The sequence below is a fragment of the Dermacentor albipictus genome, chromosome 5, assembly GCF_038994185.2.
Source record: "Dermacentor albipictus isolate Rhodes 1998 colony chromosome 5, USDA_Dalb.pri_finalv2, whole genome shotgun sequence".
Classification (NCBI taxonomy): domain Eukaryota; kingdom Metazoa; phylum Arthropoda; class Arachnida; order Ixodida; family Ixodidae; genus Dermacentor; species Dermacentor albipictus.
In genome coordinates, this window is record NC_091825.1 from 59247333 (window position 1) to 59386422 (window position 139090).

Below are 139090 nucleotides of genomic sequence, written 5' to 3' on the forward strand. Positions count from 1 at the left end.
ACTAAATTTCAAACCTAAATTCTCGCCTTCCTGTCCACAGCTATTAGCCAGACGTTGCAAATCACTTTTCTTGTTTGCTTGCAACACAGTGTCATCCACATAAAATAAACCTGGAAGCTGCTCCTCTACTACTGTACCCGCCTGTTTGTACGAGAGATTAAACCCGATATTACTTCCTTCTAGCGCCCTCTCCCTCCTCACCATGTACATCATAAACAGCAGGGGGGATGAAGGGCACCCATGCCTCAGTACCTTGCTGATATTAACTTTCTCTTCGATCCTCATATCTTCCCATAGAACGCAAATGGTGTTTTCTAGGTAAATCTCTCTCAAAAGCTGTAGACAATCGCCACCTATGCTTTCCCCTTCCAGAATATCCCACAAAATGTTGCGGTGTACGTTGTCATAGGCTGCTGTAATGTCTAAAATGGCCACATATAACTCTCTGCTTTCTACTCTTGATATTTCAATACACTGAGTAAGAACAAATAAGTTATCACCCAAACGCCTACCTATCCTGAAGCCATTCTGATGTTCTCCTAAAATGCCATTATTCTCTGCCCATGCTTGCAGCTTTAATTTTATTGCCTGCATTGCTAGCTTGTATAATACCGATCTAATGGCCAGCGGTCTATACGAGTGAATACTATCTTTCTCCTCCTTACCTTTATAAATTAAATTCATTCTCTCTTTGTAGCGAACTCGTCTATCTTTTAAAGTTTTTTCCACTGTTTTCACCAGAGCTTCCTTACTTTTTGGTCCTAGTTCATTAATCAGCCTAACGGGAACCTCGTCTAGCCTTGTGGCTGTGCGCTTAGGAATTTTCTCTTCGGCTTTATTGCAGTTTACATTGGTCAGCGCCCGCTCCTTTCACACCTGGTTCTCTTTCATGCTCTTTTTTTCTTAAAATGCAACCTCGTCATTGCCTTACATTTTTCAGATGTAATTCATTACCGCTCCGCCTTCCAATTTGTTGCCATCTTCATCTAGGATATGTTGTTGTATTGTTGTTGACTTCCTGCCTAATCATTTTATGTGGTTCCAAAATATTCCAGGTGCGGCCATCTTCCCACGTATTTCTGGCAACCAACGTTCACTTTCACCTTTTATCTTTGCTTCCACCTGCAATTGAAGCAAAGTTTTTTTCCTTCCTGTATATTTCCTCCATTTACCGGCTCCTTCATCCTGCGCGCTCACGCTCACGCTCCCCTTGCCACTGTGTCACCATGCGGTACTGAAAGGTACTACTGTGCGAGCGATACCAATATTCCGCCCCACTGCGCTGTTGCGCGCAATCGCGCGGGCTTTATCTCGAAAGCAATCTGCTTTGGGGTCACGGTCTAGGTGGGTCCACGGCTCTTGGCTTTGCATGTGCGGTATCCTCGCCAGTCAGGTTGCGTAGCAGCCATAAATAGCGCGAACGTCACTTCGCTCGCTGCTGCTGCAGCTATTCTTGGTGCCGTCGTTTTGACAGCGTGTGTCCGACGTCATCGAGTGCGAATTGTTCATGTTTGCATATGCACGATGACATCATGCTAGGTGATTTAGATAGTAAGCGAATGTTTATAACGGTGCTTTATTCTCCCGCCGCTGCTGTGTATGGCGCGGCCTCGCGAGCCCTGTCTTGAATACAAACTGCGATGCGAAATGTGTAGGCGTCTAGGCGCATCGAGGGCTGATAGCGTCGTCTGCGCTTTAGCGTCCATACGCTTGCGCGCCACCCTCGTTGACGAAGTGAAACGTCGCGGTAAATTTTGTTCAAAATTTGTTGGCTTGTGAAAGCTAGGAAAACATTTAACAGGCCAAGGCGGGTTACGTATTTCCATTAGTTCAGCCCTTGTGTAGACTGCACGATACATTTACATAAAGTTAGGTCTGATATCAAGAGTGACAAAGTTTACGAATGTAAACTGCGTTGTTCTCTTGTATTATTTTGTCCGCCGGAAGTTAGAGTTTAGTTCTCTGTTATGGGAATGTCATAATTTGACCAATGTGGCAAACAATGAATGTGTTCAGCAACGTTTCATTCTTATCCTGCACGAACAATTTCTGGAAAACCGTGTATTTTGCGTATGTACGTAGCACTGCGCATATTTTATATTAGACACCTTAAGATAAGGCGAAAATATTATGAACACTTATTGTTGAATAAACTAGTTCAAAACTGCTCCTGTGGGCGGCTACTGTCGGCTATAATGTTCTGTGTAGATTGCCAAAACTTGCGTAATCCCAGCATTTTCTACGCGAATTGAACTGGCACCTCTAGCGCTATATCACGTCTTGTAACCCAACAACATACCTTGTGATGATATTTGCAGATTTTATATTTGCTCCTTATCTTACTTCTGTCCTTGATTTAATTGTTTTTTTTGCATCATATACCACTCTTATTGCAGGTATTAGGTTTTGTTTTCTGTGTTGTGTTCTTTATGAAACACAAGTGCACCTATACTAAAGCTTAGAGCTGTTCTTGAATGCTTTCAGAAATAAATGAAATTAAAATAAATATTTTCATTACTGTAGCATTTGTGTACACTGCACAATACACTTAGCGCAGTAACTTTTTTATTAACTTTTCCCAGTAAGATATCTGCAGTAATTTCTCAACCATGCATTTTGAGGTTTTGTCTGATAACGTATTTAAGGGCACTGTATTTTATTAATAATCAATGCCACAAGTGAGCTGTCACGTAGCCGCACGTGACAGCGGCCACGCTGACCTTATCTTTAAAGCGATCAGCGATGAGAACAGAGTCTAGGTGCGGAGGGGACTCATAACTTCATGTGCGCCGTGTTCTCGTTGCTTGGTTCGCATTGAAGCGGGAGGCAGCACGAAAGTCAATTCGCTCGCTGCTCTTGCCACTTTTTCTTACGCCAGCGTTTTGCAGCGAGTGTCCGCGCTCATCGAGCGGGGTGTGTTCAAGCTTACTTGTGCGCGCTGACGCCATGCTTGTTATTTCAGGTAATAAGCGAATGTTTATGAGTTTATATGGCCGATAAAGCTCCTACCATCACTCCGCATAGCTATCTACTAATTCGCTATTGCAATCGTTGCTTCGTTTTCTGGCGAAACCGCGCCTTTTTGTTACACTGGTTTGTATCAGCTCTGCAACACAATGGGTAACATTATCTTTGCATTCGGCAGGCTCAATGCACAAAGTTCTGGCACCTGATAAGCTACTGTATTATCCTTTGGGCTAGATTATGGTACCGTTTGCTTTAATAGGCTTTAACCTGAATTTAGGTTTGTTTGCAAATTTGTTGAGCGCTATTTAAATTAGCTCAGTATTGGTCACGACTCGCTGCTCCCTGCAGCCTATTACTCCTGTGTGTGCGTACTATAATAACCGCAGCATTTTGTGAGCATGAATGTATCTGGGAGCATGTGGACCAAAGTGAGGGAACACATACTGGTCGAGCCCAGCTGAGCTTGGTTGAAAGCCGTTTAAGTGAGCAGAATGAAGAACATTGTAAAAGAAGACTTCAAATAACTGAATATTCTTGGACAAAGTTTGCATGCGGCGTGTTCTTTTGTTTGTTTGCTGCTCCTGCCTCGTATACACTCGAAGTAAAGCGGAGCATGTGTGAGCCAGCGTTCCGAGTGTCCGTACGATTCTGGGTGGATATAGATCATTATTGTGCGAATGAGTTGACATTGTTTTACATCGGATTTCGTGAGGACGGAGAGATGACTTTTTTTTTTCACCACACTCATCATTCCTTCATTCAGCAATGTACACTTCCTCCGCCTACCCCCCCCCCCCCCCCTTTCCTAATGTAATGTCCCTCATCTAAGGTTCCCGATAAGAAAATTGAGGTATCAAATAAATACATGAAATAAATAGAGTAAGTCAGTTCCTTGGTTGTTCTTGAAGGAGCTGTCAGTTGGAAAGCATTCGTCGAATTGCTCGGGATGCTATACTGGCAATTAGATTGTGAGTAAGATGTTGTTCCGCGTAGCCCATTATTTGTGCATGACATCGTCAGCTTATCCCTGTTCGTTACATTTTCTTTTTGTTTCAAGCTTCAGGAAATAGTAATAGACAGAATCACTTACGGGGAATCAGTAGGTTTCAGGTTAATATACTGAAGAAACTGTATGCCATTGTACCGTTTCTAAGAGCGGTGTCACGTGTCTGTGTGTTCAATAAATACCACCCTTTTCACACAGAACTTTAAAAAAATGTGAAGTAAGAAAAAGAAGTTGCCGCTTTTTTTGTGTAAAAGTGAGTTAGCATGTGCTTCGCTCTCAAAACAGAAACATTGGACGTCGCGGATGCCTCAGCTAAAGGAGAGTACTGGAAAGTGGATTGGAACTTGTACGCAAATTTAGCTTATCCGTATCACAGGTGTTTAAGGAAATGCAACGTTTTTTTGTGTGTGTGTATGTGTGAAGAACGTTTCATAATTTTACCAACAATTGCGTGTTGTTTGCATTGGTAATTCCTGCAGAACACGATTTCTGCAGAAGGACAAGAGAGCGCTGTGGCAAGATGGTTCATTAATCTTGGTTCATTTTGTCGCACAACAGAAAACACGCTGATCCGCATCAACTCAACCATACTTTAACTAATGTAGCAATAGGGTTCTAGTAATACATTCTCTGCGCGATTGATTATACATTTTAGGTGCTCAAAAAAAGAAAATGTGGCACATTGACTAATGTTGCTGCGCATCTTTCACGACTCCGACTGAACGCTGACAATAAAATATCAGAAGAACGAATGAGTGAACAATTCAGAAAGCGAGCAAGCAAGCAAGCAAGTAAGCTAGAAAGACAGCAAGTGGGCGAGTGAACAAGTGAGCAAGCAATCAAAGAAGCAAATCAAGGAAATGGATCAAGCACGCAAGCAAAGCAAACCAAGCAATCAAGTGAGCAAGCAGAGCAAGCAAGCAAAATACGGGACAGAACACGAGTGATGACAAGTGCATTGCGTCTTCGGCTAAGTTGCTTGTTTACCCAATTTGTGCCCTGTCACTCAGAGCCAAAACGGGCGCCTGCAGGAAGGACACAAGAGGGGAAGTCTGTCTTTCATGTCGCATTCCAGTACGCTGATTTCTTTTTAATGCACAGTGTCGTTGGCCTCGCTTTGTCCTGCTGCTTTCGTTGTTTCAACTGTGTTCAGCCTGAACCAACCTTCTCATGTCCGCAAATTTGTGTGATGCTGACGTGTATGTTAAATCTGGAGTAGCAAGAGGCTAGGGATTTCATAATAGGCGCATAGAAGCAGCAAGGTTTGTCCAAAAGTAGCCCAGAACAAGCAGTATATTTAATCAAAGATATTGATTTCAGCTTCTGTCTGCCTCATGTGTTTGAGTCGATAACGGTCACATTGAATCACTATATTTGTCCTTAAGGATGGCATCGTTTCATAAGGAACCCAAGGAGACATTGTCAGACATCACGAATGTCAGCCCTAAAATATTTTGAGAGACGCGAGTGGTCGTTTTTTTTTCGGTGTGATCGTTTAGGACAACAATGCAGGTATTTTAAACGTACGGTCCAGTTCTGGCCACTCTAGAGGACTCCTGGATGCAAGAATGTGCAAAAATTCCGTGTTTTAGGTCAAAAACGCTTAAACTTTGCCAGCAAAACTCGTTTTTATTCTCCTCGTACTACGTCCACCTCGCGTGGGTCCTTGCGGACACATCTTCTTTATTTCTTGATTGATTGCTGAGTTGTTTCGTGGGGTTTCCCTGCCTAACATAACAATAGGTCTACGAGAGTCGCCAGTAATGGAAGGCTCAGGGTCAATTTCCACCACCAGAGATTCTTCAGCGTGTAGCTGAAGCTCTGTGCTGGAGAATTTTCTTTTTGGCAGGATCGCGATGTGGTTAGCTTCGCCAGAAATCGAACCCTCTACCTTGTGCTCAACAGTAGAGGATTGAGAGCCCAACCACATGCATGCCATTTTCGAGCGACAGTGACAGGCAACAGGTTTTGCCGTCGTGGAGAGTGATCCGTCGCAGTCGCTTGTGGCGTCTTCGCTTTTTGGCCAGCTAGAAATTTTCGCCTCTCGCCCTGGGCTCTGCGCGGCGAAAGCATGAATGCGTAACAACATCGCAGCGGCCAGTCCACCCGCATCAGTCTAAATTCGCTCTTGCAAGTTGCTTTCTGCCATGAAAGCAAAAAATATATAGTTAAATCAGCCATCGCTTTGTCTGATCTCAAGGTGATGACAAATTGTCGGCGTTGTTTTGGCGTTATTATTCAGCTCACATGTTTTGTTGTTTGCTTCACAACGGCGCGTCTGCGGGCTTTTCCTCTGCCTGTAAGTATTGCTGTCAATATGACGGGTGATCCTCTCGTCATCAAAGTGACCATCGCATCTGGCGAAAATAACTAAAGCCACTTGCGCCCCTTGCGCCGCTACGCAGCTTTCACTCTACGGATGGGAGATTCAAGTGCTGGGCCTAACGTCTCGAAGTGGCACACTTAGCTTTGGGGACGCCATGGTTGAGTGCTCCCGATTTTTTTACACCGCCTGCTGCACTTCAGTGCGCACCCAAATAACGGCACAACCGAGTGTTTCTTTTGCGTTATGAATTCGCCGAATTCGACACTGCCGCGAGAAATCAAACCCAGGCCCTCGTGGTCCGCAAACAATTAAAAATACATATAAACAACGCCACAGCCACTGAGCCACAATGGCAGGTAGTATCACTTAAGTCGTATACTTTAAGTGAAAATTAAAATCGCCGTGCATTTTTGTTCTTTGCATTTCTAAATGACGGAACATTTTGGCAAAAAGAAATAATTTATTAGGAGTAATGCAGAGTAACCAGCCGGGGCGAAAGTGCGCCACCACCTGCTGCTCTTCATTTGGAAAAGGAAACAGGGTTGGAGGACAACAGTGCGGTGAACAGTTACGCTACGATGCAGGCTAACAGAGCTGCTTTCCTAAAGTCTCCAGTTCAGACATTTGTTCAGCAAAACCATTGGAACATGCCCCAAATCGTTCTTGCGGTAGATCGCCACCAGATGGCGGACTGAGCCAAGGGTGCAAAACAAACTTCAATCAATCAATCAATCAATCAATCAATCAATCAATCAATCAATCAATCAATCAAAGGTTATTTCACACGAAAATTCTGGATGCTTTTCATGGCTAAAAGCTGCTCTAGGCAGCTTGACTGAGTCCCTGAATACCCTTACATCGGCAGCATACGACATTTACAGCACATATATGCATATCGGATCATAATTATAACATATGCGAGTAATATTGTAACAAAGCTTACGTAAGGATCACCTGAAGTTAACATACAGTTAACATACTTCTCCGATAATAGTCTGGATTTGGTGTTTGCCTTAGAGTATATAGCCTGAAATCCATGGTCAATGCTTGTATACGCTGGGCAGACGCAAGATTAGTGCGCTATAGTATGTCCGGTAAATGACAGCAACTCAGTGCATAGAACTTTAACAACTGTAACCTATCAAATGTGAGAATGCATTCTCAGCTCATTTCTCCAGGCTGGCGTTGTGAAACATTGTGCTAAGCGCAGCCCTAGTGTCGCGCATATTAGGTTAATGTATTCACAGTAATCAGCACGGCACATGTAATGGGGTCACGGGCACCGGAATAATGGCGCGCAATACTACAAGCCGATTTTACTCTTCTCTCTTTATATTGTCATGTCACCTGTGGATGCGTGGCTTTAGGACATGACGCACACGTAGCAAGAGCAAATTCAACTAGTCATCCTGATCGAAACTCATTTTAATCGATGAGCATCTATTGAGTGAGCAAAAATATTGAAGCCTTTGTTCTCTCGCGCTGCGTAGCAAACATATTGTGCTGCTACATTCGCATGACTACGCTTGAGTTCAGCACGTAAGTTTAGGTTATAGGTTTAGGTGGCCCCACCATTAGGTGGATCGTGGACTATAAAACAAAGCTGGGAGTAGCTGCGGTCATGAAAACTAATGACTCCAAGAGGTTCTGCGTTATGTTAAGAAATAATGGTGGACATGCGCCATGTAACGTCGGCACGATCGCATACGTTGCAGTGTGGTCGATTAAATTCATCGTCGACCGATTCCTGTGAATATCGCACTAGCGTAGTTGGCCTGGATTTCTTGTCATGGCTGCAGGAGGTGGCATTGCTTGGAAATGCATTTGTCAGTTTGAAAAGTCAAAGTGGCGGCGGCGGTGATATGGCTGACGCAAGTGGGAGGCTGCGGTGTAATCCATAGCATCACAAAGTCGACTACTTTGCCTATAGCTTAGAAAATATGTATGTCAGTGTTGCTAGTGAGGAAAGCATTTGCGTACGCATTGGCGAGCCCATTGGCATCGAGCTCTACTACTGGAAAAGCTGGCGCCACCGTCGGCGTGACGTGCTAGGAGGGATCACGTGGACATAGCGGCCGCGTCGGCTGCTTCGGGCGCGCCGAAGCGAGCTGAAAACGAGTTTAAATTCCCTCGTACGCTGCGGTTTTCATTTAGTGGCGAAATTTACCCGCTTCGAGTGTCTCCTTTACAACGCTTGAAAGCACTACAATAGGTAGTGACTGCTTTTGAAGGCGCGCGACATGGTAGGCTACTGCTCGGTGCCGCAAGGCCGGACGCACGTAACGGAGGCCGGTGTCAGCCTTATTCACACGTACCCGCAGGACAAGAAGCTGCGTGAAGCTTGGCTCGCGAAACATAAAACCGGCAAACAGTCATCGGCTACAACTCGGGTATGCAGCAAGCACAGACACGAGGAAGATTTCTGCTACGGCGCCCGGTCTGCGATGTTCTGAAAACACGCACTGAGACGCACGCCCGAGTCCGCTGCCCGACTAATGTCATGACGGTTTGGTCTATGAACTTGTCGATACTATAGATACTGGCAAGTTCAGTGGAGTGGAAAGGCAGCGATAAGAAGCACATTTAAAGAAAGCATGGCACATGGTCATGTTTATGTTATGAATTAATGCACTGGATTACAAAAAAGGAGCAGCGGGAAATTGCACGCTGAGAACGCCGATAAACATACAGTGCGACGCAACTCGAGAAATAGTATCGAAAGGTCAAAGAATTTAGAAAAAAAAAAGATTGAATCGTCGCGACGGCACAGGCGTCGAAGTCTCTACAATGAAATTATTTTTGAACAGCTTTGATAGCGCCCACGGAACAATGGTTGCTTGTATACTGTCAAATGCTCATATTCTGCGGCCTAAAGCTCATGGCACGGTGCGAAAACGCGCACGCGGAGAAAGCGAAACAGTGCGCGGACAAGCATGCAGACGCGCAGTCGGTCGCTGCGAATCTGCGCGATCGCTGCGTTGAGGCTTCGTTCTGTTACGCTCCATTTAGTTATACAAACACTATAAGAACATATTTCACATGGTTTGCTCTCAGCGTTTGTCTACCTTTCATGCAAGAAGCCGGTTCGGGAGACTCCATCGCGGCGACCGAGCGCAGTGGCGTTCACTGTACGTATTCGGTGAAGAGATAGCGGCTGTAAACGATTGTGTGCTTTCAGTTTGCCCAAGATTATTATTTAGACAGTAATTAGAAACTTCTCTTGTTTCGAAAGTACTTACAGAAATGTCCGGGAGAGCTCGCGCGTGGTGTTTTCAGTGAGCGCTGACAGCAAAACCTATGAGGAGCGCGCCACGTGATCCCTCATACTACGCCAGCGAGGCGCTACCGATAGAGGGCGACTCCGTAACTCCTCGCCGCCAATATCTATTCACGTCTTACTGACCAAAAATTATATTGCCACGTTGCCGTGACGATGAATGTACCGAACGGGGTACAACAGCGAGTCACAAAACTAGTTAGTGAGCGAAAACTTTATTGAGCTCTAGTAATTGTGTTCTTCTGCGGCATAGACTGTTTGCAGACTGTTGTCGCCGCAAACTCTCAGTAGACTCCTCGGTGGCCGTGCAGTCTGTCAGCCACTCAGTCTAGTTTTTGTCACTGTGTGCTTGCACCCTTACACGGTTTAAACCAGCTTTCTTCCACCGTCTATGGTGCGTACTCTCGTAGCTCTGACAAATCTTGATGGAGGGCGCTTCTAGGTTTATCAGGTCGCTCTTCTTTTTTTTTTGCTTTTAGCTTAAGAGAGTGGGAAACTGCGTTGACATAAAGGAATCTTTTTTTTTTGCCCGCGCGGCCATTGAGAGGAAAGAAAAAGTTCTTACACATCTTTAAGAGGGTATAAAGTGAAATAGAGTAATGACCATGTTGCTACTTTCAGAGACCTATACGGCCTTCTTGAGCTTCCTTCATATATAAAAGCGCCCGATCGAATCAGCAGTGAAGTATCACTGATACATTCCGCCTTGTTGACTGTGTCTTGTATCGCTCCAACAAACATTATTTTCACTGAGAATAACCCCCTTTGCAAAACTCAGAACATTATTCAGCTATAACATCAAAATGCTTTTTTTTTATTTGCGAATGTGGTACTTTATCAAGAATAAGATCAATTTCTATGAGCGCAAAATAATATAATGAAACAATGAAATTTTCTGAAAGCAAGAGAAAAAGAATACTGCCAGCGCGCACAGTAAACGTCGAGTACGGTGTTTTTTTTTTGTTTATTTTAAAGCAGTGATTTGGGCTTGTTGGTAAGACATCGTGAAGCTTATAGCGCGTTAAAAAGACAAGGACGAAGATGAGACGTGACACACACAGGCGCTCAGTCACTCAGTCACGGCCTCACAGCCTTCCCAGCGGACCTCAACTGAAGCAAACTCTCAGTTCAACTTATGATGCCCCTGAAAAGTTTTTCGCATGATTTCAGCGCCAGCCAAACATTTTCACTTTGATATGTAAGGTTGCCACCTTCCCATCTGTATTCTTTAAGAATAGTCAGATGCGCGTGCTCGCTCTGAGCCTAACAAGGCAGAGTTACGCTGCCCACACCCTGCAACAGCTGGCAGGATTCCTTTTAGAAGAAAACCGCCGACGCAGAACAGGACGTTGCATTCATTTGTTTCAAGTCTTTCGATGAATAAAATTTCATAGTCATCGATGACACCGGCCTTCGTTTCTCCGCGCTCTTGTTCACCTCTTGACCGCATGTCGGCGAAGTCCCTCATAATCTTCCCCATCCACTGCAGCTTTCTCTTGGGCTCTGTCGGAAAACGGTGACGCTTTCGACCATTTCTGAAATTGTTCGTGCACAGGGACACGCAGCAGCCAGTCGTTTCACTGAAAAAGGAAACGACCAAGCGGGCCGCAGCTCCTGCCTCGCGCGTGTCGCCTTGCGAAGTGAGATCCGCAATGGCGGCGGCCGTCGGGAAAACCTGGTCGAGGCGGCGAGTACCCGGTTTCAAATGATATCCCCATGCACACTTCGCGGAGCGGCGGAGTGGGATCGAGAGACCATTCAGGCTCCCTACGCCAAACAGGCCGGGTCAGTGTCGGTGGTCATAACCACCGTTTATAAAGCTTTTTAAACGGTGGTCATAACGTCGTCCAACGCAGACCAGCATAGACGAGTGTCAATTCCCAAATATGCGCCAAGCTTGGCAGCCTACATTGGACCGAGCTCGGCCATAAACCTCGGGCCAACGTTGTGCCTATTATTTGTGCTGAGACTGCTGTCTTGTGGGCAAGACACAATAAAGCGTTTGGTTTTAATAACGCTTGTTCTTGGGCTAGTTGGTGCATGCTTCTTACAACGAAAACGGTGCAACACATCAAGCAAGAGGCGAGAGGAAAGGGCGTCTTTTCCTTTCGCCTGACTTTCTTGGTGTATTGTGTCGGTTTCGTTGTAAGAAGCGTTTGGTTTGTTTTATCATCACTGTGTGCCAGGCACGTACCCAGGATTTTTTTCGGGGGGGGGGGGGCGACACCTCCATCATCATCATCATTATGATCATCATCATCAGCCTGTTTTATGCCCACTGCAGGACGAAGGCCTATCTCTGCGATCTCCAATTACCCCTGTCCTGCGCCTACCCATTCCAACAAGCACCCGCGAATTTCCTAATTTCATCGCTCCACCTAGTGTTTTGTCGTTCTCGATTGCGTTTTCCTTCTCTTGGTACCCATTCTGTCACCCTAATGGTCCAACGGTTATCTAACCGGCGCATTACATGACCTGCCCAGCTACATTTTTTCCTCTTGATGCCAATTAGAATACCGTCTATACCCATTCGCTTTCTGATCTAAACCGCTCTCTTTCTCTTTCTTAACGTTATGCCTAGAAATCTTCGTTCGATCGCTCTTTGCGCGGTCCTTAACTTGCTCTCAAGTCTCTGCCCCATATGTCAGCACTGGCAAAATGCACTCATTGCACACGTTACTTTTCAGTAATAATGCTAAGCTTCCAGTCAGGAGGTGGCAATGTCTGCCGTATGCGATCCAACCTATTTTTATTCTTCTGTGAATTTCCTTCTCATGATCAGGGATCCCTGTGAATAATTGACCTAGGTAAACGTACCCATTGCAGTAGCACTCTGCAGATTTCGCGATAACCTGATTGATGACACGGATGTGATCCATTGTAAAGTATCTCTTCCTGAAGCCAGCCTGTTCCCTTGGTTGACAAAATCCAGTGTTGCCCTTCACACTCTTTAGTGGCCGGCTGGCGATCCTGATCTCTTGTTCCTTTGCCCGGCTATTTATCATTATCTTCATCTTCTGCATATTAATATTCTACCCCACTCTTACACTCTCTATGTTAAGGTCTCCAATCATTTGTTGTAACTCGTCTGCATTGTTGTTGAATAGAACAATGTCATCGGCAAACCGAAGGTTGCTGAGATATTTGCCGTCGACCTTTACTCCTAAGCCTTCCCAGTTTAATAGCTTGAATTCTTCTAAGCACGCAGTGAATAGCTTTGGAGAAATTGTGGCTCCCTGTCTGACCCCTTTGTCTATAGGTATCTCCCTGCTTTTCTTGTGTAGAATTAAGGTAGCTGTAGAACCTCTGTAGATATTCTTACGCGAAGGACGAGTCAGCAAGACGAGAAACTATTTACAGAATATATTTACAACAACGGTTGCAGCGCTGACCGGTTAGATTCACAGCGCGAGCCCAGTTCGTTCTTCCTCCTCTTTTCTGGAGTGATGGCGCCCACGCGCCTCGTTCGAACAAACAAATAGCACACGCATGTAGCAATATTTTCCAAGCTTTTTACGTAAGCGTTCTGTACTCCTTGATTACGTAGTGCCTCTATGACTGCTGGTATCTCTAGTGAATCAAATGCATTTGCGTAATCTATAGACGAGGCAACCTAAAGTTTGCCCGCGCGGCACCAGCGCCGAATGCTCCCCTAGCGGACCGATGGAAGTTTCGAGGGTCGTCGCTGCGCTGGCGCGCGCCCGTGTTGTGTACGGCGGGAGCGCTCGTGCGCGTGGTTTTTGCGATGCCGAGTGCGACCTCATCAGCCTGGAAAGGTGGCACGCAATACTGATGTGTTGTCGATTGCTACAGCAGCCTTGAAAACACGAAAGGTCCTACGCCGCCCGTGAAGTTCTACAGATTTCCTGGGAAGTGGTACAAGAAAGAAAGACGACAAGCATAGATAACTGCAGCGCGCGGCCGAGTCAAGTAAGTCTCATACTATCGCATTCGCGTGTAATATCTTGAAAGCAGAATAGTCATATGCCTGTTTTTAGTGCACGGCCGTTTGTTTAGTCGTGTCACGTTGTTGAATTGTGGTGGCATCCGCCGTTTGTTAGCGGTAAATGCATGCGTGTTGCGCCGCTAAGCTCTACGACGCGTGCTCGATTCCCAGCCACGGCGGCCACATTTCGAAAGGGGCAAAATGCAAGAACACCCTTGTTACCGCGTGCTTTGATTTTTGTGCACGTTAAAGAACCCTCAGAGGTTAAAATTATTCCTGAGACTCCCCATTACAGAGGGCCTCATAATGATTTCGTGGTTTTGGCATGGTTTTTGCCCTTAGAACCCCGAATTTATTTGATTGTACTGTGCCTTCCCTCGCGATCGGCATGGACGAGCTCAAGAGAATCATTTCCCTTTTCCAAACGGTGCAACTTAAAATACTAGTTGTGCAGGTAACGAAAGGGGCCGCGCGCTACTTTTGTGTGGTAGCAGACCGTTTTTAATGCAAGCCGCGGTCGTCGCGTGCGTCGGGAAGCGGCAGATCGGAAAGCAGCCGCTCGAGACGTGCGCGTTATGTTTGTTGTTAGCCCATGCTTTCCAAGTATCTAAGTGTGCAAGTATCATAACTTGTAGTGGTACCACTCTCGTAGAATAATATATGCACACAATTACAGGAACGTTACCTTTGCAAACAATTATTGGGAGTAATTTAATTCCCACAACAAAAAGGCACACATACTGTTTCATTTATATGCGATGCAGATGGAAGCGGCGCCAAACAGACCAATGGCAACCACAACAATCTTCTCCGGGACATGTGCTTTCGTACTGCAGCGACGCAGCTCTTTAGCAGCAGCAAGACACGTGTGAAACAGACTCCAGAACATGCCTTTGTGAAGTTACGGAACCGTCAAGAAGCAGCCCAATGGATCTGCAGTGATCGAGTAGTATGACAATAGAAGTTCCTGCTGCCAGTGTGACTTATGGTGTAATTGAAATAAAAGTGGCTAAATTTCTGACCATGGTGCGTACCTCTAACTCGACGTCGTCTATGATCTTGTCGGACTCCTGTGACACGCACTTGGCTTTCACTCTCACATCACCGTCCACGAACGTGTTCAACGCCGTACACGTTCGGAAGCAGACGCTCCCCTATTGTGAGGTTGGCGCCACGAAAAAAAGCTGTCGGCGTCGGCAACCTTCTTGAAACCGCACGGCAATCTTTGCATCGCTGTCGCGCCAGCAGGCGATCTGCCGCCGTCGAAAACGGAGCGCCGTGAGAACGAGCAGCGAAGAAAAGCGCGAACGGCACAATGTAAACAAAGCGGAGACTGTGCCACGACGCGACCGCGCTGCTTGGCGTTTCCACATTGGGGCGCTGTCAGGAGAGGCGCAGTAGCGCCGCCTGGCCATGGTTTTCTCGTCTCATAGAGAGGCTTATTGTACTCTGCAGATTTCGCGATAACCTGATTGATGACATGGATGTGATCCACTGCAATGTATCTCTTCCTGAAGCCAGCCTCTTCCCTTGGTTGACAAAATCCAGTGTTACCCTTATTCTATTGGAGATTGTTTTGGTAAATGTTATATAATACTGGGAGCAAGCTAATGGTCCTATAATTTTTCAGTTCTTTAACGTCTCCTTTTTTGTGGATTAGTGTAATGTCCGCAATCTTCCAGTTTTCTGGGACCCTTGCAGTCGATAGACACTTCGTATAAAGAGCCGCCAGTTTTCCAAGCATTATGTCTCCTCCATCTTTGATTAAATCGACTGTTATTCCACCTTCTCCTCCCGATCTTCATCGTTTCATGTCTTGCAGGGCCCTTCTGACCTCATCGCTAGTTATAGAAGTTTCTGTATCCTGTTCATTACTGTTTCTAAGTGAGGTATCGTGACTTCTCTGGGTAATGTATACAGGTCAGCTTAGAATTTTTCCGCTGCTTTTACTGTATCTTCGAGATTGCTGATGATATTATCCTTCTTATCTTTTAGTGCATACATCATGGTTTGTCCTATGCCAGGTTTCGTTTTTACTGATTTCAGGCTGCGTTCATTTTTTACGGCTTCTTCAGTCTTTCTCATGTTATAGTTTCGAATATGTTATTTCCGCCTTGTTGATCAGTTTTGACAGTTCCGCGAATTGCGTAACGCTGTGCGGCCGCCATTCCCATACAACCGCGTAGAGCGCAGGACTCTGCGATTCTAGACGTACTGCGCTCACCGCGAAAGGTTAGAAGAACACCCACATAAGCAGAGCGGAGAAGTGGCTACGTGAGGCGGTTCTACCGATAACTGTAGAAGCGTCATTCAAAACAAGTAATTGTATCTCCACTTCCGGCGGCGTTTTCTCTACTTCCTTTTTAAATAAAAAGGTGTTGATCCTTAAATATTCTCATAAACAACGGTTAACTTTTTTATTATTCGCTTTTGCTTGCAGTTTGGTTGTTGCCTTGGCTCTCTCCCTTAGTAGATCGCTTAATTTCTCAACTCCTTGCGATTTTTGTTTCCAGTTGCCAATTTTGCAGGAAAAGTGCTGTACAATTAGGGAAACACAGACGAGGTAACGGGCGACAGTCATCTTGCTTATGGGTTTAAGGGTTATTGCAGGGTTTCATGATGGACTCTCTTTCACAATATGTTATTTCCCATCTTATCTAACCCATATCACGTGTAGATGGTGCCGGGCATCTGCCAGCGTCGCGGCGAACCGTAACTCAAGGAAATAATGAAGCAAAGAGAAAAGTTAAACGCAATTGGAGTTTTCTCCGGACGCAACTCGTTCCATGAGAGTACAGACCAGCTGAGTAACAGCCGCATCCCTCTCCTGGTCCCAGGATCAGCCTAAACAAAGAAGGTTGAACTAACAAAAGCAACAGCTATGGGCGTGACGGTTGAATAGATGGTGACAACTGAACGCATCTCGAGTTAATCGCGCGGGTGCGGAATCTATGAGAAAACTGTCCTTCATTTACAAGAGAGGCCGATAACCACCGCCATCTAAAAGGAGTGAACAAGGCAGCATAATGCTGACCGATGAACAGCTGCCAAGTCTCAACATTGATCTGGCGGCGCTTTAGGAATGTGTGAGGAGTGGTGGCGTGGGTGGGGAGGGGAGGGGGGGGGGTATGTCACTTGATTTCGGGGGGGGGGGGGCGGGCCCCCCCGGGCCCCCCGCTGGGTACGTGCCTGCTGTGTGCCATGTGTGTCTGTCGTAGAAGAGTTGACTGTTGGGCTAGTTGGTCGTCCATATTTGAAGCAGTAGCTTAGCGCAAATAAAACCTTGTCCTTGTCTGTCTTCCTTATTGTAGCGCTTGTCCTTGTCTGTCTTCCTTGTGTCTGTGGTTTTATTTGCGCTAAGCTACTACTTCAAAAAGTGTGTGTCGTGTTTGAGCCCACGCGGCAGGGTGCCTCCAAGTTAAGTGGCACCGATGTACGTGTGCACGCTGGGAAGCTAGGCTGTGTCCGTTACAGGAGCACATAAGTATGTATGCGATAGACCGGGTAGGACCTGCTTACAAGAAATGGCGCGACAGGCTCCGACGCCATACGGCGCCTTTTGAGTGCAACCGAATCCTTAAGGGCAGAGGTGAATTGGCGTAGACTCTTCTGTTAGCTTTGGCGTATGCAGAACAACATTCGGTCGGATCGCGGTCGCGCTTCCAGCTCGAAGGTGAGAACGTCTCCCTAAAATAAAGAACAACTTGCGTCTCCATGCGCTTTGAGCTGGCGTCTGGTGTTCTGAATTAACCAGACAAATTTATTCCGAGACCAGGCTATAATTCGACCTGACCTAGCTAATCAATATGCTAGATTACCCTTTGGTGCTCGAAAGTGCATGAAAGTAACCTCTAAAATGAACCATTTGCACGGTAGAAGAAATTATTCTTCCACCATGACCATTAGCATCAAAACCGAAATAAGAAGTAAAAAAAAATTTTATACTGTGGTATTTATACCTTCTTTCAAAAAATGAAATTGTAACATTTATAGGAGTTGTTTTATGCAAGTTATTGTAAACCACTGGCTAAATGTAATATTGTTTCTGCTTATAGCCGTAGAAAAAATAGCGGCTGGCTACCATGGCCACGTCCACAGACGCTGCCGCGGGTATTAAACGGGCCAACACAGTGCTACTAGTAACGGCATTTGGCCCTTTTTAATTCGAAGTCTCACTTTTCCATTGACCGTTTCGAATTCGCGAACACCCCAGTAACGTTTTGTTGCTTCTGCCTCACGTGGAAACACTTCACTGAGCCTCCCGAGCGTCCCGGTAAGACGGTGAGCCCGACAATTTGTATCAGTTTGCGTTGCAGACGACAGCTTGTTGTGTTCGCATTGCTCGTTGGCGCGTTTCTCTATTCGACAAAGAAGCCTTGCTTGCTTTTTCCTCTTGACGATCAGCTTCGCGATGGCTGACGACAGCGTGTGCGTGATCGAGTCGCCTTCGTCGTCGTCAGAGGCCGACGACAACAGTGACGAGGACTACAGCCCCACTGCGGCTCGGGGCCGCAAGGCGGGAACGAAAAGTCGTGCGCCGGTGGCCAAGAAGGCAGTCGGCAAGAAAGCTGCGACTTCACGAAAGAAGCCACCGGTGCTAATCGACCTGGTATCGCCGCCTGCCCCGGGCTCGGTAAGCACACAGGGGAGCTACACTCGTGAGCAGTAACGTGACGTTGGAACACGATATTCCTTTAACAGCGATCACTAGATGACAGATGTTTGCCATCTTTCCATTCTTGTGATTTGTTGACTCAGATCTGATACCTTAATTCGTAACAGTCAGTTGCAAAGCCGGAGGACGTTGTCATATATAGAGCCCTATTGTGTTGAGCATGTGGTCTGTTCGCAGCTCGTAAACTCGCAACTTTGAACGCAAGATTTGTAACAACCGGTTGTTAGGGTGACGCACACACTACAAGGTGCCAAGAACCAGCTGGTAACTTTTCATGTTTTCTGACTGGCCGGGAAAAGAAAAATACGGCACCACTTAAAAGAACACGGCTTTTCGTTGTTCGGATGTGTCGAGTGGTTTCACAGACAAATATACATTTACCTCTCTGCGCTGCGTGGGGAGATGGGCGCGTTAATTTGAAGAATAAAACTAGTGCAAACACTGCACGCAGAAGGGAACAGAAGCTTGGCATACGGGTTGCACTCTGGGACATAGCTCAAGAACTTTCAGTTTGGGCTCAGCCCTGTTTTGCCGGCATCCTTATACTGTGCATATTTTCGTTCCGATTTGGCGTCTGCGAATACATATCAAGTAAGAAATACAGATAAGAATGTACAGTTCGTAGCAGCACTTTGTACTTCATTATTGCGGAACCACGGTGTTAGGACCACTGAGAATTGACACTATATTGTGCAGTGAATAAATCAAGGGATCTCTTAGGCATGTAAGGCCCTCTGGGCTGACCTTCTTTCCGGTAAGGTAGCCTCGCAGCCTATGGTATTGTCTGACTGAGCTATGCCGGATGCTCGGTTGCCACTGCCGGAAGCTCGAATCCATGTAGGAAAAATATATATATCTTTTAAATCTGAGGATGGTGAGCTCGAATTTCACCTCCTCTAGTGAATTACATCTCCAGGCTTGGAGTGGCGCCTGACACCGGCAAAAGATGCCGAAAGCCAGTGGGTCTCTACCAATCCACATGCAACCAAATTAGGAAGACCCACTAAGCTTCAACAAAGACACTCCTCATAAAAGGAATAGGCCTCCCCTGGTGCAGCATTCGGCCACTACCTCCCTCATGATTCCTACAATTAATCCATGGCCCTCAGTCGCAAGCAGCTGCAGAGCACCTGACCAAGACGGCGGTCAGACCTGCAATGCAGCGGACTTTGCTAAGGATCTCTGGACCCAGACAGCCTGCCAATGGAAACTGACCTTCGCAACCTTTAACACCTGATCTCTGTCGAATGAGACTAGCTTAGCAGGACTCTTCGCGGAACTATCAGACATTGTTTGGGTTATCATCAACCTTAGTGAGATTAGAACTGGTGAGGCTTATGCAGTGCTGACTAACGGCCACGTCCTCTGCTATAGAGGTCTCTCAGATAAGAAGCAAAACGGGTAGGATTCCTAATCCATAAGGACATGGCGACTAACATTGACGAAATAATGAGAAGGTAGCAGTAGTCGTAATCAAACTTAAAGGTACAGAATAAAGGTAGCGCAAGCCTATGCTCCATTGTCCAGTCACAATGATGAGCAAGTAAATCAGTTTTATGAAGATATGGAATTAGCGATGAGAAAAGTGCAAATTCAGTATTCTGTAGTAGTAGGCGACTTCAATGCAAAAGTGGGGAAATAGCAGGCTGGTGAACAAGCAATTGGCAACTACGGCATCGATTCTAGGAATGCTAGAGGAGAGGTGCTGGTAGAATTCGCAGAAAGGAATAAGCTGAGAGCAATCAACACCTTTTTCAGGAAGCGTTAGTTAGCAACAGAAATTGGACCTGGAAAAGCCCTAATGGTAAAACAAGAAATGAAATTGATTTTATACTTTCTGCCGATCCCGGCATAGTGCAGGATGTAGAAGTGATAGGTAGGGTAAAGTGCAGTGATCATAGGTTAGTGAAGGCCAGGATTCACCTCAATTTGAAGAGAGAAAGAGCGAAATTGGTCAAGACGAAACAGGCCGACCTAGATGGAGTAAGGGTAAAAGCAGACAAATTCAGACTGGAATTTGCAAACAAACATGCAGCCTTAGAACACAGAGATGAAGACGACATAGAGGTAATGAATGACACCGTAATTAGGCTAGCTTCAGAAGTAGCAATTGAAGTGGGAGGCAAGGCACCAAGGCAACCAGTAAGCAAGCTCTCCCAAGTAACAAAGGACCTGATGATGAAATGACAAAGAACGAAAGTGTCCAACTCATGAGAGCAGATAGAATTCGTGGAACAGTCAAAACTGATCAACAAAGCGAAAATAAGGGATATTCGAAATCATAACATGAGAAATACTGAAGAAGCCGTAAAAAATGGACACAGCCTGAAATCAGTAAGTAGGAAATATGGCTTAGCACAAACCAAGATGTATGCACTGAAAGATTCGCAAGGTAACATCATCAGCAATCTTGAAAGTATAGTAAAAGCAGTGGAAGAATTCTGTACTGACCTGTACAATACCCAGAGGAGCCACAATACCTCCATTCGAAGCAGTAATGAACAGTTTGCAGAGACTCCTCCTATAACTAGTGATGAGGTCATAAGGACCTTGCAAGACATGAAACAGGGAAAAGTGGCAGAAGAAGGTGGAATTACAGCCGATTTAGTCAAAGATGGAGGAGACATATTGCTTCAATAACTGATGGCTCTCTCTAAGAAATGTCTTTTGACTGCAAGGGTCCTAGAAAACTGGAAGAATGCAAACATTATACTAATCCAAAAACAAAAGGGGAGACGTTAAAGAATTGAAAAATTTTAAGCCCGTTAGCTTAATCTCAGTATTAAGTAATATATTTGCCAAAATAATCTCGAATGGAATAAGGGCAACACTTGACTTTAGTTAACCAAGGGAACAGGCTCTCTTCAGGAAAGGATACTCTGCAATAGATCGCATCCATGTCATTAATCAGGTAATCGAGAAATCCGTAGAGTACAGTCAGCCTCTCTATATGGCTTTCATAGTTTACGAAAGGCATTTGATTCTGTAGAGATACCAGCAGTCATAGAGGCATTACGTAATCAAAGAGTACAGACCGCTTGGAAAATATATACATACCTAGATTCCACAGCTACCTTAATTCTACACAAGTAGGAAGATACCTATAAAGAAAGACATCAGACAAGGAGACACAATCTCTCCAATGCTATTCACTGCGTGTTTGGAATAAGTATTAAAGCTAATAGACTGGGAAGGCTTAGGGGTAAGGATAGACGGCGATTGTCTCAGCAACCTTCACTTTGCAGATGACATTGTTCAATTCAGCAACACTGCAGAGGAGTTACAACAAATGATTGAGGACCTTAATAGAGAGAGTGTAAGAGTGGAGTTTAAGATTATTATGCACAAGACAAAAATAACGATGAATAGCCAGTCAAGGGAACAAGAGTTCAAGATCACCAGTCAGCCTCTAGTGTCTGTGAAAGAGTATGTTTACCTAGGTCAATCGATCACATGGAACCCTGATCATGAAAAGGAAATTCACATAAGAATAAAAATAGGTTGGAGTGCGTACAGCAGACATTGTCAGCCCCTGACTGGAAGCTTGCCAGAATCATTGAAAAGGACGGTGTACAGTCAGTGCATTTTACCAGTGCTGACATATGGGGCAGAAGCTTGAGAACAAGTTAAGGACTGCACAAAGAGCAATGGAATGAAGAATGCTAGGCATAAAGTTAAGAGACAGAAAGAGAGCGGTTTGAATCAGTGAGCAAATGGGTATAGCCAATATTCTAATTCACATGTAGAGAAAAAAATGCAGCTGGGCAGGTCATGTAATGCACAGGTTAGATAACTGGTAGACTATTAGGGTTACAGAATGGGTGCCAAGAGAAGGGAAGCACAGTCGAGGACGGCAGAAAACTAGGTGGAGCGCTGAAATTAGGAAATTCACAGGTGCTAGTTGGAATCTGTTGGCGCAGGACAGGGGTGATTGGAGATCGCAGGGAAAGGCCTTTGTCCTGCAGTGGACATAAAGTAGGCTGATGATGATTATGATGATGATGATGGTGATGATATGCTTTGTGTAGTTGCCTGCCGCGGTGGCTTAGCAGCTATGGTGTTGAGCTGCTATACACGAGGTCGCGGGATCGAATCCTGGCCACATTTCGATGGGGGTAAAATGCAAAAAAACGCCAATGTCCTGTGCATTGGGGGCCCTGGTTGTCAAAATTAATCCGTAGTCCCCCACTGTGGTGTCCCCCATAATCAAATTGTGGTTTTGGCAAGTAAAGCCCCAGAATTTATTCACTTTGTATAGTGCTGTTCAAAGTATAGCATTTCTTAAATGTCTTTGCACTAACCAAATTCATTTCCAGCTTTATTATCTTATGGAAAGCTGTGTGCGTGCTTGTTGGCTCTTGATCATGGATGTGAAGTTGTGCTACATAGTTGTATAGAGGCACAAATGAATAAAGACGATTGCGTGCATAGGATGATGCACATCATTCCTTGTTTGTGATCCTGCTTGTTAATTTGTGTCTTGTTGCAGCTGTACAGGGCAGCATCGCATCCTAGTGGTTTATTATCCACAACAAGCTCCGTAGTTGATGTTATGGTTCGAAATCAAGGGTGACAGCTTGTAGCAAAGCTCAGGCAACTCGGCGTACTGGGTCATCCAGTCTTAAAAGAAGAATCTGATTGATATTTAGACCATCATCATCATCCTGTTTATATTCACTGCAGGGTGAAAGCTTCTTCCAGTGATCTCCTGTTACCCCTGTCTTGCGCCAACTGACCCAAATTTCTCAACCTCATCACATTACCCAAAGTCTCTGCCATCCCTCGCCTTGGCACCCATTCTGTAGCTATAATAGACCACTGGATATGTGCCCTATGCATTATGTGGCCTGTCCAGCTCCATTTCTTACTCTTAATGTTAACTAAAATATCGGCTACCTCTATTTGCTCTAATCGACACTGCTGTCTTCCTGTCTCTCAGTGCTCCGCCTAACATATTTAAATCGCTCGTGTGGTCTATAACTTTTACAGCAAAGCGGTTTATGGCTAGGGTTACATGGATTTTTATTCCCGTCAACAAATCTGCGTTCGCAAAAACTAAGCTCCCGAATTTGATGCAAAATCGCTCCATTCTATGCAAACGCCTAAATGTCTCATCACTTTGACGGTGCGAGTAGCATTGTAGGAATGGTGCGAGGGTTGCTGTCTTTTTCAGGATTTCGAAAGTGGGTAGCCCTTTTAAGGTGTGCCAGCGTCATCACAACGCTAGTGTAGGCATTTCTTAGCACAATGAGCCTGCTTGACTGTCACATAAGATGCTTCAATTTCAGCAGTAGCACCAGCTGAAAGACACACACTATGCCTGTAGAAAACACGAGAGATTATAGATGACCCGAAAAGAAACTAATGAGAAAAAAGTGGTCTAACTGAGGGGCCCGATTTTTGTTAGTCATATCATAAGACGCCAACAAACACTGACACCAAGGACAACATAGGTGCAATTACTTGTGCTTAATAAATGAAATAAAGAAAAGCTAAAGTATTGGAAATGAAAGTGGATAAAGAAACAATTGCCGCATGTGGGGAACGATGCCACAACCTTCGCATTTTGTGTGCGATGCTCTGCCAATTTAGCTACCGTGGTGCCATTTCCCCATCCACTTTCTTGGGTATTTATGTTTCCTAGCAGAACCCTGGGAATGTTAGCCAGTGCCACTACTCCCAGACCTTGGCGGTGGATGTGGAATATCCTTTCTGCCGCTCTAGTAGCTTGTCAATGGTCTCGTGAATGTCATTTGCGCCCGTTATCGATGTTAACTCTGGCAGCTCGACAGGCATCTCCTCAGTTTGGTTAAGGGACACGTTCGCAATGGCCTCCCTCTGCCGTAGGGATTAAGTAGATTGCTGTGGTACACTTGTGGTGCCCTTCGTTTTCCCGGTACTGTGATTATGTAGTTTGTTTTAGATAATTTCTGAATTATGCCAATCGATCCTTCCCATTGAACCTGTAGTTTGTTTTTCAAAGAGGGTTTCAGGATCATTACCTTTTCTTCAACTTCAAAGCGTTGCGTTTGAGCCGTTTTGTCATAGTATCACTTAGCATTGCTTATGGCCCTGCGCATTTCCTACCCTGCTAATTCTTGAGATGTGTGCAGTCGGTCTAACAGCTCTAGCACGTATGTCACAACTGAAGGGTTGTCCACCCAGCCTTCCCAGGATTCTCTAACAATGTGAAGAGGGGACCGAAGGCAACAACCGTAAACGAGCTCTGAAGGTGAAAACTCTGTTCACTCGTGTGGTGCAGTTCGAAGCGCAAACATCGCTGCAGGCAAGCAAACCTCCCAGTTGGCTTTGTACTCATAACATAGGTCTTGCAAAAGCCGTTTCATGACTGAGTGGACTTTCTCTACCGCGTTTGACTGCAGGTGGTACACTGAGCTATGAATGATTTTAATACCGCATGTTTCCAGAAACATCGAGGTCTTAGCGTTTGTAAAGACAGATTCTGACTGGATTTCTGCGGGAAACCTCACTCGCGCGAATATAGACAAACGCGCGTTGACGATCTCCACCGAGCTTATAGTTCTTTGAGGGGCACCGCCTCTGGGAATTTCGTTGCGGGGCATAGTACAGTGAGAATATGCCGATAGCCATACTGCGTAGCACGAAGTGGTCCCACTGTATCTATTATGAGCCCGCGAAACAGCTCCGTGATAACGGGAACAAGTTTCATTGGTGCCTTAGCCTTATCTCCGGGCTCGCCTATGCGTTGACATGTGTCGCAGCTTCTTACGAATGCTTCCAGTTCTCGAAAGCAGCTGGGCCAGTAAAATTCCTGCAGTAAGCGGTCCTTTGTTTCCCGAATGCCCAGATGCCTTGTCAAAAAGCCCTCGTGAACCAGGTGCAGGAGCTGCTCACGATAGGGATGCGGCACCACGACTTGGTCGAATCGCGCTCCCTTTCGGCTGGTGTACTTTTTATAGAGGATGCCTGCCCTCTTGAGGAACTTTACATTCTGTTTGGCCACATCTTCTTCCGCATCTGGCCTTAGGTTACGCAGGGTGGAATCATTTTCCTTCCACAATCAGTGTGGCAGGGCTTACATTCAATAACTTTCTTCTGCATTCTGCCTCTCGAGACATTTCAGGCTCCAGTGCTTTCCAGACCTCTTCATTAGCTAGTGTACTTTCCACAATATCCCCTATAGGGCTGTCCTTTTTGGTGCTGGTTGACGAATCCTCCGTCAAACCTGTTTCCTCCACCACTGGACATTCATACACTGCCTTGACTGTGAGCTTCCTTGCCTTGGAACGAGTTAGGGCTTGCACTATTCCCTCACTAAACCCAATTCCCCTGTGTCACAGTAAATCCTCAGATTTGTTCGAAAACAAATATGGATACTGTGGCGGGAGATGTGCCGAGATGATGGCATCAGTGTCCAGTACTCCAAAAGAGCCTTCAATACGAATCTTTGCCACAGGGAGACAAACACTGGATGGAGGCCTGTACGGCTTGCTTTATCCATGCGCATTCTCCAGTGAACTGACCTTCCTCCACGTATGATGGGTGCACCACGTCCATTGTGGCTGCCGAGGCACGAAGCACCTGACACGGGTTACCACGAGGTCTCCAATGTACATTTCTAGAAATTTCAGATTTTCCTCGTTACTAGTTAGTGACGTCAACACTAGTTTGGGATTTTTGCACCCCACGGAGATATGCCCCGTTTGCTGACAGTTGTAGCAAACTACTGGTTTCTTTGCTTCGAAAGCTTTTTTCTTTTGCCTTTCTGCCCTCTGTTTGGGTGGCTCCTCCTTTGCCTTCCTGTTCTCGTCGCTAATTTTCACTGAATCTGACCTTTCCTTGGATTTATACTGAGTCGGCTTTGACCATCGCTCTAGCTTGCCGAGTCTGTATTTATTCATCTCTTTCTTAGGAGCTTCACTGCCTTCGAACGCACGGTGAGTTACGTACTCCTCAGCGAGATTTGCCGCTCTCGTGATAGTCTCTACGCCTGGTCTATCCTGAACCCAATACTTGATAATTACTGGCAGCCAGCGGTAGAACTGGTCTAAAGCAACACACTGCAGTGTCTTTTCGACGTCGCCGAGTGCACTCTCTTCTCTGAGCCATTCTTTCAGGTTTACTTCCAAGGTGTATGCGAAATCTGAGTATGACTTACTTTTGGTCTTCTCGACCTCCCTGAATTTTTGCCTGAATGCTTCTGCTGATAATCTATACTTTTTAAGCAGATTCACTTTGACTTTATCGAAGTCCTCTGCTTCTTCGTTCCCCATGCAGGCAATGATATCAGCGACCTCACATGGCAGTAACGTAAGCAAGCGTTTCGGCCACGTGTTTCTCGCGAATTTTGCCTTCTCACACGTGCACTCAAACAGCACCAGAAAATACCTATGTCCCCTCTTACTGCGTAGGGCGCCATCAAGTCTGTCATTCTGCATTTACTTTCTCGTGCCTCTAGTAGTTTCAGTATTTTGAGCCTTCAGAAACTCAATATCTAGGTGCCTCATTTCGAGGTCGCGCTCTTCTTTTGCCTCACGTGCTGCCCGCTTGCACTCTCCTTTTTCTAGGCGTTTACGCTCTTCCTCTTTATCTGCAATGCTCTCCAGGCATTTCTTCAGTTCATCGTCGTCTGCCCCACTCGCCTCGATCGCCTCAACGATCTCCGGCTTTCTCTTTGATTTGGCAATTTGGAGGCCCAATTCTCTGGCCAAGTTAAACAACTCCGGCTTCTTTAGTGCATTCAAGTTCATGGCTGGTCTTAGTGCTGCCAACTCTTCACTCTGTAACAACATCAACGTACTCAGAACTTCCATCAATGGTTAAAGTAAATCGCTGCTCTGTGCTTCCAAAAAAATACATAAAGCCAAGTGATATCTTGGTGAAGAAAAGCCTTGCACTCACCATATATTCAATTCAATTCAAGTTTATTTGCATCCATACATGTACAGATGACAGGAGTGCAGACAAAAAGCCAAATGAATTCGGCTTGACGGGGTCTGTACCCCCTACAAAAAGGGCACTGTGCACAATAAAGAGAACACAAACATACAGTAATATATAAACGAGAAAAAAAAAGAGTGAACATTAGTAAACATTGTGTAACAAAAATTCATACGGGTAAAAAATCAACAATAGAATGCTGCAAGAAATTGTATTACAGGAAGCGAATAGTATGAAATGACACAAATTATACAGCCTTGAAATTCACATCTATACATAATAAGTTATTGACAAGCAGAGAAAATTGGTTAAGCGTTCATGGCGTCAGTGTATACGAGAGCAAAAAAATTAAAAAGAAAGGAATACACAATGAGCCTATTAAAAGGAGAGATGGGTGTCTATTGAGTTTCCAACGAGTTTAACAAAGATGGCAGTGTGTGGCGTAACATTTGTTGACCGTAGTTAGTGCGCACTTTAGGAACGTACCATGTTTCTCTGTGACGTGTGCTGTAAATGTTAGAATTCATTGTCAATAGAGATAAATGCTCGAAAAATTTCGTGTTGTTTTTTCGCAGTAGTGAAACGCTTGAGTAAAATACTACGATATATGGAGGTGACCGGTTGTAAATTAAGGGCGCTAAAAAGGGGCTGCGTATGAGCGTCATATGAAGAATTGGCGATAGCGCGCACGGCTTTCTTCTGCAATAGAATAAGTTTGGTCATGTTAGACATCGTGGTGTTTCCCCAGACTAAGTGACAGTAATTCAGATGGGACAGGAAGAGAGAGTTATAAAGCAATTTTTTGACGCTCAAGGGAAGAAAAAATCGAAGTTTCGTTAGTATTCCCACAACACGAGCGATTTTGTTAGCAACTGAGTCTGTATAAAGATTCCAAAGTAAGTTTTCTTGAAATACGACCCCGAGGCATTTAATAGATGGCACAATGTTGATAGTCGAGGAACCCATTAGCAAATGGCCGTCAATGTGGACATTTTTGTTTTTAGGTTGAAAAAGTACAGCCTTTGTCTTGTTTTTATTTATAGACAGTGAATTCGATGAACTCCATCGATTAAGTTTACTTAAAGCAGCGTTCGCAAGAGCCAACAGGTCCCTTGCACAACCAGATGTAAAAAACAGACTAGTGTCATCAGCGTATATGATGAATTGGGCAGTGGTGTCGATATTAATTATGTCGTTTATGTAAATGTTGAATAACAAAGGTCCAAGAATGCTTCCTTGAGGTACACCAGAATGAATGGGTAAGTTATCGGAAATACAGTTATTTATTGAAATACTTTGGCACCTGAACTGCAGATAGCTTTTGATTAAGCCAAGGAAGGGGCCCCTGAAACCGTAAATTTCAAGTTTTGTTAGCAGAGTGGTATGGTTAATTGTGTCAAAGGCCTTTGAAAAATCGATAAAAACGCCTAGTGTCACTAAATTGTGCTCAAATGCTTGTAGTATTAGTTCCTTTTGTGTTAGTAGAGCTAGCTCTGTCGAGCGACCCTTCCGGAAACCAAACTGACAGTCAGTAATAATGTTGTGTTTTTCGCAGAAAGCGGTCATTCTCAGTGTTATTAATTTTTCTAGGCACTTTGAAAATACAGGCAAAATGGATATTGGTCTGTAGTTGGACAGGTTGTTTTTATCACCGGCTTTGAAGAGCACTGTAACCTTTGCGAGCTGCATGCGCTTGGGAAATATACCGTTGACAAAGCACAGATTATACACATGCTCAAGAACTGGGCATATCAGATCTAAAACGTGCTTTACGGGGCGTATTTGCGGGTCGTCAATATCGCAGCTTTTACTATTTCGCAGAGCGGAGAACGTGAGATAAATTTCTTCGGCGCTAGTTGGAAGTAAAAAAGCACTATCACAATTTCTGGAATTGAGGTACTCTGCGGAGCGTGGATCGTGCAAACTATTTACGAGGCACACAAGATAATTATTAAAAGCGTTTGCTAAATGCGCGCCTGATGAACGTTCCCCGTTAACGATCAATTCTCGTACGCCCTCTGAATGCTGACGTCCAATGTTAAGCACTGTGCTAAGGTTTCTCCACGTGATATCCGTTCGCTTTATAGCTTCAGGATTAAACAACCTGTGAAGGTAATCTTTCTTGGCTTGTCTAAGAGTAGCAGTTAACTTGTTTCGAAATTTCTTAAATTCGGATAGATGGCATGTGTCTCTTGTGTCCAAAAAACGTTTGAATAGAGCATCTTTTTGTTTGATTAGATTCAGAAGTGCATTGGTTATCCAAGGCTTTCTAGCTTTTCTAGGCTTCAGTGTTTTAGGAGGAAAAGATTCCGAGTAAGCCTTTTTGAAAAGACACAGAAATGACTCGTACGCGGCATCTACGTCAGACTGATTGTACACCTCGACCCAATTTATTTTTGATATTTTTGTGCGGAATTCGTCAAGTGTAGACGGATTAATATCTTGAATAGTCAATGGGGGACACTGCTTCGGTTGTTTTGCCGAAGCAGTGTCCCCCATTGACTATTCAAGATATTCAATATTCAAGATAGTTTGCAGTCATGAATCCTGACACCTTCTTTACGAACATAGTTACCAGGAAAAAGAGGAGACAATCTCTTAGATGTTGTCCAAAGTTGGGGTCTCCAGGGTAGCATATCCGTCCACTGCCAACCAGTTGTTGTGACGCTGTTTCTCGAACCTCGACCAACGTTACTGTTGGGTAGCGTGGCGTTGTCAGCAGGCTGCAGGCGTCCAGTAGACCATGGCAACCAGGCAGGGACGAGACGATTTCTAGTGTGAAACTCGCACTGTTTATTCAATGGTTGGTGAAAGATAAGAAGAAGATAATGAATGAATTGAAAAAGTACATTGCAGGGCCCCTTAAATAGGCCCACTAAAATTGTAGGTGGGATCTTGCTCGCGTCAACATCACGTGACATGCACTGAGTCTGGTCGGGGATAGGTGGCTGATCCCTTCTACCAGATGAGTTTGCACGGGCTTGCCTCCTCTGGCGGCAACCTACGGAGTCTGGTTTGGATAGGTGGCAGATCCCTTCTCCCAGGTGAGTTTTCACAGGCTTGCCTCCTCTGGTAGCAACCAGTGGGTCTTCTTTGGTTTGTGGAAAGCGTTCTCCCCTAGAGTTGGACAGTTCACGGAAAGGGTTCTCCCCTTGGTCGCACAGACAAAGGGGCCTGTCATCGCTGCGGGGTGCCTGCCAGACTGGCAACCGCTCGAGACAGCCATAGCAAATTAGGAATCCATCCTCCGTTTTGATTAGGCGGGGTCTTCGTACATCCCTTTTGCCCGAGGTGTTACACGTCAACCATAACAGGGGTTAACCGAGGGCCCGATGTTCATTAGTCATATCATAAGACGCCAACAAACACTGATATAAATAAATAAATAAATAAAATAAAGAAACAATAAATTAGTAGAAATGAAAGTGGATGAAAAAACAACTTGCCACAGGTGGAAAATGACTCCACAACCTTCGCATTTCGCATGCGATGCTCTACCAATTTTGAGCTACCACGGCGCGGTTTCCCCATCCACTTTCTTAGGTATTTATGTTCCCTAGTAGAAGCCTGGGAGTGTTGGCCAGTGCAACCACTCACAGACCTTGGCGACGGATGTGGAACATTGTTTCTGCCGCAGGAGTCACGAGAACGTGATCTGTTTGGGTGAAGGCAACCAGCCAATAAACCCATACATGCTACCTGAAGACATCAATGTTAGTAAACGAGAAGAAAGGGGGTTAACTGAGGAGCCCGATTTTTATTACTCATATTAGTCATATGCGAAGGTTGTGGGATCGTTCCCTACCTGTGGCAAGGTGTTTTTTCATCCACTTTCATTTTTATTAATTTATCGTTTCTTTGTTTCATTTATTAAGTACAACTAATTTCTCCTATGTTGTCCTTGGTGTCAGTGTTTGTTGGCGTCTCATGATATGACTAATAAAAATCATGCCCTCGGTTAACCCGTTACGGTTTACATGTAACACCCCATGCAAAAAAAAAACTTATAGCTTATGCTACTGTTTACGTTCTGAGGGCAGCTATTATGGTTATAATTTCAGTGTTTAATCTAAAGCAATTATTTTTGCAAAAACCCTGTGCCATTGTAGTTTCTCACATTTACTGGAATGGCATTGTCATTGCATCCAGTAACCAGTGTTGCGGGTGCCCATGCACCATTCTAAAAAAAGATGCGCAGATAGTAAAATTCTGTTTTTAGAAATTTTTCTCGCTTTCCTAAGAAAACACTGTAAATTTCATATTATTAGGCTTTCTATTGCACTACAATTCAGAGGTCCTTAAAAAGTTTGGAAAGAGCCTCCTTTAAGAGTGTAATAAAATAACATTCTGAGGTCCCTGATAGCTGCTTGTGCTTCCCAGCAACTGTAGCTTACGTAATCGTAATGTTTACCGGGAAACACTGGCTGCAAACGCTATGTGCGAAGGCAAGCTTTCTGGTAAAAATTCGGCCTCTTCCTTGGGCCAATGCTGGAGGTTGTGCATAGCCGCAGCAGAATAATTACATGATATTCAGGTTTATGTTATTGTATTGCACTTTTAGCATTTAAGGCTGAGAAGATTTAACATAAAGGGCATGCGCTGTTGGGGTTTTGTTTTATGACGTCTTTTGGGGACTGTCATTCTCAAAATTCCGAGAAATAACTTTATCAAGAATGCAAGGCAAGGTATGAGCAACTTTAGTAATACAATAGTGTGACAATATAATTCGTATATACTGCGTGTCATATACATATATACCTAAATATATACAGCAATTTTCTCTCACTGACTACTCTGCTGAGACCGGATCTTCGGTGACACGGGGCCCTTAATACTGTCGCATTAAAATGGTGGACAGTCTCCTTAAGTTGATGCACTATAAATGTCTTAGAAGAAGTTGCAACAGATGAAGTGGGAAGCCATACATTCACAGTGACTACCATCCACCTATAATTATGCCACTAGAATGTGCTTACAATCATCATTATCTCTTAGCTCAGTACACTCATATTACCTTGAGCCATCTTGCAAAGGCTTGTTAGCAGCAGCCTCTCTGTATTTGCTTAGATTGTTTCTGAAGCAAAGTTATGCTCTCAGTGACCAAGAATAAATGAATATGCCTTAAGCAAGCTTCATAAATGTGCTTTATTCATTTCCACGTCACCTTTTGATTTTTGGAGATCTCAGGGTGTTGGGGCCCCTTATTGGGCATGGTAAACCTTCCATTAGTCTCGTCATCCAAAATGGCATGGCTCTGAAACATGTTTTTCAGTAAAGAAATAAACAAGAAACAAAGGCTTCTGCTGCTTCATTGCTTCGTTCTTACCATCTTGGTGAAACAATGTGCAAAACCTGCAGGCTTCCGGTGTGAAAGTGACAACACCAACTGGCAGGAAGCGAAAACTTGGTGCATCCACACCGAAGTCACAAGCTTCCAATGGTGGGGATCAGCCTGTCAAGGAAGAAGCTGGTGCTGAAGCCAAGCCGGTAAAACGGGCTCGAACAGTCTTGCCGGAATACATACCTTTGGAAGGCCCAATGAGGGTGAGCAAGAACTTATTGATTTTATGTTAGTTGCAAAGCATATGCAGGTAGGTTCATTGTGAAAGGGGTGCTAAAGATAAAATGAGTTGCGTTACAGAATTACACTTCTACAATACCAAAAAAGCCACCTGGAATTTTTTTTTTTTCTTTTTGTGGTGACGGGCACCACAAAGCATGCCATAGCAATATGGATTTTGACATCTGCTCTGGCCTAATTGATTATTGGCACACATGGACTATATTGTAATCTAACGGAACCAAACACTTGGCAAGCTTCCAGTATTTTTACTGCACCACAACAGCCCAAATCCAAAGAGAGATACTTTGAAATCCATGACATTTTACTGATGTACCAGCACTGAAGTTCCTGTGGGAATTTTGTAACATTAACATTAGGCCTTTTTGTCTACCCGCAATCAACCGATAACGTGTAATTAAGCGAAAACAATTTTTCAAATAACTTTTTGAAAGACTTTATCAGTCTACACTGATTTTGTATTTCTCTTTAGTGTGCCTTTAAAGGGAATGCACATTAGCAGAGCATGAGTGAGTTTATCTTTACGGCAAGTTCGAAAACACCCAACTTTGTGGCAGATGACACATGGAAATTGTAACTGGCATCTGCTCTCTGTATCTGCCTAGTGCATCGACAGCACTTCTGCAGGCACTGATAGCTGCAATGTCCACAAGACGGGAGCCAGCTGCATGCGCATCTATATTTGCTGGATGTGCTCTTTACGGGAGCACATTTGGCACAAGGATCTCTGCCATCTTGCGAACCAAGGTCTTGTGGGAAAGCCACACCTCACATTCACAGGAGCCGAGCTCGTTGCAACATAAACCGTTGTGCTCACCCACTTTATCCGGGACGATCGAGCGCCTCTTCATTACAACCTTGCGTGTGTTAGCTGTGGTAGTTGTTTGATTCCTTTTCTGAACGAATAGAAATATTGCATTGGAGGAGTTTGGATATTGCCTAGTGCTAGGATCTTTCATTGCTAAGGCCTGGTGGCGCCATCTGATAAAATGCGTGCTAACCAGCAACCCTGAACAAGCTTAAGATGCAAAAAAAAGGAGGTTTAACATGTAATTGCCCCTCTAAAAAAAGAAAACGAGACAGACTAATCCCAGAAGCAGTATTCTGGAGATCAGTCATGGAAGAAAGTGCCAAACTGGTGCCATGGTAGCTCTACCATCACTAGCTTTGTTTGTCTATGCCTTAGTGGCAGCTTCTTTGCGTTGCACAGTTGCTTTTGGGACTTTTGGGACGTTTGATGAATGGGGGTGCAAGCGGCCAATGGAAAACACTCGCAACACTGGCTCCCTAAATGCACTCATATACAGTAACTCTATGCAGAATCTCTATAACATGTACCAATACTCTGTTTCACACAAAGCAGGCAATGCTATGAAGTCTAGAAATTCTCTCGCTGCTCGCTTTTACGACCAAGAAATGATATGTCAAGTGATAGAACTTATTAGGTGACCTGCCGTGGTTGCTCAGTGGCTATGGTGTTAGGCTGCTGAGCACGAGGTCGCGGGATCGAATCCCGGCCACGGCGGCCGCATTTCGATGGGGGCGAAATGCGAAAACACCCGTGTACTTAGATTTAGGCGCACATGAAAGAACCCCTGGTGGTCGAAATTTCCGGAGTCCTCCACTACGGCATGCCTCATAATCAGAAAGTGGTTTTGGCACGTAAAACCCCATAATTCAATTTTTAACTTATTAGGTATGTGTCATGTAATTCAATGTGAACGAAGCATCATACTTTTTATGTTGCAAAATATAACCTATTTATTATAGGGAGCGTTTCAGAGAGCTGAACCTATTTACCACCCATCGAGTGCAGCGATGTGTTTCTGTGACCGGCGGCCCCGATGCAGCACTTGTGCTCACAATCAAAACATAGTATGTCGCACACCGAAAGCAAAAAGGTGCACAAATAATGCACAATGTGACGTAACCTTCTGTCCACAAGTTGGAGTTGTATAATGTGTGACAGTTACTCAGTAGAAAGCATCCAAGATCAAAAAACTACTGCACTGTAAAATGAGTGGATGAGAATTGCGTGATGCAACACCTACGTAATGCAGTCATGGTCACGTAGCACAGCATTGCCTGTTACGTATGAAGTACATGTAATTTGCAGGCAAACACCTTGCTTTATCAATCAGTTGCAACCTAAGCCAAACTGATAAAAATCAGCATAACAAAGTGGTGCAGAGACTTTCCCAGCAAGCTCAATTATAACCAGTATTGTTGATAATTTGAGCATAACTTAAGTTCAACTATATATCTTCAAGCAATTTTTAAACAAATGCAAAGCATGTGTAAATCAGTAGTAGCATATGCATAGAGGGTTGCAGCATAGAATTTTCTTTAATTGCTGGATTGCTGAACAGAAATCTTTTTTTGGAAATGACATTATCACTTGCGTATTGAAAAGATTTTGCACCAAAAAACAACACACACAAGAAAGACGACAACACCACGGGTGCTCTTTGTGGCGTCGTCATCTTTCTTGTGTGTGTTGTTTTTTGGCGCAAAATCTTTTCACTATGCAAGATCACCAGCTAGCCCAGCAGTTAACTCTTCTAAAGACATTATCACTGTGTGTATAATGTGACAGTGCTCCCATTGTTCGGTCTACATGTTAACAAGCCTGAGGGTGTTAAAATTAAAATGGACACCTCCACTATGTCATTGCTGGTCCAGATTATGTGTACAAAAATGCAGGATAGTGTGCATGTTCAACAGCGGTGAAAAACATGAAGACGTAAACTGAATCACTTGCGTGCAGCCGGCTCCCCCTGTACCACCAAAGAATCCCATGGTAAAACCTCGTCCTCGCAAGCCTGCTGCGACCTTACCCAAGAAGCCAAAGTTGCAGGTAGGAGCTGGGAAGGATGCAGTGGTGTCCGCAGGTCTCTTGTTTTTTGTTTTTCTTTCAAATTGTTCTTATTCACCCTAGACGATTTTAGGCAAGCTGTGGCTTGCTACTGTCTCGGGCAGTTGATGGGAAATCTTGCGGCAGACTTGAAAACATAGTAATATTTAAATGTACAATGTGACAAAGGTACAAAAGTGGTTATCAAGAAGTGCTTTTCTTTTCTGTGTGGCCTTCACATCTTTGTTAATTGTGCTTTGTCATGTGCGGTTTTTGCAACTCATCATTGTCAGTTGGTACGAGTCTACCACTGAAGCTTATAAGATACAGGATTTGTGAAAATGTTTGAATTCCTGCAAGTCTAGTTACATAGCCTCAAATTCTAAATTCCATTCTGTAGTAGTGTTTGTTACCTACGGAGTGATCTACTAAATCAGAATTGTCATGCCTTAGCAGATCAGAAACTAACATTTGTTGTGGAGCCGATGACCAATATACGTTTGTAGCCGACTGTACGCCTTTGTCTCGTTACACTCTACTAGCTTGTCTAGTTAAACCCATAATGTGTTACATTTTTCACCAAGGACAAAGGAAAGTAATTTGGTTGCCTTTCCTTTTTTTTCTGTATATATGTTTTTCTGCACACCTACTTATACCCTCAAAAAAAGAAAAAGAAAGGAATCATAAGTATGAATGCTGCGTTCTTACAAACTGTGCACATGGCACAAAAAATTTTGCAGTGAGATGGGCTCGCTGTGAACCATGACAGTTGTCACAATTGATCGAGAGTGGAGCCCTTTGAAAACTGTGAAGGGCTTGACCGCAATAAATTGACCGCAGGGGACTGGAACGGTCTGCCTGCCAACGCCACTCACCACTCCTATGCACATCAATTCAAGGCTGTTCTCGAATCACTGTTTTGTTAAACTCTGTCCATCTCAAATATAATACTCCATCTCTAGGTCTTTTGAGGTATTATAAATGAAATGAAATAAATAACAGCCGAGAGTAGCTCTAGAGCTGTTACTTGCCACTTACTGGCGTCCAGCTGTGCATTCTCACTGACACCCTGGTCACATGACCACTGCTTCAGGACTCTAATGCAGGATGCATATTAAGTTTGAGCTTCAGCATTCAGAAAGTAATTTTGTTTACAGAGTCTTTAAATGAGTATATTAAGTCAAGTCAGAATAACCTACCGTATTTATTTATGTAAAGCCTGCAATTATTTTTTCAGGGTGCGGGCTGTACGTGATGCAGTCTTATGGCTACTCACTGAAGCCTTAGACTGCCATGCAGAATAACCATAGTGGCCAACTACAAATACATTTACTATCGCCGACCAATCTTTTTTGGGGGGACACAGGTTAATGCTGCAAAAATATCTGTATAATCTGGCAGTCCGAAAAAGACTGATTTCGACAGCAAAATGTTTTTTCTTAGAGCATCAGCTCAGCATAAATTTGTTTACAGACTTTTTGTCAGTGTAGTGCTCCACTAAAGTAAAAAATTTACTTTGAATTTTGTGATGGCTGAAAGCGTGGGTGCATTTTGTGTTCACCCATCACGCAACCCAGTGTGCTTCGCTGGTTGTCAAGTGCAGATACTGCGCACGCGGCTTTGACTCCATGGCACTTAGGTTAGGCTGTGCTGTACAAAATCAGTTTGGAGCTTCACAGGCTTGATGTACCTCGATCTTACCTTGCTCCATCCAGCAACAGCACACACGAACTTGGTAAATGTTTGAGGTAGTTGCCGGCTGATTGCCTACTGACCCAGGTTCTACTTCACTCATGTGGCCATCGGTCCACCCCTTGCATGTGATCTCACACCTGATCGCCGATGCATCTGCAGGAGCAGACGTTTTAATTGCGAACTAGCTGCAACATGTTGCTAGCTGCCACATCTGCCGGCTAGCAACCAGTTGGGCTTAACCAGGGCCGTTTCGTCAGAGTTGGCAACAAAGTTACAGTTTGGTGCTGAGTGTGAGATATATAGTCATGGTGATAATGCCATTGTTGGCAGAACAACTAGGGTCTTCTAGTAGGGGCTTGCGGAAATTAGCACTTTCCTGTCTACTGGCAAATAGGCAGTTTTTGAGTTGTCTAGTAAACAATTTTTTTTACTGCTGCAGCAAATGCTTGATAATACAATGTATGGTATCAAATTGCAGAAGAAGGAATGTGCTTTCTAATGCTATTATATTTAAGCGTACATTCGTTAACAATCCTTTGAAAGAAGTTATTTTAGTAAAGCAATTTCTTACAAAAATAAGAAAACTTTGTAAAAATAGTGATGCTGTTTTGCATGAAAAGAACATAAAGAAATTTCAATATATACATATTGAACAAAAAGGCTATATACAATGTTCCTGCAAATATAAGCTTTCTGTCTTTAGAAGTCCTTTATATACAAAGGAAAATGTTAGTCCTAGTGGTTACCGTGTTCGTGTGGTGGATCTTACGAATTGCTGCGCAGAACTGCGGAGCACAATAATTGTGCTGTGCTGAGGTCCACTCCCGGCCGCCTTTTTGTGCAAAACTACACTCTTTGTGCTTCAACTGGCAAGTAGCCCTGCTAAAAACGATGTTGACACTCTGCAGATAAGAACTGTGAACATTAGAACACGCCAGATATCTTTTGATCTGAGGGCGGCAGTGACGAAATGATTTGTAGTGGAAAACGAAACCTGCCAGTAGATACCCATTGACGTTCCGGGGCCATTTGATGCACTTTCGCCGCCTGACGAATCAAAATCACCTTCAGAGTCTGTGCTGCTACCATCATCAAAACATTCTGGTGCAGACTCGTCGGGATCCGTTGAAATTTCTTGTTTACGAAGGGCATCTGTGCGTGACGTCGGTGCCATGTCGGAAGCTACAAGCGCTTGTCACACCTGGCTAAAAGGCTCTTTAAAAATCCCCCCCACGGCCAAAAAAAAAAATATATAAACACGAAAGTGAAACTATAAAAATTGTTCCTTTTTTATGGGATGGATGGCGCTAGCTGTCCGAAAGTGCCTAGAGTATGGAGAAATTCGAAGTTGAAACCATCGATAATGGGCTATCGATAGGTATAAGTGCAGACAGGAAGGTGTTAATTTACACGTGGGTTTGTGTATGCCGCTTAATAACACCCCTTCTCAAAATTTGCGCACTCCGAAGCATGGGTGTGGGCCTTACACGAGCAAATACAACACTATACACGGTTAAACAATGTAACGAACTGAAATATAACAAAATTCTCTTATAATGAAGTATATAACTTTTTATAATTACTTGCCTATAGAACACCACGTGTTTAGAACCTCAATATAATGCAGTCTGTTATTCGCTATTTCAATATAACGAACTTTCACTGCTGCCACAAAGAACCACCAAGACAATAAAAGGATACTGCCATGGACGCAGTTGGTCAAATGGTTGAATTAAAACCGGTTACTTGCGAACACACCCCTCAAATCATGTGCCACGCAATGAGGAGCGACTGCCGAAGCTTAGCAGTGTGATTTTTGTCATGGAGTCCAAGTGCGATAAGATCCGATTGCCCCCGCACACTGTATGCTTTGGGTGCAAAGAAAAGCGGGTGAGGGTGCGCCAATAACAATGGTGGATGGGGGTTTGATGAGCACTGTCTTCTAACCGCATGGGCAAGGGGAAAGGGGTGAGGGTAGCAGGCTTGCCGTTACGCGATAAAGCACGTGTGTTCTTTCCTGGCGGGGGCGTGGCTGAGGGTATAGGTACAGAGCCCGCATGCCTAGTATTAGAGGCAGTCTGCCAGGTGTGCAAAGACTGGACGAGCTGAGATAGTGTGGCACCATGCGCTGTCTTCCATTACGTTTAGTACTGGCGGTTATGTAACCTAGGGTTTCGGAGACACGAAGTGAGGTGCAGATGAACCATTCGCTCCCTGCTGCCGGTGCTTTTCTTGATAGTGTCACGTGGTAGTGACGGTGAAGAAAGCAGCAAACTGGGAATGGCAAAGCTAGTGTTTTATTGGGCAAACCTGTGCCCCCTACACTCAAAGCACAATGGTAGCGACGAACACCGTCGGCGATTGTCGAAAATCTGATCTGCCGGTCTAGAGCATTGGCTTTTATACATGAGTCATCGAAGGTTCCAGAGTAATTGCTTCCAGTGTAATTTGGGAAGGTTCTACACAATTTGCATCACACATGCAATCAGATTACACAAGCTTTGGTGACAACAGAACCATTGATTAACATTCCAGAAACTTTCGATACATGTGGGCGCATCCTGCACTGAGCAGTAACATTTGTTAGATGGTGAAGAGTGCTCACCCTTAAGAGATAAACAAGTTCACATGTCAGTAGCGTCTCCCAACTGCGAGTGACGCTATCAGCCGCAAGGGAGGAATGGATGTGAAAGCGTGGCTTCACTTCTATGTGACATGATACCATATCTTTCATTGTCGACTCTCAAGTTTAACGAAATTAATTTTTTTCTCATACAGATTGGCTTTTTCCGATTGCCTGATAATTCGGAAAATCTTGTAAATCTTGTAGCTCCTTCTGTGTAAGCAAAATTCATCGGTGTTTGTACTTGTTTGCACAAAAGTTTATATTTCAGTATTACAAAATGTCAATTAGCGAAGCAAATTGACGATCTTAACAACTTTGTTATGTCGAGGTTTATCTGTATTATCTATGCGCTACATTTTTTTGTCATAGGCGAAGTGCGGAAACATTGTGTCAGATGCTAGTTGGTGGAGAAAGGAAAAGAAAGACAATGGACACCCGCTTAGAGCGCAAAGGAATGGCTGATTGAGGAAGACGACAAATATTCTGTTGTGGCTTGAGCAAGCAAAGGTGCAGAATAACAAAAACACTACAATGAATTATAGACTGACACTGTCTCTGACAAAGGAAGAGAAGAAAGGAGATTTGGAACAGGAGGCACGATATGAGCCAGGTTAGCGAGAGGACAGAGATGCTTCATGTTCTGACATCGCACTCGGGCAATGCCTAAGTAGCAGCACCCAAAACCAAAGAGCTTCATCACAATCATCAGTGATTGAACAAGGGACCTCTCAAGTTTGAGTGAACACTTCAACAAGAAGACTTGTCTTCATTAGGGCACCAAAACAAGTTTCCTTGTCAAAAGCCTGACGCTACTATATTATTGCTATTTATTACTTCATGTTTCCATCTTCTTGTGAACCTCTGCCTTCTCTGTATGTATATACATACCATTTGTCATCGTTATGCCATACATCTAGACCAGAAATGCAGACACACAAACACGGGCATGTGTGTTCGGGAGAGAACTTAAAAGCAGAGGTCACCTTAGTGCATTCTTAGTAAGCCCAATTAAGATTCACACGCCTTTCATCATTGACATGGCAAAGGAATGGTCTCAAAACAAAGACTGTAACACACCTCTCAGCTCCAGGCATAGGTCGGCAGAATAAGCAGATACACTCGAACCTCAATAGAATGTAACAGAATGTAATGAAATAATGGATATAACGAAGTAAACAAAATTCCCCTTGAAATCTCCATAGCGATCCATGTATTTAAAACCTCCTTTTCACAAAGTGAAATTGTCCTGCTGATGGATATAACGAACTAGATTTCTCCAAAACCAAAAAATACTCTACTGTAGTGTGCCGAATACATCGCTTTATGCCGGGTTTGGCACTAATTCACCACAGCACTTGAAAACTCCTGCATCCCCGCGTCGAGTACACTGTCGAGCAACACTGGTTTTCCTCACCGCTGTGCATAGCTGTGCACAGGCTATGAATCGCTATCGCACTTCTCCACTGACCTATCTGTTGCGTGTGCCTGCCTGCGTGAGCAGCACCACGCCGCACGGCTGTGCAAAAGATTGGTGCATTCGCTTCTAGAGCGCGGTGCTGCTGGGCCTCACCTTCGAGATCTCCCCAGCGTAATCTTGGGGGTCAAGCGGATTCCTGCGCAAGTCGCACCATTCTGTGTGGCTAAGCGCGGCGGTCCAAAGGATTAGTGCATTCACTCCTCTCTTTCTGTCTGGCGCACCGTGTAGACAGCTGCAGCTGGACCTGGCCTCCGAGATCTCCCCGGTGTGATTTCGGGGGCCACGCCCAAGCTGCGCATTCACTTCTCCCTGCAGCGCATCGTGTGCACTGGCGGCTGGGCGTAGCCTCCTAGATTGCATTGCCACCGGTGCAGTCTTGGAGGTTACGAACCGGCCAAGCCAAGTTTGCTTGCCTCGTCAACATGTGTTGTGTGCTGCTTGGCCGCGAAGAGCAGCACACAACAGGAAACACTTGTATAAAGTCTGTTGGGTCAGGTGCCATGAAGTTGCATGTTGCACATGCTGGAGATTCTTTTGTTGTTTCAATCAAATTTCATTGCATGCGTGGCCGTGTACGTGTGCATGCGTACGTGGCCGTGCTTCTTCTATTCATCTTTACAATTGTGCACGACGTTGGGCATATATTGCAGTACATGGCAATAAAAGATATAACGAAGTAGTGGGTATGACGAAATAATCTCAGCTCACCCTTCAACTTCGATGTAATGACGTTTGAGTTACTCACTCACCAATGTTCTTGCAGGCCATGTACGCTCTCGAACTCACATGCACACACACTCGTCAGCCCTCACTTACTCACACTCATAGTCGGTTCCCTTCACACTTGCCAGCACCCACTCTTGCTCACGCTCGCATCAATTCTCACTCACCGGCACTTGCAATCGGTAACAGTCACTCTTGTTCATACTTATTTCCACTCAATATCTCCATCACACGCTTTCTCACACTCACGTATACGGGCACTCCTGTTCTTTCCACTTACTCACTGGCACTCAGTTCTGTTTATACTTGCATTCACTCACACACTAAACAAAGCTCTCTCTCTCTCTCTCTCACACACACACACACACAAACACACGCAAACACACACACACACACACACACACACACACACACACACACACACACACACACACACACACACACACACACATGAAATAAGTGTGGAGCAAATATGAGTCGGTGTACTTGAGAGTGAGTCTGCCAACCTATGGCTCCAGGGCTTTAGGCTTCATCTGCCCTTGTGCGCCCTTGCCTCACTGCAGAAGGCTGCGTTGTCGGCGCACTCGGCAGCCAAGGACCCAGCAGCTGGCTCAACGGCAGATGCTGCAATCGACGTGGAAGCGGAGTGGGAAGCCCGCTATGGCTGGCGTGTGGAGGAGGCAGTTGCCTCGACAGTGGGCGTGCAGGTGGATGTGGTTCGCAATGTGGTGAACATGCTGACCAATGACTGCACCATTCCATTCATCGCACGCTACCGTCGCGAGCAGACGGGTGGCCTTCAGGCGGATGGGCTGCAAGACATCCAGGACACCTATGCCAGCCTTCTGTGAGCACTCCATTCATCAATACACAAACTTAACGCTCGTTCATGGTCCAACCTAGTCAGTGTGACAGTGAATGCTTTAAGAGGAAGCTTTAGCTCGGGCGCAACTCTGATGGCGCCTATTCAAATACACGTAAAACGCAGAAACATCTTTCTCAGATAATCAGTAGGCCGATTTTAATGAAACTTGTTGCATTTGTAAGAGAAAGTTAATTCTAGTGACTATTGGAAGCGTAATTTCGATTTAGGGCCTTAATTTTCTTAAAGGAATTTTTAAAAATTGGTAAGGTTGAAAAATGGAAGCACGAAGTTTACAAATTCGGAGCTGTGCTCCTAGAACAGATATTGCAGTTCTGTAAACTGCATTCATTATAGCATTCAAAATGGACAAATTTGATATGTCAGTTTTTGTCTACATTGTCTACAAAGTTTTGCAAAAGTCCTACTCACATATTAGTGATAAATTTGAGAGCCATGTGTAATACATCAATTTTGTCCGCTTTAGGTGTACTATTAGATGCAATTTACAGAATTGTTATATCATTTTTCATTGCTGAGTTAGGGAGTCGTAAACTTGATAGTTTTGTTTTCTGATAATTTTTGATATTTATCAATTTCTAATAAAACATGGACAGCTTAATTTGAAAATCTGCTACCAACAGTCACTAGATCTTGACTTTTTTGTTTTAAATGCAACAAACCTCTTCAAATTTGGTGCAGTGGTTGGCGAGAAAGGTTTCTCCTTTGCCATGTATTTATATAGGAGCCCCCGAGCTAAAGCTTCCTCTTCAGTCTGCCGCATCAAATGCGCTCATGAAATGTGTTTGTTTCTACAGTCCAGTGTCACTTAACTGCAACCTATGGGGATGCACGCGTCCCCTGACGTTGCACGCGTCAGACGTCCCCTGACGATCTCCTGTAATCCGGCTTGCTCACGTAGCAGGGTGCCGTTGGCGGTCGGTGTATTTGCAGATTAGTATGAGAGATGGCATGAGTGTTACACTGCTATTGCCACATAACGGCGAAGTTACTCAGGCTCAAAAAGGGAGCGTGTTTCTCTATGGTTTGGGGACGGCTAGCTGCGTCTATGTCTTGCGCAACGTCCTGCAAAAGCTTAGGAGCACGACACTGGAATGGACGAACATGATGGTTCGAATGTGCCACTGTACATGTGTCTGTACACGTGAACAATTAGGCATTTGTGTTCAACATGGGGGCAAACATATTCGCTTGCCATCCGGTCGCGGTGTGTTGGACTTCCTCGATTTGTCATGTGTCCATCAACATGTTCTATTGGTAATAATTTGAATAGTTAGGTTGGTGTATAAAAGGAGCAATAAGTGTCCTTATCCTTGACAAGATAGAGCTTGTCAAAGGTTAGCTTACTTTGGCAAGCCTTGCATGAGGCTATAGAACTGCATTGCTGCTAGCATAAAATGCGCCCCCTGTGTCGGCCAGGGATGGGAGCACTGCAATGGAGTGGTATTCGTGGCTGACAACTTTTGGGGGATATGGTCACCCTCACGAGATTTCGAGTGAGTCGGCACCGGACACATTGACATCTTTTGGCAACAGTTTGACAGATGGCAACAGTTTTCCACGCACACAACAGCGCTTCTTTAGTGACTGCTCTTTCCCCTAAATTCCGTCTCGTCTGGTGCCGCGTTACGCAAAATCTCATGAAATCGTTCGTTTTCCCAAAAGTAGTGTTGTGGGAGTACCGAATAGTATATTTTGAATCGAATATCGAGTCAAATCGAGAAACAAAAGCCGAATATCAAACCGAACATCAGAAAATTTTTCCCCAGATTTAATGCTCACAAATTTTGGGAAAAGAAATACAGGGCTGTACTTGCTCTTGAGTCTCCTAGCATAGCATAAAAAGAATGTAACATGCTATCTGTAATAGTATAGGTACATAGAAATTAAGATATACAGTACGGTATACTTTTATTAAAGATAGCACCAAATTAGTATGCCAGCACTGATTACAGCTCGGTTCATTTTTTATCAATAAAAGTTCTGTTGCATATAATCCGAAGCTTTTTCTCCTCTGAAACCTATGAATTAGGGACACTCTGTTGTACTGAATACCAATGGGGTTCTCAGTTTAATATTGGACTTGTTTGTGTGGCACTCATTTATTAATTGCATAGAAAGTTCTGTTTTCCTGATCTTCTCCAGCATGCAGAAGGGCTATACCAATTTTACGGCAGGTGGGTTACCTTAAGGCCAGTCTGCATGACAAACAAAAAGACCGCACATCACGTGATGTGATTGTGCATTCAAGTGTTTCCTTTAACAGCAGACCACTCTGTACACTCGAATCCCATTAATATAATGAAGTCACATGCAGCACAAAAATATCTTTGTCAGATTCAATATTATAAGCACGCATTCGTTACACACCTATTTCAACAAGAAACTATAGATTTAGTTCGTTATATCGTCTATATAGTTTGTTATAAAGGCTACTCAACAATAGACCATATTCACAGTATCAATCAGGTGATGGAGAAATGTGCGGAATATAACCAACCCTTATAGTATATAGCTTTCATTGATTACGAGAAAGCGTTTGATTCAGTCGAAACCTCAGCAGTCATGGCGGCATTGCGGAATCAGGGTGTAGACGAGCCGTATGTAAAAATACTGAAAGATATCTGTAGCGTCTCCACAGCCACCGTAGTCCTCCATAAAGAAAGCAACAAAATCCCAATCAAGAAAGGCATCAGGCAGGGAGATACGATCTCTCAAATGCTATTCACAGCGCGCCTACAGGAGGCATTCAGAGACCTGGATTGGGAAGAATTGGAGATAAGGGTTAATGGAGAATACCTTAGTAACATGCGATTCGCTGATGATATTGCCTTGCTTAGTAACTCAGTGGACCAGCTGCAATGCATGCTCACTTACCTGGAGAGGCAAAGCCGAAGGGTGGGTCTAAAAATTAATCTGCAGAAAACTAAAGTAATGTTTAACAGTCTCGGGAGTGAACAGCAGTTTACGATAGGTAGCGAAGCAGTGGTAGTGGTAAAGGAATACATCTACTTAGGACAGGTAGTGACCGCGGACCCGGATCATGAGACTGAACTAATCAGAAGAATAAGAATGGGCTGGGGTGCGTTTCCCAGGCACTCTCAGATCATGAACAGCAGGTTGCCATTATCCCTCAAGAGAAAAGTACCTATATAACAGCTGTGTCTTACCAGTACTCACGTACGGGGCACAAACCTGGAGGCTTACGAAAAAGGTTTTACTTAAATTGAGGACGACGCAACGACCTATGGAAAGAAGAATGATAGGTGTAACATTAAGGGATAAGAAAAGAGCTGATTGGTTGAGGGAACAAAGGCGCGTTAATGACATCTTAGTTGAAATCAAGAAAAAGAAATGGGCATGGGCAGGACATGTAATGAGGAGGGAAGATAACCGATGGTCATTAAGGGTTACGGACTGGATTCCAAGGGAAGGGAAGCGTAGCAGGGGGCGGCAGAAAGTTAGGTGGGTGGATGAGATTAAAAAGTTTGCAGGGACAACATGGCCACAATTAGTACATGACCGGGGTAATTGGAGAAGTATAGGAGAGGCCTTTGCCCTGCAGTGGGCGTAACCAGGCTGATGATGATGATCCACCAATTCATTATGCACTGGAAAGTCAATAATGATTAGGGTTGTGCGAATACTAGAATACTTGATTTCGAATCGAATAGTGAATATTTCAATAATTCAATTTGTGAATTCAATATGTAATATTCTATTTCTCGAATATTTAAATTTTTGAATATCCGTACGTTCAGTGAATGACCCGGCCGTGGTTGGTGCCTTGATGTGTGCAGCATTCCCATAGTACACAATCTCTATCGAACAAGGCACAGGGTTCATCCAGGTTGGAGATAATGATTGAAATGATTATTATTGCAACGAGAACAGAGGGAAGTACAACACCAGTGCGTATGGAAAGCATGAGAGCATGTTTGATTAGCCACTGGAAGGTACGCTGATTGCATTGAATGTGTGAGTTCACTCTTCATGCACACAGATTCGCGCAGTTTGGAGCTCTCTGCCCACATGCGAGCACACAGAAAAACTTAGCACGTGTGCTCGCGGTAGTTGTCAGCCGGTCGACAACGGACCCGAATGCCACTTGAATGGCCATCAGTCTAACCCGTACACGGAATTTCGCATCCAATCACTGATGAGCCATACGTAGGAAAATATTAGCGACAAGCCTTTCCGTGACTGTTCGCGGCCCCCATTATCACATCGGCCGGTGGCAAATTTTCATCACGGCCACACCATTAGCCACACTGTCTTAGCCGTTAGGCCTAATCGGAGTGTCGTTGTCAAATGTCGGCGAATAAAGTTACCACTACCTAATAGATGGATATCTGTTGAGAGCGGTGGCACGAGCCACAGAAAGCCGATAAACTGCCTCGCTAACCAAAGCGAGTGCATGGGATGACGGCTGCATGTTCAGTGCCACTGTCAATACCCTTCGGTGGCTTCTCGTTCTGAACGCTGTTGTTAGGTTGTTCGCAGACGTGCAATGGTCTTTTTTTGTACCTTTGAGTGACCCGCCACAAGAACAGCTTTGGATTTACACTGTGGGCTCGAAAATATCGGGACAGCGTGCTGACGCCAGGCTTGATGCGGACAAAAAAAGGGGGGGAGGGGGGTGCTGAGGGGATGTTGCACAAACTTGTTGTGGACTTCCCGATTTGAGAACTCTCTACCGTCGACACTGATCGTTGTTGACACGTGCGGTACCGATGACAGTATGGAGTGATGTCAGATGATGCGATGCATGTTCCCCGCTTTTGTCTGTCGCCTAGATTGGCCTTCTAACGAACTGACGATAACCCACAGAAACCACCTGCCATAAAGATGGAAAAACCCTCCTGTTTTCTGGAAGAAAAGTGGAAAGCAATACTTTCTGAGTGATAAAAGATTGCCATTAAACACGGTATGGCCAACTATTAAACTGAAATCGCCATTGGTATTCGGACAACTTTGCTATTTCTTCAGCTTGAGAGGGAGAAAAAACACTTAATTCTATTTGACATATATATTCCATTGATAAAAAATATTTTCCAGACCTTCGTATACGAACTGAGTTGTTATCTGTGCAGGTGTACTAATTTGGTGTTTCGTTTAACAAGAGGAGGGCATACTACACACCTCGATTCGTAGGCACATAAATTACTGATAGCTAGCAAGATTCTTGTCCAGCAATGTTTTTAGCCTCCCGAGCAGGTGCAGCACTGTGTTCCATGCACAAAATTTGGAAGCATGGAAGTTTGGGTTAAATTTTTTCATATTCGATGCTCGATTCAATAATCAGCCTTTCTTTTTCTTGATTGGATTTGAAATCTACTATTCGTTATTCGCACACCCCTAATAATGGTAGGTCTGATAACACATAGTACATCTAAAACGTTTCACTGATTACAGTGTGTTATCAGCATGGGGGAATAACAAATAGCAGGTATAGTGAATATAATTTCGTGTCGAATTCAACTTTGTTATAGTGACGTTTGACTCTATTCATGTTTGTTAAATCTAGGTTTGACTGTATTACATCTGTGTGGGTGTACGTAAAGTTACAATGCTGCCGACCTCGTGTGTTGTATACTTCGCTCAGCTAAAGAAGTGGGAACAGGGAATATGCAGTGTTGTGTTACCTGAATAGTACTGCTGCCTGCTCGCTGTCTCCTCTGTAGGCAGGTGAAAAAGAAAGCACGCACTATACTGGATACACTGACCAAGGAGAACAAGGGGGACCCTAGTGTGCGCAAGCTCATCATCACGGCAAAAAGCAGCGTTGAGCTTGACCATCTGGTGAGTTCATGCCACAGGCGGCAGGATTACCATCATCATTATCAATGTCGGCCTATTTATGTCTGCTGCGGGGCGAAAGCCTCTCCCAACTATCTCCACTTACCCCTGTCTTGTGCCAGCTGATGCCATCTTACACCTGCAGATATCTTTGTTTCATAACATCGCACCATACATTGCAGCAAAGCTGACTTTTGAAATTGGCTGCCATTGTCCAGCACATTGAATGCAGTCGCATGTATGATCCAAAGCCATGTTAAAATCGAGAAAATATTGCTGAATCAATCAGCGGTGTATTATTGGTGTCTTTTTCTGTATCTTGTTCAGAATTCGACCCCCCGGATGATTTGATCAATTTTGTAAGTCCCGTCGAGGTTGAATTAACAGAAGTCAACTATAGTACAGTCAAACCTACTTATAACAATGTTCAAGTTCTTAGAAAATCCCATGGTTATAATCAAGAATTGTTGTGACTGGGTTGCATGAAAAAAGCAGAGTGGGCAGAGAGAGAGAGAGAGAAACAACTTTATTGAGCCGAGCTCGACATCTTCTTAGACGCCGTCGATGGAAGTGGTTCCCTCTTCACGGGACCCATATGCTTCCCTAGCCGCCTGGCCCCTGGAGATCAGGACGAGCTGGTCTTCCAGGGCGGTGCTGGTTAGCAAGGTCTCCCATCGCTCGGTAAGGGTGGATGAGGCATGGGGTAGGGTAGTGGGGCAGTTAAGAGGTGGGGGGATCGCCTTGATGAAATTGCATACTCCAATGACGTGTTGGAGCGTGCCTAAATGAGTTTTGCAGAAGGTACAATCCTTCTCGTACCTTTCCGGGTACATCTTGTTTTGAAGGTAAGGGTGCGGGAAGGATCCTGCCTGTAATTGCCTGTAGATCACTTGCTGTTCTCTGCTAAGCGATTTGTGAGGATCGGGGTAACGGCGCCTCTCCGTCTTATAATGGTTCGTAATGTCTCTGTAAGTAAATATGGACTGTGGCTCATCTTCCTCAACCCGGTGTTCCATCTCTCGGGCGAACTGGTGGGCAAGTTCGTTGCCCTCCAGCCCAGAGTGAGCCGGTGTCCATATTAACTCAACTTTCCTTTCAGGTACGTCGCGTTTACTTTGGAGAATATCTAGTGCCGCAAGAGACACCCACCCCTTCCTGTAGTTGTTATACGCCTTTTGCGAGTCGGTGACAATTCTTCCCACCTTGGGCTGCGCGAGTGCTAGCGCTATAGCGGCCTCTTCTGCCACCTCTGGAAAAGACGTCTTGATGGAGGCGCAGGTTACGAGCACATCCCGCGTCGTAACTGCCAGCGTTGCTTTCGATGAATACTTGGGTAACGAAGCGTCTGTGAAGAGAGTGACCCCCTCTTCCTCTTCTACTATTTGACCCAAAGTCTCCGTCAAGGCCGCTATACGAGCTGCTCTGCGGCCGTCGTTACGACCCGACCTCATGTTTCTAGGCAGTGGCTTACTGTGGATTTTATGCACCCACAACCTGGGTAACGGCCCCGTTTCCTTCCGCTCTGCCTCTTGCCAGCCCAGCTTGGCAAGAACGCGACGTCCCGCCGACGTCTGACTGAGCCGAACTCTTTGATTAGATAGATGAGCTTCTATTAGCTCTTCGACGACGTTGTGCTTGGCCATGCCGAGAAGCTTGTCGGTCGAAGAATGCTTCGGAATGCCCAGCGCCATCTTGGTTGCCTTTCGTATAATGACGTTCAACTGGTCCCTGTCTTTTTTCAGCAACTTGAGGTACGGCGCCGCGTAAACGATGCGCGACGTCAAGAAGGCCTGGACGAGCGTCAGTAAATCGTCCTCCTTCAATCCCCTTTGTCTGTTTGTGACTCTTCTGATCATGTTCGAAATTTGTTCCGTTGAAACTTTGATTTTGTCGATCGACGCTCCCGCCTTGCCATTGTTCTGGAAGATGACACCCAGGATACGTGCTTGCGTGGTTGGTGTTATGGTCGTCCCGTCGATGGTGATGCGTACGTTCTCTTGGTCTCCTTTCTTTCTTCTTGGCTTGATGACGAGTAACTCGGACTTCTGTGGCGAGCAACTGAGGCCGCACGATTTAGCGAACTCGTGCACGGTCTTTGCCACTCTCTGAAGGGTCTCCTCCATCCAACTCTCCGACCCTGCCCTCGACGTCCACACAGTGATATCGTCTGCATAGAGAGCGTGATCTATGCCCTCTATGTCTTGAAGCAAAGTCGGGAGAGGGAGGAGTGCCAGGTTGAAGAGAAGCGGCGAAAGAACCGATCCTTGCGGAGTGCCTCTGTCTCCCAGGGCAAGCATTTCAGCATTTTAATTAGAAAGAAGTGCAGTCGATCCCACTACAGCATTACGGTCGAAATCAGCGATAAGGAAATCCCACAACAACGAAATTTTCGACTAAATATTTTCGTATCCCCAGGGAACGCCCACGGGATTCAGTGCATTTTGTATCTCTGAACAAGAAAATGCCACTGAACTGCAGTCCTACATCAACGAAATTTGCTCCAATGTTACCCCGCAGATTACCTACTTGCGCAAGACTAGCAGATCCCATAAACTGCTCAAACGCCTTTGCTGTGCACTTAAATTATGTAAAATACCACCACATTATGCTTGCATCAGCGCCGCCATATTTCTTTGCAAGAACAACCAAACGGCAGAAGCAATTGTGTGTGCTGGAAACATGTCGTGGCTGCATGTTTCTGCTGACATGTGAAGAAGATTAACAAAGTTTCGACAGTAAGGTTTCATTTTGCAACACATTCCGTATCGGTGCTACCTCATTTCGCAAGAAAGAAATTCTCAGGAAAGCGAATTTTTTCGCTCTCTCCGCTGATTTTGTTATTGCGGGTTTCAACTGGTCTTAACAGTACTCATGTGTAACAATGAGCAGCCGCTGAACTGTGAACATTTTTGTGTGTTCTTTGGTAAAGTAAATTCCTTACTACATTGTTCCGATGTTGCGTTACTGGCTGTAACAATTAAATCTGTCCATTTGGCTACTACCTCTCCGACATTGGTGCGAAGGCAAAGGAAGACAGCAGAGGGGTGCACGAAGCCTGCGATGAAATGCAACGAAGGTGTACCGGCACCTTCGGGGTGTTCAGCACAAGGGCAGATGTGGTAAAGAGGCTGAGGTTAATTTTCTTCTGTATGTCCGAGCCCAATACCCCCCCCCTTTCTTTTTGAGGCAATGCGATGAAGCACGGAGTGCATGGCACAAGGTGGGTGAGCGAAGTGGCTAACACTTTTTTTTTTGAGCATTTTGCATTTTTTTCTTTTGGCACACATACCCAGTATCCAGATTTAATTTTTATAACTCATAATGTGCATACAAACATTGTAGTAAGCGGTTTATATTACCATAGAACTGATACAATAGTTGACTGTGCATTGACTGTTCATTGTTATATCCGATATATTGTTAAAACAGGCATCATTGTAAGTGGGTTTGACTGTCTTGAGACTGTATTGTTGTACGTGAACTGCGCTGTAAAGGTGCGGGCCTTCTGAGTGGAAAGAGCAGGCTTTGTCGTAGGAAACGGACCAGGCCTCCAAACAAGAGAGTCAGCACGTCAGCTTATCTGCTGCTTTATTCTCACGTATACTGCGAGTTACATGTTTGTAACTCTGCACACACCGCTCCATCTATCGGACGATTTACTTGGAACAAGCATTTTGACATACGCTAATATGCTACTGGCGTGGGCCTCTGCAGACTCGTCTAGTGGGTCATTCTCATTGTTATTTGCTCCTTTCCCACAGTTTGCCCCATACAAGGAGTCCAAGGGTCGCTCCCTGGCTCAGCGGGCCAAGAATCTGGGCCTCGAAGAGACGGCCCAGCAGATTCTTCGGGGAGAGGCCACGGTCGACTCCATCAACCCCGAGAGCCTTGTGAAAGCTGACGTGAAAGGTTGGGAAAGCTTATTCTCGCACTGTTCTTGAAATAATGAGCTAGAGAAAAGCCTTTACTTGCCATTTTTGTGCTGATGTACGGACAATATTAATTTTCCGTGAAGTGTAGTAGTTAGTCAGCGCCTGTGTGCCCTGTGTCTTCCTTCCATGTCTTTTGTGCTGCTGGACCGTTCCCAACTTGTACTTCTCGCATTCCTCGTGGATGCCAGGTGGCCTCCAAGACGAGGCTGGTTGCTCGAGGCCAAGCAGAAAGCGATGTGTCATTGCTTCAGATAGTTGTATTGATTTATTTATTTATATTCGTTTTGACCACCTAAGTTTCTGCAATGCCAGTGAAATCTAAGCGCATCGGCATTTTTGCTTGCCACCGGCATCTGAATAGAAGGGCCGCTGCCATAAATTGAATGCTGATAGCAGTAGTGAAATGCCATAGCCGTTGAACCACAGTGAGTAGATGAGCGTCTCTGCTGGGCATGCTGTCATGAAGCTTGTCAATGCTGGTATGATTGCCAGAGAAAGAAGAGACAGGAAATGCAGGGAGTCTAACCAGATGCACATTTGATTTGCTACCCTAAGCAAGGTAAAAGGTATTTGGGGATGGTAAAAGAAAGCAAGGTGAGAAAGTACTGAAGCTGTCGCTTTTGTCTTGAGGAGCGCATCGAAATGCTGTCGCTCACTGAGGTCTGTTGACTTCAGGAGCTGCAGTAATGCGCGTGTTGCATTGTGTGTTTCAGGGCCACGGTCCAGGTACTTTCATCATTGTGAATGATCTTCAATCCAGGTGACGTAAGGGGTTGCAAAGTCGTTGCATGACACCAGCTGTCATAGCAGAGACCCACACACCCACAAGTATCACGCAAAGTTCAAATGAGAAATGAATAGCTCTTTGTGAATGCCACACCCGGTCACATAGAACACAGTAATCATAGTGTGCTCACAAACAGTAGACCTATGAGCTGTCATCGTGACAAAGATTGATACCTTTGATAGGATTTCCTCACACGTTACAGAGTTTTGGTGATCGGTAAGCACTAATCTACATGGCACTGTCATTTATTCCAGGGTTACAGTCGGCAAAAGAGGTCATGCTGGGTTGGCAACACATTCTGGCTGATGTCCTCTCCAAGGACAGGATGGTCCTTGACTACCTGGCCAACATGTAAGGAGTGCATCCCTTTTTCACACTTGTATTGATCTACTAATTTGACAGCTGTAAACTAGGCATAGGTTCATTTGACCTGTATTTTAAATCAGCTGTGTTTATCCCCAGTAAAGTGCAACATATAATTTTTATGCAATGAGTTTGATGTTTCAAAATGCTGGTTTAAATGTGAAAAACTAAGACAGACACGATGGAGCAAAGTTTCAATTGTGGATAGCTCAGCAAGCCAACTGCAAATTAGGTAATTACCATGATAAATAATTTCCAACTCAAATAACTATCCATAGTTGATCAAGTTGTCCTGATTCTCCCTCTTGTGGAATGATGTTCGGACTTCGGGGTTTAAATACAAGAATTGTACCTGAAAAATACTATATTTACTCTATTCTAATGAGCCCTTCATTGAAACATTCACCCATTTCTTTTTCGTGGTCAAAATAGAAAATGCAGTGCTCTAGATTGTAATGTGCACCCTGATTTTCATAATTTCAGTACTGTGGAATTCAATACCCTTGATTGTTTCCTCACCAGCTTTTAATATTAAGAGAGAGAAATAACAATTTGTGGTTCTTTAGAAGAACAGAATTCGATAAAGTAGAATACTTTGATTTAACCTTGTGTAATACTTTCATGTCGCAAAGCGTGACACAAAATTTGGAGGACGCTTAAGCTTCGTCTTTAAGAGTGGAACGCGATAGAATTCAAAGATCCCTGACTGCTTCTCACACTTCCCGGCAACTGCAGCATATGTAACCATAATCTTTACTGGGAAACGCTGGCAGCGAACGTTTGTTTGAGTCTTTGCATAACAGAATTATGTTTTTTCGTGTATTCAAATTACAGTCTGACGCTATCATGTATGTAGGTTGTGTATAAGTCGCACTTTACAAGTTTTCTACGTATTTGAGCTTGAGAAATTCAATTAGCTCAGTAACTTCCTCGCGCCACATGGAGGGCCTGGGTTTGCGTGGTTCGAAAATGTTTTTGTCGAAACGACTTTTGGTGCTGGACACCGATGTGGGATACGACTGCCAGACGCCGCAGGATTTTCTGCGACATGGGGTAGTGCTATCACATTAATAATGGCATGGAAAGCGTTGCAGATATGAACCTATTTATCACCGAGCGAGCGGAGTGGCATGTTTCTTTGACCAGTGTCCACAGTATGCATATTGGCAGCATAATGGTACACAAACGCTACATAATTTAATGTAACTTCAGGTCCAAACATTATAGTTGTAATAAACGTAGTAGTTATTCCGTACTGAAGCCGCAGATCAGAAGCAACTCCACTGTAAAACACAGAGTGAGGCTTCTGTGACCGCACTACATGTGTAACTACCGCAGTGTTGCAAATTAGTTCATTACCATAATAAATCATTTCTAACTCAAATGACATTGCATAGTGAACCAAACAGAGTGTAGACCTCTAAATCATACCTACGTAATGCGCTCACAAGTGCACCATCGCCTATTGCCAGCACCTATTGGTTGCGCTGACGAGTGATGATTACTACAGTACTTTCTCTTTTTTCTCTCCCTCTTCACGCGACTTTCACGAAACCAGGGCTAAGTCACCTGGCATCCTCTTGACGGCCAGCAAGAGCGCCTCGGCAGCCAAGCTGGAACGGCAAGCCTTTGCCGATGGCACGCCAGGAATCTGTGACAAGAAGTACGACAACTATGCCAACTTCTCCAGGGATGTGCGGTCGGTGCAGCCTCACCAGGTACGTGGTGGCAACTTTACAGCATGCATTGAATCTCAAGTTTTGTTCTTATGCACCGTCGGCAAGTTTTCCAGAGGGAAAAGCCCTGTTTTGTCTTTTTTCAGGCAGGCTTGGGCAAGCCTGCAGTGAAGTTTCACCTTGGCTAAATTCGTTCAACAGTACTACTGCAAAAGTCCACTAAAAGTAATGTATCATCCACTGATATGCAACATTCAGTAACATTTAGGGCCGCACTACTGATGAGACAAAAACATATTCTCACACAACACATATTTGCAGTTGAATAGGAAGTCAACAAACTACTAAAAACCCGCTCTGTAATGACAGCAATCACTGCCTGGTGGTTAGATCAAATGTCAAACACTGTACTGGAGCAGTTGTAGCCATGAATCACAGTAACAACACGTGTTATTTTCATCTGGCACATTGGCCAAAACTTTGATAATGGCCTCTTTTTGGGGGGCTCGCAGCCTTCAATCAGTTTTCGCACCAGCCTTCTACATATTGAAATAACCTCACAAGGTATCGATACATCACAAATCAGCGTCCTCGAACATGAGTGTGCCTTTGTCTACTTCCTCTTGGCTTTCGGCTTCATGAGCTGTGTCGAAATCAGCGACTGGCAGTGATTTGAACACTGTGATGGCAATCCTTTTTGCGCCACATGGCAGGTCCTGCAATGTAACTGTTTTCAGCGGCGGCATGCAGGGGTCGACATATGTAAATGCCACCGATGGACGATGCCACTTCAGTAGTGCACCGTCACAGCTTTTTGGACATAGCAACCACAAAGAGAAATGCATCAAGCGGGAAGCTAATACATATTTATTTATTTATTTAACAATGTCCTTACAGGCCTCGTATGAGGCATTGGGTAAGGGGGGCGTTACAATAAGATTAACAGAGTATATAGAACATATAAAAACATAATAGACATACATTATTAATTGACAGTGAAAAACTAAATGACTGTATGGATACTAAATAGATCTAGTGCTTCCGAGCATAAGAGCCAGTGAAACATAACAGGAGCATGTCAACAAGGCAGGCACGTACCCAGGATTTTTTTTCGGGGGGGGGCCCGCCACCTCCATCATCATCATCACCACCACCACCATCATCATCATCATCATCCTGTTTTATGTCCACTGCAGGACGAAGGCCTCTCCCTGCGATCTCCATTTACCCCTGACCTGCGCCAACCGATTCCAACTAGCGCTCGCGAATTTCCCAATTTCATCGCTCCACGTAGTGTTTTGTCGTCCTCGATTGCGTTTCCCTTCTCTTGGTACCCATTCTGTAACCCTAATGGTCCAACGGTTATCTAACCGGCGCATTACATGACCTGCCCAGCTACATTTTTTCCTCTTGATGTCAACTAGGATATCGTCTATGCCCGTTCGCTCTCTGATCCAAACGGCTCTCTTTCTCTCTCTTAACGTTATGCCTAGCAATCTTCGTTCGATCGCTCTTTGCGCAGTCCTTAACTCATTCTCAAATCTCTGCCCCATATGTCAGCACTGGCAAAACGCACTGATTGCACACCTTACTTTTCAATAATTATGGTAAGCTTCCAGTCAGGAGCTGGCAATGTCTGCCGTATGCGATCCAACCTATTTTTATTCTTCTGTGAATTTCCTTCTCATGATCAGGGTTCCCTGTGATTAATTGACCTAGGTAAACGTACTCCTTCACAGTCTCTAGTGGCCGACTGGCGATCCTGATCTCTTGTTCCTTTGCCCGGCAATTTATCATTATCATCTTCTGCATATTAATATTCAACCCCACTCTTACACTCTCTCTGTTAAGGTCTCCAATAATTTGTTGTAACTCGTCTGCATTGTTGTTGAATAGAACAATGTCACCGGCAAACCGAAGGTTGCTGAGATATTTGCCGTCGATATTTACTCCTAAGCCTTCCCAGTTTAATAGCTTGAATTCTTCTAAGCACGCAGTGAATAGCTTTGGAGAAATTGTGTCTCCCTGTTTGACCCATTTCTCTATAGGTATCTCCCTGCTTTTCTTGTGTAGAATTAAGGTAGCTGTAGAACCTCTGTATATATTCTTACGCGAAGGACGAGTCAGTAAGACGAGAAACTATTTACAGATTATATTTACAACAATGGTTGCAGCGCTGACCGTTTAGATTCACAGCGCGAGCCCAGTTCGTTCTTCCTCCTCTTTTCTGGAGTGATGGCGCTGACGCACCTCGTTCAAACAAACAAATACCACACGCATGTAGCAATATTTTTCAAGCTTTTTACGTAAGCGTTCTGTAGTCCTTGATTACGCAGTGCCTCTAGACTGCTGGTATCTCTACTGAATCAAATGCATTTTCGTAATCTCTATAAGCCACATAGAGAGGCTTATTGTACTCTGCAGATTTCGCGATAACCTGATGGATGACATGGATGTGATCCATTGTAAGGTATCTCTTCCTGAAGCCAGCCTGTTCCCTTGGTTGACAAAATCCAGCGTTGCCCTTATTCTATTGGTGATTATTTTGGCAAATATCTTATATAATAATGGGAGCAAGCTAATGGTCCTATAATTTTTCAATTCTTTAGCGTCTCCTTTTTTGTGGATTAGTATAATGTCTGCATTCTTCCAGTTTTCTGTGACCCTTGCAGTCGATATACACTTCGTATAAAGAGTCGCCAGTTTTCCAAGCATTATGTCTCCTCCATCTTCGAATAAATGGACTGTTATTCCACGTTCTCCTCCCACTCTTCATCGTTTCATGTCTTGCAGGGCCCTTCTAACCTCATCGCTAGTTATAGGAGAGTTTCTGTATCCTGTTCATTACTGTTTCTAAGTGAGGTATCGTGACTCCTCTGGGTACTGTATACAGGTCAGCTTAGAATTTTTCCGCTGCTTTTACTGTATCTTCGAGATTGCTTATGATATTATCCTTCTTATCTTTTAGTGCATACATCATGGTTTGTCCTATGCCAGGTTTCTTTTTTACTGATTTCAGGCTGCGTTCATTTTTTACGGCTTCTTCAGTCTTTCTCATGTTATAGTTTCGAATATCAGTTATTTTCGTCTTGTGGATCAGTTCTGACAGTTCCACGAATTGCGTAACGCTGTGCGGCCGCCAGTCCCATACAACCGCGTAGAGCGCAGGACTCTGCGATTCTAGACGTACTGCGCTCACCGAGAAAGGTTAGAAAAACATACTCACATAAGCACAGCAGAGAAGTGGCTACGTGAGGCGGTTCGACCGATAACTGTAGAAGCGTCATTCAAAGCAAGTAATTATTCTCCACTTCCGGCGGCGTTTCCTCTACTTCCTTTTTAAATGAAAAGATGTTGATCCATAAATATTCTCATAAACAACGGTCGACATTTTTGGTTATTGCGTTGGCTCTCTCCCTTAGTAGATCGCTTAATTTCTCAACTCCTTGCGATTTTTGTTTCCAGTTGCCAATTTTCCACGACAAGTGCTATACAATTAGGGAAAAACAGACGAGGTAACGGGCGACAGTCATCTTGCTTATGGGTTTAAGGATTATTGCAGGGTTTCATGATGGACGCTCTTTCACATTATTTTATTTCCCACCTTATCTAACCCATATCACGTGTATATGGTTCCGGGCATCTGCCAGCATCGCGGCGAGCCGTAAGTAACTCAAGGAAATAATGAAGCACAGGGAAAACTTAAACGCTATTGGCGTTTTGTACGGCCGCAACTCGTTCCATGAGAGTATACAGACCAGCTAAGTAACAGCCGCATCCCTCTCCTGGTCCCAGGATCAGCCTAAACAAAGAAGGTTGAACTAACAAAAGCAAGAGCTATGCGCGTGACGGTTGAATAGATGGTGACAACTGAACGCATCTCGAGTTAATCGCGCAGGTGCGGAATCTATGAGAAAACTGTCCTTCACATTACAAGAGATGCCGATAACTACCGCCATCTAAAAGGAGTGAAAAAGGCAGCATAAGGCTGACCGATGAACAGCTGCCAAGTCTCAACATTAATCTGGCGGCGCTTTAGGAATGTGTGAGGAGTGGTGGCGTGGGTGGGGAGGTGCGGGGTATGCCACTTGATTTCGGGGGGGGGCCCGGGCCCCCCCGGGCCCCCCCCTGGGTACGTGCCTGCAACAAGGTTCAACTGTAAATGACTAGTGCATACAGCCAACTTCCGTTAATTCGACCTTGATGGGATTGATAAAATGATAAAATTATCCAAAATTATCTATCTGTTTGTTCGTCCCTCCATCAATCTGTCCATTTATCCGTCCATAAAAAAATATGTGGCATAGTCTTGTGGTAGGACTCTTGAGGCATTCACGTTTATTTCATTTGAGCCTCACTAGATTTTGTTGCCTCTTCTTGCATGCCCTGGCATCTTACTGCTACGGCATTCTGCTGCTAGCATGAGGTCGTGGGATCAATCACCGAATGAGGAAGACACATTTTGACAGTGGTAGAATGCAAATATATTTATCATACTTTGCATGCTTGTTAAGCAACCCCATCTGCTCAAGATTAATTTGGAACCTCGACCACTACAGCATCTCTCATAGGCAGTGTGTTACCTTGGATGTTACAGAAGCAATCAATGACTCAGTTTATTCATAAACTAATCATAGATTCAATCAGTATGTTAATTAACGAACTAATTAATAAAGAACTGAATAAATGACAGTAAGATAATTAATCAGTTAACCAGTGAACTAATCAATAAATAAGTTAATTAGTTGATCACTTTAACCATTTAATTCTCTAATAATTCAATTATACATTCAATCAGGTAAGTAAATGTTCATTTAATCAACCGATTAATAAGCTAATTAATGAATTAGTCATTCAGTTATTTGATAAGTCAATCAGCTAATGATTTATCTTCTCCTGCTGCCAGGTGCTGGCCATCAACCGTGGGGAGTCCCAGAAAGTGCTGACGGTGAAACTGGTGCTGCCGCCGCAGCTAGCACCGGGGCTAAAGCGCTTCTGCGAGTCGCGCCTCAGCAACATGGGCGTGAAAATGCAGGGCCAGACGGTGCAGCTGGTCAAAGACTCCGTCGAGGATGCCTACAGTCGGTTGCTGGAGCCCCACCTCCTCCGCAGCATAAGGTGGGGAACAGCGACTCTGACTTCACACAGCAAGTGAGCGAGTACCATAGAGAGGGGAAAATGATCGCTAATTAATTAAAGAGCCTCTAAAAAAAATGTATATTAGAGGCACTAAAGAAACAAAATTGTTTAAGCTGTATTAGTGCACTACCCTTCCGCAATACCAAAAATGCAAATCTTGAGAGGGATCTTGGGAAATCAGACACACCTGCTACTGTGCAGGCGTAGTGGCTGTGACGTGGCGCTGCTAAGCCCGAGAGCGCGAGATCAAATCCCAACCGCGGCAGCCGCATTTCGATGGGGCGACATGCAAGAACGCCTGTGCATTCGGTGCACGTTAGAGAACCCCCAAGCGGTCGAAACTGTTCCATAGTGGCTCACTATGGCGTGGCTCATTGTCATATTGTGGTTTTAGCTTGTAAAGCCTCAGAATTCAATAAAGTAAACGAGACTAGACACAAAAGCAAAAGGTGGGTGGCGTTCCCGCCTTGAAGTTCTCGCATCAGCTCGTCGTGGCATCATAGATTTTGACAGGTTTGCTTTGCTGTAGTTAATCTTTTCCTATTGGTAAAGATAAATTGCATTACAATTCTAAAACAACGAACAACTAACTTCGCAAGTTTGAGAAGATATACAGTAGAACCTCGTTCATACGTTTTGTAAAAAGGCGCTAGAAAAAACATACTAACTGGGAAAACGTATGATCCAAAGTAATCAAAAGATTTGACGGACTCAACTACTGTTGACATCTGCGTATGCGAAGGTTCGTGTGGATCGTTGTGGCATGAGACGCCGGTGCACGTTGAGCTGGTGATGCTCCGATGGCCTGAGACTCGTTTTTTTGTTTTGCTATTGCGTGGTGTTTTAAGAGGGCAAAGGGAAACCGAAACGAAATCGAGCTGGTGGGTGACTGAAGCAAAGTGTGATGACCACACTGAGCTGCCTGTAGCAGGCAACGGCGGCATGTTCGGATTGTCGCCTACTAAAAGCATGCAGTACGCTATTAACAGCACTATGCAACACACGCTGTAAAACAGATAGGTGACATTTGCTGTGAATGCGGCGTGCAACGTCCCGGGCCAAGATTTGCTGGTGTCGGAATAAGAAACTGTGCGCGCTTGCATTTTCACGTGAGACGAGCGGCTATATACTCTTCTCGATCGCATGCACCCTGCACCTTTTCTTGTTGACGTAGAATATAGCGGCCGGAAAACGTATACGATCGCAGTCTGCAGCATGGAACGGTGGTGCATTTCGGTTATCGCCTATTAAAGGCGTGTGCTACGCTTCAGATGGCACCACACGCTGTAAAACAGATAGGCGAAGATGCTTATCTCAGTAGGGTTGGCAGTGATAGCTGTGAATACCGCGTGCGACGGAAAGGGTTTATTAATGCCGAAATGAGAAACTGAGTCCACACTGGCGCTTTCATGTGAGACGGGTGGACAAGCAATGCGGTGAAGCTGCTGCGACGAGCAGCTATATACTGTTCTCAAACGCACGCCCCTCACGCATATTGTTGTTTACATGGCTCTAGTAACTGGAGAATGCTTCATACAATTGCAGTTTGGCAGCGTACTGTACGTTGATGCCAAAAAATTGTGTACTGGGAACATATGAACAAGAAAAAAATTAACGGAACTCAATTGGTCATGTTTTGTGTTCTCAATTGCAAACGTTGGCGCCAAGAAAACGTAATGAGAACGCATCAAGGGGTTCTAGTTTACGCAGGTACAACAACCCAAATACAAGAAAAAAATATTACTAGGAAATTTGTGACAGCACGCTGATGTACTCACACTGGTGTCTCAGTGTGTGTTTCATGAAGCGTAATTTTCTTTTGTACTAATCGACCTAGCTAGTACAGAAAATTGCAGAAAATAGAGTTTTGAAAGAATACTTTATCAATCTAAACATATTTATTAAATGGAACTTGCAACACTTCTTAAGGCTGCCATTTTTGCTATATGTATCTATTCTGAGCATGTCAGAGAAGTAAGATTAAAACGAAATCTGATAATTAATGCATGCAAACTCAAATTTTTGGTCGCAGAAACCCTGAAATGCCAGCAAAATGCAAGTTACCTTTGACTTAAATGTTTGCAGGTTTAGGTTCCACATTTCACTCCCCCATAACGTAGAACTGCGGCAAGCAGTGGCAACAGGATATTGACGTTACGTAGCATACGTTGGCATGCCATTTGACAAGGCTGCTCAGCTTGTTTGTGGAATTGTACCTATGGTTACAACTCTTCCTGCATGGCTGCCATGATAATTAGGCATTACAGTCGAACCTGACTAGGTTGAACCCATTTACATCTAATTGCCCTCTATATCAAACAATTTCTGAACATTATATGCAGTCAAACCAGCCTGTAACAAACCTCCATATGAATTAATTCCTTGATATTCTGAAGTTTTTTTATTCGTCGCCGTTACTCCATAGAAGCACATGTAATTGTGACCTCTATGTAACAAAGTGGCGATGGGAGACACCCTGGAAATAACGAACTCCCCCAGCTGACCATCTAGTGATTTTGCCCCAAATTTTGTTATTTTAGCACGAGCAGCAGCCGCATGCATCTCCTGCGGTTGCCTCGCCGATGATGGAGCGCATGTAGTGTCATCACGCTTGGCACGCATGTAGCCCCGGCGACGGTGAGGCTTCCGCAGAGTGCTGCGCCACTGGTGCAGAGAGCAGGGAGGGACGACACAGACGACGCTGGTCTGCATGCGCATTGAGGCACCCCCTGCGTTCCTCGAGCCGGCAATGCAATTCTTACCGCTGTGGCCATGTCCTTCTTTCTTCCCCCTTTCAAGCCTCATCCTGCTGCTAATCCTAAGTAAGGTTGCTGCTGCTTGTTGGTTCCTCGTGGCTGCGTAGGCGCGCCGGCAGCACCACTTCTTGGTTGCTGCAGGAGTCTTTACACTTCACCTTGTTAAGCTGAGACCAGGTGACACAACTAGTAGAAAAGGAACTGTAGCATGAGTGTTCTGTGCTTACTTTCCGTAACTTATAAGTAGTGGTGTCTATTTGTATCTTTGCCATCGTGCCGTTAGCGCCTCGTTTTTGACGCCGTGCAAGCATGCGAGTTGGCTCTGTGTCACTATCGAAGAGATGTCGGATGAGGCACTGGTGGAAAGTGTCCGATATCATAGTGACAATGACGGATCTTCGGAGGTCGATTCATCACATGCTTTGCCTTCCGCAAAAGAAGTGCTGGATGCCATTGACGTTTTGCGCCGCATCTCGGTTCGCTAGACAATGATGGAGCAACATTGTGCTCCTTGATGTTTTACGGGCATTCATTGCTGCCATCCCACACGAATAAGCAACAGAGCAAAATAAGTTTTTTGTCACTTAGTAAATTCATGCTGAAACTGCATATAACAAAGACCTCTTTGTAATTAAAATTTTCTAGCATTTGTCAATTTCAGTATATCCAGGTTTAACTGTAGTTACATTTAGTATATATAGCAAAAGTTACGCTTATGTTGAACAAAAATAGCAGCGACTCCCAATATATCGAATGTAAAGTGGCACAAAAGTGCCTCCAGAAGTTGGCTTCCCTCGTAACGGCAGGGAAACCCGCCAGCACATCCCAAAAGGAGTTTAGCCTGGCGGCGCGGCTCCATTCACCCGCTTTTCCTTCCATGACCACACCATGTCGGGCGAGCCGTCAACACATCCTTGCAAAAAATGGCACTGGCCTGCCTGCAGCACTTGCTCAGACAGCCAATCAGAGGCTCTTGTGCCCTCGTCATGCAACTACAAGTTGTCTCGCTACTTTTCTCGTTCCTTATGTTTGCACCTTGTGGGCCTTCTCACACAGTGTTGCCGTGATGGCTAGCACGAACTGACTGAATTTGCCTTTTGCCATGAAGCTTGAAATCATAAATTGAATTGGGTGCAGGGACAAGTCAGATGCTGCCACAGCATACAAGATTCTAAGGAGCACTTTCAGCGCCATCTTGAAGAATAAAGGGGAATCGGGGCTAAAGTGGACAAGCGACCTGGTGCCCGTGGCACCCAACACGTATGCACGGCCGTGTATATAAGACATTGAGGCAACTGTATACAAGTGGTTCATCTAAAATTGCTTCATATGTGCCGGCCTCTGCTTGCCCAGTGACGATTATGAAAATTCTGAAACTGCCATTGCTGGTGTTGCCGAAGTTTTGGAGCGAGATGCCAGAATTTCCGGAAGCCGTTGACAGATGAACGGTCGACGAGTTTGTAGGTGCGGATGATGGTGTCATGACCACGGGAGAGCCTGAAAACGAAGGCTACACTGCCGACATTATACCGAGCAAAAGTGAAAACGGGTGGAATGAGCAAAGCAACGATGATCCTTTGCCCACATCCTCCGAGGTGTATGGTGCACTTGCACTTTGCCGGTGCTTCTGCGCAAATGTGGAAGGTTGCGGCCTCAGCTGCTCCGACTCTTTAGACAATGTGGAGAAGTGCATGTGTCACAGGCAACGAAATTGCCAAAGCAGAAGAAAATACAGGACTATTTTATGCAAAACTAAGCCAGTTTCATCAATAAAGTGATTTTACAAATGGTATGTGCATTTATGATGTCCGATTCTTTAGCAGGCTTATATTGAATTATGCTATATATCGAACTGATAGGCATTTTTTTGCAAGTTCTATATAGCCGGGTTTGACTGTATATACATACAGAGAAGGCAGAGGTGGTCGGCATAGTGATCACACAAGCAATAATATGGTAGTATCAGGCTTTTGACAAGGAAACTTGTTTTGCTGCCCACTGAAGACTAATATCTTTGTTGATGCGTTGACTCTAACTTGAGGCATCTCTTGTTCAATCACTGATGATTGTGATGAGGTTCTTTGGTTATAGATGTCGCTACTTAGGCATAGCCTGAGTGCGATGTCAGAACACAAAGCCATTTCGGTAGGAAAAATAAAAATCTACATTATACAGCAAAGCACACAGGAAACCAAAACAAGTCTATCCTACTAGCTCACAGTAATAACTCTGAACAAGAAATTCATTATCAGTTCATTCAGTGTCCTGAGAAAGTATCACTTTTCACTTCAGTGGCATCAGGTATCACCCTCCAGTTTGATTTCGTTTTGATTTCCCTCGCCCTCTTAAAACACCATGCATAGGAATACAACAGAGTGCGTCTTCGGTGTCTCGTGCAGCAACGATTCACGCGATGCTTTGCATTAAGTAGATGTTAACAACAATTGAGTCTGTCACACTTTTTTTAGTTATTCAGATCGTACGTCTTCCCGCTTAGTACATTTTTCTCGTATTTTTTTTCTAAAATGTGTGAACGAGGCTTTACTGTACCTTGATGTTCCTTTTGGTGCTTTACCCTTTGAGCAGGACTGGTACCTTTTAACCTATACACCACAAAATGCCTGCTTTGAAAGTTTCAAAGTTGGTATACAATAGAACCCATATATAATGAACTCGATAGTATTGCGAAAAGTGGTTGTCGTATCAGTAGTTCATTATCATGTCAACTCACCCTTGAAAACTCACAAAAATCAACGACGCTTAGGCTGGTGTCAGCAGCTGCGATTTGACACTATTCTGGTCTGAACAATCAGATTTTCAGTATCATCATTTTTGTTTCCAGCACTTTCCCACATCAGCAAGTTTACGTTAAAAATGGAATATAAGAAATGAAGTGCAGCATCATAGCTATTTCAAAATGGCGCCCAACCAGTTTCATTAATCTGCAGTTTCGAAACCACGAGCACACTGCCGACATTTTATCTTCAAGAGCTTGTGATAAATATCTCACTTGTGGTAACAAAGCATTCCAGTTGGCTGGAAGCGGAAACTACTCTGACATGCCAGCACTTTTGCAAAGGTGCCACTACGGCTGCAGCATTGGTCACACGCGTGCCGAGATTTTACGCTTTTTATGTTGCTTCTACTGAAAAAGTGTGAAGTTCAAAAGGGGGAATGGCATCACGAACCGTTATCAACAGCGACATAACTGAAACGTCAACAAACTGCAATCTTCTGATAATGGTGTAACTGCCGACTCTTTGTAACATTGTGTGATAGTGGCACGTCAGGCCGCATTCGCGCCAACTAGAGCCTTGTGAATATCTACAGCAGCGATAAGATGGCAACACTTGAGCAGCCATTGTTACAAATTAGGCCGAATTGTCCAAGTAGCCATAGGGCATGTGGTGCATTATGGAGAACTGCTCAAAAACGGTACTGTCATTGTGGCCCTCAAGATTTCATGCAGTGCTTCTCAAAGAACTGTTCAAAAGCCAGTGCCGCCCTCATGGCCTCTGACTCGGCACCAGTGAACACACCGGTGCTATTTCGGAGGCCACGACCACCTTGTGCTGTACGGCCTTGCCCTGAAGCACGCTGAAACCATGCCTTAGCATGCCATACCTTAGCATGGTTCCATACCCTAGCATGGTTGAGAGGGAGTGACTTTCCTTGTGGCTTTTGGAATTGCTCATTTCGGCAGTCGTGTCTTCATTGTGGTTGGACTGAAATGGAAACCGTGATATGTGTGTTCAATCGGTCGGGCTTTCTTGCTTCGGAACTTCAAGTGCGCCCTCTTTGTACTGCGACCAGGTTTGAAGTGTTTGTTGTAACAGTACAGCACTGTTGAGAATGCTTGTTGTCTCTGGATGCAGTTTCGATAGGCAGGGTCAAAAAATCATAAATGCATTGAAATGTGGTTGTTATAACCTATAAGTTGTTATATCTGGAATCATTACAAGGAAGTTCGACTGTATACCTTGCTTAACGTGCTCATCCACTTAGCTCAGCATAGTGCACACGTATGTCTCTGCGCAGGTCGCAGCTCACCAAAGAGGCCGAGAAGGAGTCTGTGAGTGTATTTCGCTGCAACCTCCGCCAGCTGCTGCTCACCCCTCCGGTCAGGGGTCATGCTGTGCTGGGCATCGACCCCGGGTTCAAGCACGGCTGCAAGCTGGCTGCAGTCTCGGCCAATGGTGGGTCTCCTGCACACGCCCACACCACTGTGTTCACAGGACTGCAACTGTTGCGTTTATTTTCTGGGGAAGGGTTTCTCAATGATGTACCTACTTGTCACGGACATCTTAGCCTACTGAGAGGTTACTATCAACTCCCTTGGGCTATCTTTTCGTATATCTTAAATTGTGATAGCAATTATATGGACACTCCAAGTGCATTTCTGCCATCGCCGTGATGTTCTGCGTAAAGTCCAAACACACTAGCATTGTCCCCGGGCACCATATGTTGTATGTGTGAGTGAAAGCTTGGGAGGGCCAGCCCACAATCACGACTCAATCTTGTTCATGCGAGGGAGAAAGGGAGGGCGAAAGCATGCCCTCTTCTCTTGCATGCCTGGCACGGGGGTAAGGTGAGGGAGGGAGGAAGGGGGGTTTCATTTCACTCCGGCAGATGAGGTTTAGGGTGCAGCTATGCAGGCGCTGTATATTGAAAGCGATCTGCGACATGAGCAAAGTGCGTGCCCGCGCGCACCTGGTCTTCAAAGCGACCTGCGATGTTGGCAAAGTGCACCTAGTGCGAGCAGTTTCGCATGCATTGTGCTTTCAACAGTTCATTTGCATTGAAGCGAGAGACAGCCTGAAGACCAATTTGCTCACTGCTGCTGCCGCAATTCCTCACTCCAGCGTTTTGACAGCGAGTTTCCACAGTCATCGAGCAAAACGTGTTCATGTTTACCTGTGCATGTGTGACACCACACTTATTAGTTCAGTTAGTAAGCAAATGTTTACAAGGTTATACAGCCGATGAAACTACTGTCTTCACATCGTATAGCTGCCTTCTAATTTGCTATCGCAATCGCTGCTTCGCCTTTCAGGCGAAACAGCGACTTTTTAAAACTTACTTTTTGAAAAAACGTTACTTGTGCAGGAAATAGGACATCCTGCTGGAATCACAACTAAGATTGTGCTTTATTCTTTTGTGACAATCTGAAAAAAAATAAGAAACACAGTTAATAGAAAAAGAAAACACCTCCAAACACATTTTTCTTCTTTAAAGAAAACGTACTGCTGAAGATTCTGTTTTTCTTTGAATTTGTGTTCTTAATTATCTTTAGAATGGGTGCCATGGATTACGTCACAGGCCACACAAACAAAAGGCGCCCTTGAAAATCAAAACCTGCCGTCAGCACTTGGAACATAGGGTCTTGCAAATTCTGCATATGCCCTCTAGACTGTGCCACAAAGCCTCACATGCTTTGTGTTTCTCTTGGGTTGATACCGTGGCGTACGTTCTACAACATGCTTGAGAAACACATTAGGTAGCCGTGATACACACCCATGTCATGAAGTGTTTAATTTGCAAGAAGATTTCAAATATGCGTCATATGAACAGACGTAGCAGCAATGAAATGCTGCTGATTCCACACACTTCCATGTTTTTCCTCGTTTTCGTCATTCTGTATTTGAAGCTGTGCTGCCAAAAAACATCCCAGACGATTCCCTTCGTGCTCTGCCCATCATAAGGCTGAGCTTGTGTATATTGCCTTGACCTCAAGACTCTTAATTGTGACCCATCATTGACTGCCTGATCTTGCAAGCCATGCAATGCAGTCATAGTACATTGGCATCTCTCACAACAATATTTCTCTGCTTTTTCTTTTTCTTGAAGCACTGCTTCATCATGATGTCTTACGAAGTCTTGTCGATGGTCATCGCACGTGCGTAAAGTAGGAGAGTGCTAATATCCGAAATTGTTAATGCTGTCAAATAACGTTTTCACTATTCATGTTCAATTTGAAACCTGAATACAGTCAACGTCCACGTCTTGAGACTGCGAAGGGACCGCGAAAACGTCCAAAACATTCTACAATCCGCATTATCAAATGCATTCAGAAAACACACCATTTTATAGGTATTTCTCAGATGGAGAGGGTCAAGGACGGAGTATCACCTTTCACAACTCTGCCAATGCATCTGTGGGGTGACCTTGAAAAGACCCGTTCATAAAAATAAAAAAAAATAAACATCCTACAGCAGGTGCCGTCAATGTTGCCAACGCTATCTTGAGCTGGTTCAATGCTGCCTGTTACTTCCTTAGCGACGCGAAAAAATTGTTGATGCTCTTTTGGATGGTGTTCCACTTGCACACGATTATGTTTGCTTCAATTTCATCCAGGGCCATATCATCGCTGTACACAGATGACAGCATCGTAAGTGCTCATGTCAACTTGGAGCTCGTCGGCTGTGCAAGCTCTGGCTTCTCATCCTTGGGGTCAGAGTTGTCCAAATCCACCATCACTTGACAAACGATTTCATCATCAGTGAACATCGCACAGAGTTTGAGATCTTTGCCAGCGCAGGCGGCAAAGGCAAATCCTTCAAAAGTTATAAAAAGATCATCTACTTGTTGTTCATGATATTCGAAACCATTTGCTTTGAAATTCACAACTCCTTGCCCAGGTCGGCTTGTGACCGGCCACTTTCAACTTGCTTGATGGCAGCGACTTTCTTTTGCATTTTCAGCCTACGATAGGGATTTGTGCACTTCGAAGCCGTGGGTGAAGATCATGAAGGCATAGTCGATGCCATCGCTTTCAGCAGCGAATCCGCTTGATGAAAAGCACAGCGCCAAGCAGCGGGAAGCTTCAAAGCTAATGTCAAAGAGAGTGCAGCACAACATGATCACACAACCTGTCACAAAGCTAACCATAAAACATGGGGATAAACACAAAAGGCTATAGCCATAGCTGCGGCTGCCAACTGATCGGCGAGCAAGAGCACTGGTTTGAGCTTTCAATATGATATGGGGGCCACGGTGCTGTGGCTGGCTACGGCTAGTGGATCGGCATGTGAGAGTGGAGGATTGAGGCTGTGAGATAATCAAAATGGCGCTGATGGATGCCACTTTGGGCCTGTGGTTAGAGGTAAAAAGCCTAAAAAATCAAATGCCAAAGGTTTGAAAACTTCAGACGTTTTGATACACTGGCTCCATGGGGCACCTGACAGTGCTGTGAAGGAGTCCGGAAAATTGGACAGTGACTATATTAGAAAGCTTTTTAAAAATTTCTTGGTAGAATGGGAATACTTGAAACAAATCAAATATATTGCTGGCAGTGCTTGAGATAATGCTGTTCTTTGTATTTGTTTCTGTATAATGTAACAATATGTGCCCGATTTGTGAATAATTTTGTGATAATTTGGTGGCTGCTGGCGGAACTTAGCACGTGAAGTATGCTCCACCACTGGATGGCTAAACTATCTCGTACAGGAAATCTGTGGTAAGGGTGATGGGCTTGTGAACGGCGAGGGCGCACTTGGATTGCAACGAAAGGGGATGCAGGTCATTGCGCAGAGGAGTCTAACTGCAATGTGAATGCTCTTTCCGGCAGGATAGGGTCCAGCGGGCCGATCCACAACAGCAATGTTTGTCCATACGACCTCACTGCGGAAAAATGCCAGCTCCCCACCACATGCCCATGCTATAACATTTTAGCATAGCTCTATGGGCGATCTGCTACCGAAATATGCCCTGGAGTGGGACCCAAGACATTCACAAGTCTTGCAGGCGATTGCCATGACCATGATACCTGCATGCACCGCAGTATACTAAAACGTGCTGCAGTTGAACCATTTATAACAAACTCGATAGTTCTGCAAAAAGTAGTCGTTTTATTGTAGCTTGCTGTACAGTATGTGGACTCGCCCTTCAGGACCCGCAAATATTAAGTACGCTGTAGTCACCAGCAGTTGCGATTCGACACCTCTTTGGTCCAAAACCCTGATTTTCAGTACCACCATTCTTGTTCCCGGCAATTTCCCTCACCTAGCTGCAAGTTTTCATTGAAAACATCACCTGAACAACGAAATATGGTGTCGTACCTCTTTTAAGACAGCGCCCGGTCAGTTTAGATCACCTGCCATTTAAAAACAAAGAGCGCATCTGCCGCCATCTTTTCTTTCGCGAGCTTGTGATATAGTTTACTATCAGTGATATAGTTTACTATCACCGGGACATGAGGGGATTCTGCGTACGGTAGCAAAGCGTTCTAATTGGCTGGAACCCGAAACTACTGTGGCATGCCAGCATTTTGCAAAGGTCTTGCCGTTATGGCTGCAGAATCAGCCATGCATACCGAGACCTGTGAAGTTACATTTCTTTTTACGTCGCTTCAGCCAGAAACGTATGAAGTTCAAAAGGTAGAGCGCCATCGCAAAGTTTATCGGCAATGACCGTTGACGAACCGTGATCTCCTAATAATTTCCTAGTAACGTCTGCTGACTCTTTGCAGCTTTGCGTAACAGGGACATGTTGTTCCGCGTTCATGCTGACTCGGGCAAGCAACGATAAACTAGCAACGCTTGAGCAGCCATTGTCCAAATTGGTCCTAATCGTCCGAACAGCCATAGGGCATGCGGTGCCGCACGGGGAAAGGCAGCGGTAGCAGGAGTGACAACTAGCTCGGGAGCTCTGAAGTTGGTCGTGACACGTGTTATCGCACAGGGCGACATATCGTTTTGATAGCATGGTTTAGTTTAGCTGTTTAAGAAGAAGATGTCTTTTTCTTGTTTTGTGTGAGTTGGCAGTTTTATTTTGTCGCAACAAATTTAGAGCCTCCTGCAAACAGCACTCATTCCAGATTTGGAGCATTCGGCCTGGTCACAGTGCTGCTAGTTTGCTTTCAGACTCTCTGCACAGAGCTGAATTCCATTACAAGTGGTTCGACCAATTTCCAAGTCGTGCAGGTACACTAATACAAGTAGTGACATTGCTTAAAAGAAAAGCCTCACCAAATTTCGGAAACCCGTTGGAAGAAACGCAACTTGGTCCGATTGCTTATTTTGTTCTCACGTTTCACTGGAGTGCGAGAATTCTTATGGGTGGTGGGCATCTGCTGTGCTCCCAAGCCTGGACCCTACCTCGAACACTGCGTACTGCGAGCACGAACAAGCACCAGTGATCAGACACGAATTACCTTATCACACGTATTAGCTAACTTTAAAGAGAAAGGCACACCGCAGCTCAAAAATGGAACTCTCATTTGTTTTTATCCTAAGACACACTGACCAAGTAACGTTAGTTTTCAGCTTCACCACAAAGCATCCGTAGTTAGCTTCTGAGAGCAAGACAGACGTTATTGCGTATTTATTGTGAGATACTATATGTGTGCTATACTATAACACAAGTCGCAGTGCGGAATTGCCTCTGAAGGTTGAAAACCATCAAGGATCATACCTGTACCAGTGGAGCAACTCCGCGAACAAGTGCTTGCACCTTTCGGACACCTGCTATGCACAAACACCGTCGTTTTTTTTTTAAACCTCCAGCTCCCTTGAAAGGCTCTTTGTCCTTAAAAATATAAGGTCTGATGCATCTCGCTAGGCAGGCCGGACATTGATATGTTACACATGAATCTGAAAAAATTCAGCAATATTAAAATAGAGCTCTTGCAGAACCCTTGTAGACAACGTAACAAAATCACGTAAGATATAAATTGACATATCGAATTTGCCCACTTTGAATGATCTAAAGGATGTCATTTACAGAACCGTGATATGTGTTCTTAATGCAGAGCTATTAATTTATAAACTTCGTGCGTCTGTTTTTTTTCGAACTTTCAAATTTCTGAAAATTTGGTTCACAAAATTCAGGCCTTAAATCGAAATTCCGCTTCCGACAGTCTCTAGAATTTAGCTTTCTCTCTCAAATGCAACAAATTTCATTAAAATCGGTCCAGTGGTTATCTCAGAAAAGTACTTTTGCATTTTACAGGTATTTTAATAGGGCTGCGTTGGAGTTGGGCCCGAGTTAAAGCTTCCTCTTAAGCGCACATCACCAGCAACACATGCTCTATAAAATAGTGTGTGCGTGCGTGCTTGTGTGTGTGTGTGTGTGTGTGTGTGTGTGTGTGTGTGTGTGTGTTTGTGTCATAGATTTCTTCATTCCCTGTCTTCCTGTCTCGGCCTAATTTAATTTCTTTTGTGACTCCCTGTCCTTGGCCCCATACAGGAAGTCTTCTTCAGTACGCTGTCATCTACCCTCACAGTGGCAACAAGGGCCCAGCTGCAAATATCTTGAGGCAGATGGTCCTCACACACAAGTAAGTCACTTGGCCTGCCAGTTACAAGATTGAAGGTGTGGCTGACAATAAATATCTGTATGAATTTTATTTCTTTATTTGACAGCCATTGATCCAGCAACTATGCTATGGAGCCTCAATTCCCCAAGAGTGTGACAAATAATTAATTTTAATGCCGCTTAACTCGACCAGTTCAAAAACTGGGCCAGTGCAGCTTCAGACGTGAGAAAGTAGACTCTGTAAACCATCAATACCTGTAGTGGCAGTCTTGTGGCACCTGATATCACTGACACATATACTCACTGCAGCCGTGCTGGTGAAAGCAGAGTCCATTCACCACTCGGAAGCACAAGAAGGGAGAGTGTGTACTTCGGTGTTACGCATACACTTGTTTTTTCCATCTTGTATTAATGTTAAAAAGACACAATTGTGGCTCTTATGCATAGGTCAGAGTTCCCGCTGCCCTTAGCGACCACCTGCGTAGCGACATGACATTTCACTCTCGAATAGTTGCGCTTATGCAGTGTTGTACTTTAAAATTTTCCTGTTGCTTTTCATTCCGTGGGTATTAGCACTTACATTTAGGTGCACGTAATGAGCTGCAGTTGGTCAAGATTAATCCGAAGCTCCGCCCACTACAGTGTCCCCTCATACCTCGTTTGTTGCTTTGAGATGCTAAACCTAATAATTCGATTTATTCACAAATCTCTTGGAAAAGAACTGTTCGAGATCTTTTCAATAATACCGGGCAATTTTTTTTTTAATACGTGTACAGAATTTTTAAAAATCACCTGTGGTAGATAGCAGATAGTCGGATTACTAAAAGAGGCGGACATTACTTGCATGGTAAATCAAAGTGCATATTCTACGAATCAACAAAAGAGCACTGATAAAATATTTCATTAAATACTGTACAGCATGTATTGCAATTTAAGAATTGTAGCCGGTGAGTTTGCGAGGCGTAGTCACTTGGGACAAATTTTCTAGATGACACCAGTTTTGATGGGTTCATTCCCAAAGTGTGCGACGAAATATTACATGGGTGTTCCAGTTATTTCTGCCCTTCATTGCATAAAGTGGTGTCTAGTTAAAAAGGTAAGTGGAATGAGAGTGCATTTTTACCACAAGTTCTGTGGTGCAAACCAGTGCCATCCCCAGAATTTGTTTCAAGTGAATAGGCCTTGCAACCTTGTCGTCTACAATTCATGAATTTCAATATGTGCTGTAAAGTAAGTCATTTAGAAGTTAGTTAGTATTTGTTTTTTCATTGGTTCATTAAGCATCTCAACTTGTGCAGGTGATGTCTGCCGCTTTTAGTAATCCAGCTCAAGGAATACAATTATGCTATCCACATCATGTGATTTGCAAAAATTCTGTATAGTTAAAAAAAAATAAACCCCTGTATGTGAGCAACAATAGAGCATGTGTACAAGGTCTCAAGGTTCCTAATTTTATTGCAATAGCAATTATATGGACACCCAACGTGATATTTCCGTCATCGTTGTAATGTTCTCTATGCAGTCCAAATGCGATAATATTGTGGCCGCGCGCCTTATGCAGCAGGCGCAAGCGAAAGCTTGTGAGGGTGTTCCAAGAAGTATGCTGCCAGCCGTGAGACTTTTGCGCCCGCTGAGTAAATGCAAAGTTAGTTTTGTGACGGATTGCTCGACGCTACAAAAAGAGACCAATGTACGTCTACAATTGGCGTCGGGAATGAGAGGCCACCGTACAGTTTATTGCAAGGATGGCGGCTGTGAACAACTTTGATGCCATCCCGTGCACTTGCTTTAGTTTGTGAGGTGGTTTGTCGGCTTTCGAAGTGCCACACGGCTGCTGCAACTAGATCTATGTCGATTTGGGACCAAACCATAACTTTAGTTGCCGGTGGCCGGTGAAGCAGTGCCGATTAGGCCTAATGGCCTAGGTAGTGTGACCGTGACGAAAATTTGCTGCTGGCCAATGTGGTAACAGGCCTCCAGCCGTCACAAAATGCTTGCTGCCAGTATGCTCGTATGGGTGGCTTATCGGTTATCTGTCCCAAGATCGTGCGTGTGAGTTAGGTAGACGGCTGTTGAAGTGCCATGAAGTTTGGTGCTACGTATCCAACACGATCTGCGTGCCTATCGGTGGCTAATCGGTCCGAGCTTCACACTTTACGAAATATGCGCCACTTTTGTTGCCGTCCCGTCTGTCTGCATCTCATTATCATTTCGATCGGTCCTGTCAACTTGGACCTTGTACCGACATAGGGAGACCCGGCAGATGCGGCACCGATCCCCGCATCGGATCGACATCGGGGAGTGCTCACAGTGGCAGTCCTCTACCGCGTCAGCCTGTGCAGTCTGCCCGCAGCACGCTCGGTGTTCCTTGCACCGAAAATGAAGTGAAACGCGAGACTGGGTGGCATCAAGCACGAGGGGCTCCGTGGCGTACATGACATCTGGCACTGCACGTGTGCCTGCACCAAATACCGTGTAAACTCGTGTAAGGGCTGCACCTCAGTTCGGCCCTTATCCGATGGTTTTCATTCTTAGCTTTCTGGTAATCTCGGTTGCATGACAATTTTCCTCTCATGAAACTTCATGCGCCTTGTAGATTTACAGTAGAACCTCGTTGATACGATCCTGTTACATACGATTTCCCAGTGCCAGCATTTGTAACCGAGAACACAAAAAATGAACCAATACAATTGCACTTCTTTTTTACCGGTTCATATGTTGCCGAAATACTATCTTTCAGCACCAACATTCAGCACATCAAACAGCAATTGTATGATACGTTTTCCTGCAACTAGATTCCATGTAAGCAATAAAAGGCCGAGGGCAAGCATGATCTAGAAAAGTAGCCGCCTGCCACAGCTGCTTTCCCACAATACTCACCTGTCTGTCTCGCGTGAAAGCACTGACACATACTCAGTTTCCTGGTGTGCTACCAGCAAATCACCTCCTGCGTCATTTCAAAACCACATTCCTAGTTATTGCGTCCTATCCTACTGCAATGTGGGGTGTGTGTTGTTGGAAGCTTACTACATGCTTTTAATAGCTGATAAGCCAATCACACCGTTTACTGCTGCAGGAGGTGCAAAGTGGGCGTCATGTTTTGCTGTGGCCGCATTGTAAGCGTTATATTCCGGTGTCGTCCAACAGCTTAATTTTGTTTTTGGTTGCCCCTCCTCGTTTTAAAACTGCACCATAGGAAGACAACAATGTGCGTTTCGGGTGCTAAATCGGCACCATAAATAGTTTCCACCGAAATGCACTGCTCGACGAAGGTGCCGGCCCAGGTAAAACTTGTGGAGCGCGAACATAAACTTGCCAGAGCTGCAAAAACGAAAATGCCCATCTCGGGCCCCACCAGCTCGGCGCATGTCGGTGTTTCTTGCTGCAATGATTTGTAGAACATTTCATATTATGCAAATGCCAACTGCAGCTGAGTCTGGCAAACTTTTTATAGACTTGGGATCGTACATTTTCCCAGTTACTACGTTTTTTTCTTGTTTTCTTCCAAAACATATATGAATAGGTTTCTGTGGTATATAGGGCTGATTATGCCAAATGACATGTACAGCTGTGTGTCTGCCACGGTGTATTCTCAGGTTGTCACTGACGGCAGTTTGTCCACCCTCATAATGCCTTGCGCTTTGTAATACGTCTTCTGGTAGTACTTGAGTGAAGCACGCTTGAAACTGCCTGCAGGCATTTTATGCTTTGAGTGCACGGTGCAGCTGCGACCTGGTGGCCTTGGGCAATGGCACGGCCTGTCGGGAGACGGAGGCCTTCCTCTCGGAGCTCATCTCCCAAGGCTGCTTTGAGCCGATCAAGCTCAAGTACTGGTGAGCATGCAACATGTCGGCTTGCTTCGGTCTAGCAGCACACTTTCTTGAACAAGGACGAAACCATAGTACAGGCAATGGAAAGCACTGGCTAAATGCCAAGTCATGTGCATAATCATTGCTGTTGCCGTGTGCCATGCCCATGTCATGGCATTGTATGTACCAGAAATTGTCCTTGTCTGTTCTGTGGTTTTCCCATGGAAGTCACGCTGTTATACTTTGAATCTTGCAGACTCGACTAGACCAATCTTTGAAGGCTGCTTGCTGCATGCTTTGTCAATCAATGTGTACTTTAGCATAACAGTGCTAATGGTGCCTCTGCACGGAATAGGTTTGACTGGAGGCATTGATGGGTTCACCAAGAGAAAGTGCTACATCAACTTAGACAGGTAGAAAATTCTTTAAAAAGGTATATTTATATTTCAGTGATGGAAAAAGAATTCGAAATGAGTGGAAAGGCCATAGATTTTGAATTAATGCTCGAACAGTGGTGGTGGTGCTTTCACTGTGACATTACTAATTCTACTGTTACCATTTTTTGTGCAGGGAGGGGCTCAAAAGATGCCAGCTAGAGTCATTGCGCATTCTGGAGTACAGTGTAGTTTGTTTTTTGTTTTTTGTTTTCCTAATTAGTGATTAGTTTGGTGAAGGCGCTGTTGAAACCTGTGTGATGGCAGGATAGCTGACACAAAAGTTTCAAGGTGGTGTCGTCAACCATGCATAGTTTCTGCATAGTTTCTGGCTTAACAAGCTTTCTTTCGTAGTAACAGTTGCATATTTGGTATTACAGAAATGTAATTTGCCACTCATACCTAGTAACGTAATATTTCTGTTAAGGGTCCCTTCAAACGATTGTGTGAAGACCTTATAACCGCTGTTAATAACGCTGTAGCGTACAGCCTATATACTGTTAGTAGAGCTAGCTATTGGCCATGAAATCGAGCGGAGTCGCCGCCTGGCAGACACTGGCTAACCACGGTAGTGTGGATGGCACGTAGCGTCGTCTGCTAGCCACTACTTGTTCACATGTGCGTGCATGGTGCATGTATCCCTTAATGTCTGGTTGTTGCGTGGTTGTAGCACAGTCGATGTAGAGACCCATTTGGCTTTGCACAGTAGTGATCGCGCTGCAATAATATCAGTGACTGAACGCGATCATTGCATCCTTCATTTGTCACAATAATTCAAATTTTATTGTGATTATGATTCAAGCACTTCACAAAAAACTCTTGGCATTTTTTAGTGCTGCTAAGTGGAAAAAAAGAGACATAAAAAACAAAAATGTGTGTGAAGTAACATGGCCATCCTGCCACTGTGCTGTTACCCATACTAGCTCCATAGTAGTACCTTACTTAATTATCTCGTAGTATTAGCCAAAGTATCGAAAAAGAAGTAAAAGGTAGCTATGTATTTGAGGAAGCAGCTAAGTAAAGTCGCAATGACCAGCTGCTTTAACTTCATTGTGCAGTAATACACAGGCATTTTTATAACCAGTTAAATAATAGCAAAAAGTTCAGTTTCACAACAGCAGCTCCAACAGAATAGGGTGAACACAAGCCGAACACAAATAAGAAGCAGTATAGATGTACAAAAACAGGAACTGTGTTTTGCACTCCTTTCATGTATAGTACGAACGTTCAGTGCGTGTTGTGCAAAAATGTGGAACTGGAGGGCATTATACCATCAGTTCACTGCAGTCGGCACGTTTTATTACCAAAAAATTGGCCGAAATTGCTGTCCCGAATTGCTCACAGCGAAGCGCTGCCGTGTAAATTTCAATGCCTGCAGCTGACCGCCCATCCACACCGGGGCTGCAATGTTGCTTTCACCTAAATGCCCAATCTCACGGACAATAGTACTTGTATAGTATAGCAACACATGAAAGCTGCGGTCGATAATGAGCCAGGCTTGGTTGTCACTGTGTATGTGTGTTTGATTCACCAAGTTCACCAGCATTGACAGTTATCGCCAGACAATGCTGTTGTACTACAGTCGACTCTCCTTACAGCGGGCCCTGATAATCCAACAAAAAACATCCATTTTAGCTGAAGTCCGTAATATCCGAAACGCCTCGTTTCCGAAACTTTTGTCACAATGTGTAATAAGCTGATTGCAAAGAGTGAGTGATGAACATCCAAAGTAAAAAACAAACAAAAAAAGCTGCAGTTTTGCCCGAAAGGCGAAGCATAGATTTCAGTAGCAAATTAAGCAAGTGCAGCAGCAGCAGCGAGCAAATTGACCTTCGTGCTGTCTCTCGCTTCATCGTAAACTAAACGTCGAAAGCACAGTGCATACGAAGCTACTGGCGCTGGGCGCACTTGATCCACATCGTAGATCGCTTTCAAGATACAGCAACAGCGTCGTAAGCAGCAGCCGCCGGGGTAGGACCCCCTCACCCCCCACCCCTTGCCTGTTTTCGGCATGTTTCCGCCCCTCCTTCCTCTCTTACGTGCGTGATATTGAGCCGCGATCGTCGGTTGACCCTTGCAAGTCAGTTGTCAGCGTGTGTCGACATGACAAAAGTAAGTTTTATACGCCCGATTTTGAAAAAAAAAAATGCTGGTAATTTCATCCGCTGTAGCTGATATTCCATTGTAGTGCGGTCCGCTAAAAGCGAACTCCGTTGCTATAATAAAATGGGTAAAACAAACTAAGGTTGAAATGTGGTCCGTTATATCCGAAAGTCTGTTGTACACAGGTCTGTTGTAACGAGCGTAGGCTTACTGGAACTTGCTCTCCTTCTTTTTTAACTTAAAAAGAATCTTCTGCATTACTGCTGCTTTGTTTTCACTCGGATAGCACAACAACATTGCATTTTATATAGTACTTAACAATGCGAGAAAAAAATAGATTAAACTAGTTTTATTTTGTGCACGTGAAAATATACGTAGGAATAAGTGGGACAGGGAGTTCGATGGGCGATGTGTTGGTGAAAAGAGTGTGTGAGAACAGCTTGGAATTGGGGTAGGGGGGGGGGGGACGTGGGATTTTTTTTCATTAAAACACTGGCATCGGGGAGCAAGTGATGACCATTGAATTTTTTACATGCTTTTTGCACCATGCACTCAAGAAAGAATGAAAACCTGATAGCTTGTCTATAAGTGTGCAACTGAAACCAACGTTGATGCAGCACAGTCGAAGAGAGCGGGGTCTCCGTGTACTCAGTGACCAAGGATGCGGAAGCAGAGCTTCCAGGCCTTGACCCAAACATTCGCAGCGCTGGTGAGCTCATAGTTCTTTTTTTTGTCATGTTACAGTGGTGCAGATTGAGCCAGTGTATGAGTAAGGTGTGATGGTGCATTTAAAGTTCACACTTTTGGTGAATACTTGTTGGTTACAACACTGGCTGCTTGGCAGAATCTTAATCACTATAGTCATGGTGCATAGGGGATGTGCACGTATCATCTGCATGGAGGGAAAGGACTCGGTAAGTAAGCTGACATGAGACTGGCAACACAGAACCATATCACCTAAGGAGATTAGAAAGAGGCACACTAGAGATGTCTCACACATGGAGCTTCATGTAGGCCAATGCAAGTAATCGATATGAACAGTTGTAATGCACATAGCATGTACATTGTGCTGTGATTGTTTGCCACAGTAAACACCTTAAAAGCCCCACAGTTTGATGCTGTTGAAAAAAAATGCATAGCAAAACAGTGGACACAGGGGATGACACGAAGATAAATGGCGCTTGCAACAGAGTGCTAGCGCAGAACCGGAGGCACAATCTAGTGTTAATTAATGGCAGCTTTGATGTATCTTTTAATGTCGCTAATCCCACTTGCTGTCTCGGAGGTGCAGTGTCAGGCTCCTTAAGGAACGTTCAGATCACGTGCATAGTTCTAGGTACAAGTCACCCTCTGTAAGCGCCCAGACGAATCAACGTCATTCCACAGTTTCAGTTCAATGTGAGCCTTCCTTTTTCCACGCCGTGCAACAGTGTTAACTGAGTGTTACACTCACAGTGTTAACTTTTAAACCCAATAGCTTTCTTTGGCTCTTTCGGATGTTTTTGTGGCCGCTGGTACGAGGATGTTAGGTTAGACTTGCGTGCGACAAGGCAAAGAAACACTCCCAGGGAAAGGATGCATGCTCTTGGGGAAGTGAGTGTCGAGGATGAACCAGAGGAAGGAGGAGAGGAGGCTGTCACTCGCCCATTCGTTGCATGTTTTGCTGGCCACCTGGCGGTGGCCAGCCCATCGTGGACGATGCGACAGATGAGAATCTGTGATGGATTCTTGACCATGAAGTACATATACACTGCAGACCCATGCAAGTGTTCTGTTGAACTCTGACAGTGTTGACACCGACACACCAGGGAGAGCAGGAAGTGGGCACATTCGCTCTTCATGGCTGTCTCAAAGGAACTCCGGAAAGGGGAGGGAAGGTGCTGAGGGAAATGGTGCGTGCTCTCGGATAACAGAGGTGCTGGGAAAAAAAGCGGGGAGGGGTATTGTCGCTTGCTCAATCATTTGTCCATTCGTTCGAGCTATTCAGTTATATTGACAATCATCGTTGATGGTTTCTGTATAATTTTTTTTTTCTTTTAAGCTCTGCAAGCATTAATCAGTCTAGTGTCTCCTTCACGTCCTTGACTGCTTCATCATTGGCTCTATGTAGTTTCATTGAAGTGCATTTTCTAGAAATAACACATGAGACTCTTTAACAAGAAGGCAACTTTCCTTGCGACAATCTGTAGCTGCCATTCGTACCAGTGTCCCATCACAGGCATAAGGTTCATTCCAATGAAACGAGACCAATCGTATTCACTCATCAATTGCTGCTCCCATGTCCAAGTCTCAGTATGCCATGCTGATGGATACATTGTTCATTACCTTCAGTTGAAGCAGCTGTTCATGGTACTTTATTGAGATTCTGCTCCCAGGCAAATGCAATACTTTATTTACTACAAGCTTCTCCAGTCAAAGGGAATGCCTTCTGAATAACCTCGCTGCCCTATGCTTTTGTGTGCTTGTAAAGAACCACAGTAAATCGAAAGTTATCTTGAGCACCCCTGCCCCGTCCCCTCGTTTTCCTCTCTGTACTACTAGGCATTCTTCACAGCCTAAGTGTTGCTTTATTGAGGTAAATCTTTTAAATCTATCAATTAATCAATCAACGAACCTTTATTCTCTTTCCTATGGTGTCTCTCACTCCCGCCGTGTATCAACAATACTTAAGGTAGCGTGTAGAGCAGTCTTTTTATGACACTTAAAGGCCAACCGCAATGAAATTTTTAGCTGCACAAAAAAAAAAGCATCGTTTCAGATTGCTCAGGTACGAAGCAGCCTCCGTGCAAAATTTTGTTTTGCAATTCAAGTAAACATGTCACAAAAGGCTTGCATAAGTAGGCGTTTTCGATGCCGCAGTTTTTAAAGATGCCGCCATTACTGCTTGCAGGAAGTGGCACATGACTAAGAGCATGCAGCTCCTCACCATGACCTCTCAGATTAGCGCTACCCGCGGCATCCAGAGTTGCGCTGAAATAACTCGGAGGCAACGTGCTGGGATTGCATCATACCCGCCAACCACCAGCTTGTTGTTTGCTTAGGTGCTATTTAAAGGCTGCTAATAACAAAATCGGACAATTACCGGCCCCACAGCTTTGCAGAGATTGTTTTAGAAGCAATTAAGCAAAAGCGAAATTTCATTGCAGTTGGCCTTTAAAGTGGCGGGATGCTGCCATTTTTCAAATTGTGTTTGCAGTGGGCATTGCACGAAGGTTGCAGGACCCCCTGCTGGAGTACGTGAAAGTTGAACCCAAGCACCTCGGAGTTGGTATGTACCAGGTGAGCACGTACGGCCGTTTCAGCTCGGCCATTACACTGGAAATGCTTTAGCTCTCAAAGGGCTGCGACATGTTTCTCAATGAAGGGGCCATTTTTCTGAAGTCTGCAGCTGTGCCTCCCGTCTTGTCACTGCAAATATATGCATGTGGTATCGTATGGAGTTGCTGCAGTTATCGGGAGGGTTAGAAATTGGGTGCAAGCAGATTGACACATACAATATTGATAAATAGTAGATAGTAAAATTGAAGTTGAGATACACAAAGAGAAGTGGAGTTTGCCATTTCGTCTATAACGTGCAGAACAGGTGACCAGTGGTCTAGTGGAGTTTGGCATTTAATGCTATGTGAAGAACAAATGACCAGTGGTCAACGAGAGCGCTAGAGTGGATACTACAAAGGGGAAAGGTGTAGTTTTGAGGGGGGCAGAGGAAACAGAAGGATTGATGAGTTTGTTGTTGGGCCATTTAGTAAATAGTAGTCACGAAACAGAAAAAATTATGCAGATCCCATGTGCTGTGGAAATCAGTGTAAGCAAAGCTTTCTGTACTGTTTGTATTCATTGATGATAATTGATGGTGATGCTTACGGCAAATGTTTAAGTTTATCAGCGTTTAGTGCAGTAATAGAGTGCTAATAGAGTGATAGAGGAAGCTTTAGCTCAAACTCCGACGTGGCCTATTCAAATACATGTACTAAAACGCAGAAGCTCTTTTCTGAAATAACCTCTGGACCGATTTTAATGAAATTTGTTGCATTTGAGAGAGAAAGTTAAATTATAGTGACTGGTGGAAGTGGAATATTGATTTAAGGCCTGAATTTTGTTAAAAGAGTTTTTCAAATTTGAAAGTTAGAAAAATATAGAAGCTCGACGTTTAGAAATTAATAGCTCTGCATCAAGAACAGATATCGCAGTTCCGTAAACAGCATCCATTGGATCATTCAAAATGGACAAATTCTATTTGTCAATTTATATCTTACATGAATTTGTTACGTTGTGTACAAGGGTTCTGCAAAAGTTTTATTTCCACATTAACAAATGTTTTCAGATTCAGGTGTACCATATTAATTTTGTCCGCTTCAGATGGACTATGAGATGCGATTCACACAATTGTGATATCATTTTTTTATTGCTGTGCTACAAAATTGTAAACTTGCTAGTTCTATTTTCCGAAAACTTGTGATTTTTGCCAATTTTTAAGAAAGTATTGATGACCAAAATAAAGAATTCAAAATAAACAGTCACTGGATCTTAAGCTTTTTTTTTAAATGCAACAAACCTCGTCAAATTTGGTGCAGTAATTGCTGAAAAAAACGAATTCTCCTTTTACATGTATTTAATAGGAGCACCCAAGCTAAAGCTTCCTCTTAAGAGGAAGCTTTAGCTCAGGCCCTATTCCGACGCGGCCTATTCAAATACATATAAAATGCAAAAACGTTTTTCTGAGATAACCCCTGGACCGATATTAATGAAATTCGCTGTATTTGAGAGAAAAGTTAAGTTCTAGTGTCTGTTGAACCGAAATTTCGATTTAGGCCTTGAATTTTTTTTAAAGATTTTTCAACAATTCAGAGGTTTGAAAAATGTAGAAGCACAAAGTTTATAAATTAATAGCTCTGCATCAAGAACAGATATCGCGGTTCTGTAAACGGCACCCATTAGACCATTGGAAGCGGACAAATTTGATATGTGGTTTTATATCTTACGTGAATTGGTTATATTGTGTACAAGAGTTCTGCAAAAGCTGTATTTTTACATTACTACTTTTTTTTTATCTTCGTGTGTGACATATCAATTTTGCCCACTTTAGATGTACTATTAGGTGCAATTCACAGAATTGTGATATCAGTTTTCGTTGCCGAGTTAAAGCTGTAAACATGATAGTTTTGTTTTCTGAAAATTTTCAATTTTTGTCAATTTTTAAGAAAAAATTTACAACCAAAATAAAAAATTCGAAACCAACAGTCATTAGAGTTAAAATTTTTCTTTTAAATGCAACAAACCTCGCCAAATATGGTGCAGTGGTTGCCGAGAAAAACGAATTCTCCTTTTACTACATGTATTCAGATAGGAGCACCCGAGCTAAAGCTTCCTCTTAAGCGTTACTTACGTGTACCACTTGCGTCTGTCTATGCAGTACACAGAACACACAGTGAGACATGTTTGCTTGAGGCTTTAGACGACATTGTTTATAGCCTGCGAGAAGGTTAGCACTGTCTTTGCCTCACACCGCACAGCACATCATGGCAGAAGTGTTAAACTTACATTAATTGTGGAGCTTTACATGCCAAGCCCACAATCTGATTATGAGGCAGGCAGCAGTGGGGCACTCCGTTTTAATTTTAATCGCCTGGGATGGTTTAACGTTCAGCTAAATCTGATTACACAAGCGTTTTTGCATTTCGCCCTCGTCGAAATGCAGCTCCTATTGTCAGGATCAATCCCACAACCTCAAGCAATGCCATTGCCATAAAATTAGTGTGGCGGGTACAGGAGCATTGACTTAATCGGCAGCCATTGGTGTAGTGTCATCTAGATGCTGTGGTGCTTCAATGTGGCTTTGCATCTGCAGGCCCTACATCAGTTGTCCACTTGGCCAATTTGCATAGTTTATCTTTCAGAAATAGTAGAAATGTACCATAGTGTACTTTGAATTTAAATTTATACAGTTTGTCCGTAACTGCTGCCGTGTCTAAAAGTAGTGTTTCCTTGCCTTCTTACTTCACCATTTCTCTCTCTGTTGCCCTACCCCCACGTATGTGATCTGCTATCGAAGAGTGGCAAGGTTGTTATTCACTCATTTAATGGCTGTGTTGGTGCTAGCTGTTCTCTACCTCTTCTCCTTACTTCCTCTTTACCATTATATCTACCTCTGCTATGGCCTGTTGTACGTTAGCACAAATGTAAGGGCTGCAATTCTGCAATGCTTTTCCTGGGTGTCACGTATAATCACAGCAGTCAAAAATGCAGTGTGGAGACGCCCAGGGCACTCCAGAAGGCATTCTGGCGATGCAATGGAAAGCTCCAAACGAGTTTTTCACAATGCCTTTTCTCTCTGCCGCTCTCCTACACGTTTTGAACCACCTCCCATGCAGCGTCCAAGACAGGGACAGCAGCAGCAGCAGTGGAAAAGTCAAAGGAGGAGGCAAAGAAAGCTTCACTTTAAAATGACTTTCAGAAATGTCACAATAAACCACTATGTCCGTCTTTCTTCCTTGCCACATTTCTGTAACTTTATTTTTTATTGTTTACTGAGACTGAGAAACTTGCGAGTACAGTGCGGGTGTTATCAAAGCAGGCCAGGAGTATATTTAGATGAGTACCTGGGAAAATCTTTCGTCACACAGTGGGCCTGATTAGGCTGATGATGATTATGATGAAGGTGACAGTAAAACCTGGAGGGTTAGATCCATGGCGTACACGGAGGTGCTTGGCCAGGCACACGCAAGCACTTCGCACTTCTTTTGGTCGTTTTCCACCAAGGCATTGTAGATGTGGCGTTTTGCTGCTGTGCAAAAGGTCTCTGGTTCGATCCCCAGCAGCCACAGCCACATTTCTCTTTACATTGTCCAGCGTTGTTTGCGCACTTCCTTGAATAATCTTCATTACAACCTCATGAAGCCAGCAGACAGTGAAGTCAGGGAACACATAGAGCAAATTACTGTATTTGTTCGAATATAAAGCAAGGTTGTTTCCCAAAATCCTTAGCATCGAAGACACCCCCCCACCTTATATGCAAGGCTGCTATATTCAATTGCAATTGCAGTTTCTATATGGTGTCAGCAACACCACATTTCTGGCATTCCAGATGGCAGCGCGGATTGTAGCAACTAATAAACTGTAGCAGGTGAGACAGTACTGTATTTTTACGCGTATAACCCACACTGAGAATTCAAAAAATATAACTGCAATGGTGGAATGCAGGTTACATGCAGGTTTTGCTTTGAAGTGTGGCTTCACGGCAGCAAAGTGCACACTACCGTGAAGTTGCACCTTAACGCGAAATTCGCATGTAACATGCACCAATTATTCCGACGGCTTACAATTATTCGGCATATCGGGCAATCCCCACCGAGTCTGAATAATCCATCGGCTACTCTGTATTGGCTTATACTAGTAGTCTGCTTACTTAATAAAAACTTAGAACGCTAAAAACACTAAAGACGTAGAGAATGAAACACACACCACACGCGCTTTCGTGTTTTTAGCACTCCAAGTTTTTATTAATATGCATTACCAACTAGGCCACCTATCCATCGTTGTGCTTACTTAAGTTAGTTTTCTCGGGTCTCTCGGCTGGCCGACTATGTATTAATCATGGCCGCCTTATTATTGAAAAAATACAGTAACTGTTACATTTAACTGGAATATATAAGAAAAACAGAAATGAAAGCGGACAAACAGACACAGGTGTGAGCCAAACTGACATCTTCCGCGTTACTCATACAATGCATTGCAATTCAGCTACAATGGCAGTCATGCACCATGTACACTCCCTTGACTTTCATCAAGACTGCTCCTACATTCTCATGCTATGTGACACCAGCGATTGAAAGAATGTCCCACTTACGCCTCCGTATGTGTGAGGGGTGCTGGCTAACGCTCCCAGGACTTAATCTATTGCTACTGATGCACAAATACCCAGGAAAGCAGACAGGACGACGGGCACCATGGTAGCTGAATAGTAAAGTGTAGGATGTGTAGCACTGAACATGAAAGATGAGATCCCGCCAAGTTAGCAAGTTGTCTTTTGATATATTTTCATTTTTCTTTTCCTTTTTACCTATATATCTTAATTAAAGAGATCGGTTAATTTTCCCTGTCTTTTCACTGGCTCATTGTCTTTGTGCTTCATATGGTTGTAACTAACAACAAATTAAGCTGCCCATTCTTTATTATTCCTCTCACTAATTGAATATTTTTAATTACCGTACAATTCTGAGCAACCGCCCCCCCCCCCCCACCCTATGGTGAAAGATAATCCAAGAAAGCTTGCGTTGGGGGGGGGGGGAGCTTGTTTAACTGTGGACCAACATTCAAGGGCTGTGGGCCCCAGATCCGGTGGTCAGCAAGCTGGGCCTATTCGCCTCGTTTTCTCGTACTACTAGCATCACCATGAGGCCTAGCGGAGAAGTTTTTCTCTATTCCCTAGCAGACGTGACCAATGCGCTGACGAGCGAGCAAGAGCGTTTCAATTGCTTTGGCGCTTCCTCGGCAAGGAAAACAACTAGCACCAACCTTCAACTGTGCGCAACAGCAACTTCTCTCTCTGACAACACTCTCAATGGTCTCGCAGCCTTCTTAGGCACTCTCTCTCTCTTCGCTTTCAAATTTTTTCGGCTACTGCCACCTACTGCGGAGAGCAACGGTACAACCAGCTCACAATGCGCTCACCGCAGGTATAACCGTCACTCTTGCATTGTTTCAACATCGTTTCGTGTTGGTGCCGTGGATGAGGTGACAGCAGCCTCGGTGATGTGACTGCTTTTTGCCGCGGCTCCCAACACGCGTGAAATGAAGCGAAGACAAGATGGCCTCGCACAGGACGCCATCATTCCGTAATTGATGTCTCCGACTCAGCGTTTGATGATGTAGCAGCTTGATTACGGGAGTGGAGGAGGAGGCAGTACATCGTGGGAGACACCAAAATGATCCCAACCCATACAGCTGTGCTACAATTAAACGCGTCACCTCAACCTTCACCACGTGCGTCAGCTGGTGGCCACTGCGCTGTGGCAAGTATGACATTACCGTTGTTTTGAAGACGTTGGACAAAGTGTGTGCTGAATATGCACATCCAGCCTTGCACAGGTTACCACAACTCTCTCTTGGGCCTAAAAGAAAGCAAGGTACGCAATAGAAGTGTAGCCAAGCGGTCCGGTGAAAATGCATAAAGCGGTGAACAGAATGACAAAAGGAAGGGACGCTTGCTCGGTAGTTGGCGCCAATATCAAATCACTCGAAGGTGGAGGGGGGTGGGGGCTGCGCTTGCAAGGGTAAGGGCGCTTGGTCGGAATTTGATGGTATGCAAAATAAAAAGGAACAATAAAAAGAATGAAAGAGCGATGCAGGTAAATTTCAAGAACTCTGTAAAAATTGTGTTTGTGCTGCATGACATATTATTTTCTCTTACAGCATGATGTGACCGAATCGCTACTGAAGAGTGCCTTGGAGGGAGTCGTCGTGGAGTGTGTCAGCTTTGTTGGGGTCGACATCAATGTTTGCCCCGAGTTGACGCTCAGGTGCGCGTGTGTGTGCACCCCTATGGCAAAGGCACTGTGAAAGAAAAGCATTGTCATGTTGCGCAGGCCCTGGTGTAGCACTACTTAGTGTACCATTCGAGGCACTTTGAAATCAAAGCATCTCCAGGCATTGGGAAGAATCATTGCTGAGCAAATTGGCTACAGCCTGACCAGATTGATAGGGACATAAATTGAAGCACCCATGTTCTCGTCTTTCAATACTTTCCGAGTCCGTGTGGTGCAGTGAAAGCTAAGGTGCGTGTGAGCCAATCAGTAATGACAGCCGGCTGCGTGCTATCAGGAGGAGAGGGGCTGGTGGGAAAGGCTAATTCATTATAGGCCACTGATTCAGCTATGACCATAAAACGTGACCAGCAGCTTACCGCTATACTGGAAAAGAAAAGTGTAAAATTATTGCGTTCTACCCGTACAAACTTATGGGCCAGAGACTTGGAGGTAAACAAAGAAGGTTGAGAAGAAGTTAATGACTGAGCGATGAAATGAATGATGATAGGAATAACATGGAGATAGGAAGACAGTAGTGTGGATTAGAAAGTGAACGAGGGTTGCCGATATAGTAGTTGACATTAAGAGAAAGAAACAGAGCTGGGAAGGTTATGTATGTATAGGGCAGATGATTGGTGGTCTATATGACACTGACAGAATGGCTGCCACAAGAAGGCAGTCGGACATGGCAGATAATTAGGTGCCATGATGAAGTTAGGAAACTTGCAGGCAAAATATGGAATGAGCTGGTGCAGAGCAGGGGTAATTGGAGATCGCTGGGAGAGGCCTACGTTCTATAGTGGGCATGAATAGGCTGATGGTGATATCGATATTCTTTGGTAGTGTATTTGGTGAATTCTGCTACCAATATCGGTACTTTTGCTATCGCGTTAGCATGGGCATGAAACCATTTTATGTGGTGTTTATGGCAAACCCTGGCCAACTCGCTTCCTCGTAGGTACCTTATTTACACAAATATAAGACACATTCTTTTTTCTGATAAAGTGGGCCTGAAAATTGCCTGCACATTACAATCAAATACAACACCAAAACCACATTGGCGACAGCCTAGCATCAGATGCAGCATTGCTATCACGAGATGGCAGCAGAACACATTTTCTTGAATGTTGCAGCGAGTTCATTTCATGCTCTACTATGATCACCTTCAGCAATACTGTGACTTTAGTGAGATATCATGATATTTGGCATGAGATGTCATGGCATACACTGTCACCAGTTTTCTGGTCTTGTGCCAAGCTCACTATCTGCGCAGAATGCCAAAAACGCTCTTGGCCATATATTTAAACAAGTCCGATGCGGTAACATAAAGTTTTGTGATAAGAATATATATGTGGTCTGCAGTATATATATATATATATATATATATGTAATACATACTGCAGACCACATAACGTGGTCCAAGCAGGACGGGCATTCTTAACAAATCACATTGAGTATATGGGTGCACATACAATATGTTTTACATCCAGATACAAATAAATAGCAAAAATGAACACAATGGCTAAATGTATACAATGCTACACGATGGCAAGACGATCGCGCTCTGGTAGAGAATTCCATTGAGACACTGTGTGCGGGAAAAAGGAAAATTTATAAGCATCTGTTTTTGCGAAAAATGGCGTTAAAGATCTTGGTTGTTGATGTCTTGTGGATAGGGGGGATAAATACAAGGAAGGATCAATAACGAATTGCTGGTTAAGGAGAGAATTCAGGAAGCCCAAGCGAAATTGCCTTCTTCTGTACTGAAGGGGGGGTATGTTATTGGCAGTCATTAGTTCCGACGGGGAGTCCACACGACGAAATTTAGAAAAGATAAATCGAACAGCCTTTCGTTGAGTTCTTTCGAGTTTATCAATGTTATGTTCTGTGTATGGGTCCCATACTATGCTTGCATATTCTAGCTTTGGTCTGATGTATGATTGATAGCATAGAAGTTTTACATTTGGTGATGAATTACGAAGCTTGTGTCTGAGGAAACACAACTTTCTGAAAGCAGAGGAACAAATGTTATCAACGTGTGAATTCCAGGAGAGGTTAACAGTGGACGTTACACCTAAATATTTGTAGTTATTGACATGATTAACTGTAGATAAACCTAGGGAGTAAGCATACTGAAAGGGAATTTTTTTTTAGTTATAGAAATGGAAACTGTTTTTTGTGCATTTATGACCATGCCCCGCTGGTTGCACCATTGGTATACGTAATCTAGATTTTTGTTTAGTTCTTTTTGATCATGTATGCTGCAAACTTCACGGAATAATACACAGTCATCTGCGAACAATCAAATTTGAACCCTTGGATCAATTATGTCTACGATATCATTTATATAGCACAAAAATAGCAAGGGCCCTAGCACACTGCCTTGGGGCACACCCGACGTGACTGGTAGAAGGCGCGAATTTTGATCCTCGACTGTGACAAACTGCACCCGATTTCTCAAATATTCAGCCACCCAAGCGACCAACACTTTTGGAAGACCAATGTTGCTTAGTTTATAGATTAGTTTGTCATGAAGAACTTTATCAAAGGCCTTACAGAAATTTAAAAAAATTGTGTCTATCTGAATATTATTATCAAGACCTTTGGCAAACTCATGCGTAACAGTGACGAGTTGCATCACTGTGGAATACTTCTTTCTAAAGCCGTGCTGAAAACTTGTTAATATGGAGTGTTTGTCAAGGAATTCTGTAATTTGAGTGGCTATAATATGTTCTATAAGTTTACAACATGAGGAAGCCCTTCGGTCTGTAGTTAGATAGTAATAATCTGTTGCCTTTTTTGAAGATAGGGATTACTTGGGCCGTCTTCCAGTCACGCGGCAAGGTTGCTGTTGACAAGGAACTATTAAAAATAATTAAAAAAACTTGGCAACGCATTCGGCATATTGTTGAAGAAACACATTTGGAAGATCGTCAGGACCGCAACATTTTTTTTGTGTTTAAGTTTAAAAGCATGCAAACCAAATTAGGATATGAAATAAAATTGACTTCGTATAGTTGAAATGACATCACGGTAAGCGTACTTGGTCTGGATACTGAAAACACGCTATGAAAATAGGCATTAAGATGATTTGCTATATTTTCATAATTTGTGACTACGCTACCGTCAACTGATATCTTTGAAACTGCTTTCTTGGTTTCACTAAGGTAATTCCAGAACTTGGAAGGATCATTCTTTATAAAATTGGGCATTACAGTTTTAAAGTAGTAATCCTTTGCGTGATGCATCGCTTGTGCAAGGATTCTTTGATGATCGCCGATAACACTGCACTGCCCATGCTGCTTTCTTAGCCATTTAACTTTTCTCTTCAATTTAATGATTTCACGAGTCATCCAGGGTGTACGCCTATGTGTTTGTTTGCGTTTGCTGGGTATAAAGTTGCTCATACAATAATGACACGTGTCAACAAATTTGTCCCAAAGAGCGCCCGTGTTTGGGGCGCCGTCATCAAAGTCAGCAAGTACGGTTTCCATGTATTCAAGCACACGAGCATCGTCAGCTCGGGAATAGTCCTTAAAATACCGAATGGGAGATTTTTGGTAGCTACTGCATTTAAGAAGAGAAATTGACACGCTCACAAGTTCATGATCGGACAGCCCTTGTTCCACTAGAATGGTATACTCTGAAAAAGCCCTATTTACAAATACCAAATCTAGAACCGAGCTTGCATGTCCTTGTACGCGTGTGGGTTGTTTGATTATTTGAGTTAGGTCGTGAGCGAACATGATATCAAAAATGATGTTAGCATTTTTACTGGCCTGGGAACAGGACAGTCCCTCCCAGTCCACACTTGGCAAATTAAGGTCACCGACCACGAAAATTTTCCTATTATGATACTGTGACATATGTTCTTTGAGTACAGTTAAATACTCCAGGCACCCATCTGGCGACCTGTAACATGCATATAAGATGAAGCTATGTCCCCAACAGGATAACTGTACGCACAAGCATTCAGGAATGCCAACATCAGTTGTAATTGTAGCTTCTACTACGGGTTTAACAAGGATAGCTACTCCCCCACCTCTAGTATTTTTATCTTTTTAATATAGGTTGTAACATGAGGGAAAGATTTCATCGTCACTAATTTCCTTTCTCAGCCACACCTCTGTTATCACCGCGATGTGAGGATCATGCTGCATAAGTATGGTTTCTAACTTATCTATTTTATTAGTGACACTGTGCGCATCTATGTTAAGTAGCCTCAGTTCTTTCCATTTGGTTACATCTCCGGCTTTTTTGGAGGACCCAGCAATTTTTACTTTGGATGTGCTTTCCAGACGAGGGATCTGGTCGCATTGCTCAGTTATGTCTGCGGCAATGGCGCTTGGCTTCGAGTACTGGGCCGTCGGGTTTCGCTTACCGTCGTGCGTCGCTTTTTGCTTCCGTTTTTTTGAACAGGTACTTTATCATTTTTGTTTTGTCCCAAACGTATGCCTTTTTATTGATATATAGCTTATCGTATACCAGCGAGGCTTTCTCGCCGTTCTCTCGATTCATTTTGCAGCTTTGCCATAGCTTTCTTCTGATTTCCCGCACTCTTACCAAAAAATCCTCGCCAATAGAGTAATTCGTGCCTTTCAGTTTGCTTCCCTGCTTTAGAATTGTAATTTTGTCTCTTGAATCTAGGAGCTTGAGAATAACAGGCCTAACCTTGCCAGGCGATGGCCGTCCCAACCTGTGAATACGTTCTATAGCCACTGGTTCTAGCTCAAGAATACCTTTTATTATCTCATTGTTCACAGCACCCTCTAGCGATTCGGTTTTCTCTTCTTCAGCTTCAGGTAGTCCGTAAACAATGATATTAGACCTTCTGCTTCGGTTCTCCAGGTCATCAATTCTTGCTTCAAGGTAAGCAATTTGCTCCTGGCACGACGTAACCTTAATTTCTAGACTGGCCAAGGAATCTAATTTTTGTCAATATCTGTAAGGCCAGGGTGTCTACCAACCGGGAAAACCGGGAAAACCGGGAATTCTCAGGGAATTTGAACAGTCTGGAAAAACTCAGGGAAAACTCAGGGAATTTGTGCTTCCATCAGGGAAAATTAGCTGTAACTTTATTGAAAGGGAACGAAAGTCGTGTTAATGCTGGCTCCAGTAACAGAGGAATCGCAACGAATCATTATTGACGCCGTGTCATCGGCACGATGTATTGCCAGAGTAGTTAACGACCGATTTTCTAGACGCCCGATTTTTCGGACATGCCCGATAATTTGCACGGTTTTGCGGCACCACCACGTACTCCATATAGTCAATGTATATTGCTCCGACTGCAGGTCTGAAATGGCATTAATCAAAGCCGCCACCGCCGCTATTTTGATTATCTCGCCGCCTCGAACCGGCACTCTCGCAGGCAAATCCGCAAATCCGTAACCACCACCGCGGCAACGTCAGGCCTAGCTGCTTCTATGTTCGCTATTAAGCTTCTTGCCGTGCGGTGCCGTGTTTTTCATTGGAAGAATTCGCCGCTGTCAGCAATGGCACCGACTCCGCCTTTGTAATCCTAGCGATTGGCTTTGAAGCTCGCAGAGCACAGCGCGTTGCGTAATGCCAGTCTGCGAAAGTTAGCTTCGCCTCAGTACAGTAGTGTTAGGCGGTGAAGCATAACAAGCGTGGGAAGGGAACAATTGTCGCGGGACACAGTATACATTACTTAATTACACATGCGTGCACGTCGTCTTCTGTCACAGTACAAGCCCTGATATGCCTAAAAAGCGTACTGGCAGGCCTTCAGAGCTTTTTGAGACGTGCCTGTGGTAATTTTAGCCCTTAAAGGCAGTTAAAGACATGCATTAATTTTTTTCAGACTGCCCGTTTTTTTTCATTTTTTTTTTGCGGCCCCTCGGAAGTCCAAGAAATCAAATGTTGACTGTACAACTGACCAAGAGGATCCTTCAGATGATCCATGTGGTGAAAGCGTGGTAGAAGGAGGATGAGAACAGAAAGGACCGACGCACTGAGGAATTAACGGGAAAGGAAGGGTGCCGCCACCTTTTTGAAGGAGCTTGAGCTAAAAAAACTAAGTGATGGCTGATGCTGAGCCACAGGTGTCCCTCATTCAAACCAAAATAAATTGTTTACGCAGTGAAACCCAACACTGAGATGTTGTGTACGGGCTGAGAGTATGTCAGGACAGTTGAGGTTGACTTCCCAGCTGCTGAGAGAGAACCTTAGTTGTGACAAAGTTCAGGACCTCATACAGATGAGCTTGCTATCAGTTGATAGAAATAGCTGATATTAAAAAAATATTTACTTATGTATGCATCTCCTTTTCATTCGTATTTGAAAATGTTCGACTCAATTTGGAATGGGCTTTACCATTTCTTTCGCTGTGCATTTTACTAACACCTTCCTTCTGTTTTCTTTTTAAATAAAATATATATTACTCCTTACTATTCAAACTGGATTAAGTCATCTTTTTTTTCAGCATGCTTACTAGAGAGTGACAGCATCGGGCAACGTGGTGTCAGCCTGTCTTGACATAAAACAAAGATCTGACTCATTCAGGGAATTTCGCAAAGGTGCTCAGGGAAAACCTGGAAAACTCGGGGAATTTGGAAATGTCAACTTGGTAGACACCCTGAAGGCGTTTTCCTTTAATTTCCCTAATGTCGATTGCAATCTCACTAAGTTGTTTTGCTATTTGTGCGAGGTCAGGGCCGGGGTTAGTTTCGATGTCGCCACAAAGCAGTAGTAACCATCGAACACATGAAGCAGTATCGAACAATGCGCAACATATTCCGGAGCCGAACAACCATGGGCATGGCAACACCACCAAAAATGGATCGTCAGAACGAAAGCACTTTCCGTATCGTTTGCTTACCTGTACCAAATACAGGAAGGGATTAGATGCGACCCACATCATGGTGATGCCACCGTGCCCAGTGCCAGGCAAGTCCGCTGGAAAGCCTTTTATAGCGGAATCCGTCCACGTCGTCATCCACTCTCTGGTCACGTGGTAGCGCTGTAACGTCTCCGTTGGGTGAGAAGGTAGCCTTGCCCATGATGGTGCTTGTAGATTATCCGGTGCTTCGTGGTGATGGAAATTCCGCTCATGCGCCGCTACGACGTTCGCCGGTTCCACGCGCATGTTGTTGGCAGTGATCAGCAGGCCAAAGATCTGTACCAAATACAGGAAGGGATTAGATGCGACCCACATCGTGGTGATGCCGCCGTGCCCAGTGCCACCCACACAGTTCCACCCATATACACCCACACACACATACAAATTGGGTGTATATAACATTCAGGTCCACATTAGTTTTCTACCTTTATGCCTGTGAAAATTGAGTGCGTGTTGGAGTGTTAGAATAGTGTAAGTATGATATGTGCCAAATTTCTTGAAAGACCCACAACAACATACACCTGCTGCAGTGATTCTGTGGTGATAGGATTTTGCTGCTTAGTGCTAGGTTGCAGGTCTTATTCCTGGCAATGGCAGCTACATTCTGATGGTAGTGGCAGGTAACACGCACACAGCAATGTTCTAGTTGTACAAAACACTGCTCGTACTGAGCAAGAGATTTCAAAATTGTAGAAGTACCACCAGAACAGACCGACCCTGTTATTGCCCCTTGCAGGAAAGTGTCGGGGCTGAATGCGGGCACGGCCCGCAACATTGTCGAGTGGCGGACGACCAATGGTCCCTTCCGGAATCGGCAGCAGCTGCTCAAGGTCAAACGGCTGGGCAACAAGGCCTTCGAGCAGTGTGCTGGATTTGTCAAAGTCTTCCCTGAGACGGCATCGGCAGCAAAAGCGGCTGGCGGAGGCACTACGTAAGCCATGTCTCAAGTTCTCTTAAAGGAGGCACTAAACGCCAGTGTTGGGTCAGGCTAGAGTGATCGAATAATGCTTTAAAGTGTCTAAGCTTCTTTTTTTCCACCCTAGCATGGAGCCTTTGTGTTCAAGGAAATCGCTTAAGCATAAGACACAATTGGTCCTGCCGCTGTGAACACAGTATCAGTCCTCACAACAGTAACAGGCAGTGTCCAAAACATGCTGGCCATTACATTTTTCCGATGCCTACAATTGCTTCAGGCATCTCATTACCCTGAGAGAGGCTTTGCTGGGGTTCCAATGTGGAACACCCTATCTATTGAAAGTGGCGGCAATTTACCATATATTGTAGGTATATTGCAGCTGACGAGGAACAACAAAAGCATAGGGATGTACGAAGATCAAGTACTTGCAAATTTTGCTTTAAATATTGAATTCAATCAAGAAAATAAGGCAAACTATGAGAAAATTAGACACAGAAAGTTAAAGCTTAGCCCTTCGAGCGTTGACTGTTACTGCAAGGACCGTGGCCCCGCAGTCAATTTTTAGAGAGCAGCTCTTAAGCAGCCATTCCTGCGTTGAGCGTTGGCATTCCTCGTAACCGAGTGAACGACCACAGCAAAGGATAAAAGAGCGAACGCAGATGAAAGACCACGATAATAAAGAGAGTGCAAGGAAGAAAGCGGAGGAGGAGGGTGCAGCTGAAGCATGAGGAGGGAAGCAGAGGAAGAGAGCAAAGGTGAGGACGAAAACGGAGTGCTGGCGGCGATTAGGCATGCAGCAAGTGTGAAAGCAAAGCGCTGGTGTGGGCTTTGCACCCCCTGTGCATCCACTATTTTGCCTGCAGCAGCGCCATTAGAGAATGCGCTCCATGCGAGCTACGTGTTCCCATGTTTGCGCTTTCTTTCTGAATGAGCAACACAGTCAGTGGAAATGCTTCATCCATCGCTGCTGCTAAACAAGCGGCCCAAGCAGAGGCTCAGCGCCGCCCCCGAGAGGACGCTGTCGTTCAGATTCGAATTCTTTGCCACAAGATGTTGCAAATTCAAAACGCCTAAACAGCTGCACTCAAAATTAGCATTAGGGAGTGTCGTAATTGTTGGTGAATTTTTTATTGCAGTTTCTACTAATAGGAAACAATTGAAAACTCATTATTACTGAAGAAATTTATTTCAAGCAATTTCTTGTCTAGAAAAAAAAACTCTTTACTCATACCAACAGTACGTAGCAGAGCTCCGCTGATATATTCCTTGTACATACGTTTTCCCAGGTATAATGTCGCTAAAGCCTGGTCCCGGCAAAAGGATCATAGGCACCTAGTACCTTTTAGGTAGTGCATAGTTATGCTGCAGTCCCGCCAGGTACGCATTAGTGAGGTTCTAATGAGGGTGAATAAATGCTGGATGCGTGGAACCAGCACCAGTTGAACTGGCATGACAATGCAGCTTTACAGTTAAGCTTGCCAGGCTTGGCTTGTCTTGCAGTTTGAGCACTTTCAGTGCTAAATCAACTAGGTTTTGTTGCATTCGGTTTTAAGGAGGCACCAGAAACATGGCCGATGACCATGCCGATGACATATCAGATCCAAAATATCGCCATTTCTGCTCAACTCTTGCAGGCAGAGTCTGACTTGTCGAACAATGGTGTCCGAAATTTTGGTCATTGTTATACAGTAGACTTCTGTTAATTTGACTCCTGTTAATTAGTTTTTTTGGTTAATTCGATCCCAGCCAAAGGTCCTGGCTGGTGTCCATGCATCTCTATGGGCCCACACTTTCTTTATTTCAATTATAAAGTTGACTTTTACTACATAATTCAAGCTTGACCAGTCAGCGCTTTCTTTTTCCTTTTCTTTTTCCTTTTATTTTATTTCACCTTTTATTTCTCCTAATTGTTTTATATATGCATTGCACTCTTGCATTATTCAGTTGGGGCTGCATTTCATGCAGGCTTGCCTGCACTTTTGACGCAGCTCACGCCAGAACCTGTAATGAGCCTTCTCGTTCTAGTAAAAGTGAAAATATGAATGGGTGCAGTAATCACCATGGTTTCAAATGTGCTTTTTCGTCCTTCTTGCAGCAGTCAAGAGACGACCGCACAGTCTTCCAAGCCCGCGAAAGGCAGCGGCGGTGGCGGCTCTTTCAATCCGCTCGACATGACTGTCATTCATCCAGAATCATACACACTTGCTGAACAGTGAGTTTCACTGCCTTTATATGATACCGTAGTTGTACACTAAGTACGGCTGATCCAGTTTCTCATTGTAGTCTACCTCAGTTACAAAGAAAACCTAGCTTCATTTATAGCGCAGCCAGAGACCAACAGCAACTAAGTTGCAGGCCATTCAGGAAACCTAGTTTTAGCAGCGAGAAAACAGCCAAAGTGTCCCACATGTGGCTTTCAAACTGTGCCACAGTTGAAGTACTTGTACATTTGGTGGCAGTTCCAAGCGTTGGCCGCCCGTGGCGGCATGCCCTCCAGGTACCGTGCCTCTGTCGTGCGGCAATATCTATAAAAAAAGATGCACATTGAACACCAAGTCTATCTGCACGAGCTTCCTTAGTTTTAAAAGGAGCAATGAGCTTTATAAATTCGTTTATTGCCTAAGCCCTGGGCCCACTTATAAACATGCTTTGTCATTTTATAGTACATATTTTCTTTCATTTTTTATTAATTTACATTTCTTTAACAAAAACATTTCATCACTCGCTCTTATAGTGTACATATAGACTGGCCTTTGTGCAGTTTTTTTACATTTACTATAGGAATGGATATCACTAAAACTCCCAAGAATACATATTATGGGTACCAGAAAAACTCAAAGGCAGTCGCCCCATTAGCTATCGCCGGGAGTTATGCCGGCACCAGAATGATAAAAAAAGCTAATGCAGCATCCGGATACAACCTCCGAAATTGGGCAGCGCCAGAGGCAGGAGACATTCTTGGATAAATGTCATATCCACTGTGGGGTTTGAGTTTGTCCATTTACTTCATTGCGACTTCATAGCACAGCACGTTTTAGGCATAGGGGCCGTATCGCGGCGAAGTCGCTTTCGAACTTGGTGCGCGCGGAGCACCTCTCTCTCTTTCCCCATTCCGTGCACGCTGGACGACCACCGCACCCCCTACCTCGTGGTCTCACGCTACGCTCACGCCCCTCAGTGCACGCCCTTCTCATTATCCCTTGCTGATCGCACACACCGGATAACCACCGCGGCAGACCGCGGTTTCAAGCACTCCGAGCCGCCAAGCATACAAGGCGCCATGTCCACGCCTCCTCCGGCCCGCTCTGTGTGCTCCGACGTGCCTAGCCGGTCCCAGTTAGTGGAAGGTGATACCACACGTGCAGCAAGGGAGACCCTAGATGAAGGGATGTCGAGAATTGGCTACGGCTACGGCCCGGCTACGGCGGCCGCATTTCAGTGGGGGCGAAATGCGAAAACACCCGTGTACTTAGATTTAGGCGCACATTAAAGAACCCCAGGTGGTCGAAATTTCCGGAGTCCTCCACTGCGGCACTCCTCATAATCAGAAAGTGGTTTTGGCACGTAAAACCCCATAATTTAATTTAATTTTTTGCTCTCGTGATTATTGTTTTTCATGCTCTTTCATTTTTTTTCTTTTTCAATTGCACTCATCTGAGATGTACTCATTATATGTAGTTTTGTTATAACGATGCCGGACCTCCGGGAGTGCTTCCTAAATTTTGTGTTATTTAATTTTTGTGAGGAGTAACCCCTACTACCATATGTACATTTGTGTGTGTAGCCATAGGTAGTATTCCCTGTTTTATTGTAGGGAATGAGCATTATTGTCATCTCTGGCGTTTCTGGTTTTTTTTTTGGTTTTTTTTTTGTGTGTGTACACATGATTTGGGACTGCAGTAAGAATATCATGTTTGATGCAGTGTTATGAAATGGCTCCTTGTCATGTTTTTATGCATCGGTGGTTATTTTTGCATGGTTTGTTTTGAACATGCATGAAACTGTTTGAAGGGAATTGTGAACCATTATTTTGGGCTGAGCTGAGGTTTGTACATGGCCAGCTGGTCTGCCTATGTCACACCGGTGGGGGCTATTTTAGGAAGAGAAAGCGTGGGGATTGCACTTGTCCATTTTGTTGCGGTGCCATAGCCCAGCATGTTTTGGTCATAGGGGCGGTGTCGCGGCAAAGTCTCTTTCGAACTTTGCACACGTGGGCCACCGCTGTCACTCTCTCTTTCCTCTGAGGCTGCCATACAGCAGTGGGACCGTAAAACACTTGCTGCTGTCGGCCCCAAACAGACCAGGAACTCACCCTATTGGTCTGCCTTTTGTTGGCCAGCCTTGGCGAAGGCCCTCGACGCGATCCAGATGCGCATCTATTCACTGCTTCTGTTCTGGAGGCTATGCCAAAGAGACATGGCTCACTTCACATGCGCAGTCATACTGCGGTAGGGCACCCTCAGGGGCTATACCGAGCTCAAGGAACATTGCCCTGGTAGCACGGTCATCGGGAGCCAACCTCCCATTTAGTGGCATGTTACAGCATTCTGTGATACTGTTGTGCCACCGTTGATTTTTAGGAGCTGCGGCTCACATGCACCATGCCGATCAGTTAGTCAACACCAAGGTGGTCGTCTAATAAATGCCTTCCTTGTACTCTGGGCCTTCTCCTTGTGGTGCTTTGACTCGCTCGTGGAGACCGAACGAGCGTCTGCTTCGAGCACATGCAACATACGCAGCTGAGCTGTTCGTACCCCTGAGGAGCTCAGATCCTCGGGCCTGTGCAGTGGTCTAAGTGACTCCCTGTGGAGCACCACGAGACGGAGACCACACCATTAACCACCAGGAGCAAGTGTCATCTGTTAAGTTGCTATTTGAAGGCTGTTGGTAAAAACAATAACAATTGCCAACCCTGCAGCTTTGCCAAAATTGCTTTGATAGTATGTACCATAGATAGCAGTGTAATTTATAAACAATAGAAGTCAAAGTGATTATTGTTTTGCAGCTGGCTTTTATGAAATGGCTACAGCTAGATTTTTCTACAGTATTTTAACAGCATTTAGTTGTTATTCAGTGTTTGCGGTGTAGTTGCATGCCTGAACTACAATCTTCAGTAGAAAAAATAGTAACTTGGACTTGGTAGTGGAAGCAAAAGTGTAGTTTGAAGCTAGTAATGTGATGGCTCATTGCATTTGTGTCCCGGTGTGTGTTGACCATGTCGAGCAGGGAAAGCATTGTGTGAGAGAGACGCTGAGGGCCACAGGAGTAACGCTCTCCCTAGTTAGGAGGAATGCAGAGAGAGAGCGCCATTGCCCCATCAACATGAGGTATGCAGCAGGAGAGTCAGGGTGCCAGTCACTCAAGAAATAAATGGATTATTTGACAAGTCACCTGTGTTCCCTTTCTTTGTGGTAAATTGTTGATTTAGCGGGCAGCTTTGGATGTGTTAGTCACCACGCTCCTCCTCTTCGTCACCAACCCACCCGCACTGGCTTAGTGGCGGTGGCACTGAGCGCCAAGCGTGAGGTTGTGAGTTGAATTCCCAGCCATGGCAGTCACATTTCTGTGCTGGTGAAATGCAAAAATACTTGTGTACTTTGATTTAGATCCACTTAATACCCTAGGAGGTCAGAATGGATCTGCAGCCTTCACTGCGATATGTCTCAAAGCTCTAATGTTTACTCCAGGACGTTGGATCCCACTAATCAGTTACCTTTCGTTGTTGCTAAGTTCTTTCGCTGTTTTGGGAACGTGGCAAGCTTGCCTCAGTAGGCAGTTTTACATGCTTTGCACTTGCCAAGTGCTGCAGGTGCCTGTGCACCACTGTTGCATCGTGACTGGATACAACCACACCACTTATGCTTCCCGCTCTCTTTAATTTCCTCCCCTCACCCAGCTTCATCTCCCATTTGGGGCTCAACAAGGAGGCCATTGGGAAGCCACACTTCATCGAGAAAGTCCGGCAGGAGACAGCCAAGCATGGTGAGTACGCTTTGTTTCGCATGCTCACATGATGCCCGTTGTGGGTGAAGGAAAACCAGACAGACGCTGGTACCTGCTGTCCACAAATTACATCTTTAGCTGAGCCCGCCCAATCGGATGGAAGCCTGATTCCGTCGATTCCACTGCTCGTGCACCGTCAGCGTGCCGGGCATGTCCTCATCATCTTTTGTGACCGAATCATTGTGGCACATAGTAGTGCGCTGCAGGGCCCCCCTTCTAGCGACGAAGTTGTGAGCTGCAGGAATGGCGAAGGGTGGATGGTGATGGTGCAAAATGCACGTGGTGAGTAGGACTGGCCTGGTCGGGATGGAATGTGACACCAGAAGTGGCTAAATCATCAGAGTCCAAGTAGGCAGTGTTCAGATGGTCGACGGGGACCGCATCTTCCCGGCTGTTGGTGAGCGATAGAAAGTGTTTAGGTGCACACTTAAGTACTTTCAGCAGACTGTCATACGGGGCCCATAAGGGAAGATGCACAGCGTCGTGGTGCACAAAGACATGCGTGCAGTTGTTCAGGCCAGGGTTGAAGTATATACACTGGGAAGAATGTCATTGTTGGGGGGGGAGGGACAACAGTACGCATGGCGCTGCGTAGATGGTAGGCATAGTTGAAAACGTTTGCAGGTACAGTGGGCGAGTCGTTGCAGATTTTGCCAGGGACTCGGAGTGGTGCCAAACGTAAGCTCACGGCCCTGGTGGATGAGTCACTGCGAAGAGCGGCGCGGAGGCCAAGAATAACAAAAGGAAGGTGATCGATTCATGATGAAGGGAAAGTCAAAGCCATGAGTGAAGCCTTCAGTTGGCGGTGAAAACGTTTGATGATCCCATTGGATGTCGGATGGTAAGAGGTAGTCTTGATATGATTGATGCCAAGTAGCCGAGATAGAATGGCAAACAATGTTGAGTCGAATTGACGACCACGGTCAGTCGTAATGGTGGAAGGCACACCGTAGCAGCTAATCCAGAGTGTAATGAGTGCTTGAGCTGTTGACTTCACCATTATTTCCAGGAGGCACATTGCTTCAGGTCATCTGGTGAACCTGTCAATGCAAGTTAACAGGTCGCGATGGTTCCTGCAGGGAGGAAGGGGTCCAACAATATCGGTGTGCAGATGGCTAAGTGGGAGTCCAGGGATGGGAATATTCCAAGAGGAGTTGCAGTGTGGTGATACACGTTAGACTGTTAGCAGTTGAGGCGGGCATGTGACCAGCAACGAACGTCTATGTTGTTATTGGGCCACACATAACGAGAAATGATTAGTCGCTGTGTTGCTCGAATGCCAGGATGAGCCAAACAATGGAGGGAATCACACATGGCCTGGCGGTATGGGTGAGGCACATAAGGATGAGGAATCCGGTCAATGTATCACAAAAGGGGCACGTCACAGTGAGGAAGCAAGATATCTTCAAACACCAGAGAAGTACTGCTTGTGCGAAGCAGCTGGAGCTCGTCGTCGACACTGTGGGCGGCAGCCATGGCCATTAAGTCGAGGACCAATTGGACGTGGTCCATTGCATGGTTGGTGGCTCGAGAAAGTGCGTTGGCAACAGCGTTGTATTTTCTGCTGACGTGACAAATGTTGCTGGTGTATTCAGAAATGTAGGCGAGCTGTCTGATTTTGCGGAGTACATAGGAGGTGCTGCTGGACACTAGAGCAGAAGTCAGTGGTTTATGGTCGGTGAGGACATGGAAATAATGTCCCTCAAGAAAATATTGAAAGTGCTTCACAGCCCAATAGATGGTGAGCAGCTCTCGGCCGAAGGTGCTGTAGTGGTGCTCAGGGGGCACAAGGTTCCTGGAAAAAAAAGTGATGGGCTGCCAAGCACCAGCAACAAACTGCTGCAAGACTGTGCCGACAGCAGTATCCGATGCGTCAACCATGACAGATGTTGGGGCGTCGCATTTGGGGTGGACGAGTAGCGTCGCACTGCTTTTGATGCCTCTTAACGCGTAGTCAGCGGTGTCATTCCAGGTCACGGGAGTATTGGGTGACTTGAGGCCTGAGAGAAGGCCATAGAGAGGCTGCAGTATATTGGCACAGTGAGTAATGAAGCGGGTGTAATAGTTGGTGAGGCCAAGTGTCAATCGGTGTGACTGAGTGTTGTAATTACATATCCATCACAACAGTTGAGTCGAAAACCTCTGTACTAACTGTTATTGGTCAGGAGGTCGCAGGTTTAATCCCTGGCCAAGGTGCCTGCATTTTGACTATGGTGAAAGACTGAAATGCTTGTGTGCTTAGATTTAGATGCATGTTAAAAAGACTTATGTGGTAAAGATTAATCTGGAACCCTCTGCTGTGACGTATCCCACGGCCCCACATTTTCCTTTTTGAATTGGTCAATCAACTATTATGGGCTCTTCGTTGACTCAAGAGGGTGCTGTCATCGTTGCTGCCATTGTTATCATTGTTCTCATCATCATAACCTTCAGGCCAGCTATAATAATTTTAATAGCAGCTGAAGCTCTCCTTTGCACGGGCCTCTACATTTTTTTTCTTTACTGGTGTCAAACAGTCAGGCGTCGAACAGCATGCCTTCACAGCTGCCCGTTTACCAGACACCAGTGCAATTATATCTGTTTTCGTTTTTTTTTTTTTTGCACAGGCGTCAACCACTTCGTCAACCTCCTTGGCGGCAGCATAGCCACCATGCAGCTTATCGTGGATGCATTACAGCACAGCGTAGAGTACGACATCCGCTCAGGTGAGTTGTGGTGTATGCTGAAGCTCTGTGGCTAGACTGGTGAGTCTGCAAGCCTTAAGTTACATTCAGTGTTGCAGAACAGGGCGAGCTCCTCTGCAAGCCTCAAGTCGTATTCACTATTACAGAACAGGGGGAGCTTCTGAATCATTTTGACACCTGGTGACTCTGTGATATTTTCAAAGGGTGCTGGAAAAGACCTTATGTCCTTGCATAGATAGTTACTGGCAGATGAACATCAATTAGTTCATCTTCGTGCAGTAAGCCAAATAGAAAGTTAATGACCTGAAGAAAAAAGAGGGGTGCTAGATGATGCTGACATGATACAAATACAGTAGTCTCCCATTAAGACGAATTTGCTTAAGATGAACCCTCGGTTGAGATGAACAGTGGAAGTCATTTGTTTGGTTTCCCATAGAGTCAATGCAAAAAAAAATCCGCTTAATATGAACGTTGCACACATGCTAATCGGTTAAGATGAACTTTCACGGCCAGCCGCGCCTTACCCGTGCAGCTTTACTCGACCATCCGAGCAGCACTTTAGGGGAAAGAAAGAAAAAAAAAGAAAAAAATGAAAGCTTTTCTGCACCGTCGACCATCTGTGCAACGCGAGGAGACGAGGAGACCTAACCACCTCAGTGTTTCTGCGAAGGTTCCGCTGCTCCTCTCCCACCCTTCCTCACTCACTCCTCTGTCTCCTCCCGGCAAGGCTACAAGAATTAGCCACGCCCTCAAGTTCATTCTCTCCTTTGCCTCCCCGTTGCCGGACCCTCCCCCTTTAGTGCGGTTTTTCAAACAATGCGAGGGCACTAAGGAATATCTTAGGAAATTAAGTGAGATGTCTGCATTTGTAGCAGCCAGGCGATTTTCTTGACAGGCACCAAAAAAATAACAGACTGGGTAACAGTCAATAGTGCCTGATGCCTTACTAGTAGTGCAATAAATGCTTATATATTGCACTTATTTTTTCCCTGAAAGGCCATTTCATTCATTTGTTCTCATATACGAGGTATTTGGGCACCCACTGCATGCTCAAACATCATTTTTAGAAGCACTCCTGATTAGACGAACTTCTGATAAGACGAACACTTTTCATGAGCCCTTGGAGTTCGTCTTAAAGGGAGTCTACTGTACGGGGAAATTTGTAAGCACTCATAATGGGGGCACAACTAGCAAATACAGACGCAAGAACAAAAAGCAGGACATGTAGAGGGCGCTACGCGCCATGCGTTCTATATATGTGGTTGTGGAATAAAGGTTCATGCATTCGTTCGGTCAAGGGGCTCCGAGTCACTTGTGTAGACGCGGCTAGCGTCTGTCAGCACCCCACGTCGTACATGGTGTCAGAAGCGGTCGCCGTTCGCTCTCCCTAATGGCGAACAAGCCGGACGCTGCTGTGTTTGTCGGGGTACCTGGACTCCAACAGCCATCGAACTTCGACTTTGCCGACCCAAGTGCATGGCCTACCTGGATTGAGCAGTTCGAGGACTATGCCTACGCTACAGGATTGCACCAAGCTACCGACGAGGTTCGGGTACGAACGCTTCTTTATTGCATGGGTGTTCAAGGTCGACGCGTGCTGGCGTCTTTCAACTTGTCGGCCGAAGAAGTTCAGTCGTACAGCGTTGTTAAAAGCAAGTTCACCTCGTATTTCGTGCACCCGCTAAACGAAGTTCACGAGAGTTATCGTTTTCACAAGCGGACGCAGCAAGAAGACGAGAGCGTCGATGCCTTTTATTCCGCGTTGCGAAACATGGTAAAAAGATGCAACTACGGCTCAGCGTCCACTGAGGACAGGCTCGTTCGAGACCGATTTATTGTTGGTCTGCTGGACAGCAGGTTATCGGAGCAACTCTGCCGTACTTCTGACTTGACTCTCGACAAAACGCTTCTGCATGCACGGCTCCATGAAGATGCGGAACGAGAAAAACGCGAACGAGAAAGCCAGTTATCTGGGCCAGTCGCCGTGGATGTAGCGAAACACAGGCCAACGAGAAGGCCGTCGCGTATTCAAGCGTCGACAGCAAGGGAAACGCTCCTCGCCGGCGCGCACAGATCGTGTCACTTCTGCGGACGAGATGAGCATCAGCGGAAATTTTGTCCAGCCAACAAAGCTGTTTGCAAGTTTTGCAAAAAGAAAGGACACTTCGAAGCAGTTTGCTTAGCCAAACAGCGCACGCAAAGCCGACAGTCACATGCCATCGAGATGCATGCTGTCAAGAGCAGTCATGAGGCAAAGGCTAAGTTTGTTTGGGTCCACGTGAATGGAGTCCCACTCAAATTCAAGGTCGACTCAGGAGCAGAAGTTACCGTCGTTCCAAGCACTTTTTCAGGAGTACCGTCGCGACTCGAAAAACCGGAGGGTCTTCTCACCGGTCCAGGAAATTACCCTTTGAAAGTAACAGGCCAATTCACAGCTACGTTGGAGTGGAAGAGCCGCACCTGTGTACAGTCAGTGTACGTCATGCCTTCACAGTCTACACCTCTACTAGGCTACCCTGCTATCCTCGCATTGGGAGTCGTGAAGTTCATCGACGCCGCACAGCGACCTGAAAAGCAAGCTAGCTCTGCAAGCGACGCAACCCCAGGCCAGGACATCTTCGAAGGGCTTGGTACTGTAGGGGAGGAGTACACTATTCGACTCAAGCCAAATGCCAGGCCATTTGCTCTCAGTGTACCTCGCAGAATTCCCATTCCTCTGTACAACCAGGTAAAGGAGGAGCTGGACCAGATGGAAAAACAAGGTGTCATCAGGCGCATTACGGAGCCGACGCCATGGTGTGCCGGTCTGGTCGCAGTACCGAAGGCATCAGGAGGAATCCGAATATGTGTGGACTTAACAAAGCTCAACAAAGAAGTTCTCCGTGAAAAGCATGTGCTTCCAACGGTCGAATGGGTACTCGGGCAACTGGGCGACGCCAAAGTGTTCTCAAAGCTCGACGCGACAGCAGGATTTCACCAAGTGCGATTGTCCCGAGAATGTCAAGAGTATACCACATTCATCACACCATTTGGACGCTACTGCTACTGTCGTCTACCTTTTGGCTTGACTTCAGCACCGGAATATTTTCAGAGAGAAATGGCTCGAATTCTGGAGGGTCAACCGAACGTCGTCAACATGATAGATGACATTCTGGTTTTTGGCAAAGATCGAGAAGAGCACGACAAGCGACTTGTGGAGGTGCTTGAACGTCTAAAGACAGCCGGAGTTAAACTCAACAAGTCAAAATGCTGCTTCGGTCAAGACAAAGTAGATTTTCTGGGTGTGGTGATCGACGCCAACGGTATCTCGCCAAGTCCCAGCAAACTCGAGGCACTGCGCAACTTGGAGCCACCTAAGGACGTCGCCGGGGTTAGGCGATTCCTCGGCATGGCTAAGCATATTGGTCGCTTCCTGCCCAACCTTTCGCAAGCAACCGCCCCTATTCGCGCTTTGCTAGGTGAGAAAAATGCATGGCAATGGGGACCGCTTCAAGAGACCGCTTTTAATCAGGCAAAAGCGATGCTCACCTCGGACCTGTGCGTCGCTAAGTATCATCCCTGTCGTAATACCATTGTCTCATGCGACGCGAGCTCATTTGGATTGGGCACGGTTCTTCTGCAGGAACAACCATCAGGTGAGCGACGCGCGGTAGCGTTCGCATCCAGGTCGCTTACTGAAGCGGAAAAGCGCTACAGCCAAACAGAGAAAGAAGCGCTGGCGGTGGCATGGGCAGTGTACCGCTTTGACCAATATGTGCGTGGCCTAAACTTCACGGTAGAAACCGATCACCAGCCGCTGGTGACACTACTTGGAAACGCTGACTTGGACACGATGCCCCCCCGTATTCAACGGTTTCGCATCAAACTTATGCGTTACCAGTTTAGCGTGGTCTACGTTCCGGGCAAACAGCTAGCCACTGCGGATACTCTTTCAAGGGCTCCGGATGAGAAGCCGTCGACCAGTGCGGTGGATGTGGTAGAGGAGTTTGTTGAATTTCAAGTTGCTACTGTCACAGACACGAAGCTGGTTACTGTAGATGAGGTTCGCAGGCACCAAGAACTGGACTGGGAATGCAACCAGCTCGTCAAATACTGCACTCAAGGCTGGCCTCGTCGGGACAGGCTTCCGGAGCACCTCAAGAAGTACTGGAGCCATCGAGGTGATCTCTCCTTGTGCAACGGCATCCTGCTAAAAGGTAATCGCTTTGTCATCCCAGCTTTGCTGCAAAAGGATACACTCGAACTTATCCATGAAGGCCACCAGGGAATTGACCGATGCCGACTAAGGGCGAAGGATTCCGTGTGGTGGTATGGACTTTCGCAGCAAATACGTGATAGAGTCACTCGCTGCAGACAGTGTGCAGTCACAAGAGTGCAAAGGAGAGAGCCTTTGGTCGTTACGAATACTCCAGAACAACCATGGCAAGAAGTAGGAATGGACTTGTTTAGTTACAAGGGACACAACTATCTACTAGTAGTTGATTATCGTTCTCGATACCCTGAAGTCACATACCTGCGAAGCACGAACTCTGAGGCGGTCATCAATGCAGTCAAAAGCATTTTTGCTCGTTTTGGCATTCCCGCCGTAGTACGAAGTGATAATGGACCGCAATTCGCTTCACGAGCCTTTGCAGCTTTTGCGAAGTACTACGGCTTCGAACACATCACCTCAAGTCCAAACTACCCGCAGTCAAATGGGGAAGTGGAAAGGATGGTGCGTACGATCAAAGAGTTGTTTGCGAAAGCCGACGATCCCTTTTTGGCTCTTCTGTCGTACAGAGACACGGCGGGCGTCACAGGGTTCAGCCCAGCGCAGCTACTGTTGGGTCGCAGATTGCGAACCAGGCTTCCCAAGACAGTAGACCGCCTGGAACCGAAGTGGCCTGCGCCAGACGATGTGAAGTGCCAAGACGAAGAGGTGAGAGGGCGGCAGAAGAAAGACTTCGATCGCCGTCATGCTGCAACCGTACTTCCTCCGCTGCAACCGGGTGATACAGTGTGGGTACGAGATATCAAGGATACAGCGTCTGTTCTCAGCCCAGCCTCCAAGCCCCGCTCCTACGTCGTCGAAACACCCAACGCTGTGCTTGTGCGTAATAGGATACATCTAGTGCCATTTTCAGACACAACGATGAGCCAGCTCAACGAGCCAACTCGGAGTGAAAACCGTGAGGAGCACGAAGAGCAGACCACGGCAACAGACGCCACGGCAACAGCAACACCGCAAGTTTCCAAAGATTGTGGAGTGAGAGTCACCAGGTTTGGTCGTCGTGTCAAGACGCCGAGAAGACTTGACTTGTGAAATGTTTGGTGTTTGTGAGCATATCTCGGGGGAGAGATGTAGAGGGCGCTACGCGCCATGCGTTCTATATATGTGGTTGTGGAATAAAGGTTCATGCATTCGTTCGGTCAAGGGGCTCCGAGTCACTTGTGTAGACGCGGCTAGCGTCTGTCAGCACCCCACGTCGATATTCCTTAGTGCGAGGGCACTAAGGAATATCTTAGGAAATTAAGTGAGATGTCTGCATTTGTAGCAGCCAGGCGATTTTCTTGACAGGCACCAAAAAAATAACAGACTGGGTAACAGTCAATAGTGCCTGATGCCTTACTAGTAGTGCAATAAATGCTTATATATTGCACTTATTTTTTCCCTGAAAGGCCATTTCATTCATTTGTTCTCATATACGAGGTATTTGGGCACCCACTGCATGCTCAAACATCATTTTTAGAAGCACTCCTGATTAGACGAACTTCTGATAAGACGAACACTTTTCATGAGCCCTTGGAGTTCGTCTTAAAGGGAGTCTACTGTACGGGGAAATTTGTAAGCACTCATAATGGGGGCACAACTAGCAAATACAGACGCAAGAACAAAAAGCAGGACATTCTTAGTTATTGTGTTCGAAACATTGTGGAAACCTAATTGAATCATGCATGCCTAGTTGGGATATTGCAGAGGCCTAGTCTGTGTTTACAATGAACGCTGATATAACAAAGTAAATATAAGATTACATTTGTGATGCTTTATTAAATGAGTATTCTGCTGCTATAATGAAACTGAAAATGCCAGATCCAAGATAACATCAGTTACACCGAAGCTAATATTTCTCCACTCGTAGCTCAAGTTATGTAGACTGGTAACAAAGAAACAATCAAATCTGCAGCAACGACATCTTGACACAGCATATTCTAGATGTTGGCTATGGCCTCGCACTGCTTAGCTTGACGTCGAGGGTTTGATCCTGGCTCCGCTGGCAGAATTTGGATGGAGGCGAACTGCAACAACACTCCTGTGCTTAGATTTACGTGCACTTACAGAACAGCAGGTGACCAAGTTTCATCCGGCATCCCCCAGTACGGCATGCCTCATAATCAGGTCATAGTTTTGACACGTATAACCCAAGAATTTACATTTAAATTTTAACTAAGGTTACTGGTAACAATAGATACACGATATTCCCGCAATGTCTGATTCCGTGGCACCCGCTAAATCGCATGCTAGCAAGACGTCAGGCAGGGATTGTTTTCGCACTCCCAGCCTAGCCGCTTTCAATCCCCTCCCCTTGCGTTGCAGTCGCTTACAGACAGAAACCTGTTGAGTATTTCTCCATGGTACCGCACTAATGATGTAATCATGCTTGACGACTGCCAATGTCTTCAAGCCATCTGTGGCGGAAAGAACATGAATGTCAACGAAGGCACAGGGATGAAAATTCGGTAAATGAGCCGAGAATTTTGACGGTGAGGGAGGCGACAGCAACGTTTGAGGATCGGCAGATTTACTTTGCCTAGCTCCCGCGTTTCAGTGCTGAGCATGCTGTGAACCTCAATGCAAGAAGTTTGGCAGCAGTTGCGCATTCTGTCACACAGTGTGTGCACAAAAAACTTGGCAACTTGTTTCACGAAGTCACTCTTGAATTCATATTAAATAAAGGTTTTCTTTCGATGACGTTGCTTAGCTTGCTTTATTGTGAGTGGTACGATGTGCTCTCCATACAATGAAATTACCTGTATAGCAAGGGATTTTGAAAGTCCTGAGCACTTCGTTATAAAGGCATTTGACTGTATATTTACCCAATTTCAATGCACACTTTCCTTCTTAAAGAAAAAATTCACTGAGAACTGCTTGCACGGTGCTGCTCGGATACAAAACTAAACTAAGCAGCATGTGGTCTTTGTGTACTTTACCGCATAACACAGCTGTGTTGCGGCGAAGCTAATTATAGAAAACTGGTTCAGCATCATCATCATGAGCCTATTTTATGTCCACTGCAGGACAAAGGCCTCTCCCTTCAACCTCCAATTACCCCTGTCCTGCGCCAACCAATTCCAGCTAGCGCCCGCGAATTTCTAAATTTCATCACCCCGCCTAGTCTTCTGCCACCCTCAACTGCGCTTCCCTTCTCTTGGTACCCATTCTGTAACCCTATTGGTCCAACGGTTACATAACCTGCACATTACATGACCTGCCCAGCTTCATTTTTTTTCTCTTAATGCCAATTAGAATATTGGCAATACCCGTTTGCTTACTGATACAAACCGCTCTCTTTCTGCCTCTTAATGTTATGCCTAGCATTCTTCGTTCGATTGCTCTTTACGCAGTCCTTAACTTGTTCTCAAGTGTCTTTGTCGGTCTCCAGGTCTCTGCCCCATATGTCAGCACCGGTAAAACGCACTGATTCTACATCTTCCTTTTCCATGGTACTGGTAAGCTTCCAGACAGGAGCGGACAATGTCTGCTGTATGCGATCCAACCCGTTTTTATTCTTCTATGAATTTCCTTCTCATGATCAGGGTTCCCTGTGATTAATTGACCTAGGTAAACATACTCCTTCACAGGCTGTAGAGGCTGACTGGCGATCCTTAAATCTTGTTCCCTTGCCCGACTATTCATCATTATCTTTGTCTTCTGCTTATTAATCTTCAACCCCACTCTTGCACTCCCTCTGCTAAAGTGCTCAATCATTTGTTGTAACTCGTCTGCAGTATTGCTGAATAGAACAATGCCATCGGCAAACCGAAGTTTGCTGAAATATTCCTGGTCGATCCTAAGCCTTCCCAGTTTAATAGCTTGAATACTTCTTCCAAGCAGGCAGTGAATAGCATTGGAGTGATCGTGTCTCCTTGTATGACCACCTTCTTTAAAGGTATCTTCCTAATTTTCTTGTGGAGAATTAAGGCAGCTGTGAAATCTCTGTAGATATTTTCCAAGATATTTACGTAAGCGGTCTACCATTGTACAACACATTTTAGACTCTTCCCCATTTTTCTTGCTAAAAATATCGAGTACACATTAGATTTCTAATTTGTTTAGCTACTTTAATGTTATTTCTACTATATTTTCTACTTTGGACACATAGAAAGCGGGTGTGCATTTGATTCGGGGGTTAGAATTGGGCAAATACTGCCAAGTGTATCAGCGGTGTGTTTTGGTGTTTCTTAGGCGCCTTGTTTAATTTGGCACACCGGATAATTCGATCAATTTGGTTGCCCCCATCAATATTGAATTTAACAGAAGTTGACTGTATGTTCATTGCATCCAACTCACAGACTTAGGAAAGTGTAATTTATACAAAGTCCCTAAGGCAGTGAAGCACATAGTTGTTGCTTGACGTAGTAGTTCTGCGGAAACCCGCAAGGTGGAGAGAAGTAATTGATAAAGGAAAAATCATGGATAAAGGGATAAAGGGAACGGGTGGAAGTCTGATTTTCCCTTTATCAATTACTTCTCTCCACCTTGCGGGTTTCCACAGAACTGCTACGTCAAACACTTTGCTTAGTGTGTTGTTGACAAATTCGACTTCGCCCTGCCATCTGCTAGCCACCTGGTTAGTTCAGATGGTAGAGCGGTTGCCCCAGAAAAGCGGTGGTCCCGGGTCCGAGTCCCGGACCAGGATGAATTTTTCTTCAACTCTGAGGCTTTTCTTTCGAGGAACCCGTACGGGTTTCCTTTGTAGCAATTGCTACGAACGGGTGGATGTCTGATTTTCTCTTTATCAATAGTTGTTGCTTGTCCCTAGTGTCACTGTGAAGGGCAATCATTGGCATCTTTGTTAGCGTCCATTGACAACACATCGTTCAGTGATGTGTAACTGAGCCCAATTCTTTAATAATATGGGTTTAGATTCAAGGCTCTGAATGGGCCCTTCAGAGATGAGCGTGTATAGGATAATTGCACCCTACTGTCGTCTATCCTCATCATCGCTTCCTCACACCCCCTTTTTTTCTCCCCTTCCTTGTGAGCAGAGCTGCAGGCTAGAGGAATTTTACCTCAGGCTGACTTCTCTGCTTTTCCTTATGTGTGTCTTCCTCTGTCTCTCTCTGACCTTGTGGACCTCTGACCTCTCTCTGACCTTGTTCTTCCCTTGTGTGGACAGAACAACACCAGCCGCTGTTCAAGAGCGGGGTCCTCTCCCTTGACGAGGTGCATGCAGGCCTCGAGCTCACAGGAAAGGTCAAGAACTGCACCAACTTTGGCGCCTTCGTTGACATTGGTGTAGGCACCGATGGACTCATCCACGTCAGCCAGATGAATGGCCACACGGTTGCTCTGGGTGACCGCGTCACTGTGCGTGTCCTCAACATTGAGAGAGACCGCCGCCGCATAGGGCTGCGCCTACTGTCCAAGGGATGAGCCACCGCCATGTCTTCGCTAGTGTGGACACTAATGGTTCTCAAGTTTGCGTGCTTTGCGACCAGCCAAAGGAAGCTTGCTACAAGCAACCTAGGTGTGTACAGTCATCAGAAGAGCTGTCAATGGTATACTGTGTCTTTAAAACAGTGCACCGAGTGTTGTGTGCTTGTACGTTTAGAGTTCCTGCATTTGTGTGCTTTTTTTTTAATGTGTGCCCTCTACAGCTCGGGACTTCTGCATTTGGAGGCTTCTTGAATTGCATGGGGCTTCCAAAGAGATTGCAGATGGCACCTTATGCTCTTTGCCGAGACAACATGCAGCTCTTCCCTGCTCCGGGACAGTGCGTGAAATGAGCAGATCCACATCCCACTGTATGCATTTTCAACGTTGATAGTGTTTTTGCTGCCACATTCCAGCGCACCTGATTTTCACCAAGAAAGAAAACGACCTGACATGGTTAGGTACAGTTAGCAATAGACATGGTTAGACATGCTATGGCAGTTTGAAAGCACTTGCAGTCATGTGACCCCACAGGTAGCCAGTGTTATGAAAATGCTGCTGACGTGACGATTAGGTAAGGACTGTTGCCTGTGCTTATTTAAGAACTTGGCCCAGCAAACTTTATAGGCAGTTGCTACCAACCTGCATGCTGGTTTCTGAAATGATTTAGTGAGACAAAGGTTTATGTGTAGCTATCCGTAAAAGCAAGCGTATTAGAGTGTGCACTCTTAAAAAGCTTTCACCTAGCTTTCGTCATGAATAGGACATTGCTTATTTTCCTTTTTGCTTGAACCTTCCTCGCTGTCCAGCCTTGGCATATTAAAGAAAAAGTGAGCAGTTGCAATATCTTCAGCAGTCTGGAAGGCATACATTCATTTCTTCGTGTTTACGAAAGCTGCACTGCTGCACATGTTAATGTAAAACATTGCCAACTTAGTCTCGTACATGTGTTCCAGCAGCTCAGGAATGTATGATAAGTTAGGAGCAACTGAGTTGTACATCATTGGCCACATAGTTTTGGCTACATTGACTACACAGCCACTGAGATTACTGCCGTTTTCATAGTCAAGTGAACTGGGTGACTACGGAAGCAGAGCACTGGATGTTTCAGTTCATTTGCATCTCCAATGGGCACGAACTTTTAGGCCCTGTTCTCTTATCACTATATTTGCCTATCTTTACCGGAAAAACCTGCCACATTTAGAGTAATCAATTAAGCTCCATGCTTGTTAACCTTATCAACTGCCTATCTATTCATCTACTCGTTATATTATCTACTCCTTACAACTTCTTATCCCACTCTGTTGCTTAAGTGGCTCCTCCATCGTTTTTGACTCCTCCTTTTTTTTTTGCTTTGCTTGAAACACCAGCAAGCAGGGTAGCAGCCATTGCCTACAGAGAGCTCTGGGCAGTTTTTGTGTTAGCTATTACGCAACAATTATTAGTAGCATTTATCAGGTATTAGGCAACTGGTGCTAGTCTATTTTATTCCTGTCACATTTACTGACGTCATCTTTTTATTGCTGTCTATAAACAAGGTTTACACTCATAAAAAAAGTTCACACCCTTTGGGGTTTATCTTGTCCCACAACAATAATCGTCATCTGCCTTGCTTGCATTTCCTCTCTTCAATACTCTGTGCTCACTACTTTCCTGTCTCTAGAATGCTGTGTCAAGCTGATAATGCGCATTCCATTCACGACTTGGAAGTGCTGGGCTCACAGCGTTAAAAAAATGATATGCAGGCGAGGCAGACGACGATTATTGTTGTGTGACAAGATACAACCCACAGGGTGTAAACTTTTTAAAAGAGCAGAGATCTGAATTTTAAGTTTGTTTTTTGAGAGGTAAGCTCACTTTTGTTGGTTTTTATTAAGACTTAGTTTTGGAGCTTTCTTTTTTTTTATGCATTTTGTACATGCAAAAGGTTGCCTTATGTCTTTCAGTGACTAATTACACGACTGTCATTGATTTCCCAGTAATACCTGGGCAGTGCCATGTCTCACTAACAGAAATATATGCATAGATGCATTCTTTTTTTTGCTTTGCTTGAAGAGTCAGCAAGCAGGATAGCAGCCATTGCCTACAGAGAGCTCTGGGCAGTTTCTTGGTTAGCCATTATGCAACTGTTATTAGTAGTATTATTGGGTATTAGGCAACTGGCACTAGTCTATTTCATTCCTGTAACATTTACTGACGTCGTATCTTTATTGCTTTCTATAAATAAGGTTTACAGGCCTGAATTTTAATTTTGGTTTTAAGAGTTAAACTCACTTTTGTTGGTTTTTATTAAAGGACTTAATTTCGGTCCTTCCTTTCTTTTTTTTATGGATTTCGTACATGCAAAAGGTTGCCTGTGTCTTTCAGTGACTAATTACATGACTGTCATTGATTTCCCTGTAATACCTGGGCAGTGCCGTGTCTCACTACTGCCAGTTGTTTGTTTTTACTATTAAAGAATTATTGTCTATAAGTATGCCCTAAGAGAGAGAGATAACAAAGAGAGGAAAGGCGGGGAGCTCAACCAGATGAGCGTCCAGTTTGCTACCTATGCTGGGGGCAAGGGAAAGGGGGAATAGAAAGAGGAAAAGAGGAAGGAAATGAACACCGAAATCCCATAACCGGGGATGTGCGTTGAATACATCTGGGATGACCCAAAGGCCAGTGGTCGTTGCGGGAATAGGAGGCTGCGGGTGAGTCATGGGGGCTTACTCAAGACTTGCAAGTACTGGATTAAGAGCATCTAGCATTAGCACTGCACTTCGTGCTGATGGAGTATGCAAATTCCTTTGGGGTATACGAAGGGTATTTTTGAGGGACCGAAACATCACAACCACTTGCCGGTCTTCTTCGGGCAATTTATTGGGAGTCGGCGCTGGGCACACTACCGTGTTGTGCTCTTTCCTTTGATGTGACTGTGGCTTCGGCTGTGGCACCGGCTGCTGCATCAGTTGTGGCTCCGGCTGTGACTTCAGCTCTGGCTTCAACTATGGCTTCAGTCCCAACATGCCCTAAATGCATAGCTGGGGTTGTTCTGTGGTCAATTCAAGTGATGCCGCAGTATTTACTATACAGAGAACCAAGTTTGATGCTTTAGTCTCACAGATGCCAACCAAGCAGTAAAACCATGGTGCCTATATGTGACGTAACCTCAAGTGTGTGTAATCACTGACTACAACTGTATATATTTGCTTTTTCATCTGCCTCCTAAGTTTCATTTGAATACCTACCAAAATTTTTAGTTCGGGGCACAGGGTAGGCCGTATGCTTCCCATGTATTTTGAGCCTTATTTAAGACCCATTTCCTCAGCAACTATTGCACATAGTTCATTCGTGTTTGTTTCATTTTAGTCGCAATTATGTCTTCTTGCAGTAGAACTAGAACTAAGATTGTTTGTGAAAGACTAAATTTTTCCCAATTTCTTACAAACACAGCAAGCTTTTGTCGTTTTTTCCAGAGAAAACAGTTCCTGAAAAATGAACTATTGAGTATAATATGTGTACCACTCTAGTTCAGCAGCTATGCATTGCTGTCTACTTTGTGCTGGCTAAATATCAGCCTTCTGTCATTTTTAGTTGTTATAATAATGGGGCGAATGTAAAAAAATGATTCATTTCGAAATACTGTGGCCCAAAAATAACAAGTCGACTTCATTTTTTTTTTTCAAAAAGAAAATGCGCTGAACTATTTGCCTAATAGCCACCAGTTATATAGTCATTGCCAGAGTCTGCTTTGCATTTCCTTGCTTGTCTTCTCGTTTCCCTGGCTTGTTCTGTCAAGTCCTCTGCCTCTCTCATGGCAAAATACAGTCGGCGACGATCCATCTCACTCAACCACATCATAGTGTTGTGCCCTGGCATCATGCCAAATGCCTTCAGGATGTTAACTCGGGTCATGCAGCCTTCGTTGAATGTGAGCAGAGCATCAAAGGTGGCCGTTTTGAGCATCTCCATTCCGAGGAACACAGTTTTCAGTGTGTTCCAGCCACCCGCATTCAATAAACCGCACCGTGTGCCTTTAGGTTAACAGAGCACATTTTAAAAGCCTGTTAAGCTGAGAGAAACTGGCAGTTTTGGTTTTGAAAATGATTTACACACGGAAGAAATATGAGTGATTGCCAGGTTGTGCAAAGTCTAAAGGAATGGGTGTGGCTGCTTGTCAGCTGGTTTCAAAAACCTGGACCTTTTGGCTCAATCGAAACACAGAAAAACATGTGGGCCACTTAATATTGTCAAGGAAGGCCTAAGCACTCCATAAAGGTGAAAAGCCAAACATTGACTTTTATTTTCCGCTACACTGTGTGCTTAAAGCACGAGAAAAAATTAGCTCGCCTTTTTCAGTTTTTTTTTTTTGTCACTCTTGGCAGAAAAAAAAGATGGTCTGTTATTATAATAATTATAATGTGCAAGGAGGTAATAAAGTCATTTGTGTGTTCTCATGTCCTCGGCTCCTTTGGCACCTACCAGTAATAGCAATCTGCAGGGACACCAATCTAACGAGATTTTAACAAATTACTGCTTAACTATGCATGTGTAGCCAGATTATTTCTGCCAAATAAACTGGCACTCGCCTAAGGTTCAAAAGTAAATAAAACATAAAATGAAGTTTTGAGACTGCTACGGGTCTCTTGTTCACAAAGAAGATGAGCGCAAGAGGGGGCAATTATTTATGTGTTAGATGGCGCATGCACATGTATATCTCGGGGAGATTACCCCGTGTCCGGTTAATCGCTTGTCTAGTCGTTAGGATATGTAAAGATTCTAAGAGTAGTCTTGAAGATAGGCGCTTCTCTGTCGCGATTATGCTCGCAGCATCCCAATCGATGATGTGGTTAGTGGTCATGTGATGGTCTGCCAAAGCGATTGAACTTGCATTGCCCTTCCTGACATCGTTCTGGTGCTGCTGAATCCTTTTAAAATTCCCGGTTTCACCTATGTAGGATGTGTCGCAATGCTTGCACGGAATCTTGTAGACTACCCCTACAAATCTTGACCTTTCCAAAAAGTCTTTCCCACGTACGAGCTTCTGTCTAACTTTGTTTGTTGGCACACGTGCGATTTTTATGCCGTATGTGCCAAAAGCTCTTGCCAGTGCCTCACTGATGCCTTGCACGTAGGGGGCAGCCGCCTGTTTCTGCTTCTCTTTTTCTTGTAGCCATGCGTGGTTAGCAACTGAAGACCGCAATTCTTGAGTCCTCAGAAGCTGTGCTGGGTAGTTATTGGAGAGGTCCTTCCTTAACACGGCTAGCTCACTCTTGTGCGGTCCAGGCTCGGAGCAGATGCGCAACGCGCTAGAGAAGAGTGGACCGGTAATGGAGTGTTTCCGTCCTATAGACTGCGTAGAATCAAACCTCAGGTATTTCCCCATGCGAGTCAGCTTCCGATGCACACTGGTTGCAATGCCCTTGGCTGAACGTGTTATGAGGACATTGAGAAAGGCAATCTGCCCATTTTTTTCTTCTTCCATGGTGAACTGGATACTTGGTTGAAAAAATTCAGATGCTCAAGGAAAGGCAGCACGTTTTGGCGACGAATCACACAAAAGCAGTCATCTATGTATCGGGCAAAAATTTTGGAGCAGTCTTGTACGAGGTCATTGCAATATCTTAAAGTGGCTCTAGGGCAATGTTTGCACAGGCAACGGAAACGGAAGCTCCCATTTCTGTTCCAAAACGCTGCTGGTAAAATTCTTCATTAAACACAAAATATGTGTTGTTCATCCAGAATTCCAGGAGGCGGCATAAGTCTTGCGTTTCAAATGGCGTTCGTGGAGGTAGTGAAGTGTCCTTCCCAAGAAGTTCCTTGCAACCTTGGACTACATAATCAACTGGCACACCAGCAAACATTGACTTCACATCAAAAGAGACCATCAACTCATCATCATGGACAGTGATATCCCTTACAAGTTCAAAGAAATGTGTGGAATCCTTCACTTAAGTGGGTGTGCGTCCTACCAAGGGGCGTAGGACATGGGGCAGATAGCTGGATAATTCATATAATGGAGAGCATGTGAAGTCAACTATTGGCCTGAGGGGGACCTCGGGTTTGTGAACTTTCAGCAAACTGTATATTGCTGGTGCAATCCACGGTTTGTAAATTGTAATATTGAGCATAATCGCGATAGAGATGTACCTATCTTCAAGATTACTCTTATAATTTTTACATATTCAAACAAATAGAAAAGCGATCACCATATTTACTCGCGTAATGATTGCACTTTTCTGTCAAAAAAATTGACGCAAATTCAGGGGTGCGATCATGACGCAGGTTAAATTTTCCGCAAAAAAAAAAGAATTTTTTTTTTATTCCGCGTTTGCTGCGAGATGACAACAGGTCAACAAATAGGTGGCTGCCGTTTTATGTAGTGCGGGACACCAAAACAAAGATGGCGGTCGGTGGAGCAAGCCGAACGCGATTTTTTTTCTTCTCATGAGTACATTACGTGCATTGAAACAGTTTCTTCCGTATCAGTAATTCATAATATGGTTAATATCGACAAGTTTGCAGCAATAACTTAGCCATGTCCACTTTGAGGGGACGGAAACAGATGGGTGCGCTTAGCTGCCAGTGACATAGAAACACATGGCGGGCATGCTGCGCAAACTGCGGCATTTGTATTCACTCCTATCCTAACACAGCACGTTTCCGCTAAGGGTGGGCGAAAATCTTAGCTGTGTTACAAGCGTCGGTGTATGATTAGGGTACACTGATAACGTATCAGTGTAAACGTGGCTACTATCGTTGCTGCTCTCGATTTGTTGCGTTCCCATGAGTGCAGATAAGAATTGAAAGGCGCCTTTTTTGTTGTTGTTGACCACATCCATTATAAAAAAAGGCAAGTTTGGTCGTAGCTTTTTTTTTTCTTCATGGAAGTGCAGAAAGTGATGAAAGGAATGAAATAGGGCATCTGCTTAAAAATGTTTGGTGCGTGCAGACCACCTGGTTTGTCTTGAAAAGTTGTTCGCGTGGCGTTCGACAGATGGTAAGCGCGATCATTATTAGCTAGACTTGGCACACAACATATTGCTGCGGCAAGTTCGGGGTGAGATTATTACACGGGAAATAAAATTAATTGAATTTTGACGACGAAATTCAGGGGTGCGATCATTACGCGAGCGCGATCATTATGCGAGTAAATACGGTAAACGGACACGGGGTAATCTCCCCGAGATATACATGTGCACTCTGCACCACCTAACACACAAATAATCGCCCCCTATAGCGCTCATCTTCATTGTGAACAAGGGACCCGTTGCAGTCTCAAAACATCATTTTATGTTTCATTTCCTTTTGAACCTTAGGCGAGTGCCAGTTTATTTGACAATGTATCACCTCACCTGACGAGTTTTCGTCGAACTTTGAACTCTAGTCTGATTATGTTTTATAAGTGGTCACCTGATTGTTGACCTGGTCAGACCTTTGAGTCATTCCTGGAATGTGAGTACACTGCTTCACTGCTACAGCATTATAGCGAAGCGGCAGAGTCAAAGAGAAGGATAAACACATCCACTTCCGAAGATAATCCCACTTATCACGGTCTCATTTTGGTGCGGTTGATCCTCAACTTCCCAAACTGTCAAGTTGTTGGGTGGGCCGATACACACAATAAATACCATGTGCCCCATAACAAGGCTACTAGGCAGTACTACACATTGGCAGCACTACTCAAACTCCATCTGTACACAATTCTCTTGATTTCGTGGGAACCTTGATGACACCGCTTTCAGTCGCCTAATGATGCTTGTGGTCCTGTACATGGTCATCAGCTTTGCTGGCCTTTGCATGTTTATATTCTATTCCTTTATGACTAGCTGAGGCATAGGCATTCGACAGTGCCAATCCTCATGGTTTAGTTAAACACCGGCATCGTGCTGTATCATTTTGCGTAGTTAACACTAGCGTCTTGCACACGCTTGAGGGAGCAGTCATGATTATTTATTGCACACAGGCTTTCTGAAACATGTAGTATGTTAAACCACAGCAAAATACCCTATACAAACAAACTTGAGAACTCTGGTGAGTTGACACATCTGGTACTGTTTAATAATGAACATGGGCACACTAAGCGAACGAGGGTCTAAGACAAGAAAAGGTCGAACTCGTACATTCAGTTGTCTGTAGGCTTATGTGTCCTCTCTTCCTCTTCTTCCATCCTCATTCTTTTTAGGCACTGTTTTCATTGTGACACTACAAAACGCCGAGGTCTGTCAGGTATACTGTCGACAGCGAAAGTTTGCAGACTGTGGGACAACACTTTGAATTTATGAGTTGTTTGTGAATGTAGCGTGTAAATTTGTACCAAGCCAAGATTTTTCACATCTTCTAGTGCAGGCTGGCATTGGAGCTGTGGAAATATTCGGCTTTTTCTTAGATTCTGCAGTGCACAAACTTCTTGTACTGTCTGTACCTCGTGATGCTACTGCACTGCTGTCGTTGTTACAGCCGTGATGCATTAAGCTTTCACGTTTGTTCTTCGGTTCGCTGAATTTGTTTAGAGATTTCTCCTGGCAGTCTCATGGCTTTGTGACTACTACTTATCCAAGACAAAGGGTGCACCTGTGTCACGCCTTTCTTTTCAGCCCAAGACAGTTTTTGATATACTGTATTGAAATTGAGTGAGAACCACATCACAAGCCCAAAATGACACAAGGGACAGCAGCCTCTCGCTTGCTCAAAAAAGAAGGTTCAAGTTATCTTTGAAGGGATACACCTCAAGTTCTCTTCACTCGGCTCTCAGCGAATGTTGCCCTACATGCCATCCTAGGGTACCATAATACCGCGTCGTCGGCATGTTAAAATGACAGTGGGTTTGGTGCTCCAGATTTAAATAACTTGTTAAGCAGCAACAGCCATAGCAGGGCTGGCCAGATTTGAGTACTTTCTAATTGAGGCCTCAGACGTGCATATTATTGTTTGTAAAATCCTTTGAAGAGAAGTGTTTGACAATATTGAATGCAGGTGTCTGTAATTCCCAGAACTTGTCGAATTTCTTGAAATTGGTTTCCATGAAAGCCATCCCTGTTGCCCAAGGCACAAGAAGAGGGAAGAGTACACATTATTGGGTTCCTGTACTATCTGCATTGCTTTCCATGTTTACCATTGCTATCTGCCGCTACGTTCCTGTTGCTTCCAATTACACTCTTGCCAAGAAGCCTACTTAGATGAATACCTGGAAGCCGAGAGGCACAAAATATAAAGTCGATTTTGCTCTACCAGGGCAATTTGATGTCACGTGCATAATGGAAAATTTAGTTGCAAGTTTGTTGTGAGTCAGTAACGGTGAAAGTGTGCAAACAGCTTTGGAGGATGTGCATTATACTACTTCTCGGAGTACTGTCGGGTAACTAATTGTAATTTTGATTTGTGAGCACTTGGGTTGTCATCTCTGCGCTTGCCCTTTAACAAAGAGGCTGGCTGCATTGTATAACTTATGAAGTGTCTTGTCAGCTGCAAACGGCGTAGCAAAAGCTATATCTCATATGAGCCAGCCAGAACGAAAATTGGCTGTTGGTTTTAGAGGAAAAAAAAGAAAGCTTTGCCATTTACACACTGCTGATCATTCTGTGTCCTTTCACACAACCGTCTAGCATGCCTGAGTATTGGGACTCTTTAGCCTATGAGTTCTTATATAAATGTATAGGAACTGAGTAATCATTTTGTTTGTCATTCGCTGAGCCAATTTTAATGAAGGCCATTTTATTTTGCTACCTATAAGAAGAAAAAAGGTTGTGCTGATGATTCAGAGTGTATCTTTAATTTAGGCCAGTATTACGTTACAAAAGTTGCTGAATATTGGAAAAAGAGTGCGCATTAAGTTTACAATAAGGGTGTGCGACTATTGGAAATTTCAAATATGAATCGAATAGTCATTCCTATTGGACTTATTATTTCACTGTTTGAGATTGTCAAATATTCATTTATGTTCGGTTCTAAGGGATAGCAAGACTTCACAAAATTTCGAGAAAGAATTGCCTATGCAAAATTGGGCTCTTCCGAATTATTCTGCAGCAGGAGAGTTGTGGATGTTGCACGAGGGCATCCAGTTCCTGAGCTCATTTACAGGGAAGATAACTTGTGCTGAATAATGCTCCGTCATTCAATAAGAATGCCTTGCCTTTACACAGCCTATAAATCTGTTGTCTAAATTTAGTTCAAGCATTTCATTATTTGGCCACAGTCCCAGCATGTTTGCACCCCTTTAAAACAGTGTACAGCGCTGTGACATTGCACTCCTACCCTTCAACAACTGAATAACTATATTAGGCTAGAGCTGTCCCGCAAAATGCTGCTAGGATTTGTGATGAATAGCTGTGATGAAGTTTCTTGAGTAGGAAGCACAGGGGCAACTTACAAACGCAGTAATATGCAGGTTGAGAAAGTCCCTTACTTCATTCACCATTCACCTCCGGAAGGAGGACAGGGATTGTCCGCTAAAGCGTCTGCAAATAGACCACTGTTGAATAGATGTACACGGGACTGGACTTCGAGACAGACTCCTTGCAAACTCTTTAGGAATGACTAGACTGGCCACTATTGTTTATTTTGCTATAAATTCTTTGCAAATGTGGGAAGTTAAACCATCTAATGTATTTTCGAGGTAATGTTAATCTTACTCTGTTAACTTCAATAAGCAAGTGGTAAGGAGCAAAAAGGCAAGGCAGTTGAATTTAGAAAAAAAAAATGTCCCACAATATAGCTCTACAGCTTTCTAGTGTATGTGTAAATACAGTGCATAATACAGGGCTGTATAGTTCTTGTACTAGGGCTCTACCAAAGTCACTCATTGCCTGTTGCAGCCATAAAAATAAAAGGGCTGCTGGTATGTGCAACTGTTCTGCATCAGAACTGTTATTCCCTCACCTGCAAGTTCATTTTCTGTCATGTGAATTTTTCTTTTTTTTTCAGTAAGTGTTTGCTAAGTATTCAATAAAATGTTGTGATCATGTCCTGCTTCACTGGTGATTACCACTGACTATCGGCACTGCATACAGAGGGTGTCCCAATCACGGCTGTGGTCCAGGCTAACGTTAGCCAAGCTTTGAACCAAAAAAGAAAAAAAAACTTATGCACCAACTACTATAGACACCAAATACTATACAGTTATGGGACAACAGTGTTGGGTCATCAATATTCATCTGCCTCCCCAGTCATTATTGTGTAATAGCTGCCTGCCTAATTGGATAAAATTCTAAGACCGATCTTGTTTCACTGTCAGCGAGTTCATTGCCAACCATGCCACAGTTACGAGACAACCATTGAAATATGACGATGTGGTCTCTTCACTGGGCACTGTTGAGAAGCTCGCAATTTCTTGCAAGAAGATGTAGTAGGCTCCTTAGAAAAGCACTACAACGATATGGCATCTTAGAAGAAATTATTGTGCAGGACATAGGATGCTGAAAATGGCTGAATGGGACATTTAAGGACACAATAACAGATTTCTCATCAGAACTCGTGCCCTTAATTACACAAAAATTAAAAACTTGTCAAAATGAGTTTATCCAATTAGCAAAATATACATAAAAATTATCCGTACAGTTGAAGACATGATCAAGCGCCGTTCACTCTTATGTCATAGCATATTTTAATGTCTTGGCTAATGTTAATTGGGACAAGTTATATATTCAATTAATATATTGACTAGAATCTGTGCGTTATTTGGGTTTGTCTCTTGATTTCGTAGGGTATAACACCTACCTTATAGTGAAAGCTGAAAAATTTGCTGCATTCCTGTACAGTCAATTCAATACCTAATGTTTACTGCAATAAGAGTTGTTTTCTGTAAGGTCTGACAAATTGTATGCAGAGAAAGGCCGCAGACCCTCAAGAACAAAATGAGTCGCCAGTACATTTAGTTTCTATTGTTGTCTTCATCATGTAAACAATTTTAAGAGCCTCTCGGGAGGCAAGTTATACCTCGGTGTAACGACATCGCAAAATTACACGAAGCATGACAATTCCTCCTTTGTGCTGCGCAGCATTCCACCTGATGGCGGAATTGAATCCACGGGTTTTACATGCCGAAACCACAATTCGATTATGAGGCCGTAGTAGTGGGGGACTAAGGATTAATTTTGACCACCAGCTGGGGATCTTTAATGTGCCCCAATGCACGACACACGGGTGTTTTTTGCATTTTGCCCCCATCGAAATGTGGCCGCCCCAGTCGGAACACGATCCGACGACCTCGTGCTTAGCAGTGCAACACCATAGCCGCTAAGCCACCGCGGCGGGTCTGATGGCAGAGTTATTTTTTAAGTTTTATGTGATAGGCAGCGTTTTATACGATAAGAAGCGAGGGTGCTTTTTACACCTAGCAGAAAGGTACTGCAACAATCTTGCTTAACTTCTTATTCTGTTTTAATGATGTGCACGGTAATGCTGTGTGCTGCTGTTGTAACCCATTTATACTTGCGAGATCTCTAGGTACATGTGTCCTTGCAGAGAGATCACCCAAACCAACTCCAGGGTTCTCGTATTCAATCCAAACTCCTCATTGAAATGGTCAAAGAGCCACACTACAGAGAAGGCGTTAAAACTCGTGACGTGCATTGCGATTGTGTGCGCGTAACGTTAATGCTCCGTATGGCAATGACTGCGGGAGAAATAGGAATGGAAAGCCCTCCGTTGAATCTACGGACTAAATGCACACATGAATAATAAATAAATATATATAGGTAAAGCTCCATGAAATTTTTATTGTGGTAAGCTGGATCTACTTGGTACAGCTTTACTTGGAGTGATACCAGGTGATTGGTGTAGGTTGTAACATTATGAAATAAGAGAACTGGGAGAAACAAACACTGTTCTTCAGTCAAGTGCCGCATGGCCATAAAATCATGCAGCTAACTACAAGATGGCGCGAGAAGCCCGTAATGTGATAGACGCATTAATGCAAACACTTATGCAAAAGTACATAGGCCTGTGCAACCTTGCAGAATCTCAAGTCAATTTCCAGCAAAGCTCTTTCTTTTGAACACTTAAATTAAGAATTTCAATGATATGTCATCAAACCACCCACTTGAAAGCGTTACCCGAATTCGCGGCATGTGACTCGCCCGTTTGAAACCTTGCCCGTATATAATGCTTTTGAGTATTTAAGGAATTCCTTTTTTTGCAGAGGCAGTAATTTTTCAGCACGCATTTTACTTCGCAAACATTGGCTGTAATTTCCCCCAAATTTTTACTACATTTCATCTCGGTGACATATACAGTACTCCAAGGGCAGCGGGCTAAATTCTACGCCGTATGTACGACCCACTTATCACGCCTCAGACCGCATGCATACTTAAGTTACGACAAAAGCCAATATTAACCCACAAACTTGGAATTTTTCTTACATGTCACGAATGAACTACACCATTTAAAAAAATGAGCAAGCTGCCTCATTGAGTTCACCGAAAATGCCTAGTATGAATTTCTTATAATACATGAAATTAAGGAAAAGAAGGTTCAGTAATTATTTACAATGCTCCTATTTGGGCTGGAATATAGCATAGGGCCACAGTATAAAAAGAGAAGATTGAATAGGTCGAAGGAAACTATGGTATGTACATACTGTACAATGTGATAAAAAAAATATTAAAGAAGTAAAATGAAAGCAGCTATATGTCAACATCAAAAACCATATTTCGTTTGTACTGTAACTTCGGCGAAAGTGCTTGTTGGCCTGGCGAGCTTGGTGTGACGTACAATAAGATGAAAAAAGAGGACGAGGGTTAAGTAATTATGATCATTATCAGCCTGTTTCATTATTATCAGTGCTCCTAATTAAGCCAGAGACGTTAAGATTTCAGGCTGCATACTACACTAATTATGCTTCCTGTCGCCGCCTAATATAAACTTAGTGTAGAGTAGAGTTCGATCGGGACATTGAGGGCCATGCTGATGAGCCTAACGAGTTGCCCAGGCGGCGCTGCGGAAACTCCAGTGAAACTCCAGTTTTTCTTTTTTAACCTAGGCATGACATTAGGCAGTATAACAGCAAGAGTTTGGTGGCGCAACCCACCGCCCCGTTCCAGAGGGGACGCTCATAACATCCATCATGCATCCATGAACAGAGCGCTCCATGCCGCGCTTATACGTTTTGGGTAGTATACAAAACGCGATCCCCTGCTGATGAGCACATGTGGCGCCGCGGTATATCTGTTCGCGTAATCTGCGCTGCGTTGGGAATTTCAGAGAATTTTGTGCATATGGGAGGCTTTGTAGCATGCCTTCGGTCACCAAAGAAGCAAAGCGACGTGCCGAATCCAAGCACTGCGCACGAGAAGTCGCAGCCGCCGTTTCGGTTCGCTGCTGCTTTCAATGCGTGCGCCGATCAAGTAGCGCGATGCCAAGCTGCAACGGCAGACCGCTTCAAAGTGCGTCATTGGCTTAAGCGCGTGCCAACTCAGAACCGCGGCGTAATAACAATGAATCAGTGAACTAATGAAACCAACATAAGCTGCTGGCGTCAGCACCGTGACTCAGCTTGACCGGCTCTGGCGTGTGCTGACGCTGAGACGGCCGCCGGCCACATGCATGCTCATGCCCCAAACGCGCATTTCCAGACATGGTAATCAGTACATACTGTGATTGAGTGTCTGTAGCATTAGCGCTGGCGCCCAGTAGTTCTTTTTTCTTTTTTTTCAGAGAAAGAATTAAGGATGACGCAGCAACAGTTTTGTTGACAGTTTATGGTCATTGATTTGTTTGCAGTAACATATAATGTGACAACGGCTGTTTAGACACCACTCTTTATGTACAGTTCCCTATCTTACTGCTGCAACTGAGTCCCTGTGCCACGTCAGTGTATCCATTTTCTTTCGCTTGTTCTCTCAACAGCGTGTTCTGAAACAGTTTCAACCACTCTATAGGAACTTTCGCTTAATTGGGTGGGACGCTTCACCATCAAAAATTTCTTTAGGTCCTGTAAATTACTGCGTGGCAGTTTTCTAATAAAGAAATCATCCGCATCCATCTTAAGGGATGAGTGCATTTTTCATGGTTGTGCTAAAATAGGGCGCACTCTCGACGAGATGATCCACAGCAAACGCAGGTTCCTTTTCCGATATGTGAACACCAAAATAAAACAGGAAATGAACCCTGAACACACGCACTCACAAAGCAAGGGAAACCGGCTGTATAGAGCCCGGTGACAGCGTATCTTAATTAAAGCGGAGAGCTGCGGCTTGTAGGCTACCCAGCCAATTCTGCCGCTCGCCACCGACTCGTCGCACAGTGTGTTGAAAATTACAGCGTGTCAGGCAGGCTCGTGACATTTCATCATGCACCGTTACGGCGTCGACCATGCTTGGGGACTGCACGCTGCTCCCCCTAGTGCGGCGTATACTCGCCTAGAGTTTGCCACCAACTCGCCGGGTCCGCGCGCCTGCCTTCAGCACGGGTTTGTCGGACGAAAAGTGCCCGCGTTCCATAACCTGTGCTGCATTCGGCAGCGCACAACGCCCTGCGTACGTGTCGAACACTTTTAGAGTGCGAGAGCTACGCACAGAAGTCAATAGAAAGCACAAAACGAGCGAGACCCTTGTTACGCAACAGGAGGGGGTATTTTCCGTACTACCAGCAAACTTCGTCGACCGCCGCCAGGTCGCGCCACGGGGCGTTCGAAACTCCAGCCCGTCAGCCCCATATCGGACATATTTTTTCAAAGACTGCGTCTGATGCACACATCTCTGCCCCATTCCTGTTAGGTCTTATCCCGGCAATTATTCTGGCTGTGGGCAAAATTTTGTGCCTGTCGTAAAGCATACCTTTTTATTACGCTCCGAAGCACTTGAATACGTAATGCATTGGAAAAAATCCGCGGTGAACCCAGACATGCTGAACTTTTTTTTTTTGCTTACACATTAATAGATGGCTCGTTTATTTCACTGGGGATTAACACGGATGAGGCAACTACGAAACTCGTGTAATGCACGAAAATATCAATAAAAGAAAGTTCAGTAACGATTTGCAGTAAATTGAGTAAAGTAACCGAGTTAGTAAGCTCAGTAACTGAACTGAGTAAAGTATAGCTAAGCCAGTTAAGGTAAAGTTTTGTCACACATGACACCTAAAATACCCCTACTCCTTCAATTTCACCGAATTTGAACTCAGTATCATATACACAGGGTATTACAGCTAAGTCGAGCAAAACTTTTAAAAAAAATCCATGTATGAGTTACGAAAATACAACCAACATAGTAGTGTTCGCTTTCCTGTTGAGCAACTCGGGGTATGTTTTGCTATGAGCTTATTCAACCTTAAGGTAATAATTCAAACGCGAAATATTCTATGTACAAGTTTTAAAGTCTATTAAGAAATGTCCAAATAAATATTTTTCGTGATGGTAACTGCTGGGACTTCAATGTTGGGGGGCTGTATAAGCAGAACGAAGTCATGAACAGGCCTTGATCAAATGAGATGCATCGAATTACAACGGTCTTGACTTCCACGTCTTTCGAGATATCTTGTCGGTCGAAGCCATGAGACGCGCGATAACCAACGCTTGTCAATTCTTCAAGCTCTGCCAGTGTTTTTGTTGTTGACATGCAGTGTAAAGGACGCGAGGAGGTTTCGACGTATGATGCCAATCTATCCGCAACTACACTCTTAAACAAATGTGCACCCTTAAGGTGTATATTTGCCACACAGCGATAATCGTTATCTGTCTTGCTTGCGCATCCTTCCTTGAAAACGCTGCGCTCGCTACTTTCCTGTGGAGGATGTTCTGTCTTGCTGATAACGGGCATGCCTTTCGTCACTTGGAAGTACCGGGCTCTCCGCGTTAAAGAAAGAAAATGCGGACAAGACCGACGACGATTATTGTTGTGAATAAAGGGAAAATCAGACATCTACCCGTTCATTCTTCATTACTTCTCTCAGACATCCACCCGTTCATCAGACATCCACCCGTTCAGATTCATTACTTCTCTCCACCTTGCGGGTTTCCGCGGAACTACTACATCAAACGAGTATCGTTGTGTGGTAAAAGGGTGTAATTTTGCTTAAGCGACGGGTGGGGCCATCGCCTATCAGTTTATTTATTTATTTATTTATTTATTTATTTATTTATTTATTTTGCTCACGACATATTCATGTATCCCGTTCTACGTGCTGAGTCGATACTTTATTGGTAGCGTGTTTGAGGGCACTAATGTCTCCACGCTAGTCACGTAGTATTTCTTTTCAAATGTCGCGCGCTTTCTCTTGCAGCCCTGAACAAATTAAAACCACAGCAGCTATCAGCACAGCAGGAAATTGCTTGGATATTTCTCAATATGTTCTGCAACTTATGTGTTAAAGATTTTGCGTTTGAATCAATACTTCAAAAGTTGTTTTATTAATTATTGTTAATTACCTAAGCCCCTAGCACAAAAAATACGTTGGGTTGCACAAGGGGTCCACAAGCAATGCTATTACGAGCATTCTCGTAACTCACTCGTGGATTTTTTAATGTTTGGCCCGCCTTACACGAAATGCCCTGTACAGTTCTCTTGGGACTCTGGGGTATATTGGGGATAACGGCTGTGTGACACTATGGAACGCTAACAAGTTCTCTTCTACAAGGGTTGTAATTAAGGTACTCATATTAAACACTTATCTCTCGTAACGCACAACATGACTCCCATTTCAACAAAATGTAAACAACGTGCCTAGCATAGTTCACTGAAAATGCCAGGAAAGTGAACTACATGTCGTGTCCGCTGCCGGAGCGGTGATGCGAGGGAAAGACTGACGGCACTCCGATGTAGCCACTAAGCCAAAAAGCCCTGTGTTTATTAGACAGCCGCTTTTTATCCCTTTTCCTCAATGAAGTCACAGAGCCTGTGCGCACGAGTACTTGGTCAGGTCAGAGAACCGATAACACATCATTACACGAACGCCTCGTATAACGTGAGAATTTTGAGAAAACGAGTATTCAGTAATTACTCTCAAGGCACATAATTAATTTGCGCACTTCAAACTTTTGGTACACGACACACATATAGCATGGCTCTTGTTTTCTACAAGTATGAAATCGCTGCCGTCTTTGGTCCTTCCATGAAAGCGGCAACTTTTTAAGTGTTTCATGTACCGCCTTTAAGCCGGCCGAAATATTAATTTATCACCCAAGTAACCCGGAGGCTCCAGAATATATTTGCATATCAGTCCAAACGTTTCTCACATTGCGTGATAAATTTTTGTTCCAAAAGAACTGTGAGAACAAACATTATATAACGTTTCCGGAAGTTATAGCCACGCTAAGAGCTTGGCTCTAAAATCCGTAACAGCGTTTTGCACGTGTAGGTTATTTTCGATACTCGTGCTCTCAGTTGTGAGCGTGCCTGGTGGGCATACAACTATATAAAAAGTCAGAATTAAGGGTCACAAATTGGTAAATACAAAATAAAATTAAGTCCAGTGAACGAAAAGGTAAAAAAAAAAAGAATCTTAATGAAGAAATGAATGTTTGAACTAATAAACATTGGTTAGTCAACCAATGTCAAGGTTACTCAATAATAGAGCATATTCACACTATCAATCAAGTGATAGAGAAATGTGCAGAATATAACCAACCCTTATATATAGCTTTCATTGATTACGAGAAAGCGTTTGATTCAGTCGAAACCTCAGCAGTCATGGAGGCATTACGGAATCAGGGTGTAGAGGAGCCATATGTAAAAATACTGGAAGATATCTATAGCGGCTCCACAGCCACCGTAGTCCTCCACAAAGAAAGCAACCAAATCCCTATAAAGAAAGGCGTCAGACAGGGAGATACTATCTCTCCAATGCTGTTCACAGCATGTTTACAGGAGGTATTCAGAGGCCTGGAGTGGGAAGAATTGGGGATAAAAGTTGATGGAGAATACCTTAGCAACTTGCGATTCGCTGATGATATTGCCTTGCTTAGTAACTCAGGAGACCAATTGCAATGCATGCTCACTGACCTGGAGAGGCAAAGCAGAAGGGTGGGTCTGAAAATTAATCTGCAGAAAACTAAAGTAATGTTTAACAGTCTCGGAAGAGAACAGCAGTTTACGATAGGTAGCGAAGCACCGGAAGTGGTAAGGGAATACATCTACTTTGGGCAGGTAGTGACCACGGATCCGGATCCGGACCACGGATCCGGGATAAGAAAAGAGCAGATTGGGTGAGGCAACAAACGCGGGTAAACATCTTAGTTGAAATCAAGAAAAAGAAATGGGCATGGCCGGACATGTAATGAGGAGGGAAGATAACCGATGGTCACTAAGGGTTACGGACTGGATTCCAAGGGAAGGGAAGGGAGCGAGCGCCGAGTTTTCAAGAAAGGAAACGCAAGCAAGGCAGATGACGATTATTGTTGTGGGACAAATATACACCCCGAAGGGTGCAACCGTTTTAAGAGTGTATGAAAAGTTTACACCCTTTGGAGTGTATGTTTGCCACACAACGATAATCGTCATCTGCCTTGCCCGCATTTCCTTTCTTGAAAACGCTGCGCTCGTTACTTTCCTGTCGGGAATGCTTTGCAATGCTGATAACGCGCACGCCGTTACTTACTGGAAAGTGCCGGGCTCGCCGCGTTAAAGAAAGGAAATGCGGACAAGACGGCGATTATTGTTGTGTGGCAAATATACACCCCCAAGGGTGCAAATGTTTTTAGAGAGTAAACCGAGGTTGCCAAGTCGGTTGGCGGTGACCCGCGGTTAGCGGCCTAACCGCAGTTTCGCCTGCCGTGTAACCGCGCTAACCGCGTTTCGCGATAACCGCGGTTAAGGTCGCCCATGTAACAGTTTGTTGAAATAACTGAACCTGCATGGATGCATCGTTAAGGCTCGGTTGCACGCTGTATGCAACAGAATAACGTTTCGGAACGGCAACGTCTGTCACACAGGCCTGTGTCGTTCCTAATTGTTATCTTATTACGCCCTCTATGGTCCTTCAACCACAACGCACGAGGTGGACGCACTTGTAAAGCAGCTTCCGGCGCAACTAAATGAAATTATATGTTTTCAATGTATTGGACACTGCGGGCTTTCGAAAAAAACAAATCGCAGCATACGCTATCGCGCGTGCGCCTAGGGTCGCAGTGCGTTAAATTTGTTTCGCAATACTAAAGACATCAGAAATGCATCGGTTCCTGATGCGATAACAATAAAAGAAAAAAAAGAAAAAAAATAGCGAAGAAAAAAATTCTAGCAGAGCGTGGTTTCGATCCACGGACCTCTGGGTTATGGGCCCAGCACGCTTCCACTGCGCCACTCTGCTGGACATTTCGCACTGCAAATGCAGCCATTGCTATTCATATGCGTCACGTGAAACCTCGTTGCCGATGCAAGTATGTCTGGCCGAGCCCTCGGCGAACGACGTCCTTCACGCAGGCGCGGCAAGAAACCGGTCGGCAATTTTGTTTCCATCTCGTAGAAATAAAATGGAAGAAACGAAAAAAATGTATAGCTTCGAGTAATAGGTGACCACCGTGGGTTTATGCCAGTTTTGAAGCATTATTATTATTTACCAATATTGTCCTTGTTCTTTTATTAAATGTAACGTCATTTTCACATATTGTTTGATTGTTGTACCGTATGTACGTACCTGCTTATCTTGATCTTTTTTGTGCGTTTTCTATTCCAATTTTTATCCTTAACGCTTGGGCGTGGTTCTACCTTTTCATCTGTTTTTATCTTTGCGCCAGTATCCAGGCCTCCGGTTTTTCTTAGGCACACAAAATATAGATAGACTGAGTATATGTATGTTATTATTATTATTATTATTATTATTATTATTATTATTATTATTATTATTATTATTATTATTATTATTATTATTGTACCTGTTGTTGTGGTGGCCATTATCATCACTCGCAGGTCGGTCAGTTAAGCGGGAAGGCCTCGGAAACCAATCACATGTAAGAAAAATCACCGCTCAAGCACTCCGTACACATATGGTTAACCTGCAGCGAAGCTGAAACCTGCGGTATGTACGTACACTACCACAATGTAAACACTGCGTGTTACATTGTGGTAGTGTAGGATATGACGTCACTGACTAATCGTGACGTCAGACGAAGCAGCTACCTGTTTCGGTTTTCGTATTTCGTTTATTGGTTATATAAAATGATTTATAAATTTTTAACCGAATTGAACCAATCTACCGGTGACAGAACTGCCAATGTCATTTGAAAATGACAATATCTTAATATGGATCTAAAAAAAAAATACCCTAGTGTTGCCCTTTAAGAAGCCGTACGAATCTGTTCAAAGAGGTTCGAACCGTTATATTTTTTCTCGAGAGCTTAACCTGAAGCGAAGCGGAAAATATGTAGAAGTCTGAGCATGAACCCGAACCGAACCCGAAAGCTTTTCGGTTGTACAACCTGTAACGACACTGCGCTGATGGGAGCCGTACTTGTATATCAGGCCTTGTGCTTGTTGGCTGTTTGAGAACTCGATGAACATACTAAGCGGATCAAATGCCATAGATATTAATTTTCTGACAGAACAAAGAAGCGAATAACAAGCTTTTTTTTAATTCTTATATGCTTTTATCTTGCAGCGGTACTGTGCATTAGGTATTTCTAGACTACACCAAAACGCGCCATCTACCTCAGGCTGCACTGTATAGCTTTCATGTGTTGCAACGGACACTGTATCGGTGAAGCATAAACAGACTTCCACCATTCTGGTGAACCATAAGTGAACGCCTTCTGTTCCCTACGAATTAATTCCCAGCTTTATATCGTGGTTGCCACGATTAAGTGGTTGGCAAGTGTTATCTAAATACCATGTCCCTTAGAGGCGGCCCTACTAGGGGCGAATGGGTACTGCCCTTCCCCCCGAAATTCCTTCTGTGCTGCCCTCCCGCCCCCTCTACATTTACCACCATAATGTAACCAGTCATAAGTTATCTTCCCGCATCTACAACTAAAAGGGAGAATGTGGGCCTCTTGTAAGTAAATACTCAGGACTTGAAAGAACGATGCGCGGTAAGGAAGAAAGGATTCCGACCATGTTGTTGTGGGACAAGAAAAGAAGAAGAAAAATTCGGTTGTGCGCTGATGCTCGTTGTCACTGCGGTGTGCTGCCACACACACACACACACACAAACAAAAAACCTTACCATCGGATAGGGAGATGGAGCGCCGCAGGCATGCAGGACTTCCTGCATCGCAGCAGCCGGGGAAGTAGAAAAGTCTTTACTCCCTCTTTTATTGCAATTACAATTACAATGGACACCACGCGCATTCCTGCTGTCTTCGTCGGCGTCGCCTTGAGGTTCCGCATAAAGTTCAAGGGGGATAAAATCGTCACCGCGTGCCGTATGCTGTATGTACGATTGAACAGGTGCAAGGGCGAGCCGGCGATCGCGGCTGAATCTCACGCACGCTAGCGAGGAAAGCGGGGAGGAAGCGCGCTGTCTTCTGTCGCGCGCTAAGCTCCGCGGGGAGGATAGGGATCGGGGGCGCCTTCTACTTCGGGCTGCCCGAGCAGCCGTGCGCGCCTGCCAGGGCCGCTGTATCTTTATTGATTCTCGAAAACCATCTGCGACAGGGACAGAGCGCGCCGCGCTGTGGTTTCGCGGCTTAGTTCGTGTTGATGCGAGACGCTGCACGAAGGTCAATTCGCTCGCTACTACTGCCGCGCTTCCTCACTCCAGCGTCTTGACAGCAAGTTTCCGCGATCATCGAGTAAAATGTGTTCATATTTGCTTGTGCGTGCGTGACACCGGGCTTGTTCAGTTAGTATACGTGTGTTCAGAAGTTTATACGGTCGGTAAAACCATAATGCTTACGTCGCATGGCTAGCTGTCCACCAATTTGCTATCGCAATCGACGCTTTTCCTTTCAGGCGAAACTGCAATTTTTTTATTGGAATGAGCATTCGTTGCCTATTTCAGGCGTTTTGAGTTTGTCTGTCGGTCGTTCCTTTAAGGCAGAAAGTTGGGATAGTTGGAATTTAGACAAAGACATGTTCTAGCAAATATGAAAAATCAAAAGAGGTTTAGAGGTCGTGGTTTTGTGTCTGCATCTCTTTTAGTTTTTTTTACGAGCTGGAAAATGTATTTGTCTTTGTCTGTCGGTCGGTCTTTCGCCGACCCAGTGACCAAGGTTGTCTACAGCTTTTGGGTGACTAGGTATGCACTCGTGACGATTGTGCCGTCGTAGTCCTTCCATCGTCATCATTACAGCTTCAACATCCGATTCTCAACATATCTTCGACAAATGTATGACGTCATACAGTCGTTGTCATCCCATTATCGTCATGCCATCATCACCACTTCACAAACCTCGTTTCATTTTTGTCATGCCGTGTTCGTCATACCGCCTTCGTCGTTACATAGACTTCATTCGTTCTTCACTCCACCGTTGTCATAACCGTCAAGGTGATGCCGTACTGGTCGTTCCATCATTCCATCGTCATCATTCCAGCTTCGTCGTCATCCAATGCTCGTGATATCGTCGTCGTACAGTCATCCCGTTGTCCTCATGCCACCGTCGTCGTCGTC

General features: G+C 44.6%; 1 protein-coding gene and 1 non-coding gene across 4 annotated transcripts; one reads left to right on the forward strand and one right to left on the reverse strand.

The window, feature by feature from the left end:
* Positions 1 to 17610: 17610 nt before the first annotated feature.
* On the forward strand, positions 17611 to 118106 carry LOC135911202 (S1 RNA-binding domain-containing protein 1). 3 transcript variants are annotated; one of them, XM_065443404.2, is made up of 21 exons: positions 17611 to 17803; positions 17927 to 18155; positions 32478 to 32663; positions 35468 to 35557; positions 42639 to 42922; positions 48643 to 48760; positions 52519 to 52666; positions 53731 to 53827; positions 55398 to 55557; positions 60422 to 60633; positions 67449 to 67606; positions 73596 to 73686; positions 77390 to 77497; positions 80628 to 80719; positions 83207 to 83289; positions 89422 to 89528; positions 97133 to 97327; positions 99408 to 99524; positions 103209 to 103294; positions 105922 to 106020; positions 115377 to 118106. In XM_065443404.2, exons 2-21 carry the CDS (start codon positions 17934 to 17936, stop codon positions 115631 to 115633), a joined length of 2910 nt encoding a protein of 969 aa, XP_065299476.2. In that variant the 5' UTR covers positions 17611 to 17803; positions 17927 to 17933; the 3' UTR covers positions 115634 to 118106. The 3 variants fall into 3 exon arrangements, with proteins under 3 accessions (XP_065299476.2, XP_065299475.2, XP_065299478.2); XM_065443403.2 differs by having other exon boundaries at positions 17611 to 17795; XM_065443406.2 differs by having other exon boundaries at positions 17611 to 17795; positions 99411 to 99524.
* A 17675-nt stretch (positions 118107 to 135781) lies between these two features.
* On the reverse strand, positions 135782 to 135853 carry TRNAM-CAU (transfer RNA methionine (anticodon CAU)). The gene has a single exon. It is a non-coding gene; the product is annotated as a tRNA-Met (tRNA).
* Positions 135854 to 139090: the final 3237 nt, after the last annotated feature.

Excerpts from the sequence above, each read along its gene's own strand:
- LOC135911202 (XM_065443404.2), top strand. The coding sequence starts at position 17,934 with ATGGCTGACGACAGCGTGTGCGTGATCGAGTCGCCTTCGTCGTCGTCA. Across the intron at positions 67,607-73,595 it reads GGCTGCAGTCTCGGCCAATG|GAAGTCTTCTTCAGTACGCT; the intron begins GTGGGTCTCCTG and ends GGCCCCATACAG. Across the intron at positions 97,328-99,407 it reads GCGGCTGGCGGAGGCACTAC|CAGTCAAGAGACGACCGCAC; the intron begins GTAAGCCATGTC and ends TCCTTCTTGCAG.